Source organism: Eptesicus fuscus, chromosome 6 (assembly GCF_027574615.1).
Source record: "Eptesicus fuscus isolate TK198812 chromosome 6, DD_ASM_mEF_20220401, whole genome shotgun sequence".
In the NCBI taxonomy this organism is placed as follows: domain Eukaryota; kingdom Metazoa; phylum Chordata; class Mammalia; order Chiroptera; family Vespertilionidae; genus Eptesicus; species Eptesicus fuscus.
In genome coordinates, this window is record NC_072478.1 from 43,483,427 (window position 1) to 43,605,322 (window position 121,896).

The window sequence follows — 121,896 nt, forward strand, 5'->3', positions numbered from 1 at the left end:
TAACAGGCCCCAGCAGCACACTTCCGGTTTCCAGACAAGGAAATGTGATGCAGGGTCAGGGAGCATCCCGTGCGCCCTACCACTTCCAGGTGTAAGCAATTTCGGAAGCACTGGTGGGCAGCACCCCTGGCGTGGATCTCATGGTTCTCATGGAAGCTCCAGCAGCAGTGGTGGGCTCAGCAGAGAGTTACCTTTAAGTAGCTGCACATACAGAAAATATCCCTAGAGATGCTAGTGTGTGGTAACCAGACACCTGGCATCTGACTATGAGTGTCAAGCCCTGGCATCCCTGTGAACCAAGTGAGTGCTGGGGGTCTTGTTTTTATGCAGAAGAGTCAGTGCCCTTTGAGTCACTCCCACCAAAAAGTCCTTGTTACCCATAGGCTGTGAGACTCGGGCAGGGAAATGTAGGTTGAATAGCCACTTAACATTTATGAGAGAGCCACTAAATGCCAGTCACTAAAGCTGGGTTCTGTGGGGGGTATGCAGTGTCTGAAGCATTTATTAATGTCTCAATAAATATTGAATGATTGAATGAGCAAATGAGCAAACGAATGAACATATTAAGATGATACAGTGCAATCCCTAAACCAGTGGTCTGGACCAGCAGCATTAGCTTCCCCTGGGAATTTGTTAAAAATGCAAATCCATGAACCCCACCCCAGACCTCCCAGATTAGAAACTCTTGGAGGAGCAGCTCTGTGTTCTGTGTGGTAACAAGCCCTCCAGGTAGCCTCATGCATGCTAAAGGTGGAGAACCATTGCCCTAGGGAAGGAATTTCATAAAGGATGGGGCAGGCCAGGAAGAGAATGGGAACCTGCCAAAAGAGGAAGGATAGAATAAAGTAAAGAGTTGTAAAAAGACTCAAAACAACATTACCAATTTACAGGAGACTTTTCTGTATCCTCTCCTTCTTTGAGTGTTCTATTCCTTATCAACACTTCATTCACTGGTTGAAAAAGGAAGATGTTAGTATCACATACTCTGCCAGCCTCACCTACCCAGCCCTATAGATTCTAGTCCCTTTCTCAAAGCAAGTCATAGCATGTTTATACTGGGAAAAGGAGAAACTTGAGAGAGACTACAATTCACACCCGATGGTATAAATAAAACAGGAACACTGGTAGCTGAGTATGGAGGGACTGTTCAAGAAAAATTGCAGGAAGAAATCAAATCCTCGACAGGCCATTCCCAGTTCTGCACCCACAGAGACACATTTTATATGCAAATCACACTGTTTTCTAAAAGGTAGTCAGGGGGTGCCCATGGCCACATAATGTGTATCATAGGCAAAAACTATAAGCCAGAATGCTTTGTTGGCATGGGTTTTGAAATTAAAAAGATGAGCAGATACAAAGCACTATAACACATAAAAGAAAATTAAGTGCTTTCATAAGCATAAACATGTCGTTTCTCTAAATAGAACACACCTCGGTTATTTTTCCACAGGAAATAGCCAATGCTTTGGTTAAGAATGCACATTGTTTTTGCAGTTCTTTGGAGAATGAAGACAACCTTGAGGAAATCACTAGCTCAAAGGCAGCACTCTTTGTTGTATCTTTGCAGCAATTGCTTAGAAATCGCCAGGCAATATCGTTTATGATAATAAATCTGCACTTAATTGAGTTGAGTTGAAGAATTTGTAAACAAAATCTTCTTACCTCAGTTAGGTGCTTGTGGCAAGTGCTAGAGACTGAATGCTTGTGTCCCTTCAACATTCAGATGTTGAAACTCTAGTGGCCAATATGTTTGGAGATGAGGCCTTTGGGAAGTGATTAGGTCATGGAGTTGGAATCAGTGGCCTTGACAAAGGAAACAAAAGAGAGCTTGCTTCCTCTCTCTCTCTGCTCTCCGTCCTGTGAGGACTCAGCAAGGAGACAGCCATCTGCAAACCAGGGAGAGGGCTCTCCCCAGAACCCCTCTGTGTTGGCAGCCTGATCTCAAGCTTTTCAGCCTTCAGACTGTGAGAAATAAATTTTTGTTGTTTAAGCCTCCCAGTGTATGGGAATTTGTTATGGCAGCTCGAACTAAGGCACCAAGATGTTTAATTTTGTTGAGTTTTCCCATCTGAAAAACCAGTGTTATATCTAGTTCCCAGGGTTGTTCTAAGAACTAAATTATATGTTACATGGGAAGCACTTAGCACAGTGCTTGCTTGATACACAGTAAGAGGTAATGGCTCATTCACTCGCTCTCTTTTTCTTGCAAGGATAATGCTAATGACTAAGCACTCTGTAGAGAGACCATAAGAAAACACTGATGAATAAACCGTGATCAACACATAATTCCAAGTTCAAGAAATAGTTGTCAGTTGTATTAAGCTACTCAATGCAGCAAATTATTCAGCATTTGCTCACCATCTCCTATACTTAACAAAGGACTTAAAAGAAAATCAAGAGTATATTCTACATGCTACTTTGGATTCAATTTCTTGATAATTTTTCATCTGATATTTTGAATTTGTCTACAATAACCACTGTAGGGATATATACATAGTAAGGTCCTTGAATATTATTTCATTCAACTTCTTTTCACTCCAACATTGATGAAACACAGTAGGAATTTAACTCCTATTATCAGTTAGCCTATAAACTGGTTTTTTTATTCTTTGTTTCCTATAAAGTCCTAGAACTTATCTATGACCATAAGTGAGGACTTACTGTAATTAAAATCAGAGGGCATTAAGCGTAGATCACACATTGAAGAATTCCTCTTTAGGTGATTTGATACCTTCAGACTCCTTAAACATACTCTCCCAAGCCTCTGGCAAGATTACAAGAACAATAATGATTGAAGACAACAGTAGTATAATCATTTAATATTAATTTTACTATTCTTAAAAATAGCACCTCATAGGGTTGGTGTGAGGATTAGATGAATTAATAAAAGCACTTACCATACCAAAAAGAAAAGTTGATTTTGTCATTACCAAGACACTATGGTGGGGGAAAATATTCACTTCTTATGGACAAAGAGATATTCAGAGTTGCTCATGCTTATTTCCATATTGATCAGGGGAGAGGTCACCCAATTGCTGGATCAATTTAGCTAGCCAGTTCTCCTAGTATGTATCTCCCTGTTATGGAGAAGCTTGTAATGTGTTATCAGAGACTGAGATGTGTATTGGCATAACTTTAGATATCTATATTATTCTTTTATTTAAAATATTTTTGGAACAACTACTTTGTGCCAGGCACTATCAAGTTACTTTGGATATAGCAGTGAAAAAAGCCATTCAATGATCTAACAGTCAAAGAGCATATAGGATCCTACCTTCCAGACTCCTTTCTAAAACCTTCAGTTTCCACCTTCCTCTCCATCTACCATCCTTAGAACCTGCCCAAACCTAACAGATGTGCTAGTTTCATATTTCAAGTCTTCCTATCCTGTCTTATCTCAATATAGTTAAGTAGATCATACCTACACACAGCCTCAAATATGACAATTCTAATCAGGCAAGTTTGTCACCTGTCAAGTGATGGTACTAGACTGGTTTGATTAGTTTTATAGATTACTCACTTCAGTTTGATGAATAATTTACCTACCAATCTGTCACATGTTTCAAACTAAACCAAAGCTTATTTTTACTTATTCACTTATTGAATGTTGGGAGGGGAAAGACATTTTTTCTTTAAGTAAGAAAAACTAAAGGATTAAAGGAAAGTAGTTCAATTTCAGCAAATGGATAACTTTTCCTCTAAAATATATAAATACTTAAAATAAATTTAAAATGTTTAATAAGATGGGGTTGGGATTTCTGCAGCTAAAGCTTTTAAGTGTCTAAGAAGCTTAGTTAATTTAGGGTTATCACTAAACATTCTTATTACTTTTCTTAGTTTTCCACAGAGAGCACAATTGAATATTAAAATATATAACTTCTGCTCTGGCAGTATGTCAGGCTAGATACTCTTCTTACTTTAAAACTAGATGCAGGAATAAATTCAGAAAAACATGTATGATCCACTCTTTACAAGTTCTCAAAAAGAAAGGATTAATATCACAAATTAATATCTGTTTCTATGAGGTGAATATAAGAAATCATCAAGCATACAAAGAAGAAAACAAATACCAAGAGAGAAATTTTAGAATTATCAGAATCCAAATATAAATGTAATATACATAAAAAATGTTTAAGAGAAGGCAAAGTGAGCATGCAATAAGAAGCAATTAGCAATGATTGAGTACATATTAAAAAGAAATTTAAAAAAACAACATTCAGAAATGATTTTTTTTAATTGTTGCAATTAAAACTCAAGGGATAAAATTTTCGGCCCTGGACCCAAAAGTGTACTTTACGTTGAACTAAGTCTACCAAAAATAATTTTAAAAGTTGGGAAAACATATAAATCATCCTTTGAAGGCACTAAACACAAGTAACATTGGGCAGCTAGAATCCTTGAGAAAGGGAAGCACAGAGGTACACTCCATATTCACTTCAGAATTTTCCTGAAGGAATTTCCAAATTATGGTGAAGGTGAAAAGGACCCGAAAAGAAAGCACCAGCCTCATAGCTCTGAGGGCAAAGAGTGCAGTGATGCCAGAGGATATGGGATTTGAGGAGCAAAATATTGGAAAGAAAGGAACCTCCGAGAAAGTACTAAAAACTGTGCATCCAAATGTCCCTCAAACTAATGGTCAACTCTGAGCTGTGATGCCATTAACAACAAACACAAAGCACACAAGTTGAGCTGGATTTGAGCAGCGGAACAGCACTGGAGTGTTAGATTGTTATTCAAGAGAGAGGAAACTTGCTAATGCTGGCCAGAGACATGGGAAGGGACATTACTTAGGGTTACTGGTCACCTCTATGAGAAATGCAAAAACCCAAATAGGTCAGGGACAACTAAGCTTAAAACCAAGAGGTGACAGGATCAAGGTCATTCACTGAAACTCTTTGTGACTAAAAATCTTAACACTGTGTGGAAGAATATCATGTAGAACCTTCATAGGTTACCATCCATAATCTGAAATCAGACTGACAATGATAAAATATGCTAAAAATCACAAAGGCAAATGACCACTCTAAAGAGAAAAGGCAAGAAATGAAGCCATCCAGGTGCTATCCACAGGGCCATCAAGGAGGCAGGAGTAATGCTGGCCGTGGCCAATTGGGAAAGCTGCAACCAGATCTACCTGGCCACTGCCTGGGCCTGCACATGCCCCTCAACTGCACGCCCGACTTCTGGGGGTGGGAGCTCCTGGATGGAGCTCCTGGCTCTCGTGGTTGCCACGCCCCAGCGGCCACTGCCAGTCTTTTTCCTGTGTACCTGCACAAGCCACTGTCCTCTGCCCATAAAATGACCCATGTGGTGAGCTGCCAGTGGTCATCTCTCACAAAGGCAATTGGGAATTTTGTGTCAGAAGAAACCTGGCTGGATTCCCACAGCTCTATAAAATAAGACTTGAAAACGTTGCCTCTCTCTCTCTGATTTGCATCAATTTTGTTTGGATCATACATTAGAAGGCAGGGAAGAGATGGCTAGCCATCATGTTATTATGTTATTAATGCTAATGAGGCTCTCCAGCTTTAACCAGGAGATGACCTGTATATAAGACTCAGACATTTTAGAAAATCATTTGTTCACTGTGAAAAAACAGATTAAAGAAATCATGAAGGAAGACAAGAAATTTCACCAAGTGCAATATAGTCTTTGCAGTATCCACATGACTATTAAAAGTACAAATGTTTATCCTAAGACTATGTAGTAGGTCAAACTGGTGAAAGACATCAATCCAAAGAGTCAAAATACTCATTAACTCAAGAAAGGACATATAAAAGAAAATGATCAATAAACACCTTATAGCCAATATACAACAAACAAACACCATAGATACAGTTAAAAAGTGAATTTAAAAACTGAAAAGGTAGGTTAGAAGAAAACATCCAAACTGAAACAGACAGTTAGGGAGATGTAACATACAGAAAAGAGCATAAGAGGCTTATCATACATGGTGAAAGGTCTAAAACAAGTATAATTTGAGGCACAGAAAGAAAGGTGAATGTGACAAAGGCAATATTTGAAGAAAAAATGGTCAAGAATTTTTCAGATTCAAGCAATGCTACAAATGGCCCTAGCTGGGTAGCTCGTTGGTTAGAGTGTCATCTTAATATGCCATGGTTGGGGTTTGATCTCCAGTCAGGGCACATACAAGAAGCAACCAATGAATGCATAAAATAAGTGGAACAGCAAATCAATGTCTCTCTCTATATATATACTCTCTTTCTTCCCCCCAAATCAATAAATAAAAATAAATTTTAAAAAATGAATGCTACAAACCCAAGAAGTATTAATACAAGCATCTCATTTTATATAAAGGAAACAGTAGAAAGTTTGGATAATTAAAGTATAGTTGCACTTTAGTATAGAATTTTAAAACTGAAAGCGGTCTGAGAAATAGACTAAAACACTAATTTTATAGAGCAGTGATAGGCAACCTTTTGAGCTTGGTGTGTCAAACTTCGCCAAAAAACTGAGCATAACTCGGGTAGTGTGTCACTTTGAGGAAAAAACTAACTCCAAGACTCTAGTCGCAAATGTTTCATCCTCAGGAGCAGCAAATGTTTCATCCTCAGCATGTGGCCGCGTGTCATCAGAAATGGCTACGCGTGTCAGTGCTGACGCGTGTCATAGGTTCGCCATCACTGTTATAGAGGAAGCAGCTTGAGAGCTATACAAGTAAATGACTTAGGGAAAGTCAGACACGGCACAGACAATCAGAATTCTTGAGTGCAAATTAAGTGGTCTTCTTGTTATATAAGACTCTCTCTTATTTAATATGTCAGCAGCATTATCAAATAATATGGATCATTTTATCATTTTAAAGATATAGTTTTTTAGTAAAAACTATTTCTAAATTTTTCTTTCTGACTTCCATATTGCCAAACAGTTTGACAGTGTGAAAAAGTAATGTTAGGTCAATCAAGTGATCAAGATTGCTTAACATTTGTGGTAAAGCAGAGACTAAAATTTAGGGTACTGGACTACAGTTACAGAGTGTTTTACACATCCAGTTCTTTTTTGTTTCTTTTTTTTTAAAATGCTACTTGAGCACTGCAACTAAGACCACAAAACTCCTGGTCTTTCACTTTACCTTTATCCTTAGCAATTATTATGTTGTTATTCATACAATTTATTTTTTAGTGTCCTTTTTCCACTTGTATTAAAGTATAATAGAAGTGTATATATTTCAAGTGTACAATGTGATGCTTTTGTCTGCATATACATTGTGAAATGATACACACACACACACAAACACACACACACACACACACACACACACACACACACACAGCTTCTACAGCAGCTACTCCTGGCAAATTTCACCTGTTTTCTTTACCCTTCAGACTGAAAATGTCAGATACTGGATAAGCATGAAGCCTAATTCTTAGTGTGCAAGGCAGAGATGCGAGCAGGGATAAGTTCATACCCTATCATGGGGTCAAAGATAAGGTCCAGGTACTCTATGGGTCCCATTGGGGGTTGTTAACTGGAAGGCAGAAAATATAGAAATCATGGAGATAGCCCACCCTCACCCTGCCCTCAGCCCAGAAACACCACCAGCTTTAGAAGGTGACCTTCAAACTGGGGCAGCCCAATTGTGTTAACATAAAGAACTATTGAAACCTGTAAAGAATTTTGTGAGTTTATTTGAGCCAAACTGTCCACATATGCTGGGAAGCAGAACCTCAACGAATTGAGATAATGCTCCGGAGAATGGCGGGTTACATTTGTATTTATACATTGCAATCAAAGGAGGGACATAGGTGGGTTACATGAAATTAATTTGTGATAGATTAAGGAGGTAGGATAAAGCAAAGCAGGGGAAAACCCCTAGGATTGGATAAAAAGTGAAATGATGGACACATACTTAGGTGGGTGCAGGAACAATGGACATGATAATGAAGGAATTTGTGGTATCTGTCCTGGCGCCCACCACATTTGGTTGTGCCCCAGGGGCTCCAGAAAAAGGGAAGTTACAAGTTACCCAGATGTTTCAAGGATATGTTATCATAGATGCAAAAAGACAGATAGGCTCAGTTAGGTAAAGGTTGACCTTGTCAGTGAAGATCCTGGCCTAGGACATAACTGCCCACAATAACTGCCCACAATAACTGCTTGTTAAAATTTAATTTCAGACCACCCTTTGTGGTTACTTTAGGTCTCTGAGTTTTCAAGACTGCTATGCAGACCTCCCCTGAGCTTGTCAGGTTAGCATGGGGCCCCTTTTGTCCACAGTTGCTACTGTACTTTCATCCCCAGAGCAAAGGATCAGGGTAAGTGAAGGGCACTTGAGCTTAAGCTTCTTAAGGTTCATGATACAGCCATCTCTGCATAGAGCCCTTAAGAGTTGTCCATTTTGCTAGTAGCTCACAGTCCTAGAGAGTTGGACAATCAGGAGCTATGCTGACTGTAAAGCTGAATTCTCTGCCTCACAATATAGAAAACATCTTGATATTCTCTGCACTCCTTTCTCCAGGATAGCGTTAGCTGTTACTTTCTCTCCCTCCCTCTGATTTATTCTTTTTTCTGTATACTCATAATTCCCTCAGCTTATTTCTAACATTTCCCTTATTCCGTGGTATTATCCTTCGCAATTAGTTGAATGCTTTCATCGTTGCTGTTGTCATTTTCAGGCAACAGAAAACCTGAAAACCCAATTCAAGCTGCCACAAAAACAAATGGTATTGGCTATGTCACCCAACAGCAGAGGTAGTGTAGCCTTCAGTGCTGTTCTGTCACACCAGGCCATGTGTCTGTTGTTCTCCTGACTGTGCCCTTGGCCAAAGGCTGACTTCATCCTCAGGCTGACTTTCCTCCTGGTCACAGGTGGCTTCCTGAATCAACACACTCTACATGATCCCTCTTTCATGTCGAGGTAAAAAAAAATAAAATTGTAAGCATCTCACAACCACTAAACAAGTTTTCTGAGCTTCGTGCAGAAGCCCATCACTATAGATAAAAGAATGCCACATAGGTTTACACCTCGGTTACATGTTCATTGCTGAAACAATAACTAGTAAATGATTTTGAATTGTCTCTGGGGCTGGATGTGATATCAATCAATCCCATACAAATCTTTGATCTACTGGCTGCTACACAGGGGAAAACGGTTAGAATGGTGTCAGGTAGATAAAACATTTCTTATAATTATGATAGATTTTTTTTCCTATTACTCCCATAAAACCTGGAAAGCCTGTAAAATAGACAGTACTGACTTATCTCTTTATCTTAGGTCCTACCTCATAGCTGACATACAATCAGTATTCAGCAGTCACCTGAATAAATGAACAAAAAAGATAATAATTGATTTTCCTAAAAAATATATTCATCACCAACCATTCCTATAATTCTTAAAGCATACTAGAGTTACAATAATATTTGCACAATACATTATTGTTCAATCCCACCCTGCATGGTTATAATTTTTACCTATTGCTTCCTAGGTCTTTCACTTGACTTCAACACATTACCAGTTATTTTTAGAGCTGCTATTAACACAGACTTCAATTGCTATCCTGTTTTCCCCTTGAGCAGTGAAGCAGTTGCCATGGAAACTGAATTCAATACCTCTCTCTAGAGTCTCAATTCAATGCAATTTGATGAGAGGGACTAACATCCTACCTCCTACCTCGATTTTTATAAGTCTGAGGATCTATTACCTCAAAAGATCAAGTCATTACTGGGGTAAGGCAATACTTGATGAAATATAGGTTTGACAGCTTATCCAAGAAAATGTATCAGAGCTCTCACCTGCAAATAATTCCCTAATCAGAGCTGGAGAAAGTTTTGAATGCTTGAATTGACGAAATCTTCCAAGTCACAGGGTAGATTTTATTTAAAGGTGGGAGGAAGGATCATTTTAATTGCTACCACTCACTCAGCACACAGTCACAGACTTGTAGCCTTTTTCAGAGATTAGGTGGCAACTCCACCTACACAAAGAGTGAGATTTGCAATCTAACCCAGTTACATTGATGGTGGGGGGGGGGGGGGGGGGTGGCGGGGAAGCATGTACCGGTACTCTGGGTGAGGCAGCTTCCATTAGCCAAGGGCGATTCTCTGGACAAAGTTGTAGTTCTAACCTTTAAATGCTCTACTCTCAGCAGTTGAGAGAAGGATACACTGGCTATGTGGGGAACTGTGTGGGAAACCAACGGCATCAACTACATATGAGTAGAAAGGATTCATCACCAGGTCCTAAACTTTCAGCTGGAAAAAAATGTTCATAGTGTAAAACTAAGCTTTGACCTTGTTAGCACTCCAGAATCTTTTACTTGGTGGTCCAATGTGCTGTGATGAAATTTTCTAACTTGTCATAAGCTGTTTGTACAGAGTCTATCTCTGTGGGTATATCTCTGAGGGTAATCTGGTTTAACCCAAAGATATGGTCTAGAAGAAGCCAGGATGGGATAGATGCAAGTGACAAAGAGAAAGCGGGGGACAGATTACAATACTAGAGCCAACTATATCAATAGGTACATAAAGCCTAAGGACCTAAGTGAGCCGGTAGTGAGTAGACAAGTCATAGCCAAGTAATCATAAGGGTACTGGATCTTAGAAACAGGCACAGAACAATGAGCTCGTGGATGAGAAACAAGGCCAAAAGGTATGGGTACAGACTGGAACAGGGTCAATTGATTAAGATCGGTACCAGAAAAAAAGGAAAAGACAGAAGATGAAGCTGGACTACAAGGTAACACCCTGGTTTTGTTGTGGGGTCTTTTTCTTAGTACAATGGTCTTAATTCAACTGGACAAGCAAAAGATTTGCTTTTAGATTTCTTTTGTTTTTGATTATCTGCTTGTTTGAGTTACAATCCTGGCTCTATAAAGATGACATTTTAAAGATGACACTCAGTATATTTGTTCTTGGTCCTCTGTCTCTGAAGAAAAAGGAAGATTATCCATCAGCTAGATCAAGACCAATTCTCCCAATTGCCCTCGTCGCCACAGTTTTGTTCCTGGCTGTGTTAACCCTTACCCTCATCCTAGTGCCATCCCAGCTATTCCCAAAGAACATTAAGTTCCCATTAGTGTTTTTCTAGGAGAGAAGCAGGTCAATATTATTAATGGAGTTTTTTCTACATACCAGCAGGTTTGGAAATACTTTTTGTCAGGACATGCACAGGCTTCCTAACACTGAATACCTCTGCAACAAAGCCAGACCACACTTGGACCATCTCTACCTAGGACTCCAGCACAGTCAAGGTTGCCAGATTCTCTGCAGGGTACTAGTTATGGCTGTTTTCTTGCCTTCTTCATACTAGGCCCATTTCCATGGCTGGTAACAGATCTTGTTTTTACTTGACTTGCTCTGGACAAAATTCCTGAACTGCCTCTACTCTACCTGACTCTAATGTTTTGCTCTGATTACTTAAACCCTTCTTTCCATGCCCACACCCATGGCATTCACTATGCCCATTCTTACTCTCTCACCCATTCTTGTTTTCATAATCCGCTTAGACTCCTCTCTCTCACTCCGTTATAAAGTGGTTAGAAATGCTAGACTGGATTGAGGGAGTGTCCTAGGAGAAAATGTCAGAGGGGAGTTCATAGCAGGACCAAAGTCTTGTAGGCCATTATAAAAACTTTTGTTTTTTAATCCTAGGAAAATGGAGAGTCATTGTAGGGTTTTCAGCTGAAGAGTGAACATGGCCTAAAAATGATAGAAAAGGGTCACTCTAGTTGTTATTTCAGGAATAGGCTATGCGGGGAGAGGGAAAACCCTTTGCAGGACATGAAAATAATTCAGACTGAGATGATGGAGGCTTCATCCAGGATGGTTGCAGAAGACGTGGTAAGATGAGGCCACATTCAGATATATGTTTTTTATATTGAAAGAAAAGGATTTCCTGGCAGATTGGACATGGGGTATGACAGAAAGAATGAAGTCAAGGCTAATTCTAAGAGTTTGGATCTGAGCAGTTATTTAAACACATACATTTCAGGAATTATTGTGCCAGGCATTATTCTAAGTACTTTGCCAATCATGACTCATTTAATCCTTACAACAATGCTATGATATAGATGTTATTAGAATCCCCATGTCATAGATGAGTCACCTGCACAGATTGCTTAAATGACTTGTGCAAGGCGTTGCCATTAACTGAAATGGATCAGTGTAGGAGTGGAACTGATTTGGAGCAGGGTTAGGAGCTTACATTTCTACTTTTTTAAGGTCTAGAAACCACCAACTACCCATCTTTCCAGATTCAGTTTATTTGAAATGGAAAAACTGAACTGGAATGTGTGGTGTTCCTCTGGGCAGGATGGTTCCTGGATTCTTGTCCAGGTGGAGGAGAATAATGAAACCATGGGTGGTATAGGAAAAGGTGGAAATTTATTGAGAAACAGGCACAGACTCCCACGTGGGGAGGGAGAAAGAGTCCCACTGAGTTCCTTTTTTCCATGGTTTATAAAGGCTGCAGTTCTTTGTGCCTTGACATCTCCTCTGATTGGTTACTATCCCCTCGGATTTGGTCACCATAGCAACTTCAGAGCTCAAACCTCGTGTGAGGTACGTGAGGTTTCCTCCTTCTTTTCCCTTATTGTTTTCCTATTCCCTTTGGGCTTTCCTCTTCTCTCTCTGAATGAGGGGCTTCCTCCCCTTTGTTATGTAAATGTATCCTTCTGCAGCTCCAAGCTCCCTTATTCAATGGAAATGTACCTTCTGCTATTCCCAGCTCCCTTATTCTATGGAAATGTACCCTTTGTGGCTTTGTAGCCCTGTGCTTTTTCCATGGACCCCTTAATTCCTAAAATTTTCTAAACCTGCCTATTTCACTCCTAAAAACTCCTTTCATTTTCTTTCAGTTGGTGTTAGTCTATGGTATACACTTTGTGGGGGAGAAAGAAACTTTCCTTTATCTGCAGGGTTCTTTCTGCTGGTCTAATTATTAATTTTACATGAGACAGATTCATAAGGCAACATAAGCAAATTTAATTACATGGATATATATGGGAACACCACATACATGGGAAAGTCAGAGACCTTTCATATATGAGAGGTTCTAGGACAGAAGATTAGAATGAGGTATTGATGACATTCTAAGTTAAGGATGAGGTGCCATGCCTTGGGCTTCAAAGGGGAGGAAGGTCATTCATAGGACAATAAGAGAAAATGTTTAGTAATTGGAAGTTTTCCCTGCCCTAAAGATAGGTCATAAAGAGTTATTTCTGGTAATAACTGTTATTATGGGCAAGACCCTGAACTGTGTCCAGTACGGTCAGTGGTGAACTTGAGGAAGGGCAGTGAAGGATTAAAAAAACAGACAAGATCACTGGGAGGAACCAAGATGGCGGCATAGTTAAACAACTAATCTGCTGCCTCACACAACAATTTCAAAAATACAACTAAAAGACAAAAACGTCTACCACCCAGAACCACGGGAAAGCTGGCTGAGTGGAAGATTTACAACTAAGAAGAGAAAGAAGCACAATCGCTGAAAAGCTGAGGTACGGAGGCACGCGAATCGGGCCGGCGGCGGGCGGCTGGGTGCGCGGCTTTTCTTCAACCTGCAGGGAGACAAGCTCCCGATCACTCTGAAATCCAGTTTCTGGGGACACTCGGGGGACCCAGGCACCTACGGGGAGAAGCTGGACTCTCGGCCATCGGGTCGGAAAGTGAGAGTGACTTTTGCAGTGGTGCGCCCAGCAATCATTGTTTACTGCGCTGGAGCGAGGGGCGCAGGGACTTGGAAACGTGGAAAGGCAGAGAGGGCTGACGGCAGCCATCGCCATTGGCCACGCCCCAGCCTAGTGACGCCCTGAGACCCCGCCCCGCCCTGAGGCCCCGCCCTGAGGCCCCGCCCCGCACATTCTACAAACCCGCCCCGGCTCCACACATCGGCTTTTGCATATAAATGGCCTGTTCTGGAGCAGCTTAACCAACTGCAGCTCCAGTCAGACTGCTCCAAAACCGCCCAAGCAAAGGAGGAGAAAACTAGCCCTTGCTGTAGCTCCTGCTGGGGGACACACAGTACACAAGGGTACACCAAGAGTGTCCACCTCAAGTAACTGGGAGGCTGACCTGTTGAACCAATAGGACACCTAGTACACAAAACTACCCTACCAACTTAGGGAAGCAGAGAATATGAGAAGGCAAGGAAACAGATCACAAACCAAAGAAATGGAGGAGAACAAGCGACTGGACATAGAGTTCAAAACCACGGTTATAAGGTTTTTCAAGAATTTCATGGAAAAGGCCGATAAATTCAATGAGGTCCAACTAGAAATTAAACATACACTGACTGAGATAAAAAATATTATACAGAGACCCAAAAGCAGACTAGAGGATTGCAAGAATCAACTCAAAGATTTGGAATACAAAGAGGCCAAGGACACTCCTCCAGAGAAGCATGAAGAGAAGAGAATTCAGAAAGTTGAAGATAGTGTAAGAAGCCTCTGGGACAACTTCAAGCGAACCAACATCAGAATTATGGGGGTACCAGAAGAAGAGAGAGAGCAAGATGCTGAAAACCTATTTAAAGAAATAATGAACGAAAACTTCCCCCACCTGATGAAAGAAATAGATTTACAAGTCCAGGAAGCACACAGAACCCCAAACAAAAGGAATCCAAAGAGGATCACACCAAGACACATCATAATTAAAATGCCAAGAGCAAAAGACAAAGAGAGAATCTTACAAGCAGCAAGAGAAAAATAGTTACCTACAAGGGAGCTCCCATACGATTATCAGCTAATTTCTCAACAGAAACCATGCAGGCCAGACGGGAGTGGCAAGAAATATTCAAAGTGATGAATAGCAGGAACCTACAACCAAGACTACTCTACCCAGCAAAGTTATCATTCAGAATTGAAGGGCAGATAAAGAGCTTCACAGATAAGAAAAAGCTAAAGGAGTTCATCACCACCAAACCAGCATTATATGAAATGCTGAAAGGTATTCTTTAAAAAGAGGAAAAAGAAGAAGAAAGATAAAAATTATGAACAACAAATACATATCTATCAACAAGTGATTCTAAAAGTCAAGTGAATTAAAAATCTGAGGAACAGAATAAACTAGTGAACTTAATAGAATCAGGCATAGAATGGGAGTGGATTGATAATTCTCAGGGGGAAAGGGGTGTATGTGTGGGGAGTATGGGAAGAGACTGGACAAAAATCATACACCTGTGGATAAGGACAGCGGGGGGGGGGGAGAGGTAAGGGAAGAGGGGGGGGTAGGAACTGGGTGGTGGGGAGATATGTGGGGAAAAAGGAGAAACAATTGTAATCTGAACAATAAAGATTCATTAAAAAAAATAATAAAAAAATTAAAAATTAAAAAATAAATAAATAAATAAATAAATAAAATAAATAAATAAATAAAAAAACAGACAAGAAAATATAGTTGGGACCAGGTAGGTCACTGTACCTGAATGAGGAAACAGTGACACAGGCTATAAGCCGAATCTTTATTTCATAGTCAGATCACAAAAAGCAAAACAAAGGGAAGGTGTTTATAATGTTCTTGCGAATTTCAAATCTACTTCTTTCCTGTTGTTGCCATTCTGCACCCCCCACAGCCCACATCCCTTAAACTACCTAGGACTGCAGGGTCAGACTATAAGATCAAGCTTACAACCAGAGCCTTTTGGCTATAATTGTGCTGGGAGGGCTTTGCCCTCCAAGCTGGGACTTGTATGTGGCTTTGCCACAAGTCAGTCCGAGGCTTGATCCTGTCCGAACGCTGTAGCCACTCTCCACAGACCCCAATTTAAATTCTTAAAGGAAGAGGTCAAAGTTTCTCATGAGCCCACAGAGTCTCACTTGCCTTTAGCTCAAAATAATATGTATACCACAGAGGCATATCTTGGGGTGACTTGAGTTGTGCGAACCCTACAACTTCTTACCTACAGTGGTCTATCAAGTACTTGAGGAGGGCACCAGGGCTCCCACAGCTTGGTATTCTAGTATTAATAGTGGTATGCTGTTAAATGTTTACCTTAGGGGGAAAATACAAAGTAGTACTTGATAAATATTTGGGGATTTCTGTGGTGCAAATATCCCCACCATAGCCAATTTCAAACAACATGATTTTGTTGGACATGGAGTTTGGAGGAGACACACACACTCTGTGCTCAGCTGTAGTACACCTCTAACTGGGACCTTTAGAATAATTCTAAAGTGCTTTGAACATCCGAGGCTCCTGAACGAGAAGGAGAATTTATGGTTGGAGATGTAGCCAAATCAGTTGAGAAAAATAATTTAGACTGGAACTAGAGATTGAAATATAGATAATAAAACAAAAATAGACAAAAACTCCAAGCCTATGGATTAACAAAGGGGTTATATAACTTTAGAGAGTGAAATGGTTAAATAGTGATTCTTGGTTGATGGCACAAGGGTCCAGTACAGAGGAGATTAGGATACAAACCTGAAAAGACTTTAAAGTCTTTCAGACTTTTAAAGACTCTCTCTCTATCTGTGACCTCACTGGTGGCCCCAGGTGTGCCATGTAATTTCCAGAACCTATAAGTAATACATTTTTCCCCCCAAAGTTCCCTGATGGTTATTGCTGGGGGTCGCTTGCAGTCATAATATAAAGCACAAGGGCTGGTCCAGCCACAACAGTAGATATCAATAGATTGAGACGGACACAAAATACCATCCAAGCAGGCTGATAAAGGAGCCTTCAGAGTGTAGGAGGAAAATGAAGAGAATGTGTTCTGAAAGGCATTTGCATGGAAAACATCAAAGAGAAGGGGAGAATCAATTGTGACAGATGCTACTAAAGGGTCACATAAATAATAACAGAGAATTAACCATTGAATTTAGCAAAGTGGCTGCCACTGATAATCTTAACAGTTTCCATGGAGTGATAGGAACCAAAGACAAGAGATACACTTTAGCCATAAATCCCAACAGGAAAGACAGAAATTAAGTGGGACACTGTCCTGGAAATTAGAGGATGCGTAAAACATAGCATGTTAGGACTCTGAATCATTCATCTTCATAATGTCCCAATAGCCACACCACATCTCCCATACACAGCGATGCCACCTGAGTGAGCTAATCAAGGGTTGGGAAGTTGAGGGCTTGATACACTGAGTATTAAATAAAGCTTATGTTTAAATGAACAGATCAGACTAATAGATGTGGTACTTTAGTTACTTTTTGTGCATGTGTGATGAGAACATGTAAGATCTACTCTTTTAGCAAATTTCTTATATACAATGCAGTATTACTATGGTCACCGTGCTGTGCATTAGATCCCTAGAACTTTGCAAATGAGACATCTACCCCAAAAGTCTAACAATCATGGGAATAGAGTCAATATAGGAGGACTCAGTAGTCAGAAACAAGAAAGTCAAGTTGTAGTTGATTGGCAGTGGAGAAAGCAGAATTAAGAATTTAGTTACATAGATACAGTTCTTCTGCTGCTTCAGATACTTGCTTTGGTGTCCAATTAAGATCTACTTAAAGAGATCAGATGAGGTTTATATCTCACAATATTTTGGAAAGTACCTTAAGTATTAATAACCCAAGCACAGAAATCAGAGAGATTTTGGCTTGAGAACTAGCACTACCACTTAATCTGAGCCAGTTACTCTTTGAACCTTGTTTTGTGTCCTCATCTATAAAGTGAAGATAAGAATAGCATGTAACTCACTACATTGTTGTAGGAATTCAACAAGACAATTCAGATAAGGGTCTTTGTGCAGATTGCCCAAAGTAAATGCTCAATAGTTATTAGTTGTTATCATACACCATCCAGAGGGTGTTCCTTTACAGCCCCATCAGTGTCTTTCTTTCCTCAGTTATTTCTCCACCCCACTTAGAGCCCTCCCTAGATCTCATCAATGGTACTCTCATCAGCACCCTCTGTGGCCTGTGTCCTCTGTCCTTCCACCAGAGGTATGTTGACTCTCATTCTGTGAATTCACTGACTAGAAATACTGTTGAAGAAAAACCACATGATCATGCCAACAAGTCAAGTATGAGAAGCCATGTGTGTTCATTGGAGAGTATTTTAAAGGTTCCTTATGCAATAGGATACCTGGACTCAAGAGATTTAATTTTTTTGATGAGTAAAAATTTTAAACTACATGTGGTATCGTGAGAAGTTTTTGGTCTCTAATGATGGAGACTTTAAAATACCTTGTTTTTAGAAAATCAATAGATGTGCCCTTTGACTATACACACTGAAAGCTAGTTCTTTGTTCTTAACAAAACTGTGGTGACTTGGAGGCCGATGTTAAGTATTGTGGTTTGATCATCATTGTAAGGTAGAATCATAGCTAGATCTCTGAGACTATTGACTTGATTTATTTGTTGGTTTTTTTTGTTGTTGTTTTCTTTTGTTTGTTTGTTTGTTTTAAGTTTTGAGGATTGCTTGCAGAAGATAAGGCGCAGAAGACAGGCAGCTTTTCTGAGCAGGACTGCTTCAAGGCCCATCTGTGGCTCTCCTCACAGAGTGAAGAGAGACTTCCTCTGAGGTTCTTAGAGAATCCAACAATGCTCTGCCCCCCACTTTGGGAGCTGCAGTTATAAAAACGTGGTATAATGCACTACACCCATCAGTCATAGCGACAGGAGGTCTTCCTCAGACAACTTTGATATCTGTAGTTGTTAGCCATGGAAGCTACAACAAGAAAGGAAGAATGTGAAGATGTCACCCTGGGAAACTGACAGTGTGGAAACTAGCAGACATAATTGTGGAATACTTAGATGCTGAGGTCTTGTAAACATATGCAAGGGGCACTGTAATTCAGGCTCTAATGTAAGAGCTCTAGGTTTATATAAATAGGCTGGTGAGGACTCCTTCCAACATTCTTATATTACAAATTTAAAGTATGATTCAGCTCTGGCCAGTGTTCCTCAGTGGTTAGAGCGTCACACTGCACACAGAATGGTAGAGGGTTCAATTTCCTGTCAAGGGCATGTACCTGGGTTGCAGGTTTGATCTCTGCCCAGGTCTAGGTGCGTGTGGGAGGCAACCAGTGGATGTGTCTCTCTCACTTCGATGTTTCTCTCTCTCTCTTTCTCCACTCTCTTTAAAATGCAATAGAAAAAAATATCCGCAGGTGAGGATTAACAAAAAAAATTAAAATAAATAAATAAATAAATAAATAAATAAATAAATAAATAAATAAAATATGATACATACTCTTTAGGTGTCTTGATCAAGATTATTAAGGGAAAGTGACTTCTGGATCAATATTTTGAACAATGCAGTAAGTTATAATAATATAGTCTGGAAAACTAAAAATGTGCTTGGACTAAAAAAGTAAATACCTTCCTTACCATTCTCCAATCCAGAATCAGAACTTTAGATAAAGCAAGGTACATATTTATCAAAAAACAATACTTCTCACAAATACACGTTGCTACTATAAAATGCTATAATAGCCCAATTCTTGGAGTGACTATTTATTGACAAATCTTCTCTGAAATTATAGACTACCAGAGTATCATTAAAATTATTTCAGTAAGAATAAAACATCCCACTCCTATCTGAAGAAGTTAAGTTGTATGACACAGAAAAGCAGCCTTGATTTATATTCCATGAGCAGAGTTTCACGTAGCAGGTTTCTGGACATAACATTTGACATCTTTTTTTTTTTAATTGATTTTTATCCATTTTGAGTTTATGTTGTTGTATGATAATGGCATATGGATCCAATATTTTTTCAATTTGACCCAACCACCATCTATTGCAATATTCTTTTTTTTAAAAAAAATAATTTTATTGATTTCAGAGAGGAAGGAAAGGGAGAGAGATAGAAACATCAGTGATGAGAGAGACACATTGATTGGTTGCTTCCTGCATGCACCCTGACCAGGACCTGGGATTGAACCTGCAACCTAGGTGCATGCCCTTGACCCGAATCAAACCTGGGACCCTTCAGTCCGCAGTGCAACACTCTATCCGCTGAGGAAAATGGCTAGGACATCTTAATTTTGTTTCCAAGAAAACAGAATAACGGGTCCATCTCACAGTCTAGAACCATTGTAGACCCCTTTATATACAACTCTATTTTGCTTTCAGCCCATCAAAACACCACTTCATTTACATTGCACCTAAACTCCACCTTTTTGCAAAGTCCTACAACAACTATCTTCCTTTCTTTGGTGAAACACCCCACAGTGAGTCAGTAAACCTGACTTAGTTGTCCTATAGGTTTGTCTCTCATAGTCTTAGGCTGATTGGGCTAGGAAAAGATCATGTCTTATGTTTTAAATGTCCCTTTAAGCACACTTAATTATGTGTATTATATTCTATTCCATAAGCAGAAGTAACAGACTAATCTAGTTACAGACCAAAGGATGTTTATAGCATAAAAGTTTCCATGCTACAAATTTAGAAAGTTCTTGAGACCAAAGAGGAAAAAAAAAACACTCTTTAAATTAAAAAAAAATCACACACAGATGGCTTTCTTCCACTTTACTAAGACTCAGGCTATACCTCTTATAATAAATACAACAGTGATCAAAAAGAGGACTTTTTTTTCTCCTTGGTAATATAACCAAGCAAGCGACATGACAATGACCACTGCATCACTTGAGAAATCCCGAAAAACTTGAAATATTTATGAAGCTCCAAAACCTCCTTCCAGGTCCTCATTCTTGACCTATGACCTTGTTTTCTGTTTCACAGAGAAGCTGCTACTGCACCAATATACTGTTACTATTGATGACCGCTGCATCTAACAAGGGCTATTCTCTCTCCTATTGCCCTAGATCCTATCTGTTTGCACCCACATGAGGACATCACTCTAGTAATTCTCTTTTTTCTTCCTGCTAGACAGCATCCAAGACAGCTCACCATGATCCTCAGCTCCCGGTAGCCACGCCATTACATAATCTCTTCTCACACTAAATCAGGGGTTAACTGGGTGACCAATAGAATATGGCAGGAGTGATGGCGTGTGACTTCAGATGCTAGGTCTTAAAAGATAATGACACTTCCACCTTCTTGGGTTTCTCACTCTGGGGAAATCCACACCATGCCGTAACACTCAAGCAGTCCCCTGGTAAGGACCTCATGAAGAGGAACTGAGGTCTCCCGCCAGCAGCTACAGCCAACTTGCCAGCCATGTGAGTAAGCCACCTAGGCCCAGCCACATCCTTCCTTCAGATGACTAGAACTTCAGCCAGCTTTCTGAGAGACTCTGGGAACCCCTACCCCAATTGCTCTCAAATTCTTGACTCACAGGAACTGTGTGAGAGAGTAATTTTTAAGCCACTGCATTTTGGGATCATCTTCTTCCGTATTGTGTTGGTTATTTTGGGTCTTTTGCCTTTCCATATAAACTTTAGAATCAGGTTGTGAATATTCACAAAGTAACCTGTTAGGATATTTATTGAGATTGCATTGAATCTACAGATCAAGTTGGAAAGAAGTGACATCTTAATACTGCCTTTTATCCATGAACATAGAATATCTATTTATTTAATTTTGTTTATCACGATTTCATAGTTTTCCTCATATACATCTTGTACATAGGTTTCCCCGTTTAAAGGTAGAGCATTCCTATGAAAACTTCCATAAGCCTAAATGGCATAAAGTGAAGAGTACCCCTCACTTTTTGAAAGTTTGCTTTACACCACTTTGTTTTTCAAAAGGCCTATAATAGTATCTGTTTCACCAACCAAAAGAAATTCAAAGAGGATTTTTACTATTACAAGAAAAGCCATTACCATACTAATGTAGGACTTTTGTAAAAGCCATGTGAGTAAGTGTATAGGGTGACTAAACATTACACAAGTGCCATAATGTGTATTTTGTTAGATTTATACCTGAATATTTCATTGTTTAATGCTAATGTAAATGTTAGTGTGTTTTGAATTACGAACTTCATTGTTTCTTATTGGTATATAGGAAAACAACAGTCTGTTATGTACTAACCTTGTATCCTGCAGCCTTGCTATAATTGCTTATGAGTTCCAGGAGTTATTTTTGGCAATTGTTTGGGATTTACTATATGGACAATCATATCACTTGTTAAGTAAGACATTTTTATTACTTTCTTGCCAATTTGTATTCCTTTTATTACTTTTTCTTGTCTTACTATATGAGTTAGTACTTCTAATATGTTGTTGAAAAGCAGTGGTGAGAGGGGCCATCTTTGTCATGCTCCTGATCTTAGTTGCTTACCATTAAATGGGAGGTTAGGTGTAGATTTTTGGGTAGATATTCTTTATCAAGTTGAGGAAGTTCCCCTGTATTCTAGTTTGCTGAGCATTTTTTAACATTATGAGTGGTTGTTGGATTTTGTCAAATGCTTTCTCTGCATCTATTGATATAATTGTGTGATATTTCTTTAATATATTTTTATTGATTTCAGAAAGGAAGGGAGAGGGAGAGAGAGATAGAAGCATCAATGATGAGAGAGAATCATTGATTGGCTGCCTCCTGCATGCCTCCCACTAGGGATCGAGCCCACAACCTGGACATGTATCCTGACCGGGAATTGAAAAATGACCTCCTAGTTCATAGATTGATGCTCAACCTCTAAGCCACGCCAGCGGGGCAGATTGTATGATTTTTCTGTTTTAACCTGTTGATGTGATGGATTGCATTAATTGATTTTTCAGTGTTGAACCAGCCTTCCATCTCAGGGATAAATCTCACTTGGTCATTGTGTACAATTCTTTATTTTTTTAATTTATCTTTATTGTTGAAAGTATAACAGATGAACCCTTTTTTCCCCCATTGACCCCTTCCTCCCATTCCTGTCCCCTCCCCAGGCCTTCACCACACTATTGTCTGTGTCCATGGGTTATGCATATATGCATATAAATTCTTTGTTTAATCTCTTCCCACCCCAACCCCTCTTACCTCTGAGCTTCCTCAGTCTGTTGTTGCATGCTTCCATGTCTCTGGATCTATTTTGTTCATCGGTTTATTTTGTTCATTAGATTGCACATATATGTGAAATCATGTGATATTTGTCTCTCACTGACTGGTTTATTTAGCTTATCATAATAATCTCCAGGTCCCTTCATGTTGTTTCAAAGGGTAATAGATCTTTCTTTCTTTTTTACAGCTGTGTAAATTACCCGCTCATTTACTGATGGGTACTTGGGCTGTTTCCAGATCTTAGCTATGTATAATTCTTTTTATACATAGTTGGCTTCTTTTTGCTAATATTTTGTTGAGGATTTCAGCATCAATGTTCATGAGAGGATATTGGTCTGCATTTTTTTCCTGTAATATCTTTATCTAGTTTTAATGTTAGGCTACTGCTGACCTCATAGAATGAGTTAGGAAGTGTTTCTGTTTTTTGGGAGAGATTACAGATAATTGGTTTAACTTCTTCCTTAAATATTTGGTAGAATTCACCAGCAAATTTACCTAGGCCTGTTACTTTCTGTTTCTGAAGGCTATTAATTATGGATTCAATTTTTAAAATATAGGTCTTTTCAGATTGTCTATTTTTCATTGGGTGAGTTTTGGCTTACTATTTTTTTCAAAGGATTGGTCCATTTTATTTAGGTTATCATGTTTGGGCATAGCTTTGTTTGTAACATGCCTTTATTATTCTTTTCATATCCATAGTGTCAGTAGCTCTTTGATTTCTAATATTTGTGTTATCTTTTTTTTTTTTTTACTTATCCTGGCTAGAAGTTTATCAACTTTATTGAACTTTTCTGATAAGCAGCTTTTTTGTTTATTAATTTTCTCTATTGAGTTTCTGTTTTTAATTTTCTTGATTTCTACCTTAACTTTTGTTATTTTGTTCTGCTTATTTTGGATTTAATTTGTTTTTTGTTTCTAGTTTCTTATATGGAAACTTCTATTACTGATTTTAGAGCTTTATTTTCTAATATGTGCATCCTATGCTATAAATTTTCTGTAAGCACTGATTTCACTGTATCTCATAAATATAATTAAATAGTATTTTCATTTTCATTTACTTTGAAATATATTTTGTTTTAAGAACTCTTCTTTAATCCATGATTTATTTAGTGGTGTGTTTTTAAAATTTCCAATAGTTTGGGATTTTTCAGATGTCTTTCTGTTATTTCTAGTTTAATTTCATTGTGGTCTAAGAGCATACTTTGTATGATATCTATTTTTTTTTTAAAGATGTGTTTTATAGCCAGAATGTAGTCTATCTTGGCTAATGTTCTATGTGAGTTGGGAAGAATGTTTAGTCACCTGTGGTTGGATGAAATATTATATAACTGCCAATTAGATCCAGATGATGATGGTGCTAGTCAGTTTAGCTAGATCCCTACTGATTTTCTGCCTGCTGGATCTGTCAATTACTAACAGAAGGGGACTGAAGTCTCCAACTATGGTCGTGGATTTGTGTCTCTTTCTCCTTACAGTTTTATCTGTTTTTGTCTCATGTATTTTGATACTCTGTGTGAGGTACATACACAGGATTGTAATGTCTTCTTGGAGAGTTGACAGCTTTATCATTATGTAATGCCCTTCTTTATCCCTGATGATTTCCTGTTCTGAGTCTGAGAAAAAAGTCAGCTTTGCCTAAAATTAAAATAGCTATTCCAGCTTTCTTTTGATTAATAGTAGCATGCTATATCTTTCTCCATCCCTTTTAAACTGTCTTTAAAGTTAAAGTGATTTTTTTTTAGACAACATGTCTTTGGGTTCTATATTTTATTAACCCTGTCAGTCTTTATTTTTTAATTGGTATATTTAGACCATTCACATTTAAAGTGATTCTTGATAGAACTGGATTAATATCTACTACCTACTGATTTATCTTCATTACCTTTATTCTTTGTTTCCTTTTTTGCCTTCTATTTTTCTGCTTTCTCTTGTTTTGATATTTTATATCATTCTATTTTCTCTTTTCTCTTAGCATATCACTTATAATTCTCTTAAATTATTTTTATTTTTTATTTTTAGAAATTACCCTAGAGTTTGCAGTATATATTTAAATCCACTTTCAATAACATGATACCTTTCATAGGTAGTTCAGGTAATTTATAATAGGCTATTCCCAATTATTCTTCCTCCTGTCCCTTATAACATTGCTGTTACTCATTTCACTATCCATAAGCTATAATCACCTAATACACTACTGCTAATTACTTATAGCTATCCCATAGATCAATTAAGAATAAAAAAGTTGTTTACTTTCATTTATTATTTTCTAGTGTTCTTTTTTTTTTTTTTTTAAATATTTTTATTGAGGTATTATATGTGTACATATCTTACTATTACCCCCCCACCCCACACCCACACATGCCCTCCCCCCCAGAGTTTTGCGTCCATTGTTTATGCTTATATGCATGCATACAAGTCCTTCGTTTGATTTCAAAACTCCCCAACCTTTCCCAAACTTTCCCCCTGTAATTTGAAAGTCTGTTTGATGCTTTACTGTCTCTGTATCTATCTTTTTGTTCACCACTTTATAATGTTCTTTACTATCCCTAAATGAGTGAGATCATGTGGTATTGTTCTTTCATTGACTGGCTTATTTCACTTAGCATAATGTTCTCCAATTCCATCCAGGTTGCTGCAAATGATGAGAATTCCTTCTTTTTTATGGCAGCATAGTATTCCATTGTGTAGATGTACCACAGTTTTCCGATCCAGTCATCTGCTGATGGGCACCTAGGCTGTTTCCAAATCTTAGCTATTGTAAATTGTGCTGCTATGAACATAGTGGTGCATATATCCTTTCTGATTGGTGTTTCTAGTTTCTTCGGATATATTCCCAGGAGTGGGATTACTGGGTCAAATGGGAGTTCCATTTTCAGTTTTTTGAGGAAACTCCATACTGTTCTCCACAGTGGCTGCACCAGTCTGCATTCCCACCAGCAGTGCACGAGGGTTCCTTTTTCTCCGCATCCTCGCCAACACTTGTTGTTTGTTGATTTGTTGATGATAGCCATTCTGACAGGTGTGAGATGGTACCTCATTGTTGTTTTGATTTGCATCTCTCGGATAATAAGTGACTTTGAACATGTTTTCATGTGTCTCTTGGCCTTTCTTCTGTCTTCTTTTGAAAATATTCTGTTTAGGTCTGTTGCCCATTTTTTTATTGGATCATTTATCTTCCTCTTATTAAGTTGCATAAGCTGCCTGTAGATGTTGGAGATTAAACCTTTATCAGTGATAGCATTTGCAAATATGTTTTCCCATGCAGTGGGCTTTCTTGTTGTTTTGTTGATGGTTTCTTTTGCTGTAAAAAAGCTTTTTATTTTGATGTAGTCCCATTTGTTAATTTTCTCTTTAGCTTCCATTGCCCTAGGGGCAGTGTCAGTGAAGAAGTTCTTGTGGCATATGTCTGATATTTTGTTGCCTGTGGATTCCTCTAGTATTTTTATGGTTTCCCGTCTTATGTTTAAGTCCTGTATCCATTTTGAGTTTATTTTTGTGTATGGTGTAAGTTGGTGATCTAGTTTCATTTTTTTGCATGTATCTGTCCAGTTTTCCCAACACCATTTATTGAAGAGACTGTCTTGACTCCATTGTATGTTCTTGCCTCCTTTGTCAAATATTAATTGAGCATAGTGGTTTGGGTCGATATCTGGGTTCTCTATTCTGTTCCATTGATCAATATGTCTGTTCTTGTGCCAGTACCAGGCTGTTTTGAGAACAGTGGCTTTGTAATACAGCTTGAAATCTGGTATTGAGATCCCACCTACTTTATTCTTCTTTCTGAGGATTGCTGAGGCTAGTCGGGGTCTTTTTTTATTCCAGATGAATTTTTGGAGAGTTCTTTCTAGGTCTGTGAAATATGCTGTTGGTATTTTGATGGGGAGTGCATTGAATCTGTAGATTGCTTTGGGTAGTATGGACATTTTAATGATGTTGATTCTACCAATCCAGGAACATGGTATGTTCTTCCATCTGTTTACGTCTTCCTCTATCTCTTTTTTCAGTGTCCTGAAGTTTTCTGCGTATAGGTCTTTTACCTCCTTAGTTAAGTTTATTCCTAGGTATCTTAATTTTTTTGGTGCGATGGTAAATGGGATTGCTTTTTTAGTCTCTCTTTCTGTAAGTTCATTATTGGTGTATAGAAAAGCCATAGATTTCTTGGCGTTAATTTTGTATCCCGCTACATTGCCGAATTCATTTATTAAGTCTATTAGTTTTTTGATGGAATCTTTTGGGTTTTTTATGTACAATATCATGTCATCTGCAAATAAGGACAGCTTCACTTCTTCTTTTCCAATTTGGATGCCTCTTATTTCTTCTTCTTGCCTAATTGTGATAGCTAATACTTCCAGTACTATGTCAAACAGGAGTGGTGAGAGTGGGCATCCCTGTCTTGTTCCTGTTCTTAGGGGAAATGGTTTTAGTTTTTGCCCATTGAGTATGATGTTTGCTGTGGGTTTATCATATATAGCTTTTATTATGTTGAGGTATGAGCCTTCTATTCCCACCTTGTTGAGAGTTTTTATTAAGAAAGGGTGTTGGATTTTGTCAAATGCTTTTTCTGCATCTATTGATATGACTATGTGATTTTTATCTCTCAATTTGTTTATGTGATGTATCACGTTTATTGATTTGCGGATATTGTACCATCCTTGCATTCCTGGGATAAATCCTACTTGGTCATGGTGTATGATCTTTCTGATGTACTGCTGGAGCCGATTTGCTAGAATTTTGTTGAGGATTTTGGCATCAATGTTCATGAGGGATATTGGCCTGTAATTCTCTTTCATTGAGTTGTCTTTATCTGGTTTTGGTATTAGGGTGATGCTGGCTTCATAGAAGGAGCCTGGAAGTGTTCCTTCCTCTTGAATTTTTTGGAATAGTCTGAGGAGGATAGGTTTTAGTTCTTCCTTGAAAGTTTGATAAAACTCTCCTGTGAAGCCATCTGGCCCCGGGCTTTTGTTTGCCGGAAGCTTTTTGATGACTGCTTCAATTTCTTCCATAGTTACTGGCATGTTGAGCTGTTTAGAATCTTCCTGATTGAGTTTTGGAAGGTTGTATTTTTCTAGGAATATGTCGATTTCCTCTAGGTTGTCCAGTTTGTTGGAGTAGAGTTGTTCGTAGTATTTTGTAACAATCCTTTGTATTTCGTCGGGATCTGTTGTTATTTCACCTCTTTCATTTCTGATTTTGTTTATTTGGGTCCTCTCTCTTTGCTTCTTGGTGAGCCTGGCTAGAGGTCCATCAATCTTGTTTATCCTTTCAAAGAACCAGCTCTTGGTTTTGTTGATCTTTTGTATTGTTTCTTTGGTCTCTATGTCGTTTATCTCTGCTCTGATCTTTATTATTTCTTTCCTTCTGCTTACACTGGGCTTATCTTGTTGCTCTCTCTCTAACTCTTTGAGTGTTGGGTTAGGTAATTTATTACCATTGTTTCTTGTTTTTTGCAGTAGGCTTGTAGAGCTATGAACTTCCCTCTCAGGACTGCTTTCGCTGTGTCCCATAGATTTTGGATTGTTGTGTTTTCATTGTCGTTTGTTGCCATGATGTTTTTTATTTCTTCCTTGATGTCTTTGGTAACCCAGTCATGGTTTAATAGCATGCTGTTTAGTCTCCAAGTGTTTGATTTCTTTGGGTTGTTTTTATTGTAGTTGATTTCCAGTTTTATGCCACTGTGATCTGAGAAGATACTTGATATGATTTCTATCTTCTTGAATTTGGAGAGACTTTGCCTATGTCCTAACATATGGTCTATCTTTGAAAATGACCCATGTGCACTTGAGAAGAATGTATATTCTGTGGCTTTGGGGTGAAATGTTCTGAAGATGTCGATTAATTCCATCTGTTCTAGTGAGTCATTTAGGTTTGATGTTTCTTTGCTGATTTTTTGTTTAGAGGATTTGTCCAATGGTGATAGTGGGGTATTGAAGTCTACTACTATGATTGTATTACTGTCAATCTCTCCTTTGATATCTTCCAGGAGTTTTTTAATGTATCTTGGTGCTCCTGTATTGGGTGCATATATGTTTACCAGAGTTATTTCTTCTTGTTGGATTTCTCCCTTTAGTATTATGAAGTGGCCTTCATTATCTCTTGTTATGTCCTTCACTTTGAGATCTAATTTGTCAGATATAAGTATTGCAACCCCCGCTTTTTTTTCATTTCCATTTGCCTGGAAAACCTTTTTCCATCCCTTTACTCTCAGTCTGTATGCATCCTTTTTTTTGAGATGGGTTTCCTGTAGACAGCAGATATCTGGGTTTTGTTTTCTTATCCAGTCTGTTACCCTGTGTCTTTTGATTGGGGCATTCAATCCATTTACATTTAAAGTTATTATTGATAGGTACTTATTTGACGCCATTTTTATTCTATACCCCTGTGTACCTTCTTTGCTTCCTATTTCTTTCTTTTTTTTTTTTTTTTTTTTTTACAGCAGACCCTTTAGCATTTCTTTCATTGCTGGTTTGGTGGTGATAAACTCCCTTAGTCCTTTTTTGTCTGTGAAGCTCCTGATTTCACCTTCAATTTTGATTGATAGCCTTGCTGGGTACAGTATTCTTGGATTTAGACCCTTCCTTTGCATGACTTGGTATATTTCATTCCATTCCCTTCTGGCCTGATGAGTTTCTGTTGAGAAATCAGTTGCTAGTCTGATGGGGGTTCCTTTGTATGTAACTGTCTGTCTCTCTCTGGCTGCTTGTAAGATTCTTACTTTGTCGTTGGTGTTTGCCAACTTAACTATAATGTGCCTTGGCGTCGGTCTTTTGGTGTTCATTTTGCTTGGAACTCTGTGAGCTTCTTGGATTTGTGTGGGTTTTTTCTTCCCTATATCAGGGAAGTTTTCTGTTATTATTTCTTCAAACAGGTTTTCTATTCCTTGCTCAGTTTCCTTTCCTTCTGGCACCCCTATTATCCTGATGTTGTTTTGTTTTGTATTGTCCCGAAGTTCTCTTACGCTCTCCTCAATCTTTCTAATTTTTGTTTCTAGAAGCTGTTGTAATTGGGTATTTTTTTCCATCTTGTCTTCTAGCTCACTTATGCGGTCCTCTGCTTCATCTAGTCTACTCTTGATGCTTTCTATTGAGTTCTTTACAGCAGCGATGTCATTTTTCATTTCTTCTTGGTTCTTCTTCATTTCTTCTTGGTTCTTACTCATATTGTCGAATTTGTCTTCCATCCTTTTCAGCCACTTTATGACCATTTCTCTGAATTCTTTCTCTGATAGGTTGTTTGCCTCTAAATCGTTTACTTCCTTTTCTGGTGATGCCTGCTTCTCTTTCCTGTGGGGGCTGTTTCTTTGTCTCCTCATGGTCTCTCTTCTCCGGATGTCTGGTTATATAGATTTCTCTCTCTGGCGTTGATTTAAAGGTATAAAATACAACACAACCAGGCACAACAGACAAGGCACTGAACAGAATTGTATTCACGATATTAATAACCTCCAATAAAGGTAACCACCAGAGAAAGACAAATTAGGGAATAGGAGTGGAAGAGGGAGAGTAAAAAGAAAGAACAACAACGAAAAAAAAAAACAAAAAACAAAGAGTGTGAATCTGAACTTGGGAAAAGAGCAGAAAGAAAGAAAAGAAAAAGAAATAACAGAAAAGAAAAAGAAAAGAAAAAAAAAGTAAGAGAGACAAGAATGATACCAAGAGAGAAAAGGGGAACAAACTATATATATGGGGAGTAAACTCCACTAGAACAACCACTATTCCCAGCAAATTCCAGCAACACGAGCCTGGAGATTAATACAAACTGCAACAGCAGCTAATATCAAGTGAGGCAAGGGAAAGCAAAAGTAAAAAACAAACAAAAACAAAGCAAACAAAAGAACCAACCAAACCAACAAAAAGAATAATCAAAACAATCTCATAAAAAAGCATAAAAATTCAATCTAATCAACATTCAAGCAAACAACAACAAAAGGCCAGAGAGAAAAATAATTTTTTTAAGGTAGCGTAGAGAGAGGTTTGTATGGATTTGGAGCAGGGGGTTGGGAATTAGATATATAAGTAGGGTGAAGTTTTAGCAGGGAGTAAACTGAAAAAGTAGGGAAAATCTAAAGCCAGAAAGGGTTAAGATAAACTGGGGACCAAAAGGGGAAAGGTTAGGAGGAGAGTGATGGCATAATGTTAGCTTTGAGATAGGGTAAAGCGATTGTAAGGGAAAGATGCAAATCGAATGTAGGACACTAATCCAAAAATAAAAGAAAGAGAAAATCAAATGACATTAAAAAAAAAAAAGTAAAATAATAGTAATAATAGTGCTGATTGAAAATAAAAATGTAATAATTAAAAAGGTGAAAATCGAGTGAGGAAAAAGAAAAAAAATTAGTTTCTTAAGTAAAAGATGCAAAAAATGAAAATAAAAAATATGAGAATAAAAAATTTAAAAAATTGAAAAAAGAATTGAAACTTAAAAAATAGGAAGACTAAAATGTGCAGTAGCGGCTGTCATTCACTTCCTCTATTATTCTGTTTGGTACGCCTTTTTCCCAGTCTGGGCGGTATTTCAGTTCAGCTTCATTCCAGGGCTCCTCAGTGTTGGAAGCCAGTCCTGCTTTTTAAGCCAGCCGTGTCTTAATTTCTCGTATTTATTTTTTATTACACCAGAGACAATTAGCGTTTCAGCCCCTGGGTGGCAGTGTTTCTGAATTGACTTCCGGGCCTCTCTAGCTCTTTTTTTTTCTTTTTTTTTTCCCTCTATGGCCCTCACTACCGGTTTGTGGAGGTGTGCGCCTCAGAGCTGCCTCTCTGATGGTCACACGCAGCTCTGGTCCCCAGGTTCTGAAAAAACACCTTCCCCCTGCAGGCTTTCAGGGTTTCCACCCGGGTTTACCTCTGTATTGGGCTTAGCAATCAGAGTCGGAAAGAGCCCAAGTGTGCGGACCGTGGGTCTGTGCACCAGGCTAAGGAGCCTGCACTCCTTTGAAAATTCTTAGTCTGACCCTCCTCGTCAGATTAAAATGAGTTGCTTTCAAGAGGTCACTTCTGTTAGCAGCTCAGAAGACCCCCCTCCTCATTCACGGATCACGGCAGTTCCAACTGCCGCCGATTTTTCTAGGCACAGACCTCCCGGCTCCTGCCGGTCCTGTGGCTGCCGCGCTTCCCTCACCCAGCGCCTCCCTCACCCACCTCGGGGATTAGAAACCGCCCCTCATTTCAGGCGAAATCTGACCTTTCCGTGGTGCAGTGAAGAGTTTCTTTGAATCCGAATGTTTGCGCTGATAGGGGACCGGTGGTCTGGTGCTCCCAGCAGTTCAGTGTTTGCAGTTGTCGCGGAAAGTCAGGTTTCCACTAAAATCCTCCTTTCCTTGCAAGATGGCGAGGCGCCCGGCGAGCCCGCAGCTCCGGGAGGGGGCCCAGCCCCTGTGGGTGCTGCGCGGTCAGAGGAACACTGCCCAGCACTCCCCCGCCTTCTCCTGGAGTTTAGCTGTCCCTTGGCTTGCCCACATACACTCCCTCTGCGAGCCTCTGCTGCTCCGACTCTCCGCCCCAGGAACAGACTCCAAACCCGACTCTATTCCGTCGCCATTTTTTCCTCTCCCCTCTAGTGTTCTTTTCTTCATGTAGATCCAAGTTTCTGACCTGCACCATTTTTCTTTCTCTGTTAAGAACTTCTTTTAACATTTCTTCCAACACACGTCTACTGGTGAATAATTTCCTCAGTTTTGTTTGCCTGAGAAGTCTTTATTTCCCATTCACTTTAAAATAATAATTACACTGGATGCAGAATTCTAACAGTGGATTTTCCTTCAACACTCTAAATATTTCTCTTCAGTCTCTCTTGCTTGCATGGTTCCCAAAGAAAAGTCTGATGTAATTCTTCTCTCTGCTACTCTATAGGATATCTTTTCCCCTCTGTCTTATTTCAGTATTTTTCTTTGTTTGATTTTCTGAAATTTGAATATGATGGGCCTTCATGTAGATTTTTTTTTAATCCTCTTTGGTGTTCTAAGAGCTTCCTGGAACTGTGGTTTGGTATGCCATTAATTTTCTAAAGTTGCCAGCCATTATTACTTCAAATATTTCTTCTCCTGTCTCTTTTTTCCCCTGGCATTCCCATTACCTGTGTGTTACACTTTTTTAATTTTTTCATAATTCTTGAATATTTCATTTACTTTAAATTCTATTTTCTCTTTACATTTAAATTTAGAAAGTTTTTACAGACATATATTCAAGCTCACTGATTATGTTTCAGTTGTGAAAGGCATTCTTCATTTCTGGTGCAGTGTTTTATGTGTGCTAACATTTTCTTTTGATTCTTAGAGTTTTCAACTCTCTGTTAATATTATACATCTGTTCTTAAATGTTGTCCATTTTTTCCCAATAGAGCTCTTAGCATGTTAATTGTAGGTATTTTTAAATTCCCAGTTTAATAATTCCAAAGTCTCTACCATATCTGAGCCTGGTTCTGATGTTTGCTTTATCTCATCAGACTGCATTTTTTTCTTGCCTTTTATTACACCTTGTAATTTTTTTGTTGAAAGCCAGACGTGATATATTGGATAATAGGAGCTAAGATAAATAGGCCTCTCCTGTGAGGTTTTATGTTAATCTGGCAAGGAGCTTGACAGTGTGTAATGTTTGCTCTAGCTGCAGGCGTCACAGGCTTCAGTTTCCTTTCATGTCCTTTTCTTAGAAACTCCTTAAACAGTGTGTCTTGCAGATCTCTCCGTTGTAATCCACTGTTATTATCCCGGAGCCCCTTCACTATGGTCATAAAGTATTGGGGAACTTTATGATTAAATCTCCATTTTCAGTGAGCTAGAATTAGTGGGCTGTAACCTTCAGAAGAGTTTCTTAACCATGCCAGGGAGAAAGGCAAACAGGGGCTGAAGTTGTCTAATTGCTCTTCCTCTAGGTCAGATGACACTTTCACAAAGAAGTTTCCCTGAGGGCTCGCCTTTGTTTCAGAAAACTGAAAGCACTGGATGTATTTCAAAATGATTGCCCTTTCCCTCCCCTTGCCAGAAGCAAGAGGGCGTTTTTTTCTCTGATCTTCACTGTGAGAACCTCAAGTGGCTTCTGAAGGTAAGACCCATGGAAGTGTGGATGCTCCCCTAAGACCGGGTCCTGCTTCCCCAGCTTTTCAATGCTTGATTTAGTCCACATTCAGTCTCCAGCAATTCACCAGTTACTGCAAGTGCCCTCTACCCATTACTGGCTCCTAGTAAGCTGTGATTCTTTGCCTTCACCTACGTCTTCAGTGTTCAGGACAGTGATCTGTCCCATGACCCTAATTCTCTGATGGATGTAATAAAATTGTTGATTTTCAGTTTGTTTAGCTTTTTTCTTACTGTGATGACAGAAGTGACAACTTTCGAGATCTTCAAATGTTAGAACAGAAACCAGAAGTCTTCATAATATTTTTATATATGTTATATCTTTTTAATTACATAAAAGGGAGAGGTACACAGATCTTAATGATTGACATTTTACATATAAGAAAACTGAGGTGAAACAAACCTTCTAGTACCTGCTAAGAGTCTTCCAATAAAGATCATTATGTTTAGGCATTAATGCATATGAAGCAACTTGAAAGAAAATTTTCAGTTTAAGTGGCATGATACGAAAAGTACTGAACTGGAATATTGTATTATAAATATCCTCAAGCCTGACGTAGCCCCCAGTTCACTTTTAGGTTTTAAGAAATTCACAACAATGGGAGCCTCCATTTCTCAATGTGAATCCGAAGCAAGAACAAACCACATGATCATTGAGGTCTCTTATAATCACAAAGTGAAACCATTGTATTTAGGCCCTATCTTTTTTGGAAGAGAGTTTGGACATGTGCGTATCTGGAGTACGCATGTGTGGAAAGGGAAACTTCAGATACTTTTCTGAACTGCTTAATTAATCCCTTCCCTTAAATGAAAAGCCTTCGCGTCTTTAATTCGTTCAAGGACGTGGCACTGTAGCTTTTCATCTTCGTATCATACACTGTCGTTTATAAATGTGAATCACCTTTAAAGCAGGACTTCCTTCCAGGACACCTTATCTTTGGACAGTCCTTACGTTTTCTCCTTCTTGCAACTCTACAACCATTACTAACCACTGGATTGTCTCAGTTAAATGTCACTTCCTCAGAGAGACTTTCTTTGAACCTCTAGACTCTCGATTCCAATAATTACAGGCGGTTGCTGTTCCTTGTGATTAAGCCCCTATCTTAGACTAAGGCAGGATGCAGCACTTCCCCTTTCTGAACTTCTTTGCTCATATCCGCGTCCCTTGTTAGTCTGGAACCTACATGAAAGGTGGGGACCTGTGGACATCGCTGCTGCACTCAGAGCTAACAATCTACAACAGTGCTGTTCGACGGAACTCTGCAATGGTAGGAATCTGTAATCTGCACAGGTGGGTTGTGTCCAGGACAAGTGTCTAGGACAAGAGAACAACTGTATTTTTTTTTAAATTTTGTCTTTATTGATTTGAGAGAGAGAGAGAGAGAGAGAGATTGATTGGCTGCCTCCTGCATGCCCCCATTGGAGATAGACCCTGCAAGCCTGGCATGTGCTCTGACCTCTCTGTCTGTGCATGGGATGACGTTCCACCACCTGAGCCACACCGGCTAGGGTGAACTACTGAGTTTTTCATTCTAATATAAATTTAAATAGTCATATGTAGTCTGTGGCTACATATCAGAAAATGAGAAACTAGAGCAATATTTCTTAAAGTCTAAACCAAGATGTCAGGAATCTGCATTTCAACCCATTCCCCCTCGATATATTGATTCTTACTATCAATATCATCTGACAACTACTAATTTAGAATGTGATTCTCACAGAGGAGGTTTGAAAAGAAAATGATTCTTGAGCCACACCCCTAGAGATTCTATTCCCGTTGGTCTGGTGTGGGGTCCAGGTATCAATATTAAAAACAAACAAACAAATAAATAAATAAAACAAAAAACCTCCCCAGCGATTGTAATGTGCAGTCAAGTTTGAGAAGCCTGGAATATATGTTCTCCTGTGACGCTCAGCACTTAGTAGATAAATACATGGGTAAACGGCCTGGTGCGCTGACCAAGGATTAGCGATTACCAGGGAAATCTTACAAGAGAGGTCAGTGACATTAGTGGTTCAGATGAGTTTCTTGATATTCAATGAAAAAAAAAAAATCAGTTTCAGATAATCTTGCACAACTGTGTGAAATTCCTTGGTCTTTGGTTTTATCCATAAATAGTACAAATAATACCTAATTCTGTGATGTTTAGAGAGAATGGCACTCTCAGAGTTCCCTGAAAAATCACCTCTTCAAATACACAAAAGCCTTTCTAATTTGCTGGTGGATTGGCTAAGGGCTTGAGGACTCACCTGAGTCACATGAGCACGCACTCTGGCACAGACACTGAAGGAGGGTGCTCCCTACCCTGCTGCTCTCAGGCAAGGCCTCTGGATCTCCTCTGATAGAGCCTCCCTCCCCCTCCAGCCAGGCGTTTAGGTCATTGTCCCCGCAGGAAGTAAAGGCTGGCCAGGCCACCAGGAGAGCCTAAGGAACAGGGTCTCCAGTGCAAGAGCCCTCCCCTCCCCTCCCCACCCCTCCCCACCCCTCTCCTCTACCCCTGCCCTGTGCTTACTAGTAGGTAACTGTCCCAGAAGGAAGTAGAGGCTGGTGAGGTGCCTGGAGGGCAGAAGGAATGAGGTTGGTGCAGGCTCCGCACCAGCAGCCAGCAGCGCTGTGGAGGCGGATCACCGGGTTGCTGAGCAGGTGGGAGTTTTAGCCGCTAGCCCTGAGCGCAGTGAGTACAGCAACTCAAAGGAAATCCAAGTAACTTTGCAAGGGAGTTGTCTCATGATGTTTCAAAATATGCTCATGAGCAAAAAGAAAAATCAAAGCTCAGAATACGTACGTTGAAGCACTGCTAATTTTAGCCAAGACACTGGCAGAGGCTAGCAGATTAGAGGAAATTAACATTGAAACTAAAACTGAAATGTTAGTTGAAGTGGAACAAACAGTATGGATCAGACCATAGCAAATACCAACAACAAAAGGTCTGCACAGAAGTTTAAATTGCTAGGAGAAATTTAGAGGAAAAGTATTTACCAATAAATGAAACAAAAGTACTAGAACAAAAATGAATGAATGTAGTTTAATAGAATATCAATGGACAATTAAAATTAAAAAACTACTTTAATCTAAAGTATATTAATTTAACTGAAAGTTTATTTAAAAGTAATTTGAGATTTGTTGACTCAACAGGTTTGCACTAAAAAAGAATTGAGTGATGTTGCTAGAATATTGCTATTCTTTTCCACAAAAAATTTCATAGATTTAGAAAGAGGTAGACTCTTCCTTAAAGAGAGTATTGCCAACCCACACTGAAATCATACCACATGCTTTTTAAAAAGTACCAGAGCTGTGTGCAATAAACTTCACTTATCTGCAGGAAACAACTTTAGGTGAAGTAACATTGATTAATGTTCATTCAACAGTCCAAATACAGTTCTTGTACTCTGATTAGCATTTCAAACTATTCCTTCAATGGAGTGAGATCTGGGAGGTTTAGGTCTGTCAATAGTCTTTAATAGAGCCATCTTTTCACTAAAATAATTTGCCACTTTTGAAGGTTTGACATTCTCTTATCAATGAATGTGCTTATAAAGGTTTTGTTTCACTTTGCTTATTTTAATTAAAATAAAAAAGTGGCTTCTTAGCCAACACCTAATCTTGTATCTTTTCAGTCCCATGGCATTCTTCCCAGGCACCTCCTACACCTGTGACCTCTTATAACTGTTTGATCTGAGCCAAAGTTCACCTCTGCTTGAACCTTGAGCAGTAGCCCATAGAAGCCATCGCAGGGGTGAAACTTTATTTTTGCCTAACATTAAAACTATTTTTTATTGGAATAGTGTTATTCTGTCAGAATTTAAATCTTCCTCAACTTCATCCCCATGGAGGATGCTGTCTTACCAGCAGTGTTTGTTCTTGTTGTTGTTTTAAGAAAGCACACACAATTTCAAATGGCTAATTTTCTTACTAAAATTCATTCAGAAATTTAGAAGTTATCCTTGTTTTCAGTTAAATTATCCATAGTAATGCCAAAGAACATGTATTATAGGTAGCTGTGTATTTGTCTCTGTGCGAACATGTAAGAAGCAATACCTGGACAAATGCAACACCTTTCATGTAAATGTTCATCATCTATATATATAAAAGAGTAATATGAAAATCGACCGAACGGCGGAACAGGCAGAACGACTGCTCGACCAGTTGCTATGAGGAACACGGACCACCTCTCAGTCCCTCCCCCACAGCCGGCAGGCATTGATCGCCCAATGGTGAATGGGGAGCTGGAGGTGAGTGGTGGGGGGGCAGGGCCGGCTGCCAGCAGCCCAGGAAGATGGCCCTGATCACAGGCCAGGCCTAGGGACCGTAGCCGTGCACGAATTTCGTGTGCCGGGCCTCTAGTTGTAAAATAACAAGGAAGGTAGTTTCAGGTGTACTTTATTCAATACATATCCACAAGAAGTTATTGCTATAACATTACATTTGGAGGGGGGAAAAGGACTGGATTATCCTCAATTCCATTTCAGACAGCTTACATGGTGAAGTGAACCAAAAATTCAATGTACTGATGGGGAAAATGAGACATTTTGGGGGGGGCTAGCAATCTGAATCTGTGCCAGTAACCTAATGCACATTCTTGTTAGCCTATAGTCTAGTCACTGCCCCTTCTTTAATTATCTGGTCCTGCAAGACCTGTTTACCTAAGTACTACTCCCATTTTAGAGAGGCCACAAACCATGAACAATACACAACCCCCAGACGGAGTTATCAGCACTGGTGCCAGGCCAGGCCTTTAGATGTGGTCTCACAGCCCCCACCCAACACACGGGGCTTTTGCAAAGCCCGCAAAAGGTCCAGAAGTCCCATCCCGTATTTGGGGGACAGAGAAACCAAAGGGTATGAAGGGAAAGCTTCCTCCATATTGGCTTGGTCAGGATTTGGAGAGAAACAGTCTCCCCTGAGTCCTGTACTAGCACATGAGAAACATCTGAAAACAAATGGGTTTTTCCTGTGCCTCCGGTACTCCCACGTATTTTTTGGTCGCCTGGTAAATTCTGTAACAGTGCCACATATAAACTCAAGATGGCACTGGGGGAAGACTCTGGTTTCCTCCTGTGATAAAATGACTCTTTTGTGTTATTCTTTTCCCCTCATGTAGCTTGTACAACTAAAAAGATGAATTATGTTTATTAGCCTTTTCCAAATGTACCGTATGAAAAATGCCTGATTCTTGGCTCTTTATGGTTTGGGGTCTTTTCTTCATGTGAGGACCAGAACTTTTTTAGTAAGCTTAGCAATGTTATCCAATAGAACTTTCTGCAATGAGGGAATGTTTCATATCTACACTGTCCTATGTAGTAGCTACTGGCTATATGTGGCTACTGAGAATGTGGTTAACATGACTGAGGAACTGAAATTTTGTAAACTTAATTTTAATTCCTTTAATGAAATTTAGTTATTCATATGTGGCTAGTGGCTACCACATTACACAGAGAGCTGCCTAGCTGCCTCACATTGTCCTGGACCGACTGATAATATTGTACAACACACCACTGCTGAACATATACGTGCGGATATTCCTGAGGAGTGATTCTTCAAGGACATAAATCTTGAGATTTAGGAAATTCTTAAAGAGAGCTTTAGAAGATTATTCTATCTGTTCAGTTTTATTTTAAGTCATAAAGATATAAGGATTTATGAACTATTTAAGTTACTAGACACTGTGGGGGTACTACTGATGAAGAAAAGTGCATTTACCTGTAGCGGATCCTGAGTATGTAATAGTGATTCAACCTATGCATGCCTAGAAGCTCATGTCGGGAATATAACAGGCTTTTGCTTGTTAAGGCACTAGTAGTTCTGAAAGTCTTCACACTTCTCTCTCATTTGATTATCACAACCAGTTGAAGTAAATAGAGTCCTGGTCTACAATTTGTTTATTATACCCATCTACCTACACAGAAGAATTTTTTATAATGTAATAAAACTGTATCTAAATCTTAGAAGTGAAGCTTTCAAGCTCTGAAGACAGGTTTTTTTTAATTGTAGATTAGAGATCAAAAGTTATTTTTATTTCAAAAAATGAATAAATGACCATGGAGTATGAACATATTATAATATCTAATTTCATAATGTCCTAACTCTATATCTGGAAGAAGGAATCCGTGCATACTTTTTAAAAATTCAATAAATATCATCTATTGCTCAAAATTTGTTCACAGATCCACAACTCCTTCATTGTTTAATTTTTATATCTTTTATTTCAGAAGCTCTTGAAAATTGCAACAAGTCTAAAGTGAATCAGTTCACTCTCAGGCAGAACTATAACTATGAGCAACAATGGAACAGAACTAACCCTTGGTTTCATCTCCTCTTCTGTAGCCATCCTTTTGTTTGGCTCAAACTATGTACCACTTAAAAAATATTATACTGGTGATGGTAACCATTTTTCCTTCGTTGTTAACCTTAAATTCTTTTTAAATACAAAGTTCTCTATTTGGGTCTTTTAAAAAATGATGACTACAAAAATAAATTTTGTTTATCCTGGCACCAAATGAATAAAGCTTAAACTAATTCACTTAATAATGCCAAGCCAGTTTATCTGAGAGTTAGTTAGTATAAGACAACCTTAAGATTGTGTTTCATGGTAAAGCTGTCAGGAAAGCTTTTTAGCCATATCTGTTATGTTTACAAAAGAAGAAAGTCCATTCTACGAATAACACGGGTTTTGAAAACACAAATTTCCAAAGGAATTGAGAGAATAGAGAACAATTTGAGCATAACATGAATTTTGTGTTTGCTTATGTGCAATTTTCATTCTGACAAAAAACGGCGAACACAGAACACTGCATCTAGATGGGTAAAGATGCATAATAATGCGCTCACACACACACCCCTTAAACATCCCCCAGCTCCCCCAGCACCACAACCATCCTCATCTAATGTTAGAACACTCCATCCACCCACTTCACACTAACTTACAAGCTGTAACACTTCCGATGTCCACTTCCATAAGCAAACTTCAGGTCTTAAGTTAAAGAGCCACATTGATGGTAGCATTTATGAATTTCTTAACCACGTACCCAGTGTAAAACTGTACTATCATTTTTATCAGGTTCCTATCTTTTTTTGTCTACTCTGTTGTTGATGATGTTTTTGTGTTATACCCTAACCCCAATTTCCCCATTAGCTCTCTGGTTTCTATTGCATGATTTTGCACAGTGCAGTGATTTTTAGGAATGTAATGTCACATTATAGTAGACCTGGCTATAATGTGAATTTTAGGGAAGAAGTAACAGTTGCTTTTATCTACCTGCCTTTTATATTAAAGCCAGGAGAAGGAATTGGAGAAGTTATGGTGAACACCTGTTAGAAAGCAGATGCGTTATCTCCCAGTTTCTTTATGTCTTGTCACAACTCAGACCATAAAATTACAAATCTTTCCCCTCCGCAGCCTTTCTTTTCCTTTGGAGTTAGGATAGGAATGGGAACTACTAAAAGAGGAACAAAAAGCATACTGAGGGATAGAGGACCTAGGTTTTAGGTATTTCACAACTGCGTGATCCTGGGCAAGTTTCATCAGCTCTTCTGTTCTCCGTTTCTCACTTATAAAATGAAGAACTTGTAAAATGATGTTCCCTTTCATCTTTACGATCCTACATTTTTTTGGCCTGAGAGGTTAACAGCCATTTTTTTTCTTTCCTCCACAGGCAAAATCTTCCAAAGTTTAGAGTCAGAAGTGATACATTGTGTTATCACTGGCTTAGTATTTCTTCCAAGGTTGACTTTTTCTTTATCCTTTTAATCTCTAAACCTTGATGCAGAAACCTCAGAAAGCTACAGATTTACCTACATCACCATGCACTCTTCCGATAACTGGCAAATGGCAACCCAGAGTGTAGAAAGGAGAGTAGCCCTCACCTACAAGGCTAATTCTCAGGTTTATGATGTGTGACTCATCATAGGCATTCAACTCTAAATGTACAAGGTCTACATGTGACCATAAATGACTTTATTTTAATCCCAACGGTGACATAAATGATCCTCAAAGGTTTAAATCACTGCTGTACTAAAGTTCATAATGCCATGTTTTTGGTGATGGACAGCACTAGGTGTGGCCTCTGATAAAAATATAGAGACTCAGTCTTGCCAATACTCTGGTAGAAAAGATTTGATTTGTCTAATAGGTGGGAAGGGGTGTTAAGCAGAAATGCACTGCTTAGTAAGCTTTAGAGTCAAACAACCTAGGTTTAAATTCTAGTTCTACAAACTTCTAGCTGTTTGTACAAGTTGCTTCATTTCATATTCATTTTCTCTGTCTTTGAACTAGGGTTAATTATGATGGACAATAATTGTAAGAATTATATTAAATGTGCAAAGTTCCTGGCATATAGGCATTCAGTAAATTGTGGCCATTCCTATAATAATATCTCATTGGTATCCCTAAGCCTTAATTTACTCAAATCAGTTTGAACCACTGACACCAATTTCTTTTTATTTCCAGGAATGTTTCTCCAGTGGGTACTCTGTGCTGCTATATGGTTGGTTGCCTTGGTGGCCAATCTGATATACATTGCCCTAAGTTTTGGCCTTTTGCAATGGTGGGGGGGCTGCATTTGGGCAACTGTTAAAGTAAGATATAATTTATCATGTAATACTTTAATCAATTTACACTATGCTCATAATAACTCTGGTTCATAGAAGAGAACAGCACAAATAGTAATTCTGAGTAATTCTTAGTCATAGATACTAGAAATTGACAATTTAATTTCTTTCATTCAGATGCTCCATAAATAGTTTTGGTGCATTTCCTAACTCCTCTTTTTCTAGTATGTTTATCAGAAAATATTTATTAAATAGTAGTCTCTATTAATATTTTTAGGACTTATCTTTTTAAAAAACATATTTTTATTGATTTCAGAGAAGCAGGGAGAGGGAGAAAGAGATAGAAATATTAGTGATGAGAGAGAATCATTGATGGCCTGCCTCCTGCATGCCCCCTACTGGGGATCCAGCCCGCAAGGGCAACTGGGGCCATATGCCCTTAACTGGAATCGAACCCAGAACCCTTCAGTCCACAGGCAGACACTTTATCCACTGAGCCAAGCTGGTGAGGGCAGGACTTGTCTTTTAAAGTAGCCAAGCACAGATACATTATAATTTCAAAAGCACTGGCAGGAAAAAAAACAAAAGCTTTGCTCTATTGCCTTATCAATGCCTGAAATTATATAACTAGAATTTATGCCTTTGCTTGGCCAATCAAGAATGTATAAGTACACCTCTGGAGAGCTTTATAATTTTCTAGCTAAGAGAATTTCAAGTATCAAGGATTTTTAGAGGTAATTTTATTAAAAGCAAATAAATTTTAAAATGTTAAAAATGTATCGGGTTCTCACTTAATTTGAATATCTGCAGAATAAATGATTTAATGAAGTTTATGAGTTGGAGGACAAAAACATTAACTTTTAAATTTCTACTAGAATTTAAATTATTATCTCTCACTTATACCTTAATGTGATTCTGTTTAGTATATCTAATTGGGATAGGAGAACACAGAATGCATCCATTTATCCTGCAGAACTTGATAACCACCCCATAGTATTTGTACTCACCCAGTAGGTTCCACTGGGAGTCAATAGGAGAATGGTCTAATTTTAGATATTTGCAGATGTGGATGCTATAGGACCTAGTAACTGATTTGATATGGGTAGTAGACAAAACGAAAGAGCCTGTGGTGATGTCGGGATTTTATCACAGCTGATTAGGAAGGTGGTGGTATCAATGACAAGGATGAGGATAATAGGGGGGGAGACATGTTTGAAAGGGGAAATTATGAGTTCAGCGTGGGACCGTCTGAGTTTGAAGTCCCTGATGTTTCCACAGTGGGGAACATCTGGTTGGAGATCTCTTATTGACAGTTTGAAGCATTAAACTGTAGTCCAGGCTATACCTATCTAGCTGGGAGTATGTCTCTCTAGTTGCTAGCTGACATCATGAAATTAGCCAACTACCCAAAGTAGAATATAGCAAGAGGTGGAAATGTATTTTAGGGGAAATATTTAGCAGGAACCTAAATATTGAGAGAATGTACTAAAGAGAAGAACAGGAGGGAATCAGGAAATGAGAGCAACTTAGAAGTCAAGAGAGGAAAGCTTTTAAGAAAATATTGCTAGAGTGAAGCCAGACTGCTGAGGGGCTAAGAACTACTTAAAATGATCATGGATTTGGCCCTAAGTGATCTTCAAGAGGACAAAGCAATGAATGAAGCAAGATAGTGAGGATGACAGAGCAAGGTCTAGGATCATAGAGGGCCAAGGACTTCTATGAGTGGTTGGCTCTGGTTCAAGTCTAAGAGGATGGTCACCACTGGTTTAATTGTTGATTGTTGTTGCAAAAAGTCAGAACAGAGACCTAAGTTAAGGTTGAGGAGTATTAGTGCAGTTAGACAAGGAGCTATTCAATATTTTTTTGTTTGATTTTGCTCTAAGCCTCATTCTTTTAGCAATCATAATCATGGGTTTAAATGCAAAAAAAAAAAAAATGTGGTTATTTTATTTTTAAAAATGAGGAATTGTGCTTTACTAAATGTGTCCAAATCCCATAAGTTTCCATTGAAGTTAAAATAAAAATTAATTCAATTTATAAATGTATTTTCTGAATTGAAAAAATAATACCTTTCTTCTGTGTGTTATATCTGCAGGGAACATTGCTGTTGTCCCAGGGATGAAAACCATTGGTTTAGGTCTTGGACTCTTAATCTGGGGATCATTTAATGCCTTAACTGGTTGGACAAGCTCAAGGTAACACAAAGCTAACTATTTCAACTAAGATTCTCTGAGCTCATACACTCTATGCAAGGCTAGTGTTAGTGATTGGTCTAGCCTAAAGGAATAACATGATTCTTACTATTTTAAAGATTATAGGCAAGATATATGCATAAATTATGCTGCCTTTAATTATTATTTACCCAAAGTTCTAAAGAAGTGATCTAAATATTTGATCAATATATAGTAAAAAAAATTATCTCTCAGGGGGGAAAAACACTAGGGAGAGAGAAAGGGAACTGATATTTATGTTCCCTTTCTATTGTGTGACAATTTGTTATATGACATGTTGTATGTATGCATCATTCATGGCTCATTGTCACAAATATATGAGTTAAACACTATCTTATAAGAGAGCTGATACACAAAGAAGTTGAGTAACTTGCTGAAGGTCACAGAGCTAATAAGCCAGATTCAGCGCAGGTCTTCTAGTTCTGAAGCATATATTCTTCCCTCTAGAGTCTGGGCCAGGGACAACAGACTAGGGCCCAGCTTCCCAGACATTTTTGTAAAGAAAGTGTTATTGGAACACAGCCAAACCGATCCATTTAAGTGTTGTCTGTGGCTGCTTTAGACTACACTGACAGAGTTGAGTAGTTGCAAGGTACCATCTGGCCCGCAAAGCCTAACATATTAACTCTCTGCTTCTTTAACGAAGAGTTTGCCAAGCCCAGTTCTAAAGCTAGGCTGTTCAATATAGTTGCCACAGGTCACATGTGGCCATTTATATTTAAAGTTACAACAGTATGGTGCTTACCAATGGGAAGGGGTTGGGAAGTAGTCAAGGGTACAGAGGGTCAAATATACGGTGATGGAAGAAGATTTGACTTTGGGTGGTAAACACAGTGTAATACACATAGATGGTGTATCTTAGAACTGCACATAATTCAATTAAAAAAATAAATAATAAAAAGCTAAAACTCTAAATTTAATTTAATTAAAATTGGAAGAAATTAAGCATTCAGTTCCTCAGTTGTACTAGCCACATTGCAGATGCTCAATAGCCCTATCTGCCTAGAAGCTCCCCACTTGTACAGTACAGCTATAGAACAGGCCGCTGATCACAGAAAGTTCTCGTGGGCTGCACTGCACTGCTCTTGGTCAGCATTGAGATTAACATTCAGGTAGAGTTTGGTAAAATGAATAAAATGGAGGCTATTACTCTGACCTTACTTTTTTATCTGGTTTTCCCACTTAAGCACTACAACAACTTCAACAATAACAAAACACACTAGCCTCCAATCCATTCTTTTCTGTCCTCTCCCCATTTCCTACCCTGCTTTTTACATGTACTGTTTTCTCTTTTCTTCTTGCCTCCTTTTCTCTCTCCCCTAGATGTTTCACAGTGATTGTTGGTAATGACCACTACAATGTCAAGGCATGAAAATAAAAAGAACTTGCAGTTATTTACAAGTCTGTTTCAAAGGTTATGCATAATTGCCACCAGCCAATTAGCATTCAGTTACCCACTCAACTCATTTTTTGTCTTTCTTCTTCCTTAGTCTTAGTAAGAAAGGGACATTCACAGATACTTTTACATATATTAACTCATTTAATTTTCATAAGAAACCTATAAGGTTGGTATAATTGCCCTCATTTAAAGATGGGAAATTGAGGCACAGTGAAGATACGTTATTCAAGTCCCATTAAGCGAGGAACCTATGATTTGAATCCAGGAATCTGTTCCTGAGTGCAAGCCCTTAATCACTATGATGAACACATTTTCCACAGCATTGACGTTGATGTGACTTTCTCAATTTCCAGGTTTGGCTGGTTTGGAATGGATGCAGAAGTAGCAAAACCACTGCTAAATGACTTGGGCGCTGGGCTATCAGTAGTCAGGTACACAGCTATTTCTAATAATTCATCTCTTCTTTTAAACATTTCGAGTACTTGTTAAAGATCCTGGCTTGTTTACATTTTTTTAAAGCCGCATTTCATACATTTCATGCCCTCCCTCAGATTCTTCATTTACACTGACAGACGTGGTTTGGGAGGACAAAAAAATGCCAGCTCTGAGGCGAGGGCGCCAAGCCCTAGCTCTCAAAAAGCCTTGAGACCCTGGGGAAGTCACTTGGCTTCTTTCAAGCTCACTCTCATTATCTGTAATATTTTAAAAATCATAGTACATTGGATAAAAATTAGAATTGAAGTAGTTTGCAAACTAACAAATGCCCTGTAAATGTTATGCTGGCTTCCTGAGGCCCCCAGAAGAACTGCTGATTCTCTCTTATTATTACTCACTTACTCTGCGCCACCCAGTGTCCACTTCCCTGTCACTTCCCTCAACTCTTCTTAACCCAGTTAGGTAACCAACTCTATCACCTATGCCAGTGGTCGGCAAACCGCGGCTCGCGAGCCACATGCGGCTCTTTGGCCCCTTGAGTTTTTAGCAAAGGCCAGCTTAGGAGTATCCTAATTAAGTTAATAACAATGTACCTACCTATATAGTTTAAGTTTAAAAAAATTTGGCTCTCAAAAGAAATTTCAATCGTTGTACTGTTGATATTTGGCTCTGTTGACTAATGAGTTTGCCGACCACTGACCTATGCAAACATACACCCATTTAAACACTTTTAGATGTATCTGTGCCTAGTTGTACATTCTGTATGAATGAGGATGAAAATGACTTGGAATCTCTATATGGCAGTGTTCAGTCAATAGAACCTTAACAGAAATTAGGTCACCTTAAATGCAGTCCCCTTTCCTCTCTAGATTCCATTTATATTCCCTGTCAGTGCTTCACATAATGGATAGCCCTGCCTGGGAAGATTTTGGTGGGGTTTTTTTATTCTTCAGGGAAAGAATGCTATATTTCCCTTCCTCTTGCAATGATAGCTTTTCCCCAGCTACACTCAGGAACAATCTCTTTGTCATTGAAATGTTGCCTTAGAGAGTGGTTCCAGGCCAATAGGAGAAGAAATAACATAGATTCTTCTAAAATAGCAGATTCCTGACATTTTTGGTTGGAGGCAATTTTATGAATTCCATATAATTCATACAGCTTTGAATAGCTCTCTCAAAAACAGTTTCTTTGCACCCGAAAATTGTAATGTTAGCATGCTTTAGTTTTAATGGTAAATAAGGCCATTTATCTGATCCATCAGGCATTGTTTTTCTCCATATTTCTTTTTTCTGTAGAAAGTGCACATTCTCTAAAATTACAAATTATTCATGTTCTACCACCTCTACCTGTGTGACATTTGAAAAATCACTTAGTTTCTCCAAGCTTTGGTTTCTTCCTCTGGGGATAAATTTGGGATAATAATTGCACCAACCTTGTAAGATATTTTGAGAATTAAATGAAATAAAATACGTTAAGTGCTTTGTATGGTGCTAGACACATTGCTCTATATATTGGGTAATTTTTATCGTAATAGTCACTATTTTTATTAACAACTTTCATGTTTATTTGCTGTTTCCCCTTTGGACATGTGTTGTCCAACTCTATGGTAAGTTAATCGGTGTACCCAGGGACTCATGTAGCTTGGTTTGAAGCTTGTCTGAGGCAGGAAAATGCGATGAGCTTTTTCTGTGGTGCTCCCTTCTATGCTTCTTTACTGAGAGGAATTTCTGGGACCTTTCAGTTCATTATTTTAACTTAATTAAATCAGTTTGTTTTGAAGGGCATTTATTGAATAAGCTTGGAGTTTCATGGTCAGTATAAAAAAAACTTGGAATAAGGTTACATTGGTTTAGGATGTTGCTTTTCTTTTTTTTTTTTTTTTAATTGAAATTATTGCTTCTCTTCTCCACACAATCCAGTTTTTAAAGGATTGGGTAGGTCATTTCTAGCCTTAATTTGTCCTATATCATATCTAAGGTGAGTATCTGCCGCAACTTTCGCAGCAGGGTTCAGGATCTGAAGGAGAAGCCGACGCACAAATGAAAATGCTATAAAAGAAATATGAATTTAGAAGGCATGAGGGGCCAGGTGAAGACCTCTTTCTTGAAGAGGCACCCCCCCTCCATACTGGGTCCTGTCTGCTTTTTATTCAGTTTTAGATACACATCTTGCCCTCTAGCAAGCATATAGGCATATCAAAGGTAAAGTTTGGTAAACAGTAAAAGGATTATCAGGTTGGGGAATTGCCTTGAACCACAACTATCTCAATGGTGCTTAGCATCAGCCCTGCTAACACCCAAGGTCCATGGGCCTTCCATGTTTCCTTGGTGCACTGACAGTATTGGCAAGCAGTGGCTTCCCTCAAGTATCAGTCAGTCTTTACAACTAGTAGTGCTCTAGGTATTTTAAACAGCAGAGGATTTAACACGGGATTGTTTACAAAGTGTTATAAGGCCCAGTGGAGCCGGAGGAGGAAGGTGGTACCATCGTACACCCAGAGCACACATCTGGCCAGCACTGCTGAATAGCTGCCTCTGCCCTGAGCAACCTACCGCTGCTGCTGAAATTTCTGGAGCCATCACCAAAACCAAATGGTGTCTCCCACCTTTTAATCTTGTGCATCTGCCTTCCATTGGCAAAACCTAGCTGACAATACAGTTTGAGAAAATGTAGATTTTAGTCTTCTAAGCCTCATATTCAGGAGAGAATCTATAGGGGTGGGAGTGGAGCTGACACCAAGAAACAGTGTCCAGGACACACTCTCTCTCTCTTTTTTTTTTTATGTTAATTTTTTTTTTTTTTTTAACAGAGAGGAAGGGAGAGGGATAGAGTTAGAAATATCAATGAGAGAGAAACATCGATCAGCTGCCTCCTGCACAAACCCACTGTGGATATGCCCACAACCGAGGTACATGCCCTTGACTGGAATCAAACCTGGGACCCTTCAGTCCACAGGCCGACGCTCTATCCACTGAGCCAAACCAGTTAGGGCAGGATACTCTCTTAAACATGTCTTAATGAAGATCCAGGAGTCAGAGTTCATACAAAAGCAGATTTTCTTTTCAATTAAAATTAATGCTCTGGATTTTCCCGGGGTCTATTCTCCATTCTTCCCACTTCTCACTTAATTGGTCTTCTCAGGAGAGTTGTGTTGTGAGGAAACCCAAATCTTTGTTTTTAGCCATTACCTTTCTTCAGAGCCACAGTCCTTACATCTATCTATAGACCAGATTAGACATCTCTATATAGCTGCCTCCCAGGCTTCTCCTACTCAATCTGAAATGAAATTAATTATAATTGTACATGGGGACTCTGCTAATTCAGCACTCTACAAACACTAGACTATTAGTTCTTTTCTCTTTGCTTTCAGCATTTTTCAATCAGAATTACTTTTCTCATTTTACCCTTCCCTGCAACCTGGTTCCTCTTTCTGAATGCCCTCTTTTTGTAAAAGGTATAAGCCACAATATTTCAAAATCAAAACCTCTCACCTTCATTTTTTTTTTTCATTTTATACACCACCCTTTATCTAATGTTATAAATGTCTGAATATTTCACAGGTTTTCCATTACTTTGGGTCCTTACTACCTACCCATCTATATACCTCACATTTAATTTCCCTAGTTCCATTCTTTCCTTTTGCCAGCTTGACTTGGTTGTATGTGCTATCAAATATGGTCATCCCTCTTCTATTTAAGAACCTCTTCAGGTTCCCCACTGGATTCAGAATAAATTTGTCTCCTTAATCTGGCATATCCTCCACAGTGTTAGCTTCAACCCTTCTTCCTAGTACATCTTTCTCCCTGCATAGTTGTCCCTCAGTATCATGGGGCATTGGTTTCAGGACCCCCTGCAGATATCAAAATGACAGATACTCAAGTCCCTTACATAACACAACCCTCCCATATACTTTAAGTAGTTTCTAGATTACACATAATACCTAATACAATGTAAATGCTATGTAAATTGTTCATCAGGAGTGGACACACCTGTGGCTTTGGTAGATGGCCTCTGTCTCCTCCATGGGAGATGCACAGTTCTGCACTCCCAATCAGTGTTACCTGTTTCCAACTGAGATGTTGTGAAAAGCCATGGCCAGCATGGCTTTCGGGTTCAAAGGCTTGGCGAAAGAGTTGACGTGCAAATTAAAACACAAGACAAGAAATAATAATTTTGAAATTATGGGGGGAAGCCAGGGAAAACTTAACTGTAGTAGTCAAGTTCCACTGAGTCTCAGTTCCCATCTGCTTTTATTTACTAGAATACACAATTGCCTTTTAGGAATGCAAACAGACATATCAAAGGTGATTGTTTAGTAAACAGTAAGATTATCAGGTTAGGGGGGAGTTTGCTTTAGGCCATGGAGTCAGCAGTAGGTAATAAAATGCAAATTCACCCTGTGAATTTCAAAGGAGCCCAGGTCAGCCTTCTGATGGACTTCTCGAATTTATATTAATTACTGTTGATCTTGGTTTCTAGCAAGATGTTATTAAAACTTGGGGAGGGAGTGTCAATATAATAGTAAAAAAAATATTATTTCAAGGTTTTTTTTATTTGTATTATTTTACCATGTAATTCCAGGGTTAAGTAGGAATGAAAAGAAAGATGGAGCCATGGACTGAAACAAGAAAATCAAGAGAAAGATCTGATTTAGGGGGAAAGCCTATGAGTTTAGCTTTTAACCTGTTGCCTTTAAGGACCATGAGAGACACCAAAGAGAATGGCAGTCCTGGAGAAATGGCAGGACTGCTGAAGAGGCAGTTTGAAAATAATCATCATGCCATTAGAATTTTATTTAGCTGTGTTTTAATTGAACCAGGGTTCATGATACATATCACTAAAATGTATTTTCCTTACAGTACTTTCATATGTCTCTTCATCAAAAGTGAAATACCAAAGAACACGTGTTCTATGGACACCACATTATTAATGACAGAGCATGTAAGTCTAGCATGAGAGACAACTTTATTTGAAACATAAAGTTAAGATAAAAGGAAAATGCATCGATTTGAAACAAAAATGAGAAGGTGGTGTTTTTCGTGTTTTGTTTTGTTTTTCCAGTCAGGGCTATCTAAGATATCTTATTTATTACAACTAAGTCTATGTAGCAATATTTCCCCAGGAAAGCTTCCCAGCAAACACATGAGCCTATTTATTTTTGTTAACAGTAGATTGCTACTGGAAGATGTGTATATATACTGTACAAGCCCACATTTTGGGATGATTTAAGGATTTCTACAATAGGAGAACCCTGAGTATTGTAGAGAAATATGGAAGTTACTTTAGAAAGAAGGAGGAGGGAGGTTTTAAAGTAGGCCCAGGGAGGCCAGGGGGCATAGGTCGGAGGAAGCCAATGAAAGTGTAGGTCAAGGCATACAAAAGTAGGAATTGAACTTAATTTTCATCCTATTTCTCGTTTCTGCCACATCTTGTTCCACTCAAAGGGCAAAGACAGAAAATATGCAAGGAGTGACTGTTTGACTTTGATGAACCTAAATAAACCTGGAATAGCAAATCTAGATTAAATAGGAGTGACATTTAGAAGAGATCTGACACAGCAGAAGTGCCAGGACTACTTAGGCAGAAGTGATTTCAGGGTAACCCCACATTGCTGTGAGCCCCAACTCTAGTCCTTCCTATTCCAAGAATCTCTTCTACAGGCAGTGCCTGGTGCATAATAAGTGCCCTCTGAGTCTGCCGTTTCACACGTGCGCTGAGGTACTGCCTCCCCGGAAGGTGCTGCCTCTACTCCTTGCTTCAAAATCAGTCCTATCTTCTCTCTTTCTTCTTCTCTTACCAAAACTCTTACCAGCTTAAGGTGACTGAAACCTCAGTTAAACTGACACTAAAGTTAAATAAAATTAGCTTAAGTGTAAGAGAAAGAGATTTATTAATCCAGAAGCATCTCTAATCAAGGAAATGTTTTCATGAGAATGAAGGAGTTGTGGGTGAGAGAAGATGTCTGGTATTCCTTGCCCACTTTAGGGATCCAGATATGTCTCCTAACCAACCACCCTTCCAGCAAAGGAACAAAAATATAAAATAACATAAATGCAACTTGGTAATAAATACATAGTAGGCAAGGTTTTTCTAGGCAAAATGGAAGGATACAAGTAAACCAAGTTTAAAGGTGCATAAACAGCATAATGGGTTAGTATGCAATCACACACCATGAGCTCCTCAGTTATGGCCAAAGGAAAATGTGACTTAGCACAGGGCAAAGATTGCAAATCTAGTTTCTTATCTCTTACAAAAGCAGGTATATAACATCAAGAAACTTCAGCTAAGAGGCAAGGATGATTACAATAGTAGAAATTCTATGAATTTGCTCATAATTTTTTTCTGACAGAATATTAGTCTAATTTTGAAACATGGCTGGAAATGTCTTATTAACTAATTTCAGTATTAAAAATTTTTTAATAAAAAAGTGCCTATTGACTTAAGGCAGTCCATAGTAGAGGATCTTTGAGTTTTCCTTGGTTTTAATTTAGCAGATTATTAAAATATGCAAATGAAACAAGCAATAATAACTTTTGTTAATTTTGATAGGTGTCTCAAAATTGACATATGTTAAAACTGTAAAAAATAAATATACACAGACAACTTACCAATTACCCACCCACCGGTTCCGAATTAAAAGAGGATCAGAATCAGAAACATTTGAGTCTAGGGATATCCACAGAAAAGAGAACACATAGTATAAAATGTTCATACTTTGAAGTATGTTTGAGTAGAGACAAAACACTGAAAATCTTTTTGTCACCAATGTGATTATCAAGTGACTGCTGTTCTTGTTTTGGTTTGTGCCTATGTTTTTAATAGTTGACCAACAAAACTCAAGATCCCTGTCCTGGTTCTTCCTGGGTAGATAACTTTCTCCAGTGCAGTCCCGAATGGTGTAAGAAGAGGGTCTAGTATTCTGTTTTCTATTTGATTAAAGCAAAGATCACCGGAGTGAAGTGGTCGTGGACTGAGTTCAAGAAGAAAATGGTAACACAAGCTCACCTTTTTAGAGACTCTCTTGTCCCCTGCTGAATTTTTAGATGCAGAGGTCCTCTGTCTCAGTGCTTCAAGGAATTGCTAAGCCACTGCAGTATCCTTAGCCAAAAAGTAGCTGATAAAAAGGAATCTCGTTTTGCAAGACTTTTGTACCGAAAGTAAAAGAGGTCGTATAGGCCACAGCATGCTAACAGCAATCCCAGTTGAATTAGGCAACTCACTTCCCTAGTACTGCCTTGCTCAGGATGTGCACCTTCCACAGGAAGTCTCTCTACTGTTGTTAGGTTTGTAATCCCAAGATATTCCCTGTCAGATGTGGTAGAATATTTTGTTTCTATATAAGGCCTACCTTCCTCCCCCAAATGACTTCATAAGAACTGAAAGATTTAGGCTCAACATCAGCCCCTATAGTTTAGGGTTCTAGGGGCTGACAAAGAATTACGAAACTATGTAATAGTATACTGCTTGCATTTTACAACTGATGGCTATTTTGGACTTTATGTGGTGACATCTTCTTTTGCCTCAAGAATATAAAGCATTTCTTCTGTGAGCATATACAATATCCTCATGATGAGAAAGAGGTAGTGTCTGGTGTATAGAAAATGTTCAGTAAACATTTAAATAAATAGAACAAATGAAAGACATAAACAAGCGTTGGAAGAATTAAATACGTTGCTCTTTTTGTTTCACAATAAAACAGATCTCTCAAACAAAATATTTTTTTCACAAAGCATCTCCTTGATGAAGGAAATGTTTGTTCAGAAAAATATGTTTAGTTGTCACACAATTAGCCAGACCTGGTCTATTAGCCTGGTCTGTGTTGGGGACACGCCTCCAGGACTGTGAAGTCCAGGCTTCACCGTGACATAGGATTTCTAATGTGAACAGAGTTCAATACTGAGTTGGCCCTCTGAGTTTCTACAATTTTATATTCCTTAAAGCTCTATTAAAAGAGACTTTAAGAATTTCTTTTTAAGTTTGGAAAGGATGGTTTTTGCCTAAAACTCTTTCCTGTTTCATGCCATTGTCCTTTTGTATTAAGTTAAAGGGATTCTTCAAAAATACCCCCAAAATCATTGGAAACACTTGCTTCATGTAACTATCAAGTCTGAGGAGTCAACATAACTCCAGTGCTTGAAAAGAAACATTTCCTTCTTACAACAAGCAATGTTTTACCTTGACTATCTAGATTGTTTTATTAAATTTGCACTTCCTCTTGACCATGCCCAGTCAATAAGACACAGGCAAATTGGTGGATCTCCATAGTTGTTTTGAACAAACATGGGTTTAGTACTTAGTATGCCCTAGCCCTGTGCTGCATATTATACAGTGTGATTTTTTGTTTTATTTTTTTAAAGCAGAGGGCATAGTGTCAGTCCACAAATACTTCATAATTTAATTTGAGAGCCATGTTTATTTATGGAGACTGTATAATATGATAGCAATCTTCTCAAGTATGTAATGGCAATTATAATGATAATCCAAATATAATTTCTGTAAATCATGCATTTCCAGAATTAGACAGTGGAAGACCTAAGCTGCACTCTTAGTCCTGATGGCATTCTGACACTGCAGGGTACTTACTTCCTTGACTTCTGCCCAGCCATAGAGCTTGAGATAGATGGGCGATTTCTGCATAATTGCTTGTGATTTGCATTTTGAAGCATGCTTTAATTTATGATTCCATTTGTGTATTTGTCAGAAATATTGCTTTCAACCAAGATTAATAGTAATTATTTGTTTTTTAAGGGGCTGCAGTCTTGCAGTGATATCTGGAATACTCTATGGATCCAAATTTGTGCAAATGATTTATATCAAGGACCACAGCAAAAGAAATGATAGTATATATGCAGGGGCAAGCCAGTATGGTAAGAGCAAAAAAAAAAAAAAAAAAAAACCCACAAAACTCATAGACACAGACAACAGTATGGTGCTTACCAGAGGGAAAAGGGGGGAGCGGTGGGGAGAGATAGAACAGGGTAAAGAGGGATAAATGGTGATGGAAGGAGGCTTGACTTGGGGTGGTGAGCACACAATACAATATTGAGATGATGTATTACCCAACTGTACACCTGAAACCTATATAATTTTATTATGCAATGTCACCCCAATAAATTTAATTAAAAAGCAATGTGATCATAGTAAATATTGGTACATACATTTGATCTTACTTTTTCATTGCAAGTGGTGAATTAGAAAGGCATTAAAGATTAAAAGTAGTAAAGGACTGTATTTTCATGTGATCTTTAAAATATAAATATAATCAACTTGACTCTAGTCAGCATTCAACTCCTTGGATCTTAACACATGGTTTCCAGCTTTACACTAAGCTTTGGAGATTACTTTCTGTTAGATGATATGTGAGAAAATATGTGTTCTCTTTAAAAAAAAAAAAAAACACCAAAAAACTAAAATCCAGTATATAGTACTTTAAAATCAAGTAAAGGTCTAAGTATAAGCTTCCTAAAGGTCACAGTAGAGCATATTTAATCAGAGGATATTACTTTCTAAGCACAGAGTGGTACATTGAAAGGCCCAACATAATGCTCCCTAATAATCTGCTTCTAGTGATAGAATTAATTTCTTAGGCATAAATTCAACACTGCGTGCAATAGCCTTGTGGAGGCTCAAAAGGAGATGAAAAGGTGTTGGAACATGGCTTACACCCATGAAATGATAAAAGAATGAGATCATGGGTAATAAAGTTCTAAATTGGATGGTACAGAAAATTAATATGGTTGATGTTCAAATAAGGGAGAAGTTTGGAGGGCCAAAGTCATGGGGGAAAGATTGATGGAAAGGCTAGGATTTTAAGTTAAGATGAGCAGATAGACTTGGAATAGATAACCGTAGTTGCTTTGTTCCTTTTTATATTCAGCCCCATGAACAGTATTCAAACCTTTAACTTCTCCCTTTTCTTTTAGATTTTATACAAATACTTCTCATATTTTTACTCTTTGCATTTTTAAAGGATAAAAACTATTAAAGATAGAATAACACATAGGATAAGTTAAAAGAGAAAGAAAAAACAAGAGTGAACAAATATAATGGAACCAGAAATTAATCTAAAAACTGTACTACACTTGTACACTTGAGAGAAATGAACCACAAGTCTGGCTCTGAGATTTCTTATAGCCACATGGAAATCAGATCGGTCCCACGATTTGGCAAACTCTAGATAAAAACAACTAATTGTTCAGGAGTACAGTTGTCCTTGGTACTGGGACAAAATAAACAATGTCCTAGACAATTTCTTTTCATAAACAGTGCAGTCAGTTCTCGGGGATCTTTCTTATGACAGCTCAAATATAGTCTGAAAGGAACACAGCTTATTAAAAAATAATTCTAGTGGGTGGGCATAATTTTTATTTCATTTATTTAACAAACACATAAGTAGTGCATGCTCTGCTAGGCACTGTTCTAAGCACATTCCAATAATAACTCATTTGTAGCAATGTTACTGGTTGAATTCCATTATAACAATATTACTGGTTGAACACTGTTAATTATTCTTTTTTTAAAATATATTTCTATTGATTTTAGAGAGGAAGGGAGAGGGAGGAGAGAGAGAGACAGAAACATCAATGATGAAAGAGAATCATTGATTGGCTACCTCCTGCACAACCCACACTGGGATCAAGCCCACAACCCCGGGCATGTGCCCTTGACCGGAATCAAACCTGGGTCCCTTCAGTCCCCAGGCCGACGCTCTATCCACTGAGCCAAACCAGCTAGGGCCTGTTCATTATTCTTGTTTTATAATTGAAAAATTAAGACAGAAAAAGATTAGGTAATTTACCCAATATTTTTGAAGAATAGACAAACTCTTTGATCTTCAAACTTTCTTCCCTAAATATGACCATTTATCTTAAATCAGAATTTTAGTTGAGAGAACCATTGAGACCAATGTGGCCTTCCCAGCCGGGACCTGTAGCACACTCATCTTTATGGCCAAAGTACCATCCTCTTAAACAGTCAGTGGAGTTGGGGTTTCTCAGTCCATCATGTGTCAAATGCCTAGTGTAATTAGGTTTATAATAAGCAATTGAATAAAACTCTCTTTGGGGTAACTTCCTAATATTCTTCTATATAGATGTCATCTGCAACAGCGATACTGGTCTCCAGATTGATCACTAGACCATATGAAGTTAGCAGTCCCCCCAAATTTTCACACACCCCCTCCCACTACAGCCTACTGGAAATTTGCTACAATGACTGTAGCCATTAGAAAAATTAGGTCTGAATACTATTCTTAAAAAGGAGATATTAACATTGTATTCGAATGGTGCTGCTTATTTAGCTTTCCAAAGATGACCACAAAAATGAGCCTTTTAGATTTGATTATAGTAACTAATTTAGTACGTACTATTTTCTGGTTTTAGATATGTTAATTATAACTCTATATAAAGAGCATGCAGAAAACTAGGGTGATAAAATATAATTAATGGTGCCTTTATGTTTAAGGTTCATTTTGGTGAGTTTGTTTTGTTTTAGAACTCTACACTTGAAATAACTAAAATGATACACTTGAGAGCTTTATAATCTATTAGAGGCCCGGTGCACGAAATTCGTGCATGGGGGGGGGGTCCCTCAGCCCAGCCTGCACTCTCCAATATGGGACCCCTCAAGGGATGTCTAACTGCCTGTTTAGGCCCGATCCTACATCCCTCTCAGAATCCAGGACTGCTGGCTCCCAACTGCTTGCCTGCCTGCCTTCCTGATTGCCCCTAACCGCTTCTGCCTGCCAGCCTGATCATCCCCTAACCACTCCCCTGCCAGCCTGATTGATGCCTAACTGCTCCTCTGCCAGCCTGTTTGCCCCTAACTGCCCTCCTCTGCAGGCCTAGTCACCCCTAACTGCTCTCCCCTGCAGGCCTGGGTTTCCCACAACTGTCCTTCCCTGCAGGCCTGGTCGCCCCCAACTTCCCTCCTCTGCCGGCTTGGTCACCCCTAACTGCCCTCCCCTGCAGGCTTGATCACCCCCAACTGCCCTCCCTTGCAGGCCTGGTCTCTCCCAAATGCCCTCCCCTGCTAGCCATCTTGTGGAGGCCATCTTGTGTCCACATGGGGGCAGTCATCTTTGACCACATGGGGGCAGCCATATTGTGTGTTGGAGTGGTCAATTTGCATATTACTCTTTTATTAGATAGGATTTTCAGATTTAGACTATGTTTTTGCACACGCCAGTGGCATCTTTCTTACAAGTACCATCTACTTTCTGGCTTACTGTATAGCCATGAAAAATAATCCTAAACTATATCCTGAAGCAGTCTTGCCAGGTAAGAATATTTACTACAGAAAATCTTCTCACTCAGTAAAAATGCCATTCTCTACTCATCTATACATATAAAAGCCTAAGTGACCGGCTGATCAGCCAGTAGCTATGATATGCACTGACCACCAGGGGAAGATGCTCAATGCAGGAGCGGAAACCACAAGCATGGAAACATGGAATAGGCTGATGAATCTCAGAGGGAAGGGGATAGGGAGGAAGGCAGAAAGAGATTAACCAAAGATCTTATATGCATACTAGAGACCTGGTGCACAGATTTATGCACCAGAGGGGTGCTTTGGCCTGGCCTGTGCCCTCTCACAATCCAGGACCCTTTGGGGGATATCGGAGAGCCGGTTTCAGCCTGATCCCTGCAGGCCAGGCCAAGGAACCCCACTGGTGCACGAATCTGTGCACCGGGCCTCTAGTTTAATATAAATAATCATCTTCTGGAAATCAAGACATTCTGTGTGTGTGTGTGTGTGTGTGTGTGTGTGTGTGTGTGTGTGTATGTGTGTGTGTTAATTCCCTTATTGCTTTAGCCCAGTTCACCACCAAATATGAAGGATTTATAAGCGATGAAACTGAATGTAAAATGTTAGTCATTATTATAGAACTTAAAATTTGAACAATGAATCTAAAATCCCTTCCTATGCCAAAACATCTTGACCATCAGACTTTATTATTTCTTCTTTACTCTCTAAGGATTCCCATTAAAAGTCAGAGTCCTATGACTTTGATTTTTAAAAGTATCAATGAATAGGAATCTGTATTCACTTGGGAAAGCAAACATTTTTTTTCTAAAAAGTAAGGAGAAATTGTTTGAGAGCTCAAAAAGCATGTTAAATGCACATGCTTTTGGACTTAATCCATTAGGCATTGATGATAAAAAATATACATGTATAATTTCTCATTTACTTATGATTTTTCTACAATCAATTTGGAATAAATGTCCACAAGTAAAAATTTTATAGAACAAAATAAAACCATATGTCAGAGACTCATTTTTTTTTTTTTTTTTTAGTGCCTGATTGATTTAAGCCAAAGTGTGTTACTATACCACTAGACCAGTGGTCGGCAAACTCATTAGTCAACAGAGCCAAATATCAACAGTACAATGATTGAAATTTCTTTTGAGAGCCAAATTTTTTAAACTTAAACTTCTTCTAACTCCACTTCTTCAAAATAGTCTCGCCCAGGCCGTGGTATTTTGTGGAAGAGCCACACCCAAGGGGCCAAAGAGCCGCATGTGGCTTGCGAACCGCAGTTTGCCAACCACGGCACTAGACCATAAAAATGGTAGAAGGCTTAGTTAAATTATCATGAAATTTTTAGCTGGTATTTTCATATAAATTCTAAGTTTTTTTTCCCTTAGCTACAAGCAACATTCAGAATTTCACATATTGTTATGTTCATGGTTTAGAGTGAATGGTGATTGCAGAGCATGTTCAGATCCAATACCCAATCTTTACTCAGTTACTACTTTGGGTACTTTATTTCATGTCAGTAAGTTGAGAGGATTGATAATGATACCCACAGCAGTCAAGAGCAATCAGTTGGTTTCCAAAATGATCATAAAGCATAGCTCAAAAATCCAAGTTGGCCAACAGTGTGTATAGGAATGCACTGATATGTGTACTTTAATATTCCTGCTAACTCTAGAGCGTGAATTTTTCAGAAGGGGAACGTGTGTGATGTTTGCATGTGTTTCAGGATTTCTGTCAGGAATACTGTGGGCAACAGCCACCTGCTGCTGGTTCATCACTAATCACTCTCTCAGCTCTGTGGTCAGTTTTCCCATAGTCACTGCTGTGAGTAGCCAAACTGTTTCTCCACATTTTTGTTTTTCAAATGTAAATCTAATTTTTCTCAATTATTCTTAGTGAATCACTAAGACTGTTACGAAGTTTGAGGTTTTTTGGTGGACAATTCGTATAATAGAGATTCATGTAGATTAGGGGTGGGGAACCTTTTTTCTGCCAGGGCCATTTGGATATTTATAATATCATTTAAGGAGCCAAACAAAATTATCAATTTAAAAATTAGCCTGCTATACTTGGTCAAACATTTAATTAATCCACCCCTAATGCCTTGACAGGGCCAAACCAAACAATTTTCCGGACCCCACCCCTGATGTAGATAAACTGATACCGAGTCTATCTCATGTCCCTGATTGCTAGGGGAACATTGGGTAACTTCACTTTAGCAGATTTGTTCATTTTTTTATATCTTTGCAGTGTTTGTCGGGTCATTTTACCTACTGTCATTTTGGATACATTATAACTTGCTATTTATAACAATATCCTCCTCTATATAACAGCTTATAAATGTAAAAATGCTTTGGTATTATCACACGTTAATCACATGACAACCTTGTGAAACAGAAAGCGTTTCCTACTCCTCTTCATATGGAACTTCAATATTTTTAACCTTTTGCACTCGGATGTGGAGATTAAAATTACTCTTTGTATGTATCAATAATTTGAAATATAAAAAAATCAAAATAAATAAGTTTGTATGAAAAGAAACTCCAGTTTGTTTGTTTTTTTGTTTGTTTGTCTTAATATATTTTATTGATTTTTTACAGAGAGGAAGAGAGAGAGGGATAGAGAGTTAGAAACATCAATGAGAGAGAAACATCGATCAGCTGCCTCTTGCACACCCGCTACTGGGGATGTGCCCGCCACCAAGGTACATACCTTTGACCGGAATCGAACCTGGGACCCTTGAGTCCGCAGGCCAACGCTCTATCCACTGAGCCAAACCGGTTTCGGCAGAAACTCCAGTTTTTTATTCTACTGCTGCGCTTTGTAAAATCTGGGGTATTTAAAAAATTAAATCCCGAGTAGAATAAAGGAATCGAGAAAAAAGCAAGCGAGTGCAAAGGATTAAGGAAGGCTTTCAGAAAGCGCTAAAGCAAAGTACTGTGTCTGGATAATGCCATTCATCATGGCATACATAATGCAATTTGCTTCATCTGACTTTTTTTAGGTGCCAATTATGTAGACTACAGGTAGGTAACAGAAAAACAAAAATATTTCCTTTGACATAGAAAGGACAAGTATTAATAAGATTGTCCCCATTTTGAAGATGAGAAGATTGAAGCAACCACTCAGCATTGTTGGAGTGAGAAAACAAGTGAAAATCTCAAGGCTTCTCCATTCAGAGTTTCCAGTACACAGTGCTACTTTTTGCCATCAGCATAGAATCTAATTTAGAGTTTGTTCCGGGTTCATTATGGTAATAGGACTGACATATATTCACACAGCAGCCCCTGCTTTTAAATCATCATCATAAAATTTTCCTGAAACATTTCATCAGCACACCTGGGCAAACCTAGAAAACTAATTTTTAAAAACATATTGTCTAATCTAAAACACATTGCATTAAAGTTTGAAACATCCTTAAATTTTAATATAAATTCTGGATTTTAAACAGTATATTTTTGACAATTTATTATGTTCATAAAAGTTAGCTTTAAAGTGCAACTAAATTCAAACAAATTAGTCTTTTCTTTTAATTTAAAGAACCCACATTGTGACATTCATAATCTCTGCTGAGGGAAAATGTTATCGAAATCAAATATGTTATAAGGAATTTTTTTAGGTCTAAGTCTTCATATTAGAATGGCAAAGAACCCAAAGTCTTTCCACAAAGGGGTTTGTTTCTCATCATATCAAGGATATTAATGTTATATAATATGGGAAAATATAATGGGCAAGTAAATTTTCATGGAAAAGTATACAGTATGATATTTTCCTTGACTAGAGATATAAATATTATATTCTTGAACAAATGTCGGTTCTCTAAAAAGTACTGGAAGCAATTTCATATAAAAGATACAGATACACCCTGGCCGGTTTGCTAAGTGGTTAGAGCATCGGCCCATGGACTGAAGGTTCTCAGGTTTGATTCCAGGTCAAGGACACATACCTGGGTTGCAGGCTCACTTGATCCCTGGCCCTGGATGCGGGGGAGGTAACTAATCGATGTGTCTCTCTCTCACATCGATCTCTCTCTCTCCCTCTCCTCACCTTCCCTCCACTCTCTCTAAAAAAAATCAATGGAAAAAAAAAAAATCTTTGGGTGGGGATAATAAAAACAAAACAAAAACAACACACAGATACAATCAAGCCACACAAGACAAATAGAAATGCAAACACAAATCGAATATCAAAACTATAATAAAAATGAGAAATGAAGCAAGTAGCACAAAAGGTAAATATTTATGCAACTAAAAATTAAGTTTTGCTTTGCACGTGTAAAAGTGGGTAATATAATGAGGTAGCTAATTATTTTTAACTGATAACATTATTTTCTCAGAAAAGACAACTTATCTTCTAGCATTACCTTTTAAACAGAATTTATCATATGGGGCCTTTTGCAAGGGACATTAAACAACGTTGAGTAATATTCTTTACAAAAGAATATTTCGAAAGAGAGATGGTTTTCCAAACACTGTTTCTTGTATTAAATTATGGTAAAGATGTACAGCGGAACATTAAAGCCTAGGTCAGAGGAAATGAATTGCTGAGGTAGGGGGAGTGTGGGCAGAGGGGCCAGTGGGAGTGGTCATGTTAGCTTCGGAGACTTGCCAGCCAAAGGGATTATTCTTGAACCACTGATCCAAGCACAGGCATCCCATCCAGCGGGCATAACTTCCAGTGGTGCTTGAGGACTACTCCCTGGAAGCACAGTGTTGCTGGGGGACGAAGGAACAGGTCCCATTGCCACGAGGTTCTCGATTGATTTGACTTTTGTTGCTCTATTTAAGACAACCTTATCCACATGCAGAAAAGATTCAGTCCCTACCCTCAAGGATCTCACACTCTTTTTAATTTTTATTTGCTTAGCACAATAGATTTTTTTTTTTACTTTTTCTAATGGAAAATTTCAAATATACCCATCACCCAGTGTTATTAATTATAAATATGGTCATTCTTATTTTATCAAAAAAGTACATTTTTTAATCCCAGCAGTTCTGTTTTTCCAGGTACAGATATTTCCATTGTGACGTATCTATTGGAGAGTAGACTATGAGTTCCTTGAAAGTGTATCTGCATTGCTTATTGGAAAATAACATTCAATTAAAAAAGCAAGAAGGAGGAGAAGGAGGAGGAGGAGGGAAGAAAGAAAGAATGGAAGGGAGGGAGAGAGGGAGGGATGGAGGGAGGGAAGGAGGGAAGGAGGGAACAAAACCAAACCCATATAGCCCGACATAGCCCAAGAAAGAGCTTATTATCTCTGCTCCATGCCTTCCCCCTGAGCCTAAAAGTTTATCCAGAGAGTTGAGCTTCTCAAGATGGCTCAAGCTCACCTTGTTTTGAAAGACTGATTTACAAATATATTTTGTACAAATGCATAAAAGGAAAATATACAACCCAACTGCCAAAGCAGTTGTGTGTCTTATCTAGGAATGCCCTTCCTATTTAGCTCTCCTTTGCCTTAATCAAAGCATCTGTACACACTATGACTTATACTTGCATTTAGCAAAGCACTTCTTCCTACAATCGCATTACTCGTCACAATAACCTTTAGGCGCTAAGCAAATATTTAGAAAATCATCAGCCAAAAAGTCTCGAAGGTCAATGATACCTTTTGGTATTATCTTCCACCATGTACTCTGAAGGGAAATTTATTTCCTGATTAAAGAGGATAAAATACTTAAGCAAATAGCAAGATAACATTAATGTTACATCCTTATCCTATTGTCCAAAGTCAGTATAGAATTGCCTAAAGGACCCAGATGTGTCTTGTTTGGTTTGGGTTTTGAGGTTTAGGACCTTACGTCATTGATAACAGACAGTTCCTTTGACCTATTTCTCTGGCTCTTTTGATGTTGGCTTTTCCAGATGCTGACAGAGAGTAATGTATTTTTATTACTTCTCTTACATGCCAGAGTGGAGTCAAACTTTGTTGACCCAGCCATGTGGACAGTTGGAGTAGTGGGAGAGGGAAAACATGTTGGAATTGTTTATTTGAAACTTCCAGAGTTTGTGCAGGCTTAAAACGGAATCATAAAAATGTTAACACAATATACCTTCTCCACAAAAAACCATGTTTAATTCAAATTCCTATTTTTTCCCTTTTCAAGTAAAAATAATAATAATACCCTTTAATATATCAAGTTTTCAAACTGTGCAATAATCCCTTTCCCCCATCTCCTCTCTTCTCATATCCTTTATATTATTTTATTCCTATGTTTATTTCCCGTTCATGAACCCATTATTTATTTTTTCTTACATAGCTTTTCTCTCTTCCCATAATATTATGTTTAGTATTTATTAGACATAGTTGATTACTGTGAAGTAGTATCAGTTTTTAAAAATTTTTTTAAATACATGCTGCTTCCATATGCATGTTATTTATCCAAAAGAACATACTAGTTTCTTCAGTTACGAGTTTATCTCATGTCATAGAAAGTTATAAATTTCTTCATTTTTCCTATTAATCCTACTTCTAGTACCATAAGGAACTAGTTCACTAGAAAAAAAATAAACTACTTGCTTATTAAAATACTAGAGGCTCAGTGCATGAATTTGTGCATGGGTGGGGTCTTTTGGCCTGGCCAGTGATCAAGGCCTATTGCGGGGGGGGGGCAGCCGGCTGGGGGAAGGGATCCCCGAAGGTTGGTGAGCGAGGGGGAGGGCCGCAAGAGGTTGGCTGTGGGAGCGCAATGACCACCAGGGGGCAGCTCCTGCATTGAGCATCTGCCCACTGGTGGTCAGTGTGCATCATAGTGACTGGTCAGCTGGTCATTCCAGTCATTTGGTCATAACCGTCGCTTAGGCTTTTATATATATAGATTTTATTATAAATAGATCACATTGAAGAAAAGCATTCTATGGCACAAAATATTATAGCATCATCAAAATAATAAAAATAAAAACCATAAAGAAAAAATAAAATTAATCAATGCCCAGCCAGTGTTGCCCAGTGGCTGAGCATTCACCTATGAACCAGAAGGTCACGGTAGGATTCCAGTCAGAGCACATGCTGGGGTTGCGGGCTCGATCCCTAGTAGAGAGTGTGCAGGAGGCAGCTGATCAATGATTCTCTCTCATCATTGGTGTTTCTATCTCTCTCTCCCGTTCCCTTTCTCTCTGAAATCAATATATATATACATATATATATATATGTATATATATATATATATGTATATATATACATACACACACACACACACACACACACACACATATATATATATCTGTCTTCATTTTTTACCTAATGCTACTTAGTTTAACTTAATGATGAGTTAGGATTGATATTATTTCCCTGTCAATATTGTTAAATTGCTTTTACAATAGAAAGTTATTTGATTATCAAGTGTCAAGTCAGCTCTCCAATTTACTGTATTTACATAGAGTATAGTCACAGGAAAATAACCAATTTAATTAAAGTTCATTTTTCTTAAGGGTCCAGGATTTGTAGTTGCAATGTGCTGTGTCTTCATGTTTAAAGAAATACAGGTATGTACAAGAAAACGGGTAGATCCATGTATAAAAGGTATATAATACTATATTTATGTTATTTTCTGAAAACTGCATTTAACTACTAAACCCAGTGCAGAAAACACATGAATTGAGTTGACAGGTCAGATGTTCAAAATCTGTTTTCATCCCTAACTACCAAAGAAAATAATAAAAACATGAAAATCAGTATAAAACATGTTTCTCTCCACCCCAACCCCCAGTAGAAAAATGCTTTAGTTGATTTTAGATTTCTGAAAGAGATTTGCTTAAGCAATCCAATAAAATAGGATAGAGGGAAATTTTATTTTGTGTAAAATATGGTTGATTAACAAAGAAAGATTCCTTTTATCCCAAAGATTAAACTATCCCCAAGGCACATGGATTTTGGGAATAGATATCCATGTGGGTCCTCCTGCCTCCCAAAATCTCCACATAAAAACAGCAACTTTAGCCCTGGCCGGTTTTTCTCAGTAGTTAGAGCATCAGCCCGAAGACCAAAGAGACACAGTTTCGATTACTGGCCCAGGGCATGTACCTCGGGGCAGGTTTGCCCCTGGCCCTGGTCGGGGTGCACGCAGAAGGCAACCAATCAATGTGTGTGTGTCTCTCCTCCCCTCCTCTCCCTTTCCCTCCCTCTAAAGAATCAGTGGAAAAAATATTCTCAGGTGAGGATTAAAAAATTAAATAAATAAAACCAGCAATTTTACAGGAAAACAGTATGGTGACAAGTGACCACTACCTCTTCCCTCTCAAGTGTAATTGATGGTGATCCAGACACTCTCGAAAGGCAGCATAGACATCATAGCTTCTGTCTTCATATGCAGCCATAATAGCAGGTAGCTCCTGCGTCTAAGAAGATCTGATGCTGCTAATCTCTGAGGACCATGAATCGAACAGTGTCCCTGGCTAATCCTTAAAGTGATTCTTTGATTTTAGATTTAAGAAATCATTTCATTCATTCTAACTGAAGTGTTTTTATTTAGAAAGCCATAATTTGATAATATGAGTAAAATTCTCAGATGAAATACACATGTTTAGAAGATATTTGGACCATGAGCTTAGTTTTTTTTTTTAAATACACAAGACAACTGAAAACATTTGTAGATTCATAAGTTACTTTTATGCACGTGTTTCTCATTTATTTTAGTTAGAATTGCTTTCCACAAAAATAATTCTATGCCTGTAACACGCTATAAATCTCTGCAAATATTTCATCTGCCTCACAAAGGATGGTTTCCACTTAAGAATTATTATTCAGTGTAACATGCTGAAGCCTTAGAAAATCACCAGTTAGTGACCAGAGCTTATTTGCAGTTAAGGTATAAAGAAACACAAACTGAAAATAGATTTATTTTAAGCTTTTGAAAATTATTTTGCTCAATACTACACTAATAATGATACTGAATTTAAAATATTTTTTCTAGATATAAGAACTCCCTTGAGAGAATCTCTAACCATTAAGCCTTGTATTAATTCCTCAGAGTCCTCTGAAAGATACTAAAAGGCAAAGAGGGTTTTCCAAAAATATCAGCTGAAAATCTTCTGACCCAATAAGACCATTGAGTAAGGTGCTGAAATATAGTATAAATATAAAATAAATATCCTCCTAATATGCCACTAATTATCAATTAAAAAGTATAAAATAAATGCTATTAATAACTACAAAGATTATTAAAATATTTTTAAAAATCAACAGAAGTATGCTAGATTTCTAAAATCTTTTACTTTACTGCAAAAGGACATAAAAGAAAATCTGAAGAAGTGGCAAAACTCACCGTATTCCTGATGGGACAACTCACTATGGTTCCTAGGCAGTTCTTTCCAGTAACATTCATTGAGATCCCTATAAAATCCCAGCGGAATCCTTTCTGGAATTTGAGAGTGAGTGTTGAAGTTTAGCCAAGTGTGTATATGAAAATAAAGAGAGGGAGGGCCAAGCTGAAAGCAAAGAGTGAGTTTTGTTGACCTTCCTAGAGTTAAAAAATCTTACGAATCTGTCTACAAACAAAGCTTAAAGGGTGTCCAGTGATACTTATCATTCACTGCAGATGCCTACCTGCCTCTTGACAATTGAGTTAAAGGAGTTTCAAATACTTTACATGCCAGCGAGTTTAACTTATCAACTAAACACTGAGCCCAAAATCCTATCAGAATTTAAAAAAAAATTATTTCTTCCTAGAAACATCACAAAATCCTAGAGTGAAACAAAAGCAAAACATTTATCTTTCTGACTTTTAGGTCCTATCAGTTATGTCTTGAATCAGTGCTTGAAGACGTATTTTAAAGTCTACAAGTTACAGCAGTAAGAACCTAACAGACAAGCACTTTTTGTGTGAAAGAATTTAATGATTTTATTTCGTTTTAATGCCATCCGTGCTCCATTTGGAGGTTGTGCACTTCTATATACCTGTTCTTTTATATCTGACATCTGTTCCTCTTTGGGAAGGCTGTTGTATAATTTTATATTTAGCTATTTTAAATTAAATACTCACTATATTTTTAGCAATATACTTTTTTTAGCCAAAGTGATACCAATGATTATCGCCACAACAATTTATAGGTCAGTAGCTACCCCCAGATAAAGGATGAGAGGATGTATTTTTAAAATCTCAATAGCTGTTTCAAAAGTCCAAGTTCCAAACTTTTTGCTTTGGGGAGAGTGTTAGTGTGATCTTTCTATGAGCTAACATTTACCTTTGACCAAGGAAAACTATGACCCAAATATAATCAGGTTTTTTTTTTCTCTCCCTCCTAGGAGACTAGGCAGTTTAGACAGATTCTTAAACTTAAAGGGGAAAAATATTTTATTCCCTGAGAGCATTATTCTTTTGTCTACAGAGACAATAACATAGAGAGCTTACCAAAATATTCACATAACTAGTTGTAAAATGTTAATTGAGGCCCCATATATTTTTTTTCTCATTTCAGTAATCACATTGTCTAATTTAAAGTAAATTTAGCAATCATTTGAGTGTATTCATTTTTTGAACAAATATTTATTGAGTAAAGATGTCAGGGAAACTTAATGCCTTAATGCAAAGTGTGTGTGTGTGTGTGTGTGTGTGTGTGTGTGTGTGTGTGTGCACGCGCACTGCTCTGTGCTTGGCAAGGCTTTGTGTTGCTGTCTTGCACTTGAAGAGCTTGTATTACAGTGACTTATGATGGTGCTGATGCTCACAGTGAATCAGACAGTACAGCTGGCTCCCACCCAATTTACAAAGACCTCTTTCTGGTAATCAAACAGACAAATTAATCCACTCTAATCCAATTCTCTATTAAGTTGTAAAGAAAAGGAATATGCATTGTATTGTGTTTGGGCTATGTATTAATTGGCATTAATCTTGATAAGAGCTAAAAATAGAATTATATGGTTTGACTGTCAGGAGATCTCAATGTAATTTTAGACCATATATCTAAAATTAGAGAGGCACTAATCCTGTTTTACTTTGTGATATTCAAACTTTCCCTTAGGATAATGGGAACTATATTTAAAGAGGGATAGAGACAACCTGGCAATCAATCATTCAGAGGGAAACTGCCAGGATAGAGAGGGAGCTGGACACTATTGCATATGAGAAAATGGTCAAAGGAACTAAAATATTGACCAGGAAAGCAGATGCTTCAGGAATATAAGAGAGATGTTTTTCATTGTTTGAGAGATTTTTCTTGTGAGAAAGAGGTTAGAAATCCATCTGTCTGTGCCCCTAGAGATAGGACTTGCAGGAAATAAACTATTCCTAGTTAACACAGGAAGATATTCTTCGTTAATATAAACATAGACTGTCTACAGTGGAAGGTGAGACTCAGTGTTTCCCATCTCTGTGACCAGTGCGCCCATACATAGCTGGACAAGCCGGACTTAGTCTGTTTCTTCCTAACCCTTTAGATTGCTCTCTGTCTATTTATCTGAACTTTATCATCTCTCCCCAGGAGGACTGTAGTCAACTCCTTATTGGTCTCCTTCCATCTATCTGATTGGCCCCCTCCATTCTGTTCACCATTGTAAAAAAAAAAGTGTGGGCTTTATCAAATGCAAATTCTGTCTTTTCACCACATCTAGCTGTGTCTGCTCCTTTAATATGTTTCCGTTGCTCAGAAAAATAAAACTCAAAAGCATGACGTGACCTATTAGATCCCTGTATGATCAGGCCCACAGCCTTCCAACCTCACCTTGCCTCTACCTAACTCTCATGGCTCTAGTCACACTGACCTTTCAGCACCTGGCAAGTATCAGGCTTTCTCTTACCACAGAGCTTTACACGTAAAGCTCTAAATTTCTACCTAGAATTTCAACCTGCTACCCTCTTTCCCAGCCCAGTTCATTGATCTTATGGGTTCTCAAGGGAATCTGGTTGATTACTTAGAGAAATTAAAACAAACAAACAAACAAACAACAAAAAAACCAACATGTAGGTGGCTAAGGAAGATGGTTATAAGGTCCTGGTAGTCTTAAGAATCTTTCCTTTTTTGTGTGTTTGACCCAGGTGTTCTTAATTACAGTCATTCTTCTTTATTATTCAGGGTCAACAAAACTACCTATTATGATATTTGCATTTTGCATCATCTTGACTGGAGCATTGTGCACTGCTTTTTCTAAAATCTAGCAACCACATGACCAGCAGGTGGCAGCAGTGATTAAGAGAAGGCCTCTACTGGACACTAGACAGATTATACTGAGAACAGAGGTCATTTTCATACCGCAAATGGATCTCAACTCATCCTGGAGTGGGTAAATGATTTTTTTTTCATAAATGTGAGAATGAAGGAAAAAATTTGCAGTCAAGTATAAAAATGAAAAATTCTTCTGATGAACTGTTTGTGAAGGTAGGACTTTAGGGGGTGACTAAAATATCTACTTTCTTACAGCATTACATCTAAGGGTGCTCTTTATTCTTTTTAGTACTTTTAAAAATTTCAAAACAAACATGCACACACAAATAAAAAAGACAAAGTTGGGAAATTTTCCAACTCAAGAGTTTCCTCTCCTACAAATAGAAGCCAGAAACTCACTCTCCTGGCCTTCCTTGGGGTAGGATGTGCTGCTCCTGACGGTGTAGCCTCCAAGCCCAATATTGTGGTCCTGCTGGGGATCCTGTGAGCTACCTAATCGAGTTGTATAATAAATTTAGCCTCATTAAAAAAACAACTCAGAAATATATTTATAGCCTATTTTAATCAACTTTAATGAAATGTAATTTATAGCCAATGGAATGCTCCCATTTTAAGTGGACAGTGCTCTGAGCTCCAGCAAATGCTCACGCATGTGAACACCACTACAATCTAGATACAGAACATTTCCAGCAACCCCAAATATTCCCTTATGCCCCTTTGTATTTAACCCCCAAGACCAGGCCACCGATGATCTGTTTTCTGCCTTTCTAGATTCTAGATTTCTGTCTATTCTAAAGTTTTAAGTACAAGGAATAACATCCGTATGTACCCTTTTGTGTTTGATTTCATTCATCTTATAGCCATTTTTATACTTTTTTTACCGTGTACAGATTATGTGTTGTAGAATTGTGCACCTGAAACCTGTATAAATTTGTTAACCAGTATCACCCTGATAAATTTAATAAAAAGGAAAAAAAAACATTTTTACTGATCTGAAACAATTATAATTCTCAATTATTTTTGCTAGTGTATATTCAAAATAACAATTAAAGCAAAAATAACTAACATTTGGAATAATTATATTTCAGTGTGTGATGTGTCATGTTCCAGGAATTCACTGTTTTAAATTTATAGTCTTGTTAATAATTCTTAGCTGCCCTTTGAGTCCATCTCTATTCTATGATATTCTGTCTTGAGGGACTGTAAAACATTAAATTGCTCAAACTAGATCACCTCCATTGTCTACAAGTTGAAAAAAGTGCATATTCTTGGGTTTTCTACAACGACCTAATGGATTATAATTTCTGAGCTAGAACGTGTGAATGTGCATTTTTTAAAAGTGTTCTTAATGATTCTTATTACACTTGTACTCTAAAATGTTTGTATTTGTGACTTTGATATTTAAAAGATTTCAATGAACTAGGTTATTAGAAAAATAAAAAAGAATATTCTGTCTTCCACTCCTAGAGGAAGAGAGAGAAAATAAAATAAGTTATCTATTTAATTTTATGAAGAATTTTTTGGAGAAAAAAAATGAAATGCTTAAAACCAATTGTTCAAATGGAATTTTGCCAAAAATAAAAACAATAATAATAACTGTGTATCATACTCTCTTTTTTTGGCTCAAACCACTTGACTTCCTCCAAGAGGTCAGTGACCAAATCTGTTTTTACTTCAAACCCTGCAGGAAATTACTCTTTTCTCCAGCAATAAAATCTCTAACACAATTCTCCCTGATAAGATCCCATTAAAACGAACAAAAATTCTCATTTATAAATGGGGATTGTCCATCAAGACCTAATGAAATAGATCACTGGAAATGAACTGGAAGGAGCAAAAGGGGAGATGATAGGCTGAAAATCAGAACCTAACTTTCTAAAGCATTCCTCATGATTTTCTTAAGTACCTCATAGGTCCTCTTAAGACACTGACTGCATTCTTCCATTGTCTCTTGTCAACAAGGTATTTGTAAGCACTGTTTCTAACTCATTCATACCTACATAATTAGAGAGTTTATAAATCTGCCTTTCACATATACCATAAAGTTTTGATTTATAAAACTCACCTCAAATATTTTTTCCAACAGAAAAGGCTGTATTGTCTCCCTTTCTTCCAAAAATATTTGAGAATTATATTGGCGCTATATATATATATATATATATATATATATATATATATATATATGTAACAAATTTATTGTGAGCTCTTTGGAAGTTGTTTTATTCATCTTTATATCTCAAAACCTAGCACAGCACATGGCATTAAAAAAAGAAAAAGACTTTTTTTTTTTTTTTTGCCATGTGCCCTGAAGAACATCTGAAAGTTACAATCCAAAATTTATTAGCCAATGATTTTTTAAAAACTGGTCCTTAGTAATTCACTGACTCACACATTAAATATTTATTAAGTGGTTTCTTGGCACTTAGTTATGATGTATTATCAGCGTTTTTGTATGTTATTGAATTTAATTTTCTAAAATCTTGCTAAAAAGTTTTGGTTTTGTGTTCATAACTGATATTGGATAATAATATCAGGGTAGTGCTTGCTCCAAAACATTTGTTAAAAATTGATATTAGTTTTCCTTAACTGTTTTGGTAGAATTCAAAAGTGAAGCTATATAGGCCTCATTTTTTTAAACAAATATGGAGTAATACAAGTTATCTATTTCTTCTTGAGTGAGCTTTCCTAATTTATATCTTTCAGGGAATTTGCTAACTTTGTGGACATTATAGAAATTATTGGCATAATATTGTTTATAATATTTCTTTTTTTCTTCCTTTCATATCTGCAGGATTTGTTGTGATGTGCACTTTTTTATTTCTGACATTGGTAATTTGTTTTTTCTCTTTCTGAACATTATATTAAAAATTTATCAACTTTCTTAATCTATTCAACAAATTAGCTCTAGGTTTCCTTGTTTTTTATTTTATTGGTTTGTGCTCTTCTATATTATTTATAGTTTCATTTAGGTTCTTAGCTTGCTCTTATTTCTCATCCCTTCTCCTTCCTCCAAAACTCTAATTTAAAATATTTGAATTTTCCCCACATCTCATTGATTCTCTGTTCATTTTTTTTATTCAGTTCTGTTCTGTTTCATTTTTAATAGTATCTATTGCTCTGTCTTCAAGTTCACTGACCTTTCCTTCTCCATTGTCCAATCTACTATGACTACCACTCTGTATACTTTTTATCTTACACATGTTCATCACTAGGTAGGAATTACATAAGAAAAACGATAGGATTTTTTTTAAAGTGTCTTGATACTGACAATAAGATTCTTCTAGCAAACAGGGACATCAGAGTGAATTTGATTGGTTTTTAGCTACTGAAGTCCTCATATGAGAACTTACATCATTTTTTTTTTTACATTGAAGACCAACTGTCTCTCTAGAAGACTATTATACTTCTTTTTAAAGACCCTGAAGAAAGTGAAAAATAAAACACAGAATTTTAGTATGTGTGTTGTTATTTACTTGTCTTTTTTTTTTTATATTGATGCTGGAGTAACCTTCCTATATATAATTGACTCATATGATATTGGAGGCTAAGAAGTCCCAAGTTCTGCAGTTGGCAAGCTGGAGACCTAAGAGAACTCAATGGCATAATTACAGTTTGAGTCCAAAAGCCTGAGAAGCAAAAGGGTTGATGGTGTGAATTCCCATCTGAGTTTGAAGGCCCAAGAACCAGGAGAGCAATGTTCTAAATTTTAGTCTAAATCTGGGTCCTCCAAAGGCAGAAAAAGGCCCATGCCCAGCTCAAAGACTGGCAGAGAGAATGAATCTCTCTTACTCAGGCTTTATGTTCTTTTCCAGCCTTCAGGGAAATAGATAAGATTCACCACGTTGGGAAGAGCAATCTGTTTCTCTCAGTCTATCTATTCAAATGTTAATCTAATCCAGATACACCCGGAATAATGTTTAACTAAATATCTGGGCACACAATGGCCCAGGCAAGGTGACACATAAAATGAACCATCCCACACATAGTAAGCCATTTTATGGTATTTAGCTTTTCAACCATGAAAAGATTTTGATTTTTAAACTCTTGAATACACTGTTTGGTGATATAATTGACCCTTAAACAATGCAGGGGGTATGGGTTACACACAGATGAAAATCTGTGTATAATTTTGACTCCCCTCCTCCCCAAACTTAACTACATAGTTGTCCTTCTGTATTCGGGCTTGATTCTAGGACTCCCCCTATGAATATCAAAATCTATGAATGCTCAATTCTCCCATATGCAATGGTGCAGATTGATGCATACAGCAAACCTCCACATTCATAGAGTACCAACCTCAGATGGAAAGCAGTACAGGTATTTCTGTAAAAATTATTTGCATATAAATGGATCCGTATTGTTAGAGGGTCAACTTGTACTGTTTTATGGAGGTTGTTTTATAATGTGTCTGAGACTATAATGAAAATATGTCTACTATAAACAGACAAAGGAATGTACAGTTTGGGAGAAATTTTTTAACTTTGTTCATAAAAAAGCCTGCCCACTTAACCATACTCCTGGATCATTTTGTAACAATTCCTCGGTATATACCTAAGAGGAATAAATGCATATATCCATAGAAAATTTTGTACAAAAATGTCCATAGTAACTGAAAACTGGAAATAATCCCACACTCATGAACAGGAGAATAGATAGACAAATTGTGTTATATTCATAAAATTCATTGAAATACTACTAATTAATATTCACATAAAGTGAGGCATCTGGCTGACTTATCTTTAGCTATTAATGTATATTAAATAATCATTTATTTAATTCTGCTGTATAAATGTATTTTCAAATTTGACCACCAGAGGGTAGTATAGGTTTAATTGTGATAGTCTTCATGTCAAAAATTGTAAATTACGGGGGGGTGGGGGAGTTAGGAGGCTTTCTTTTTTCCCCCCTTGCATCTCTCCTCTGAAATGACTATACTTTGCCATTTATGGATTTGAAATCTGAAATAGAAAATTATTATTTATCTTATATCTCTTATGTACCAATCGAATTCTCAGTGTGGTGTCTGCTTTTCAGTTATTGGATTTTCATTACTTTTTTACTTTATCATTTAATTTTCTAAAAGCTTAACACATCAAAAATAAATTCATTTTTGGAGTTGAACAGTTGCCTTAGAATATTCAGGACATGGAAGAATTTCACAGCCAGTGTTACCAACGTAGATGAATGTTGCTGAATAAATACTAAGCTAGAAGCCACATGTTTCTCACAGACATAATTCCCAAGTCATCAGGCTGCATGGCCTTAGGTTTCCCTAAGATGCTTCAATAATTCTTCGACTTCATTAGACATTTTGGGTCACAGAGACCTAGAACTATTTGCCCTGCTATTTTTGAAGACTTTTTTGCAACCAAGAAGCTAAAATGTTTCCCAATAGACCATTAAATAATCATTTGCAGTACTTGGGTGGATTCTGAATATGGATTCTTATGGGTTTTGCCATCACTGGTAGACTGAGCTGAAGGTGTGTCTTCAGTTCTATTTCCTGGGTACAGAATGATGGTTTTCTAAGGTAAATGTTGGATGCAAAGTGGGGTAGCAAATGAGTCTGATGTTTGTTTCAGCTCTGAAATGCCTAGTGGAAAATTACCATGAAACAAATTCCATGGAACTAGGAAAGTTGTACGTGTCTAAAATGCTCATAAGCTGAGATTTTGTTCAGAATCTTCTTCCTTTCTGTTTATTTAAATGACAAACATCCTAAATAATTCTGTTTCTTCACTTACATCATCATAATTGTGATACTTCCTATTGAGGACCTCAGGTCTGAAATTCAAATCACATACACATGTTGTCTTGATAATAAGGCCATCGAATGTATGGGAATGTGACATATTTCTTAAATGTGTGGTAAGAAAATCCTATATAATAAAGATGTAATATGCAAATTGACCCTCACACCCTCATATCACAAGATGGCCACCCCCATGTCATCACAAGATTGCCGCCCCATGTCATCACAAGATGGCCATCCCCAACATCATCACAAGATGGCCGTCCCATGTCGTCACAAGATGGCCACCACAAGATGATCGCCCCCACGTCATCACAAGATGGCCATCACAAGATGGCCATGCCCACGTTGTCACAAGATGGCCGGCAGGGGAGGGCAGTTGGGGGCAACCAGACCTGCAGGGGAGGGCAGTTGGGGGGTGACCAGGCCTGCAGGGGAGGGCAGTTGGGGATGATTGGGCTGGCAAGGGAGCGGTTAGGTGTCAATCATGCTGGCAGGGGAGCGGTTAGGGGATGATCAGACTGGCAGGCAGAAGCAGTTAGGGGAAATCAGGCAGCCAGGCAGGTGAGTGGATAATGGGAACTATTAGTCCTGGATTGTGAGAGGGATGTCTGACTGCCGGTTTAGGCCCCATCCCACAGCAATTGGGCCTAAACCAGCAGTCGGACATCCCCCAACGGGTCCCAGATTGGCGAGGGCACAGGCTGGGCTGAGGGACACCCCCCCCCCCCCAGTGCACAAATTTCGTGCACTGGGCCTCTAGTGTATATATAAAACTTAATCTCACAAAATATTACAGTAAATTGTTGTGCGTTTTATTATGGGGGAGGATTGAAAGCAACTTGGTATTATACACTTTCATACAGAGGATTTCTCCGGGTCTCCTCTACACTGCAAATGTGGATCACTTTTCTATGCCTGTTGCAAAAACTCTAAATGCCTAATCATTGCTTAACTTCAATGCTCTGTGGAATGGATTTCTCCTAAAAAGATGTTTCAAGATCATAAATTAAAGGAAGAAAACATAATTGCCCTCAGCTTTTTGTGTGATTTTACTGGGTTCTGCAGCCCCAGCTTTATGATGTACTTCATACTCACTCAAATATACTCAGAAAATTCTCTGATAAATACAGCAGGGCCAAAATGGTCCATTCTTATGCACTTAGGCAGTTTACTTGTCCAATAGAGAATAGCATATTATTTGAGATAGCATGGTGACTCCTTCATTCTCTCTTCCCCAATCTTAATTTCTTTCTGTCTTAATAACACACACACACACACACACACACACATCACATACACACACACACACACAGGGTGTTAGAGGTTATTTCCTGTATCTGTTACTAAAAGTAAATGCTGCCATTAATATCTTTACACATATATTTTATGGACTTATCTGTTTATGTTTACAAGGCATATTCATAGTGAAGTTATTATATCACAAAATAAATACACATTTTAAAATTTGAAAACTATTACCATAATGCTCTGCAAAAAGTTGTAACTAAATTTTAACCCTGCTAAGAAATTCTCCATATAGTTGCCAAAATAGTTTTTATCAGTTTCTTAATTATTTCCCAACTAGAGGCCTGGTGCATGAAAATTCATGCAGTGGAAGGGGGGTCCCTCAACCCGGCCTGCCCCCTCTCACAGTCTGGGAGCCCTCAGAGGTGGGAGGTGACCCAGCGATCAGGAGAAGGTGACACCCCCGTCACACCTCTGCTGCTGCCACTGCCGGCAGCACAAGCCTCGGCCGGCCCTGGTTACCTGAGCCTCGGGCAGCCCTGGGCAGCTGGAAAGCCAACATCCGAGACTTGTCTGCACCTTGGGCTGGCCCTGAAGGGACTGGGGGACTCCAGAGGCAGGCACGCGGAGCGGACGGAACCACCTGGGTCTGGCCCGGCCATGCCACATGCCTGCCGCCCCAGCGGGGCTGAGGGGACTGGGTGCCACCATCTTGTGGCTGTGGGCACTGCCATCTTTGAGGGTGTGGCAGTCAATTAGCATATTCCCTCCTTATTGGCGGTGGGCGCCACCATCTTTGTGAGGGTATGATGGTCAATTAGCATATTCCCTCTTTATTAGATAGAATGTGGTATGATTACACTGGCATCTAAGCATCTCAGTGCATCTAAATGTATATTAATTTTTGAGCAGAATTGATAGATTATCAAGTATATCAACTCCTCATATATTAAGGCCTTTCTTGTGACCTTCTAGTTTACTCTTTATAATTTTTCTAGGAGGTTTTGAGATTTAAAATTATTATTTATAGGACTCCTTTATATATTAAAGGAATTAAGCCCTTAGCCTGTGGTGTAATTATTGATAAATATTTTTCCCAGTTTATTTTTTACTTTAGTTTTGTTTGTGGTTACCATACATTTAATTCTTATATGGTATGTGTTAAGTACTCCATTTCAACAGGCAGATTTTGGTAACATTTTCAAGATAATTATTTTTTAATCTGTATGATTTTTTCTTGCACTTTTGTTTTTATGTTTTATAGTTAAATTTTTAGTTTATATAGAGTCAATGTTAGAGTAGGGGGTGAAGATTTACCTACATTATTTTCCCAAACACCTAATAATTTGTTGAATAATTCTGCTCATCTTCAGTGTTCTAAAATGCTTTTTTTTAAAAAATGTATTTGTGTTGATTTCAGAGAGGAAGGGAGAGGAAGAGAGAGATAGAAACATCAATGATAAGAGAGAATCATTGATCGGCTGCCTACTACATGCCCCACACTGGGGATCAAGTCTGTAACCTGGGCATGTGCCCTGACCAGGAATCAAACTGTGACCTCCTGGTTCATAGGTCACTGCTCAACCACTGAGCCACGCCAGGTGGGCTAAAATGTTTTTAATGAATGTCAAATCTCGATAGGTTCTTGAATCAATCTCTGAATCAAGTAATTGTTTTTTCATGTGATAGGACTACAGAGTTACAATTACTATGTCATATATCTTAAGATCATTTAGCTTGTCCACTATTATTACTCTTTCCTTCCAGGTTATTCCAGGCTATTCTTACATGTTGGCTTTTCAGGATGACTTAGAATAAGTCTATCAAGTTCCAACCAAATAACCACAATGGCAACAACACATCTGTTGGCATTTTAATTGGATAGCATCCAAATTCATAAATTTAATTGACATCTTTCAACTATTCAATATCTTTGAATTTTATTTATTTATTTATTTATTTATTTATTTTAGTAATTTGGTCATGCTACTGTGTGGTTTCCTATTAATGTTGTTTTAAAGTACCAGTTCTTGGTTATATTTATCAATCCTATTATTTATCTAACTTTTACATTTGTTTCAATCATTTTAATCCTCTTTCATTTTAAATCTGAAAATGCTTAATTAAATATTTTATTCTGTGTCTTTTAATAAGTATAAATTATTAGAAATATTAATTTTTTATAAATATAGTTTTAGATCAGTCACATAAGTTTTGATATCTAGAGTTTTTATTTTCATTTTCTAGATATTTGGCATTATTAGTTTAAATACCCTATTTTATACAAGAATAATTTCAGATACATTTAAATTTTTCCTGGTGGTTAGTTTTTAAAATTCTATTTTTGTAATTTCTATTTTTCATATAATTAATATAATCTATAGTCTTTCTATTTATTAAAATTATTGAAGCAGTTTTTGTGCATTATGATAGGATCAATTTTTGTAAATACTATATGAAAGTTTGAAATAAGATGTCAAAACTGTTCTCAGGTTCTTATATTTGGCATATCCCCATTAAATCAACATTATTTATTGTCTTTTTTTGTACCCTTTAAACCAAATATTTATTTTTTAAAAATTTAATCTGTCAGTTAATGCTTCCCAAAAGTATTGTTTTTCTATTAATTTTCTTTTGTATTTCCTGTAGGTTTGCTTCTTGAATTCTGATATTATATTACTTAATTCAGAAAGATTCCAGTTAGATCTTCATTACAGAAGGTAAAGCTTATTTTTTATAAAGTTCCACTTTTTTCTTTTGAATGCATTTTTTTTACTTAACTTTAAATGAGTTGCTTGCAAGCAACATATAGTTGAGTTTTGCTTTTTGATCCAGTATAAGAGTCTTGTTATGTAACAAGTGTTTATCCTATTTATAGTTATTCTTATAAACACTGTGTTTAATTTCAATTCTTCCATCTTATTTTACATTAACTTTTCATTTTTAATAACTTCCTTTTTCTATCTTTTGTATGTAATCTGTACTTTCTGACCCTCTGTCCTCCTTGCAATTTAGAAAGTATAGCGGCTCTTCTAAGTGTTTCTAGCATAGTGTAGTGTTGAAATATGGACTAATAGTCACCTTAGTCCTTGCTACACAAGCAGATCCCAGACCTACTGAATCCAGGATCTGGAAGTTGAAAAAGGTGTGGGCTTGCTCTTCACAAGCTCCTCAGGGGTTCTTTTGAACTCCAAGTTTTATTTTTCAGAGTTTCAAACCTATTGAACATGTGTGCAACAAACCCAGGTTTGAAAATTTGAAAGAATCTATAATAATCCTATCTAATAAAAGAGTAATATGCAAATTAACCATCACCCTGCCACACCCAAAAGCCACACCCACCAGCCAATCAGGAGCAAGTATGCAAATTAACCCAACCAAGATGGCTGCAGCCACGGAGCAAGCTGGAGGTTTGGGTTTCCCTGGCAATGGAGGAAGCCAAGCTTTCCACACACCCTGGCTGGTCCAGGCCTCCACTTAAGGCTACAAAGTTTCAATTATGGAAGATAAATAAATCCCAACAAAAATGGTGGCAGCCACGGAGCTGGAGAGAGCAGGAGGCTTGAGTTGCCCCTGGCAATGGAGGAAGCCAAGCTCCCACAGCCCTGGCCTGCCTTGATCTCCACTCAAGGCTACAAAGTTTCAATTATGGAAAATAAATAAATCCCAACAAAAATGGTGGCAGCCACGGAGCTGGAGAGAGCAGGAGGCTTGAGTTGCCCCTGGCAATGGAGGAAGCCAAGCTCCCACAGCTCTGGCCTGCCTAGATCTCCACTCAAGGCTACAAAATTTCAATTATAGAAGATAAATAAATCCCAGATCCCAGGGCCTCCGCTTGGGTCGCTGGGGGGGGGGGCGTGGCCAGCCTGCAAACCACCACAGGCCCCTCGCCCAGGCCGCCCCACACCCCAAGGGAACCCCCACCCTGATCCAGGACACCCTTCAGGGCAAACCAGCTGGCCCCCATCCGTGCATCAGGCCTCTATCCTATCTAATAAAAGAGTAATATGCAAATTGTGTGTCACTCCAACACACAATATGGCTGCCTCCATGTGGTCAAAGATGGTTGCCCGCATGTGGACACAAGATGGCCGCCACAAGATGGCCAGCAGGGAAGGGCAGTTGGGAGGGATCAGGCCTGCAGGGGAGGGCAGTTGGGGGCAACCATGAAGAGCAGGGACCCAGGCCTGCAGGGGAGGGCAGTTAGGGGTTAGCAGGCCTTCAGGGGAGAGCAGTTGGGGGACCAGGCCTGCAGGGGAGGGCAATTAGGGGCAATCAAGCTGGCAAAGGAGCAGTTAGACATCAATCAGGCTGTCAGGGGAGTTGTTAGGGGGTGATCAGGTTGGCAGGCAGAAGCAGTTAGGGACAATCAGGAAGGCAAGCAGGCGAGCAGTTGGGAGCCAGCAGTCCTGGATTGTGAGAGAGATGGGCAGTCAGACATCCCTTGAGGGGTCCCAGATTGGAGAGGGTGCAGGCTAGGCTGAGGGACACACACCCCCCCCCCTGTGCACAAATTTCGTGCACCGGGCCTCTAAAAGCATAATATGCTAATTAGATAGGATGTCCTTATAGGCGTCCTTCCAGGGCTGCTGCTACAAGGGCTGGGGCTGCTGCTGTGAGGGGCTGCTGCCCCTGTCCTCGGAGCCCCTTGCATGAATTTCGTGCATTGGGCCTCTAGTAGTAATATAAACACCTGTGTAGAATCTCATCTAATTCAAATGATTGTTAACATGTTGTTCCCTTTGTGTCCTCCCTCTCTCTCTCCTGCTCCCTCTCCTCTCCCTCCTTCCATCTCCCCCTAGAGTATCTAAAAGCAAATTCCATAAATCATGTCACATTACTTTTAACAACTTTAGACTTTTTGACTTAAGACTAGAATATTGTCCTTTATGACCACAATATTATTAACATCCAACAATTTTAACATTGATTTAAAATGATCTAATATCTGTGGCTGACTGTTACATTAATGGCCCCTTTGAACCTCTCCTCCCACTATGCAGTCATGAGACATCAATAAAGGAACTTGCTGCAAGCAGGAACTAGATAAACATAGGCATATTGGGGCCTGCCCTTTTGGAAAGCTGATGGGACCGCAGAGGAAGCCCAGTGTAGCCTCCTTGAGAATGGCAGAGCTTACGAAGAGAGGAGTCCAGCCACACAGTGATGCTTCCAGTATAGGAGTGAGTGCCGGCAATATCAGCGGAGGAAATCCAACCAATGCACAGACCCTGAGAAACAGTAAATTATTTTCTTTAAGCCACCAAATTTAGGTTTGTTGCACACCAGTAGATATGATACTTAGTTTATACTTAAATTCCCCTGATTATTAAAATAATGTCCTTTATAGCTGCTTATCACATTTTTTTTTTATTCAAAATCCATTCAAGACACATACATTGAACTCAGTAATCCCGTTTCTTTGGTGTTCTTTTATTTATACTTGTCCTCTTTCATAATTTTTTGTCTTTAATGACATTGACATTTTTATTCAATAATCTGGGCCCGTTGCCTTATAAAATATTATATAGTTTTTTTTTTTTTTTTTTTTTTTTTTTTTTTTTGTTTTTTTTTTAATATTTTTTATTGAGGTATTATATGTGTACATATCTTACCATTACCCCCCCACTATATAGTCTTGATTGGCCTGATTATTTCCATATAAACAGCTTCAGTTTAGGCTTTTTGTCAGAATATAATAGTTAATGTATACTTCACATTGTGTCATGTTAAGAAGGATGCAAAGCTTGATAACATGATTAAGGTGTTTCCCACCAGATTTATACATTATTAAAAAAATACTTTGAGTTTGTAAATGTTCTATTCCCCAATTAATTTGCACCGAATGGCTACCGCACCCATTAATGATTCTTGCCTGAGTAAATTATTATCAGTGATTACAAAAAGGTGAATTTGTAATGCTAGCATTAATTACATACTTTTCACTCAACATTCTTCTGAAAAATAAACTTTCCCTCCTCTTTCCCTTCTCTCTTTTTCTGTGGATTTCTAGAAACATTTTGCTGTTATTCAGTGTGTTAAAATTCATTGTAATCATGTTGTCCTTGATATTTAAATTCCTCAAAGATGATCAGTAGGAGACCCTCAATGCGTCCATGAGTATTTATGTACTTCCTTGCTTTCTGGTACACTAACTCACTTTGTATACCTTCTCTCACTCTAACCTTTATCAAGCCTTTCTCCAAAGAGACTAGTTCCTTTTACTGGGAAATGATATTAGGAACCAAGAATTATCTAGCGTACTTGGAGGAATCATTCTACTTATGTGTATTCTTCATTTGTTATTTATTTGCCATCCTTCTTTCTGATGTTTTGTAGTATCTAAGGAAAAGTCACATGTTGGGTCTTTCTGAATGTCATCTCTTATATAAAAGGCCTGTGGGCTGTCTCGTCGTAATGCCGTCACGACCAAATGAGCAGCGGCTCTCGAAGTGGGCGGGGTGGAGTGTGAGCTACTAGCAGCAGAAAGCTGAGTGGCGGAGGGTGGGGCAGCGAGCTATGAGCGGCGATGGGCGGGGTAGCCAGCTGAGGCAAGCAGAAGCGAGCTACTCAGGCACGATTTCGTGCACGCTGGGCCTCTAGTTTTTTTAAATAAATCTCCAGAATATTGTGGGAGAGGGGCTGGGGCTAGTAAATTATAGCAGTTTTTGTATATGTTTCTATTTATTACACACCATGTTTCAAAAAGGATATGAGTTCCCTTAAAATGTACAAACAAGATGCCCCTCACGATAGTAGCTGCCTCTCCCCATAGTGCCCAGCTGGGAAGCTGCCTCTGGTGATAGCAGCTGCCTGTTGCAATATAACCCAGTCAGGCAGCTGCCTTGTGCTATTTTCCAGCCTAGTAGTTGCCTGTCGTGTTACATAGCAGCATGTCATGAGATTTAGGGGATTCTAAGGGAATATGTGTTTTTTAAAATTATTTTTATTGAATTTATTGGGGTTACATTAGTTAATAAAATTATATAGGTTTAAGGTGTGCACTTCTATAATACATCTTCTGTCTGTTGTATTGTGTGTTCACTACCCCAAGTCATATCTTATTACATCACCATTTATCCCCCCTTTAGTCTCTCCTGCTTCCCCCACCCCCATTTCCTTCTGGTAATGACTACACTATGTCTGTCTATGAGGGTTTTTGGGTGGTTGTTTTTTTTCTTAATCCCTTAACCCTTTACACCTATCCTCCCTTCCCCCTACCCTCTGACACCTATGAGTCTGTTTCTATTTTGTTTGTTAATTTATTCTGTTCATTAGACTCCACATATAAGTGAATCACACGGCACCTGCCCCCTCTGACTGGTCCAGCCCATCCAGCACAACACTCTCCAGGTCCATCCACACCACTACAAAAGGCAAGATTTCCTTCCCTTCCATGGCCGAGCAGCATTCCACTGTGAAATGCACCACAGCTTTCTTATCCACGCTCCTACTGATGAGCACCCTGGCTGCTTCCAAATCGTGGCTTTTATAAATAACGCTGCAGTGAACATGGGGGTGCATACATTCTTTCGAATTAGTGTTTTGGGTTTCTTCAGATAAATTCCCAGAAGTGGAACCACAGGGTCATAAGGCAGTTCCATTTTGAATTTTTTGATGTAACGCCGCACTGTTTCCCACAGTGGTTGCACGGGTCTGCATTCCCATCAACAGTACATGAGGGGTTTTGTTTTTTTCTTCACATCCTTGCCAACACTTGTTGGTTGTTGATTTATTGATGATAGCCATTCTGGCAGGTGTGATGTGATATCTCTTGTGGTTTTAATTTACATTTCTCTGATGATTAGTGATGTTGAACATCTTTTCACATGTCTATTGGCCATCGGTATGTTCTCTTTGAAGAAGTGTCTATTCAGGTCCTATGTCCTTTTTTTAATTGGATTGTTTGTTTTTTTGGTGTTATGTTTTGTTATAAAATTTGAGAATCAAATTAAAGATATAACTGAATTAGAACTCATCAAATAAGAGTCCATATTGATATAAATAGCTGGTAACTACAAATAAAAAGGAAAAATTCTACCTTAGAGCTCTACTAATAAATGCTAAAGAAATGATGAAATTAGAAAATTAATATTTTGCAGCCATATAGTAATAGTAATAATTGTTTCAAGGTAAGAAACATCAAGGGGTTAAATTTTAATGAGGAGCAAAATATTTATACATACAGGGTATGGCAAAAGTAGGTTTACAATTGTGAGTACCAGAAACAGTTTATTCTGATATTATTATTTATTGATTATTATATTACTAGGGGCCCAGTGCACGAATTCGTGCACCTTGAAAGGAACTGTGGGTCGTGAGTTTGTGCTGGGCCCAGGGGCGGGTCTCGGCCCATCCTCCACACCCCTGCCTGGCCCCTCCCACCCTGGCCCCCGGGTCCCCTGTCTGCTGGCAGCCTCACTCCTGCCGCCACCGCTCCCACGTGCTGATGGCGTGTAGTGATTGGGGCCGGCACCAGCAGCGAGTGCGAGCGGAGGCTCCAGCGCCGGCTGCAGGTGTGAGTGGGGTCATCGCTGGCAGCGGGTGCAAGCTGTGGCTGCTGCCTCAATCGCCCCTCAGGAGCAGGTGGAGGTGGAGAAACCCTGAGGGGCATTCGAGGCTGGCAGCTGCCTCTCGCACCCGCTGATGGTGCTGAGCAATCAGGGCCAGTGCTGGGCGCCGGCAGCAGGTGTGAGCAGCGGCTCCGGCACTGGCAGTGGGTGTGAGTGGGGCCAGTGCCAGCAGCAGGTGAGACTGTGGTGCACCCAATGAGACTGTGGTGCACAGGAGCTAAGAATTTTCAGTAATCACCAGCGGCTTGCCCTGATGACAGCGACCAACCACCCGCCTTGGTCTGACGCCCCCACTCATATGCTGCACCATCCCGCCACACGGCATGTCCCGTGCTCTGCTGCCTGCTGCTGATGCCTGCCATGTTCTGCGCATGCCTCCTGGTGCTCAGTGCATGTCATAGCAACCAATTGTTCAGTTGTTCGGTTGTCCGATGTTTGATCTATTTGTTTATTAGGGTTTTATATATATAGATAGATTGCCTATACAAACAATTGAAAAGCTACTTTTATCCCACCCTGTATATATGCATACACACATGCATATTCATACACATATAGAGAAAAAGGAAAAAATAATGGCACAGCAACTATTATAGAACACTAACAGTTAAAGAATTTGAGCAATGGGAATATAAATTTTTATGTACTTTTTCTAACTTTTTGGCAAAGATGACATTATCAAAATTTCAAAGTTATCCAAAATCTCATCAACTCAGACCCTATTAATCCAGCCCCCAATATATAACATCTTCATTTAAGTGTTTTATTCTTAAAATTATTATTCAGGATTTCTGTAGACCTTCCAGTGGCTATATTTGAAATTCAAGGGAAGAAAGTATTTCTTTAAAATAGATTTAAATGTCTGTCAAAAGTGAAAAACTAATAATAAAGACTAGAGTTTAATTTTTTAAATATTCAGCAAATAGTGATTGCAAGTTTAGTTTTTACAGAGCCAGGCAGTATTCTAGGCTCTGGGTTAAAAATGAGATTTGCCAGAAAGACGTGACCACATGGCCATGTATTCAGGGAAGGAAGCAGGTCACTGCACACTTGCATGGATGGGGGACGAACTAATCTTTCTTTGATGTGTATCCATGTGCTCTTTCTACCAGTTTAACCTTTTGCACTCGGATGTCGAGTGTGACTCAACACGGTTAGCATCGGTAGCAGCTCGTTTTATACTCTTTGAATGTATCAGTAATTTGAAATATAAAAAAATCCAAATAAATAAGTTTGTATGAAAAGAAACTCCAGTTTTTTATTCTACTGCCGTGCTTTGTAAAATCTGGGGTATTTAAAAAATTAAATCCCGAGTAGAATAAAGGAATCGAGAAAAAAGCGAGCGAGTGCAAAGGGTTAATCTACTGATCCTTTGTGGGACACACCTTTAGTGGGCAATGCCTGCCCTCAGGCTCTGTGTTAAATGCAATACAAATAACACATAGACTCTACCTTCTAGGAATTCAAATTTAGATAGAGGAGATGAGGAGGGGGAAAAGATATATTCATAATCTGAATATAACAGAGACAAATAATAAAGCTATGGGGGGAAAACATAAGAAAAAAAAGATTAATTCTCACTGGGAGATATGCCATGGATGCACCTTTTATTTACAGCTATGTAGACAGAGAAAAAGCTGTAAAAAAAAAGGGGGGGGGGGAGTGGGGGAGTGTGGAAAATGCAGATTATATTTTGAGAAAAGAGAATCAAATCGTAGGGTCAAGTTGGAAGCACAGGCCACCCACAGGTTCTCCACTGCATTGTCATTCTTTGCAATCCAAGAAGCTGTGAATTTACAGACTCCTTCAGTCCCTGGAGGACTCAATTCAAGCCATCTTTACAAATTAATATGAAATCATTGTTTTGTCATCGCCCTCCCCCACCGCCCATAATTCCAAGTTAAGGGCCATCAGATGTAATAATGAGATCATAAAGATTAAGCCTTGACAGAAACCAAGATGGCGGCATAAGGTAAACACCTAACTGTTGCCTACCACAACAATTTTGAAACTACAACTGGAAAACAGAGCGCACACCGTCCAGAACCATCGGAAAGCTGGCAGAGTGGAAAACCTACAACTAGAGAAAAAAAAAGAGGGGGACGCTGAGCCTCAGGAGCTGTGGAGGTTCGGAGATCCGTGAGCGCGGAAAGGGCGGGTGGATGAATACACTGCAGGCTTGCTCGCAGCATGCAGAGAGAGAGGGCAGCAGACGTTGCGTGGCTAGCTTTCTTGTTTGGGAGAAAAACAAAACCTCCCGACTGCACTGAAATCTAGCTGCGGTCGGGGAGAAACTGGTCTGTTTGGCAGCGGGCAAGGCTCGAAAGCTGCCTTCTCTCAGAGGCGCGCAGCCATTGATTAGGGCACAGAGAAAACGGCCCTCTTAGGGCGGCGCGGACGGAAACCAAGTTTGTCTGCGCCATTCTGAGACTCCGCCCCATCCAAGCTGAGCACAGCCCTCCCAGTGGCTGGATTTCTCGTTCGGGAGAAAAACAAAATCTCTGGTCTGCACTGAAATCCAGCCCTAGCTGGGGAGAAACTGGTCTGTTAGGCAGCGGGAGAGACTCGAAAGCTGCCTTTTCTCAGAGGCGCACAGCCATTAATTCGGGCACGGAGAAACCGCCCCTCTTAGGGCGGAGCAGACGGGAAACCAAAGCTTGCCTGCGCCACCCTGAGACTCCGCCCCATCCAAACTGAGCACAGAAGCTCTCCCAGCAGAGACACTGCTGATCCTCACAGCCAACTGGCTTGGAGATCAACTCCCGCCAGTGATCCCAACAATCCCAACCACTCTGAACTCCAGTTTCTGGGGACACGCGGGGGACCCAGACGCCTACGGGACTCTCGGCCATCGGTCGGAGAGTAAGAGTGACTTTTCTGTCGGTCTGGATGACACCAGATTTCAACCACTCTCATAAGGGACACATTCAAGAGGCAGACTCAGTGAGCACCAAAGCCCTACTGTGTCTCCAGCACAGCAATTCTTCCGTTATAGACACAGCAGGCCCTCACAACCAATTGGACCGGAGGTCAATTCCTCCCAGTGTACCAATAGCAATCAGGGCTTTTAACTACACCAAGACTTTCCACTCAGTCCACAAAGGGGAGTACCAAGAGCGACCACCTAGGGTGATTGGGGAAACTGAGCTACCGGCCCCTATAGGTCACCGACCACACAAAGCCACTCCATCAATACAGGGAGACAGCCAAAATGTGGAGACATCGAATTATGTCACAAGTAGGAGAGATAGATGAAAGCAAACTAATGGACAACACAGTGTTCAGAACCATATTTATAAGGTTACTCAAGAATCTTCTAAAAACCGCTGAGAAACTTGAAGAGACCTTCAAGGACCTAAATGAGAATACCAAAAAAATGGAAAAGGACCAGTCAGAAATTATGCATACACTGTCTGAAATAAAGAATATACAGAGTAGACCACCACACCCGAAGAGTCAAACCAAAGATCTGGAATATGAGGAAGAAAAAAACACTCAACCAGAGAGGTGGAAAGAAGAATCCAAAAGTGTGAGGATAGCATAAGGAGCCTCCAGGATGGCTTTAAGCGTACCAATATCCGAATTTTTGGGGTGCCAGAAGAGAGAGAGCAAGATACTGAAAACTTATTTGAAGAAATAATGACAAAAAACTTCCCCCACCTGGTGAAAGAAATAGACTTACAGGTTCAGGAAGCGCACAGAACCCCAAACAAGAGGAATCCAAAGAGGACCACACCAAGACACATCATAATTAAAATGCCCAGGGCAAAAGACAAAGAGAGAATCTTACAAGCAGCAAGAGAAAAACAGTTAGTTACCTACAAGGGAGCACCCATACGACTGTCAGCTGATTTCTCAACAGCAACTATGCAGGCCAGACGGGAATGGCAAGAAATATTCAAGGTGATGAATAGCAAGAACCTACAACCAAGACTACTCTACCCAGCAAAGTTATCATTCAGAATTGAAGGGCAGATAAAGAGCTTCACAGATAAGAAAAAGCTAAAGGAGTTCATCACCACCAAACCAATATTATATGAAATGCTGAAAGGTATTCTTTAAAAAGAGGAAAAAGAAGAAAAAAGTAAAGATAAAAATTATGAACAACAAATACATATCTATCAACAAGTGATTCTAAAAATCAAGTGAATTAAAAATCTGAGGAACAGAATAAACTGGTGAACATAATAGAATCAGAGGCATAGAATGGGAGTGGATTGATAATTCTCAGGGGGAAAGGGGTGTCTGTGTGGGGGGTATGGGAAGAGACTGGACAAAAATCATACACCTATTGATAAGGACAACGGGGGGGAGGGAACCAGATGATGGGGAGATATGGGGGTAAAAAAGGAGAAACAATTGTAATAATCTGAACAATAAAGATTTATTTAAAAAATAAATAAATAAAGATTAAGCCTTGGTGATCATCCTATCTAATAAAAGAGTAATATTCAAATTAACCATCACTCCACTATACCCACCAGCGACGCCCACCAGCCACGCCCACCAACCAATCAGAGCGAGTATGCAAATTAACCCAAACCAAGATGGCTGCAGCCACAGAGAGCAGGAGGGAGGCTTGGGTTTCCCTCGCAATGGAAGAAGCCAAGCTTTCTGCATGCTCTTGCCGGCCTAGGCCTCCACTCAAGGGTACAAAGTTTCAATTATAGAAGGTAAACAAATCTAAACAAAAATGGCGGCAGCCACGGAGCTGGAAGAGCAGGAGGATAGGGTTGCCCCAGGTGATGGAAAAAGCCAAGCTTCTGCAGCCCTGGCTGGCTCAAGCCTTCACTCCAGGCTACAAAGTTTCAATTGTAGAAGATACATCAACCCCAAGAGAAATGGCAGCTGGCCACGGAGCGAGCAGGAGGCTTGGCTCCGCTCCAGGCTACAAAGTTTCAATTATAGAAGATAAATAAATTCCAGATACCAGGGCCTCCGCTTGGGTCACTGGGGGGCATGGCCAGCCTGCAAACCACCACAGGCCCCTTGCCCAGGCCACCCATGCCCCAAGGGAACCCCCACCCTGATCCAGGACACCCTTCAGAGCAAACCAGCTGGCCCCCACCCATGCACCAGGCCTCTATCCTATCTAATAAAAGAATAATATGCAGATTGACCATCACTCTAACACACAAGATGGCTGCCCCCATGTGGTCAAAGATCCTGCCCCCATGTGGACACAAGATGGCCACCACAAGATGGCCAGCAGGGGAGGGCAGTTGGGAGGGACCAGGCCTGCAAGGGAGGGCAGTTGAGAGGGACCAGGCCTGCAAGGGAGGGCAGTTGGGGATGAGATCAGGTCAACAGGGGAGGGCAGTTGGGGGTGACCCACCTCTAAACAAGATTGTGGATAACTGCGGTGCTCAACAACCTTTAACTTCTGGAGGTTATTGATATCTACTCAAATAATGTCATACTTTTGAATGACCAAAATTGCCTGGTAAAGCAATTTGTAATCAAATAATTCTCCTACTAAAATCATCTTTTAAATAGCCCTATAAACAATATAATACTTAGAGACAAGTAATAATGTTTCAACAGCGTAGCACTGAATGCTTACTGGTGGCAGGCAAAGTGCTAGAGGCTGAGGGATACCAAGTAGAGGCTGTAATGTTAGAGATGTCAAGGAGTTTATGGTCCTGGGGGGGGGGGGGGGCAGGGGACTCATAAGTATTTAATAATACAATTTGATGGGCATAAAGATAGAGGTATGCATATGGAATTGGGGGTGGGAGATAAAGGAAACGTCCTAATAGGAAGACCAGGACTCACAAAACTGTTATTGAAGGCTGATAATTAAAACTACCTGAGACTCGTACTGCAGTCACTGTAAATTTATACTTTACATAGCTTTGACAGATCTTATGGAAATTAAAGATTTTAATTTAAAAAGTTTGAATATCATAAATTTCATAAAGTTGAAACATTTTCAGGTCTTCCCTTTGGTATGGTGTTTGTGGCCTGTTTTTAAGGGAAGCATAAGAGTTTTGTTTTTAATCTAGACCAGAATTTAAAGAGATATACTCTAGACTGAGGACTTCCTGTGAAATAATCCTTTCAGAAAAGAAAGTCAGCTCCTGTCCCACAGATTCTGAAGGTTTATGAAACACAACTTACAAAAACAAGCAGCCTGGTAATTTTCAGGAAACAACAACTTAAGAAAGGTAGTATAAAGTATATTCTACTTTCAGTTTCCCCTGCTATAGTGGAAGTGTTATCGATGGAAGTGGGCTATCCCCGTCCCCACTGGGTTCTAGGCGTGGAATCCTTACGACATCTTGAGAAAAAGTAATTTTCTGAGACTCACACGAGAGGATGAGTGACTTTTATTTGCTTGGAATCACATCCCTGGGTTGCCAAGGTCCCCTTTCCCTTAATCCAGTCCTAGAAGAAGTGCAGCTGGGGATTCAGTAGAGCTAAAAGCAAAGCCCGTGTCCAGAGTTTCCGTTCCCTGTTAGAAGTTAGCACCAGGCTAGTTGCCGTCCACTAGTCCATTGTGTGTGGGGTCCGCATGGCTGTGGGCCGTGTGGCAAATGCAGGGGAGCCAAGAGAGCATGCCCCCTGCAACAAGAGTCCCAAGAGAATCAAGGAAGACAGGAGCCAAGAGAGTAAACTTCTATGTTTAGGAGATTAAATACCTTAAATCTTCCCAGGCTTGCAGTGGCCACACCTACTCTGGCCAATGACCTGTTCCCAGGTGTGATTGATAGGCAAGTACCTTCCCTGTGTCACCCAGCCTTTACTGGGCATGCGTCTATTCTCCACCCTGTCCGGAACCTTCCCCAAGCGATCTGTGGGGAATGGACCAGTGGCTCCCTGGGGAGTATTAAACTGCAACTTCCTGGCAAAGCTGCACAAATAACACACCTACAATATTTGGCCTTCTCTTTGCTCCTTTCCTGTTATTACTAAGTAGGTTAATTACAACAGGTCAGAAGCAGCAAGAGAAAAGGGTTGTATTCTTGTTATTTTGGCTGTGGCAGTGTTGATGGTGATGTGGTTTTCAGAGGAAGAAGCGTTCTTATTGATTTTCATGCAGTACTTACTGTGAGTAATAGTAATAGTAAACATGAATGTCTTGTTGAGATTTTTTATATTCTATTATAAACCCATATTTTATTGCTATTACATAACTATTAATGATAAAGCACATTATAATTAAGACTTACATAGCCATTATACAAACTCACTACTTCCATCCTTCCAGGTTTTTTAGGCTTAGTGTAAAACAAATGAAAAAAAAAAAAGTTTAAATTTACTCCCAGAGGAGAATGATGTCAAAACGCTGTACCCAATTTGGAGGTGAATTAAGTTAGGTTTCACAAATATATTAAAGATACCTAATTTACTTCCATGTTAAAATTCTTAAGATCTAAAATAATGTTCAGCTTTTAGAAGAATCTGTGTGCACAGCAAACTCTGCAACCTTGCCCAGATAGAAAAAGAGACAATGGCTGTAAAATTAATTAAAATATACAGATCACACCAGGTATCACAAATAATACTTTTCTTGCACAGTGTAACTGCATTCTTGGCACAAAATGAAATAAAAGTCCCAAACATAAATGTTCAACCACATTGACCCAGAGATCAATGCTGCTCCTGCACATTTCTCTGTGTTAGATAGAAAGCACCAGTGTTGTCTATTTCCTCTATAAAAGGCCTGGTATCTGTTGTTACAGGATATAACTACACCCTGTACCTACAACAGAAGCCACAGTGTGTCTCAGGAGTGAAGTGGTAATCTGGGCCAAGCAGTGTCTTGGTGCTGCCTAATACGTATGTACCAGGCCAAATCACTTTTCACTTACTCATTTCATTACCTTACAAAGAGATAGTAGTAGTACAATTCTGCAGCAAGTGCCTCAAATATAACTCCTGAGAATTTCCTGAGAAAAGTACAAGTTCTCCTGGAACCGTTATAGGCAGATAGACAGACATGAGCAGAGCAAGGACAATGGGCCAGGTACAGAGACTCATCAGCGCAGAAAGCCCCGGATGCCCAGCAAGGGGCAGAACTGGCGAAACAAGAACCTTGGCCCCAGGGTAACCTATCTTCCCCGAGCTCAGTGGTCTGCAAACTGCGGCTCGTGAGCCACAGGTTGAGAACTGCTAGCAGGGTCGCCTAAGACCATCGGAAAACACAGATATTTACATTACGATTCATAACAGTAGCAAAATTACAGTTATGAAGTAGCAACGGAAATAATTTTATGGTTGGGGGTCACCACAACATGAGGAACTGTATTAAAGGGTCGCAGCATTAGAAAGGTTGAGAACCACTGCTCTAAGGGATGCCATGAAACTTGCAACCAGGGGAGCAATGGGCAGCCGCAGCTCCTCCCAGCTAACCCGCTGAACTTGTCTCCAAGGCCCCCTTTCCTCTGACTTCTCAGTGAGCCAAAGCAGCCCGCCTAGGCTCTCCTGTCACTTCTATGCCCTTCCTTGTTTCACTGTCCTCAGTGTATTTTTGCTGCTGTCAATAAATTCTTACTTTGCTACCCTTTGTCTCTTGATTTAAATATTTCCTTCAAGAAGACAAGATCTGAGGTCTTGTCATCTCACCAGTAACAGAACTGGCCCACTAACAGAATTCTTCTAACATAGAATTATGAAAGGTAATTTCCTTATGGACTGCTAAGAAGATGTGTTGGAAGGATTAGGGATTTATATATTTGAAACTTTGGGAAAAGTTTTGGTGTTAGGACTATATGGCAATATAATCCTTAACAGCCATCTGTAGGCTTCCTGCCAAAGGAGGACAAAGACCAGGAAAAACTTGCTGGACACCAGCAGTCGGACCATATAAGGAATTGAAACTGTCCCAAAGACATCTGACCGCACATCTGCATTTCATTCACATTCCACACCCACCAGCTCAGCCCCCAGACCCACTGACGAGAAGAGCTTCCAGCCAGTGGCTGCATATAAGGATAACACTCCAACTCCTGGGTGCTGCCATCATTGACCCAATGTCCCCTTGGCTCGGTGCTCTGCTTGGATATCCCCTCCCCCATCCCCTTTCCTCTGAGATGGCTATCCACATTGACCTTTCATTTGGGCTTGCTCCTTGCCCCCTGTTGGGCGTGTGCAGGAAGCAACCAATTGATGTGTCTCTCTCACATTGATGTTTCTCTCCCCCTCCCTCCCACACACACCTTTCCACACTCTCTGAAAAAAAAAAATGGAAAAAATATCCTTGGGTGAGGATTAACAAAGAAAAAAGGAGTCACTTGCTTCAGAACTATCTTTTCATAGCTACGAGTATAATCTGTCACCACAGTGAGGAAAAGACCACACACAAGAAGACACCACAAACGAAATCCCTGTAATCCTGCTACTACTATTATCTCAGCATCCAAATGACTCCAATCTGCATCCCCAAAACAGATGCTCTCCACACTGCTTCTCAATATGGACAAAAAAGTAGGTCATGGTCCCTGGGGTCTCTGCTAACACTTCAGGAAGTGGAAGAAATCTCCATCCCTTGGCTTGCCAACAGAAGCAGCAAAAAACAGCAAATCCAGATCTCATGTGAGTGCATCTGATTGATTGAGCCTAAATGATTGCTGGAATCTAACTGTAAGGAGCCTGGGAAATCATCTTATGCTCCTTCAACCTCTTCATTCTGGAAGGCACATCAAAAAGGGAATAATAGATAGTTAGCATCAGTTGATCAGATCCATATCTGTCCACTTTTGTTATTTAGGATCTACCTCCCAACACTTAAACTTCCAAATCAGGAATGTCAGTATCAATGACAGATTGACACCTGAAATAATCCAATTTATCCCTAGGAAACATGACCCTTCGATTTTTAATAGTTTAAAATATTTTAATTTTGCTTTCTCAGGTTATAGTTTGGCTGTATAGAATTCTAGATTGACAATGGTTTTACATAATAACATTGAAACTATTATTTCACTGTTTTGTGGCATTGATTATACCTTCTAAGAAATCTGTTGCCTTTATAACTTCTAATTATCCTTCCTTTGTAACTTATCTGGCATTTCTCTCTGGTGAACTAAGTAGCTCTCTTCTTATTTGATATTCTGCAATTTTGCTGTGGTTTTTCTAGGTGTGATTTATTTTTCTCTTTCCTGAGAGATCTTGGTGTACTCCTTCAACCTGAGAACTGTCTTCAATTCTAGGAAGTTCTGAGCCATTATCTTGTTTAATATTCCTTCTTTTTTTCCTGGAATTTTATCACCATAAGTAGATTTTTAAATTTATACTCTGTTGATCTAAGCATCTTTTTAAATATTTTTCATCTCTTAATCTATATTCAATTTTATTCTGTCTTTTTTTCACCAATCTTTCAATTCACTATTTTTTTATTCAAAGAGTACATTGTTCACTCTTTTAGTTGCATTTTTAAAACTTCAGTTTCTGCAAGTTTTACTATTCACAAAACATTCTTTTTTTGGTTTATTTTCAAAGTTACCTGTTCTTTTTTATATATCTACATTATGCACCCAAATTCTCCTATTTAATGCATTCTCTGACTCTTTCATTTCACTTGTTTCTGCCTGTTTGTCATTTTTAACTATTCATGGGAAGAAGCTCATTTCCAAGGGAGTCCAATGCTCTCTGGGATGTGGGAGAATCCTACAGAGCAATTTGTGGGTTTCACAAATCTAGCATCAACTTTGTGTGAATTCTTTGTCTTGGTGCCCTGAGTCGATTGTGGAGTCCAGCTCCAGCCTCTGCAGACACAGAGCCCCTGTCAGGCCTTCACGTCTCATCCAATTCACTGACCTGAGTTTGAATTCCCTCTGCATCAATTTACCTGATGCTTCCACTTTCTTTGGAGCTCAAGTATACAATTAAGGGTTGGGCTGAGGAGTATTGCTGTTATATTTGTAATTTTTAGATATTGAAGCTTGAGAAGGATTTCCCATATCAGATCTGCTTTGCCTGTCAGCAATCAAAAGTAGTCTGTCGATGACATGTTTGTCTTCTATATGGTGAAGAAGAAGAAAGAGGCAATGTCAACATCCCTATGGAACTTGATGAACCAGAATCGTTAGCAATTAACCTCTCTTTAGATGATCAAACTTGTCAGTTCATAGATTGGAGATGGATGCTACCTGGAGAAATAGGAGAAAGATCCCCATTACAACTTATTTCCCCTGAATACACTCTCAGTTGTTACTAGAAAAGTCTTATTTAGGAAGAAGAATAAAATACCTATTTCAAGTACATTCGCAGCTAGAATGCAGATGCCATACTATCTTGCGGTGAGAAAAATTATTCCTTTTTATTATACAACCAAGGTCTTTGATAAACAAAAATTTAATGAGAATAAGCCCAATTGCTGAAATTCCCAATCCTTTGAAAACACATTTGTCACATGGAGAACCTTTTCAGCATCTTGTCATGCTTCAGCACTCTGCCTCAGTCTCCTCTCCAGCTCCCCAGTCACCACAAAGGTGACCACATACAAAGGTGCTTCATCACAGAGGTCACAGAGCCTTGTCCACCCAGCCCCCAAATGACAACTGATCAGGACAAAGCAAGCAGCCACATTGTGTAATGAGTAAGGGTACTCTTTGCAGGAGCCACTGCACTGAGACCCTCCACTGGCATTGTCCCAGATGGGCAGAGATTTCTCTGTAGCACAGAAAACTAAGCACTGGGACCTGTGGGAGCTCTTCCTCCACATGACCTCAAATAGACATTTCTAGTTCCCTCTTTTAAAAGAGGGAGGACTCAAAAAGTTTCAACCTTCCCTACTAACTGGTAGAAGGGACCCCAAAGTCCCTTCTACCAGTTAGTCATAGGTATGTAGCAAGTTAACTATTAAAATTTTGATTTATAGAGATCAACCAAAGGACTTGTATGCATGCATATAAGCCTAACCAATGGAAACAGACAACAAGGGGGTGAGGGCATGAGTGGAGGGATGGGGGGGGGGGGCAATGGGGGGATAAGGACACATATGTAATACCTTAATCAATAAAGAAAAAATGAAAATAAAATAAAAAGATTTTTATTTATAAGGGACTTTTTTCTCCTTCGTTTTCTATTCTGATTTGATTTGGATACTGCCGTTTTCACTTTTTGTAGATGCTAACCCAATATCTCTTCCTCAATCTTCTAAAAATGCAATGTGTGGACCAAATAAAATGGTAAGGATATCAGAGGGAACTGGATTACTCTTCCAAAATTAGTTTCTTTGTTTTGATTTCCATAAGTTCCAGGCCCATGGCAGGTTTGCTGAGACTCCAGTAAAACGTTAGCAGTGTAGTTTAGCTACTCTTATGTAATATTAAGGAAACCACCACTAACACTAATGCCTTTACAATTAAAATGCAACATTTGTTGTTGTTGTTTCTTTTAATATCAACTATTCCATAAAGGAAGAAGTAATTTTTCAGAGGAAATGCTTTGTTTTAACTGAGGGCTGAGCACCAGGAATTTTTTATAAACTATCTTCCTGTATTTTTAGATGAAGCTATGATGCAACTCCTTCCTCTATTCTGGGGACAACACGCTAGAACTTTAAAAAGGGCCATTTGCAGGTGTTTTTGAGTAAAAATATGTGTTCTTTTTGAAAAACGCAATTTGAGCATATGTCTCAACCAAGGTATATCTCTGCTGTTTTAGAAAAAAAATTCCCCTAAGTGGACTTAACTGTTCTGTGACTCTACACTCAATTTTATTTTCTTGAAATGTGTATATGTGATTGGCTAAGATTTCTCTATAGCTATCAAGCACAGCTGAATCTCCTACCTGGTTATTGATTCAAGCTGGACAGAAAGCCCTGGATTGGGTTTGGCTACAATTAGCATATTGACTCAGAGATGGTTCTAGACAAAGAAATAAAAACTATCACATGCCAAACACTAATCTAGGTTCTGGGGTCACTGTTGTGGTCTCACATTTGGTCTCATGAAGCCTCCCTTACAGTGAGAGAGACCAAAAATAAGCAAGTAAACAAAGGACACACCCTACACACACACCATACTCAGGAATGTCAAATAGCTCTAAGATCAATGAAGATCAAACAGGTAATGTAATGGTGAAAAGGTAGGTGAAAGTAAAGGGCTATTTAAATTGGATAACCAGAGAAAGGCTTTCTGAAGAGGTTCTATTGTGCTGAGGTCTGACTATCATGAAGCCAGTCATGAAAAATCAGGGGAACAGCCAAGAAAATCACAGAACCTGAGCCCTGAAGCAGAAGCAGGCTTGGAGTACTGAGCAATAGCAAGAAGACCATGTGAATGAAGTATGTGAGTGAGGGAGAAAATGGTTGCAAATGGAGTTTGGACAGGTGGCTACAAAACCATGTAGTATTTTGAACGTGTCAGCATACACTTTGAATTTGATTTTTTTAATTCATTTTTAAAGCAGGTTCTTTAACATTTCTTGAAATACTGGTTTGGTGGTAACAAACTCCTTTAACTTTTCCTTGTCTGGGAAACTCTTTATTACTCCTCCAATTTTAAATGATAGCCTTGCTGGGTAAAGTAGACTTAGCTATAGGTTCTCTTTTCTTCTTCTCCTTTTTTAAAAATTTTAATTTAATTTTCCCATCACCATTTATCCCTTCTATGACTCCCCCACCCCAATCACCACACTATTGTCCATGTCCATGATTTTATTTTATTTCTTTTTTAAAAATACATTTGTATTGATTTCAGAGAGGATGGGAGAGAGAGAGAGAGAGAGAAAGAGAGAGTGATAGAGAGAGATAGAAACATCAATGATGAGAGAGAATCATTGATGGGTTGTCTCCTGCATGCCCTCCATTGGGAATCGAGCTTGGAACCCCGGGCATGTGCCCTGACTTGGAATCAAACCATGACCTCCTGGTTCATGGGTTGAATGTCCACAATTTTAAATGTGACAGGAAGTCACTTGGGGGTTTTAAGTAAAGGTTTCATTGATTGTATTTACATGATTCCAATATAAATTGGAATCAACTATAATCTTTTCGCTTTTGCATATTCTTCATAGCATCCTCTCTAATAAAGAAGTAATATGCAAATTAACCATCACTCCGCTACATAAGCCACGCCCACCAGCCAAGCCATGCCCACCAGCCAATCAGGGCGAGTATGCAAATTAACCTCAACCAAGATGGCTACCAGAAGGGAGGCTTGGGTTTCCCCAGTAACAGAGGAAGCCAAGTTTTCCACACACTCTGGCGGGCCCAGGCCTCCACTCAAGGATACAAAGTTTCAATTATAGAAGATACATCAATCCCAAGAGAAATGGCTGCCAGCCATGGGAGCGAGCAGGAGGCTTGGCTCCACTCCAGGCTACAAAGTTTCAATTGTAGAATGTAAATAAATTCCAGATACCAAGGCCTCTGCTTGGGTTGTCAGGAGCGTGGCTGGCCTGCAAACCACCACAGGCCCCTCGCCCAGGCCTCTCCACACCCCAAGGGAACCCCACCCTGATCCAGGACACCCTTCAGGGCAAACCAGCTGGTACCCACCCATGCACCAGGCCTCTATCCTATGTAATAAAAGAGTAATATGTAGACTGACCATCACTCCAACACATAAGATCAAGATAGCTGCCCCTATGTGGTCAAAGATCCTGCCCCCATGTGGACACAAGATGGCCATCACAAGATGGCCAGCAGGGGAGGGCAGTAGGGAGAGACCAGGCCTGCAAGGGAAGGCAGTTGAGAGGGACCAGGCCTGCAAGGGAGAGCAGTTGAGGGGGACCAGGCCTGCAGAGGAGGGCAGTTAGGGGTGACCAGGCCAGCAGAGGAGGGAAGTTGGGGGCAAACAGGCTGGCAGGGGAGCAGTTAGACATCAATCATGCTGGCAGGGGAGTGGTTAGAGGGTGATCAGGCTGGCAGGCAGAAGCGGTTAGGGGAAATCAGGAAGGCAGGCAGGTGAGCAGTTGGGAGCTAGCAGTCCTGGATTGTGAGAGGGATGTCCGACTGCCAGTGGGATCGGGCCTAAATGGGCAGTCGGACATCCCTTGAGGGGTCCCAGATTGGAGAAGGTGCAAGCTGGGCTGAGGGACACCCCCCCTGCCCCCGTGCACGAATTTCGTGCACTGGGCCTCTAGTTTATTATAAGATGTGTTTATTTCTTTGAGGTTTTGTTTGTTTTTGTTTTTCTTACATACAACTGCCTCCTGCTTATAAGCTCCAAGAGAGTAGGAAAGTGACTATTTTGTTTACTATTGAATATCCAGAAGAGAGTCTAGCACATACATGGTGGGTGCTCAATATATGTTAGTTGAATAAATGATGGAATTACATGTTGATTTTCAATTCTTTTTAAGGTAAAAGGATACTGAAATAATCCTTTCCATGTAATGAGTAGTAGACAGTAGCACCAGGTGAATCAAGACACATTTTTGTGTACTTTTCAATATTTGATAGCAGTGTACTTGTTTCTAGTAAGACATAGAGAACCCAGAGAATAAAATAATATTTCTAACACAGAAAGAAACTAAAGTTATCTCAGGAGCTCCACAGGTAGGATTTTAGTAGCGACTATTTAATGTGGTAGGAGCTCCATAATGGTTTTGGTCATAAGCTGCAGTGCAGTGAATTGAATAAACTAAAACTACATTAGTAAGGAAAAAAACTGAAAGGATTTTATGGTCATTTCCTTTAAGTAATTCTGCCCTGAATAGAACCATAACAGTCTAAAACTTCAAAACAATAAACCCACAGTAGTTTTGTTCAAGGAGAGACACTTTCTGCTCTAAAGATATTTAGAATCCTTTCAGAGAATCAAACCTGTGTATGTCTTCCTAGAAAGAGAGCATTATAGAAGCCATTTTCACCACCACTGCCCAGCCTATCTCTCTTCAAGTGGCTACACACTGACTCCATCCAAACTTTCAGTCTTGTTTTGTTTGTTTTTATTGATTTCAGAAAGAGGAAGGAAAAGGGAGGGGGAGACAGAAACATCTATGAGAGAGAAACATTGATCTACTGCTTCCTGCATACCCTCTACTGGGGATCAAGCTGGCAACCGAGGCATGTGCCCTGACCAGGAATCGGACCAGCAACCTCCTGGAGCATGGAACAATGCTCAACTGAGCCACACAGGCCAGGCCAAACCTCCAATCTACATGTGTGTTTGTATGTTTCAGGATGGAGCATGCTTTTTCAGTTCCTTATTTTTAAGTACCACCAGCCACCAACTCATATTTGAATTTGCCAAGGGTGACCACTAAAAACAAATAGAAGAATATGCCATAAGCATATATCTTTTATGGTTTCAGGGAGGTAGGGAGAATACTTATTATCAAAAATATATCTCATTACTTAAAATTCTCTTAGAATCACAGCATTCCATTTGTCCACTAGAATCAATACAAATTCAGTGGGAAAGGTAATATAGTTTCATATATTCACATATTCTCACTCAGATGTAAATAATCACCTAGTATCATAATGGCAGAGCCTTCCCTGAAAGCAAGTTTAACTATGGAGCAGAGGGTATGCTGAGTTTCTAAAAGAGGGTTTGTCTGGAATAAAAGAGAGTTTGAAGTCAAGCAAGATGGGATCTCTGTTCCCTCACAATGTTCCTGGTACCGCCTCTGCTTAGAAGTTACACTTCTTCCGAGAAATAGCATCATGATACCTGAATTACTCAGGAGCAGAGGTAAATAATATAAATGCAAAGAAAGAAAGAAACATCATGTAGAGATTGCTTTAGGGTGTAAGCTCAATGGATTATTTCATTACCTTCATGTTCAAAGGAAAACTTGAAACAACCATTTTGAAAAGGAGTCTGTCCTTTGACACCTATGACATTTCTCCTTGGTTCAATTTGTCCTTTGAAAGCGAGTATAAGGTTGTTTCTTAGTCATAAATTGCTGTTCAGTTCCTGCTATTAGCCAGGCACTATGCATGGTGCCGAGGACACAAAGATAAGACCTCTGCTCTCAAGTTTAATACGGACCACTGGGGAGACAGAAGGCAAATGAACAATCACAGGATAATCCATTTCCACAAGAGAAGAAACTTTTGGTATTTTTATGTAATTCTCTATCCCCGTGTCTAAAATACTGCTAGGTATACAGCATATGCTCAATAAACCTGCATTGAATGTTGGATGAGTATACTTGCTATAAAGGAAATAACACTAACAGCTGCACACAGAAAATGGTATTTGGGTTAAGATTTGAAGCATTAATAGGACATTGCCAGGTATGCAGAATACACACGGGGGGGCGGCATCCTTGGCAGAGAAGAGCATGCTGAGGGCATGGGAGTGTGAGAGAGCATGGTGAATTCAGAAATATAGGTCAGTTCGTAGAGATGGAGCATTAAATTCACAAAAGGGAGTGGCAAGAGATGAAACTAGATAGATCAGCAAGGTAAAAGCTGAAAGTCACATCTCCAAGAAAGTTTTAAAGTGACTACAACTTTTAGCAACAATCCACACTGCAGATTTTAAGTCATCTACAAAACTGTAAAATATTTATAATTGGGTAAAGCCAGTTGAGGTTAAAATATTTTGCCAAGTGATAAGTACAGCTGATTCTAATGACCAGTTATCTAGAAGTTTGAGATTCTAAAATCCTAAAATTTTCATTTTACCCAGAACATTTTTAATAGCTATGTGACTTTTTCTTTCTTTTTTTAAATATATTTTTTATTGATTTCAGAGAAGAAGGGGAAAGGGAGAGAGAGATAGAAACATCAATGATGAGAATCATTGGTAGGCTGCCTCCTGCATGCCCCACACTGGGGATCAAGCCCCCAAATCCAGGCATGTGCCCTGACGGGGAATCGAACTATGACCACCTGGATTATGGGTTGATGCTCAACCACTGAGCCCCACTGGTCAAGCTGTGACTTTTTTCCTTTATTCTTAATTACAATAGTTGGAATGTATAGACTTTCAGAAACAAATAATGGTTTGTTTAATTGAGCCACCTATTTTTTCCATGAATAGCTGAGATGCTTTTACTAACCTACAAAATATTCAGTACGTATAAAAAAGAAAATTAAAACATAAATATAAGAAAAATGAATTCTTTTTCTTCTTTGTTTTGAAGTCGTTTTTTTTCTAGCTAACGCAAAATCATTAACGCAATAATTTGCTGAGCAAAAGCAATGCCAAATGATTTTCCTAAATTGTTTTTTTCTACAAAAACTAAGTTCTATTAAATTTTTAATAAATTACTGTTGGGACTCAAGCTTACTTAGTCACATATGTGAGCAATTTCATCCTAAAGACAAAGTAAAATTTTGACTAAGGCAAGGTACCAGTTGCAGCTGTGGATTAAACTCTCCAGAATGGTCCGAGGAACAAAAACAAATGTTACATCAGTGAACCCTAGCTTTCAGGTACTATAAAATTTTAAGGCCAGAAAAACTTTTATAAGAAATGTTTTCCAAGTGAGTGAGAGCTCTAAAATGCAAGAAACATTCTGTTGAGATTTGAATTGCTTTCTGGTGAAAGGGGTAGTCTGTTTAGAACTTTGTACCTTAATCTTCGCTAGATGAGCTCATTCTGTGTGCTGGACAAACCAAACAAGCTGCTTCCCATGGCATTCTCTCTTCTAGAGACACCGCACAACGCCCGCCACATCCACAGGCTTCCTCAGCCCAGTGCGGGTGAGAGACGCACAGCCGCCTGGCGCAGGGTTGGATGTCCGGCCCAAAGAAAGTTCATCCATAGGGTGGCTGCAAGCCTAGGACATCATCTGATCACAGAGGTCTGCCAAGAGCTCAACAACTCTTGTAAATTTCTTCTGTCTTTTCTGGATGTGTGTTATCAGAGAAGGAAGAAGCAACAGCTGGTCGGTTTAAAGCATTTAGATGAGCTTCATCTGTTAGATACAATTAAGACAAAGCACCTGATTAGCCATCATGTAATGTAGGTGCCTCTGTACTCCATAGCAAAGGAATCTCTGCTCACCACTGCACAACTTTTATTATCATGTGCAATAAAAGACTTGGCAATTTGGTGTGTATATATATAAAGCATGTACAGGGTGGGGTGAAAGTAGGTTTACAGTTGTTTTTATGGAAAATAATATAGTAATAAGTAATAATACAGGAATAAACAGTTGTGTATACATTAAGCATGGTTTATTTGTGTTATTTTACTTTTTCCATAATAATGCACTTTATTGATTAATCTTCCACAATTTATTAAACAATTCTGTTTTTTTAAGCTATTCTTTTTTCAATACTTTTTTTTATTTATTGATTTCAGAGAGGAAGGGAGAGGAAGAGAGAGATAGAAACATCAAGGATGAGAATCATTGATTGGCTGCCTCCTGCACGCCTAACCAGAAATCGAACCGTGATCTCCTGGTTCATAGATCGACGCTCAACCACTGAGCACACCGGCCAGGCCAAAAAACTATCTTATCTAATAAAACAGTAATATGCAAATTGACCGCACCTCCGCTACACCCATAAGCCACGCCCACAAGCCACGCCCACAAGCCACGCCCACCAGCCCATCAGAAGCAAATATACGATAAACCAGCAAAGATGGCGGGGGGAGAGGGGAGCACCCATGCCAGTGAGATCCAAGCCATGATGGTGGACTGGGGCAGGTGGTTAGCGCTGGCAGCCAGGCTGACCAGGTCTGCCATCACCAATCGCAGACCGGGGCAGGCGGCGTGGGTTGAAGCCCGCAGCCGGCTGCCCCAGTCCGCCATGACCGATCGCAGACCGGGGCAGGCGGCGTGGGTTGAAGCCCGCAGCCGGCTGCCCCGGTCCGCCATCACCAATCGCGGACCAGGGCAGGTGGTGTGGGTTAAGGCCTGCAGCGGCCTGCCCAGGTCCACGATCAGGGATCACGGACCAGGGCAGCTGCCTGCCCAGGTCCATCACCGATCTCGGACCAGGGCAGGCGGTGTGGGTTAGCGCCCGCAGCCGCCTGACCAGGTCCGGGATAAGGGCTTCAAGTCAGCCATCGCCAGTGGCAGCTGACTCAAAGCCCCTATCAGGGATCATGGACCAGGGCAGGCAGCGTGGGTTAATGCCTGCAGCAGGCTGCCCAGGTCCACGATCACGGATCCAGGTGGCGTGGGTTAGCACCCACGGCCATCTGACCAGGTCCACGATCACGGGTCCAGGTGGCGTGGGTTAGCACCCACAGCCATCTGACCAGGTCCCCGATAGGGACTTGGAGTCTAGCATAACGAAAAGAATGTTCAGCAAAAGCAGGAGACAAGGTTTCATAAGTTCTCCCCCAGGTCACCACTGTTCTCTTATACATTTTAATTATCCCAGACTTTGCATGATGGGATTTGAATTATGCCTGATAGAGATTACATGGCATGAATTGTAGGCTCATTCTTTCTTTTTGTGGTTGCCTGACTGAGAAAGGCCTTGGAATGAGAGAAGGCACTTTTATTCTCCTTTTTCATTCTTTAGAGGCTGAGGAATTACAGTTATATGAAGAACTTAGTGAGAGAATGAAAGTCTCATGCTGTATTTTTCTGTAAGTTTTATCATGTGGACTATCAAAAACTTGGTGGGATCCTTTTCAAGAGGTGTTACAAAAATTATGTTGGAATTAACATTCAAGAGTAAAAGGAGAGAAGTGAGTGGTGGGTAAAGGAAAGAACTTTGTCCTAGAAACCAAATAGAAGCCACATAAACCTTCAGATTCTTACTCATTGTGCTTTGGAGATATTAAAGGATAATTTTTTAAAAAGTTAAAATCATGACTTATAATCTGTATAGATAAAAGGCTAAGTGACCGACATTTGTCCATCCGTCCGACCAACTGGTACATATGACGCACTTGAAATATAAAAATAAACTTTGACTCGCACAGGTGCCATACATATAAAGCTCTCGCTGGCGCTAATTTGAATGTTGCATTTGGTGGGAAAGTTCTTTTCAGAGGGGATTTTTGTGTTGCCATGCTATACGATTGGCCATAGTACAAATAAGTTTTAAAGTACTGTAGTGTTTGGGGATGTTTCAGACAGTTGTCTCTTAAAACAAATATGAGATCAGAGGATTCTGCTTATAGTGAATGGTTAGTAAAACTTGGAGATGGCAAACTTGATAGCAATTTTCATTTAGGAATGGATATTATTGAAATTCCCCATGAAATGATTTTTAATGGATCTCTTATTTAAGCCATCTTTTGAAATAGTATATCTATAGATAATATTAAAAATATATCTAAACATGCAATTCTTTGTTCAAAAAATGAGCACGTTCAAAAATTAAATGAAGAAATTTTGGATATACTTGATGGAGATTTTCACGCCTATTTGAGTGGTGATTCCATTGACTCAACAGATGATGCTGAAAAGGAAAATTTTCCTATTGAATTTCTTAATAGTATTACTCCTTCTGGAATGCCGTGTCATAAATTAAAATTGAAAGTGGGTGCAATCATCATACTATTGAGAAATCTTAACAGTAAATGGGGTCTTTGTAATGGTACCAGATTTATTATCAAAAGATTGCAACCTAACATTATCAAAGCTGAAATATTAACAGGATCTGCAGAGGGAGAGATTGTTCTGATTCCAAGAATTGATTTGTCCCCATCTGACACTGGCCACCCATTTAAATTAATTCGAAGATATTTTCCTGTTATGCCAGCATTTGTGATGACTATTAATAAATCACAAGGACAAACTCTAGACAGAGTAGGGATATTCCTACCTGAACCCATTTTTGGACATGGTCAGTTATATGTTGCTTTCTCTCTCACTTTTTTTTAAAGCATTTTTAAAAAATATTTTATTGATTTTTTTTACAGAGAAGAAGGGAGAGGGATAGATAGTTAGGAACATCGATGAGAGAGAAATATCGATCAGCTGCCTCCTGCACACCTCCTACGGGGGATGTGCCCGCAACCAAGGTACATGCCCTTGACCAAAATCGAATCTGGAATCTTTCAGTCCACAGGGCGATGCTCTATCCACTGAGCCAAACCAGTTACGGCTGTTGCTTTCTCTTGAGTTCAAAGAGCATGTTACGTTAAAGTTAAAGCTGTAAATACTTTATCTCAAGGGAAATTAGTCAAGCACTCTGAAAGTGTTTTTACTCTTAATGTGGTATACAGGAAGATATTAGAATAAGTTTAATCACTTTATCAATCATTATTTGCATCAATGTTGTTTTTATATTACGAGTTTGTTATTGTTATATCAGTTTGTTATTGTTTACTTATTAATAAATTTATGTATTATTTTCATATACATTGTACTCATTTCCTTTTATCTCTCACACTTTTATTATAGAGAAAGGGCAAATAGCAATATTAAAATATTTCATCTAATTAATTGCCTTTCAATGTGCACGAATTTCGTGCACCGGGCTACTAGTTATTTATAATAGGAAAAAACCCACCATACTCTGTGCTACCGAGAGCTTTCTTCTAATTGCCCCTGGTCCATGGGTACAACATTTTCTCCAGGGCATATCTAGGAGTAAATTGCTGGGTTGTATTGTGTGCAAATGTTCTGCCTTTCAAGATAATGTCCAATGGTATTCCAATGTGATGGTGTGAATCTTCTTTTCAATGGGGTTGTGAAATGCATGAAGAGTGAATTAACAGTAGTACAGGTGAACTGACATGAAGTAGAAAGTCAAATAGAAAACACAGGGCAATAAAAAACACAGGCCAATGTCAGTGTAAGCCAAGTCCTGCAGTAGAGACGAGTGCTGTTCCTGGTAGGTGCAGGAATAGCAACATCAGAGACCAGAGCTATTGCTAGGTGCTGAAGTATGCCAGTTTCTGAGAGCTGGCTGGGTGGCCTGGGGTACCATCTCCAGTAAAGTGTTGGATGGTGATATTAGGCATTGTTTTCTCCTTCTCAATATAGAGGGAAAGCTTTTATTGTTTTACCATAAAGTGTGTTGTTTTTTGTACATTAAGGAAGTCTCCAGTGAACCCTAGTTTCCTAAGGGGTTTATTTTTTGTCAAAAATAGGTATTGGAGGCCCTTGCCAGTTTATGCCAATAAATTGAGCAGTGGATAGAGCGTCAGCCCATGGCCTGAAGAATCTCAAGTTTGATTCTGGTAAAGGACACATCCTTGGCCCTGATCCGAGTGCAGGAGGCAACCAATCTATGTGTCTCTCTCACATCAATGTTTCTCTCTCTGTGTCTCTCCCCCTCCCTTCCACTCTCTAAAAATCAATGGAAAAATATCCATGGGTGAAGATTAAAAACAACAAAATAGGTATTGGATTTTATCAAATGATTTTTCTGCATCTATCAAGATTATGGTATTTTTTCCTCTTTTTGCTATTGATGTAGGGGATTAATTTTTAGATGTTAAAATGACATTGCTTTCCTTCCTAGAATAAACTTAAACTTGTTGGGTTATTTTATTGAGGATTTCTGCACCTATGTATATGAGATAAATTGGATAAGTTTCCTTTTTTTGAAATAGGGTTTGGTGTCAGAGTTACAATGGCCATAAAATTAACTGGATGGTTTTCTTTTTTTCTCTCTTCTTGGGAAGATTTTCTTTAAGATGTTAATGAGTCTTACTTTGGTGTCTGGAAAATTTTATTAGTGAGTCCTTCTGCCTGGAATTTTCTTTGTGAAAGTTTTTTGTTGTGTCCATTTTATTTAAATATCTATTTAGATTTCCTATTTTCTCCTATACAGTTTACATATTTCATCTAAGTTTTCAAATTTATTGACATAATTTATACATATCATTTTTTATCTCTGTGGGATTTTGCTGTTGATGACTTTTATCTGCTATAGTTTTCTTCTTGGTCAGTTTTGCTAGATATTTATCAATATTAGTAGTACTGATTTGCTCTGGTATATGTTTACACTTTCTTTAATTTCTGTTCTTACTATATTTCCTTCCTTCAACATTCTTTGAGTTTAATTTGCTGTTTTTTTATGCTAACTTTTGAATGGCTGCCTACATGATAAAATTTCAGATTTTTTTTTCTTCTAATATGTGCATTTAAGATTATAAACATCCCTCTGACCACTGCTTTGGCTGAATCCCACAAGTTTTGATGTTACATTTTTACTAACCTTTATTTTTAAGTACTTAGTTTTTTTATTTTGATCCCACCTTTGATACATGGGTTATTTAGAAATGAATTATTGCTTTTTCTGCTCTACCCAGAGAGGAGTTCATATGACATTGTCTGGGTTTCCTTCACAACTTAAAGTGAAACAATTTCCTGAGCCCTTGATGTCCTGCAAGCGAAGCAGGAGGATGTCCTCTAATTCCTAGCCGCAGAAACAGTGCCACTAACCTGGACCACCAAGTGGCACAGTACAATTACGAAAGGAAAAGTGATGTCATCTGCCTCATACAGTCAGAGAGAACCCGGGAAGAGCTTCTGCGGCCGCTCGTGCCATTGCTGCTCTTGAAAACCTGGCTGATGTCAGTACCATATCCTCCAGGAGCGCTGCCCAGAGAGCTGTGTGACGTCTGCTGCTGCCACGGGAGCCGCAGACAAAGCTGGTGGCTTCACTCCTGGGACCTCCACTAACCAGATCCCGGTAGCCTTCCAGGAGCTGCAAGTTCCCAGGGTTACTGGCCCCAGGGTTGACCACTAGCCTCTCACAGAGGCATCTTATGTTAACCGGCCTATGGTTGCTCTGTGTAACACAGCCACTCCTCTGCCCCACGTGGACATGGCCATCCCTTGCAACAACAAGGGAGCGGGCTCAGTGGGTCGCAGGTGTGCATGAGGCCCCGAAAGCCAAGATCCCGCATGAACACGCACAGGAAGTCACGCCTCCTCTCCACTTCCTCAGAGACCCTGGAGAAGCTGGAAAGGTGCTCCAGCTGCTGAACCCAGGGTCGCAGGCTGGTCTGTAGGCACACAGAGGTCCTGTGCCTGGTCAGCAGGTCTCTTCGGAAGACTGGTCCGCAGCTAATAGGTAGGAACCACCACTGGGTGGCCTTCACCTGTTCTTCTTAGACAGAAAATACAGATAAGGGTGATGAGGTAAAAACGGGTTCTAAAGGGGAAAAAAGAAATGCAGTACTTATTTTCTAAGTATTTAGGGATTTTCTCCTTGTATTTTTGTTATTTATTTCTCACTTAATTGCACTGTGAGCAGAGAATATACTGTGATTTAACACTTGGAAAAGTAGTGACTTCCTCTACAGCCCAGATACATATATGATTATGTTAAGTATTCCGTGTGAACTTGAAAAGAATGTGTGTAATACACGTGGTGAGCGCTATGTCCTACAAGTGTGTTTTGCCCACTTAGAATTAATCAGTTGTCCTAGATTTCTACATCTCTACTGATAATTTTTTTCTGTTGTATAAGTTACTGAGTTGGGTATGTTAAATTCTTCTATGACCCTGGTTTCACCTGTATTTTTTGTTTGTTTCTGTCAGTTTTGTTTTACATGTTTGGAAACTTACGTCTATAAATTTAGGAGTGTTATACATTCACGGTGGACTGTGTCTTTCGCCATTTGAAATGCCCCTCGTTATTTTTAGTAATTTTTGCCTTGAAGTCTGCATTGTCTGTTATTAGTATAGTTCTGCAAGCTTTCTTTTGGTTGGTGCTCCCATGGAATAACTTTCTGTCCTCTTGCTTTCAACTTTTTTGTGCCTTATAGTAAAGTATATTCGTTGTTTGTTTCTTTTTAATGCAATCTGACAATCCTGGTGCTAGTGTCTTTTCCTAGAATAGAGGAAAAAAATTTAACTGGGACATTTGGTCCATGTATAGTTCATGTATACTGAAATATTTGACATTGTAGCTACCATCTTACTCCTCCTTTTCCCCTATCTTGCCTTGTCCGGTTGACTAAATCTGTCCAGCTAGAGGCCAAGTCCTGACACACATTTGTTTACATATTGTTTGTTTATGGCTGGTTTTGCACTCCAATATCAGAGCTGAACTAATAGCTGTCAAGTAATGAGCTTTTTAACCATAGAGTATTATTCTAACACATGAGAAATAAAGTTTTCTGAATAGTCTTTGATACATAAAATCTTATGGAAAGAAGGGTAAGATATTTTAGTGCATATATACAACAAAGGACTCCTATTCAGAACTCCTAAAATCAATACATTAGAAAAAGGAGAAAAAGGAGATTCTAACCCAAAATAAAATAAACAAAAAATTTGGACTTGTATTTCATGACTAATAATAGTCAAATGGCCAATAAGAGTATAAAATACCTATTCAGCTTTATTAGGTATCAGAAAAATACACATTAAAACCACAATTTAATAAAGCTCGTCTATAATGTCTAAATTTTAAAATTATGTTTTTATTGTTGAGGGTATTATTATAATGTCTACATTTTTGAGGCAGAAAATAACAATTTTTAGCAAGACTATGGAACAGCAGAATTTGTATACACTGCTGATAGGAATGTAAATTGATACGATCATTTTGAGAACTCTTAGTAGTATTTACTGAAACTGAACCTACCTTATAACCTAGCAATTGTACACATACCCAACAGAGCTTCATGCACATATCCACCAAAAGACACAGAAAAGAATGTTCTTAGTGGTGCTATTTATAATTGCACAAAACTAAAAACGACTCCAGTGACCATCAACAGCAGAATGAATAAATAAATTGTGTTCTTTTTTCATGGTGGACTGTAAACACAATAAAAAAAGCAAATTACAGATGCACACAGGAATGAATAATAAAAAAACCCCACATAATATTGAGTGAAAGAAGCTGTATGCAAAAGTGCATATTAGATGATTCTATTTGTTTGAAATTCAAAACCAGGCAAAACGAATCTATGCTGCAAGAAGTCAGGAAAGTGATTTTCTCCTGCAGAGGCATCGTGACTTGAAGACTTCGGAGGTAATCACTGGTTACAAGTACAGTTAGTTTCTGAAAAGCCATCCATCTGCACATTTATGATTGGTGTACTTTTCTCTATTATGGTATTCTTTAATAATTGTTTCAACTTTTTCTGGAAATTTAATTTGATTAAGAGTACACTTCTACAAAGTGTGTGTATATATTTTTGGGACAAACTATATTATTACATAGTAAATATTTTATTATAAATAAAAAAACACTATGCTCAATATGGAAAGAATAAAACTTTTTATTGCATCTCCTTTCTGAGAAATCAGATGTCAGGCAGAATAAATTAAATACAATTAAAATAAATTTTATGGATGGGGATTGTTGAATGCATATTTGGATGCCTCCCTTTCTAAAGTATCTATCATGAGATTAAAATTACTTGTATATCTTTAGTTCCAACAAATTACATAAACTGTACTCAGAAATATTTACAAATTTAGGGGAATTGTGTCAGACTATATTCCTTAGTTCATAATGCATAAGGAATAATGAGTGTTTCCTCTTTAAAGTAATTAGGCTATTTTTTGATTGTTATAAAATTAAATTGCAACTAATCCAGATTCTCTTATTTCCTTTATTTGCCTTATACAAAAGCCCATATCTTTAATGAGTGAAAATTAGTTGAACAGTAAACAGTGAAAGCAATTATTGGGCAAAACTATTCATTATAGAAAAATTCCTATGACCAGAGTATTAAAGAATTTAAAGTTTACTACAGCTTACTTTATAATGTTATTTGATACGCAAATTATAACCTATGAAGGAAACATGCTCTTTTATCATGTTACTCCCCCTACCTTCTTAAAGTCTGCTTTATAGTGATAAATGAATGTTCAGTGAATTTCCAGGACCCAGAATTCCCTTGAGCCTCTTCATAGTCCTCTCCCACCACCCCAAACCCCTGATAATTATTGATCTGCTTTCTATCACTACTATGGTACCTTTTCCAAAATATCATAAAAATGAAATCATAGAGTATGTTGTCTTGTGCATCTGGCTTCTTTCAGTTGCATAATATTTTTTAGATTTATGCAGGTTATTAAATGCCATCCATAATTTTTTTATTGCTGAGTAATATTCCATTATATGGATTTATCACATTTGTTTATCCAATCACCAGTGGATAAACATTTGGGTAGTTTTTAGTTTGAAACTATTAAGAATATTGTCTATAAAGCTGCTATAAAGATTTGCACATGTTTGTATGGACAAATATTTTCATATCACTTAAGTGAAGACTAGGAGTAAGCTTATTGGGTCATATGGTTAATGTATTTTTAAGTTTATTAGAAACTGCCACCAGGCCAGTGAAGTTAAGTGGTTGAACACTGACCCATGAATCAGGAGGTCACAATTTGACTCCCCATCAGGGCCAATGCTGGGTTTCGGGCTCAATCCCCAGTAGAGGCCATGCAGGATTCAGGCCATCCATGGTTCTATCTCATCATTGATGTTTCTATCTTCCTCTCCCTCTCTGAAATCAATGAAAAATTTAAAAAGTAAAACATATTTAGAAACTGCCAAAATATGTTGCAAAGTGCCTGTACTCTTTTGCATTCCTGTCAGCAGTGCATGAGTGTTATAGTTTCTTTACATGCTCGTTAAAACTTGCAATTGTCAGGCTTTTTAATTTTTGCTATTTTAATGGTTGTGTGGAATGACATCTTTGTTGTTTAAATTTGCATGGCTAATAATCTTTTCATGTGCTTATTTGTCATTTGTATACCTGCTTTGGTAAAGTGTCTATGCAAATCTGTTACCGACTGTTTTAAACTGGGTTTTTTGACTTCTTATTATTGACTTGTAGAAGATGTTTATATATTCCAGACATGAGTTCTTTATCAGATTTATGTTTTGCAAATATTTTTAGGCTATAGTTTGACTTTTAATTATGTTACCTATGTCTTGAAGTTCTTTCCCCTTATATCATGCTCATTAATTCATCGGTTCATTCATTCATTTGTTCATTCAGCAAATGGGTGTTGAGTGACTATTAGGCATCACAGTACAAAACAAAATTTTTTTAAATAAATCTTTCTCCCTACCCATGAGACAATTACCTTGGGTTAACCATCCAGCACTGTTAACCTGAAAATGTGAAATGCCAGTTATGTTACTAGTCAACGTTTTGGCAAAAATGATGCATGTGAGGACAGGAGTAGACCATAAATATCTAGTGGGAAGCCATGGGTCTGTGGCTCTTATCATGGGTGTACTTTTTGTGTGTGGCTTTCTTGTGGCACAAATACAACAGACATTATGGACATGGACCTTCTAAGCAAGGGTGGTAGCAGCACCTATCAACGGGGTCTCTTCCCTAATCCTGAGCTGTCCCTGGGAGGGCTGGGGAAGAGGTTCCTGGACGGCTGCAGGAACTCCTGCTAATGGCACACTTGATGCTGTCCTCTCACCGTCTCCCACATGTGTCTGGCAAACCTGAATGAACCTGGTGCTACAATGGCTTATTGAGTTCCGTATCATTGGCTAGTTCAGTGGTCAGCAAACTGCGGCTCACAAGCCACATGCGGCTCTGTTGACTAATGAGTTTGCCGACCACTGCTCCAACACATTGCAGACAGAAAGATGAGTAAAAAAAAAAACAACCTGTTTTGGTCTCGATTATCTTCTAGCCTAGAAGAAGGAAACAGACAACAAAGAGGTTTAAAATCATGTCAGGTGATAATGCTCTGTTAAAAATCAAGCTGCAGGTGGAAGATAAAGAAGGACCTTGAGAAGTTGACATTTTATATAGAGTGTTCAGGGAGGACTCTGTGGCAAAAGAACATTTGAGCCATGATTTCAGAGATGTGAGGCAGCAATCCGTGTAGATATCTCTGGGAGAACTCTCCAGGCAGAGGAACTAGCAAGTGCAATGGTCCTTAGCAGAAATATGCTTAGCATGTTTGAGAAACAGCTGGCGTGGAGGACCAAAGAGATGGAGAAATGAGGTCAGAAAGCTGTGGGAGGGCAGATCTTATAGCGCCTTGTAGGATGTCTGAGATGAATGGGAGGCTTTGGAGGTTCTGAGCAGCGAGTATGACCGGAGCTGCAGGATGAAGAAGAGACTGGGAGATTGAACGTGGAAGCAGAGAAACCAGTTAAGCTATGGCAGTTATCCAAATGGGGAACAGCGGGGACACAACAAGAACGCTGCACTATTAGTGGCTCAGTGGTTGAGCGTAGGCCTGTGAACCAGGAGGTCATGGTTGGATTCTGGGTCAGGACACATGCCCTGGTTGTCAGCTAGATGCCCAGTAGGGGGTGTGCAGGAGGCAGCCGATAAATGATTCTCTCTCATCCTTGATATTTCTATCTCTCCCTCTCCTTTCCTCTCTGTAATCAATAAAAAATATATAGTTTTTTAAAAGTAGTCAGATTCAACATATGTTTTGAAGGCTGAGTTTTTATTTCCAGATTGCCTTTTGACATGAGGAGAAAGAAAATGAAGTCAAAGTTGAGTATCAAGTTGTGATTTAAGCATCCAGATGCATACGTTGGCATGCATTTAAATGGAAAAAAATTGGAAGAGGAACTTAGGAGGTAAAATTAAGAGTCCCTTTTGGATATGTCAATTTTAAAATGATCATTAGACATCTAACCAGAGATGTGCAGATAGTTAGATGCTAGAGCCTCTGGGAAACTCAAAAATAAAGATATAAATTTTAGAGTCATCAGGGTATGGATGGTATTAGGAGCCACAGAAGAAGTCTAAGGACTGGGCCAAGATACTTATTAATAACTTGATTTGAGTATAAAAATTTACATGGATATATAAATTATTTATTTATTTATTTATTTTTATTAATTTAGAAAAGGAAGGGAGAGGGAGAGAGATATATAAAAGTCAATGATGAGAGAGAATCATAAATTGGCTGCCTCCTGCATGCCCTCCACTGGTGATTGAGCCTGACTGGAAATTGAACCATAACTTCCTGATTCATAGGTGGACGCTCAACCACTGAGCCACACTGGCCAGACAAATCTTTTAGTTTTTAATTTTTCTGAAGAATTTCATGATGTTCAGTAAAGTATATGGCATAAGGCGCTCTATGAAAAATATCTGTGGAGAATATAAACAGTCTTCTCTTTGTATGGGTGCTTTTTGTTAGTAAACATCAGACAACTCTAAAAATGCAGGGCTTCAAGATGGAGCTGGGAAAATATTTTTTTCTCAATTTGCCTCAAAGGAAACAGACAACCCTCATTCTAGAATAATTACGTTCATGGCAGGATATAGTTCACATAAAAATGACTATTCAAAAACAAACAAACAAAATGACTGTTTATTCGACACAAAACATGTTACCCAACTCAATTTGTATTGTCTCCACTACCTGTTGTTAATGAAACTGAAAATGAGATGTGCATAAATGTCACATGTGCGGGGTCACCATGACCAATGACTTCATTTACATTCATTATGAAAACAATCAAAGGACAATCCGCTTATAGCCAAAATATTTAGATTCAAGCATAAAAAGGGAAAACTTTCCAGGCTACACAAAGAGCTTGCAGAGTTTTTCCAAGATGCAGGGAACTGAGGGTCTAGAAATAGCTGAGTCTTACTTTTCACTTATTCTCTTTGTGCTCACTGTGCATATATCCCCATTTTAAGGAAATACACTATTTGATAAAATATAAATCAGGTTCAATCAATTAAATTAAAATCAAGAATAAGATCTTAATGGGGTGGAAAATACTGAGATCAGCTACTACTGAGCCAAAAAGTCCCAATGATTTCTACCACCATTAAATGTATTGCTTTAGGTTCTATCAACCATATTAACTTTTTCTTTCCCCACTTTCCATTGCCTCTGCAAAACAACTTTAACTTTATTGCTTTATGTTCAATCATTTTTTTTCTTTTCCCCGCTTACTCCCTGCAAGACCAACTTCTAACTAGATTAAGAACATTAAAAAACATAAACATTTGAAATATTATTATTTCTTATCACAAGTAGATCAAAATAAAAATGACAATGGGCAAATTAAAGTGTTATTTTTAAAAATAAAACAAAACATGCATGTATGGGGAAATTTATGTAGCCTCTTTCTAGTTACCAGATTGTTCTTTTGGGGACCCTTCTTTGCAAAAATGCTTTAAGTACCTGCTTAGTCAGTCTATTACACAGACCAGCAGTTTTATCTGAGCTGTTATCTGTGTTGTTAACTTCTCTCTCTTTTTTATTTTTCCCTTTGATTCTTCTTTAGTTTTCTGTATGTACTCTCATACACCTCCCCCTAGATCACAATTTGTCAGAAGGCTACGGGACCATTGATATAACCTCACTGTAAGACATCAGCAACCTGCCAATCAAAAAGTATGGTATAGGCCCTATAGGGCATTAAAAGTAAAGAAAAGTATTTCACCAAGAGCATAATATAACAGCTTATCTCCACAACGGATTAGTAAAAATACTGAGTAATGCTATACCTGTATTTATTTAGGGATCCTGCTAAGTTTAGGGATATTAATCATCCATAAATTTAAGACTTGGGCAGCCCTGCTCCTTCTCCCCTTGACTAGAATGCCAAACATCTTCACATTAGATTTGTTTCTTCAATTTTCAAGCTAATTGTTTCACAGCATCCTTACTGCCATCCCATATCTCATTTTGCTTTACTATATTTACATTAGAGAATACTGGGTCTACCGATGGAGATGCCACAGCAAACCTGATTGTGACACTACGACTTAACTTTGCTGTTCTAAGAGGATGCTTGGGCAGGACAGGAGTGAACCATAAATATTTAGTAGGAAGTCACGGCTTTGGGGCTTCCCTGAGGGTATTGATCTTATAACAGGTGTACTTTTTCTTATGGATTTCTGATGGGACAAATACAACATAATGTGGTTTTAATTTATATGATATTAAACAACTTCTCCTATGCTTACTTGCCATCCATAAATCTTTGGTGAAGTGTCTATTAAATCTTTTTACTATTTCTATTCAAGTGCTTGTATTCATCTTAAGTATTTTTTATATATTCTGGGTAGAAGTATTTTATTAGATATGAGTGTTGCAAATATTTTTCCCAGTCTATGGTTCATTTTTTATTCTCTTAGTATCTTTTGAATAGCAAAAGTTCTTGCTTTTGATTAAATCCAATTTATCAATTTGTTCTTTTATGGATTGTGCCTTTGGTGTTGTATCTAAAAAAATATGTAGTCACCATCATTGGTGTCATATTTAGGAAAGCCAAGATCACAAAATTTTCTCTGAGAAATTTTATAGGTTTAGGTTTTGTATTTAGGTCAGTGATACACTTCCTGTTAATTTTTGAATCAAAGTTTATTCATTTGCACATGGATATCCAATTGTTTCAGCACCCTTTGTTGAAAAGCCTACATTTTCTCCCCTGAAATTGCCTTAGCACCTTTGTCAAAGCTCAAATAACCATATATATTTCTAGATTCTTTATTGTGTTCCATTGATATTTTTCTTCACCTATTTTTATACCATTACTACAGTGTCTTGATTACTATAAATTTATAACAAATTATGAAGTCAGTTAGTGTATGTCTTCCAACTTTATTATTCTTTCCAACATGTGACCTATTTTATCCCTTATATTCTGTATGTACTCTCATACACATATTTTCAATTTGTATTGAAATATACTATTGTATATTTCAATTTGTATTGAAATATACAATAGTATATTTCAATACAAATTTTAGAATTAACTTGTCAATTTCTACAAAGCTGTCTTCTGGGATTTTTATTAACATCGCCTCAAATCAAATAATCATTTGGGGGTTGGGTGGGTAATGACATCTTAGCAATGTTGAATCTCTGACCTTTGAACATGGTACATCTCCCCATTTGTTCGGTTCTTCCTTAATTTCCCTCAGCAATGTTTTGTATTTCTAATGTCAATGCAATACCTGGAACCCAACATTGATTCTGTTATCTTTTGTTGAACTAAACCAGTGGTCAGCAAACTGTGGCTCGCGAGCCGTGGTTTGCCACTCTTGACTAATGAGTTTGCCGACCACTGGCCTAGCCTATCCTCCTTGCTCTGCTCATGTGTGCCTACCAGAGTTGCAGCATTGTCCCAATATGCCAAGGCTGTGGTTTTGATTCCTGGTCAGGGCACATAAGAATCAACCAATGAATGCATAAACAAGTGGAACAACAAATCCATGTTTCTCTAAAGCCGTTTTGCCTTAGCTTTGTGACATTTCTGAAGAGGCAATATTTTCAACTCTACTATTCGTAGAGAGAGCATTGCTCCTCCTAGATAGGTGAGATAAAATCATATTATAGATCAAATAGCGGTTGGCAAGGGGTTTAGTCTTGATGTAGTATTCATCTCATTAAATTTGATGAAAATATGATAAAAAACCAGTTTAATGAGCTTAATCTGGCAATTGTACAGATAAGAGTAAATAAATATGTATATATGTATTTATTAAGTAGACAGGAAAAACAGAGGTGAGAAGTTTGGCCCAGTAACAGCATCAGCAGTAATGCACTGTGGGAAGAAACAGATCTAAGGCTCAGTGTGTTACAAGTTGGTTTAGTGCCCTCCTATATAGAGGTGGGTTAAATAAGAGAAAAAATCTTTTGACTATCTCTATTGATTATTCCTTTAATCAAGAGAAGATAGTCAAGAATGCATTTCAATGCAAAGGAACAAAAAAAAAAAAACAGTGAAGAAATTCTAAAAAGTCAATTTCTGTTGTTATCCATAATAACTCCAGATATTTAGTAGCCAATGATTTAACAAAGGTTACTCTCCCATTAAACAAATCAGTCCCAAGAAAAGTCTTTGCTGTATAAAGATGGTATTGCATTAAGATAATAAAGATACCAATTTCTATTCACTGCCATATTCTGCTCTTTCCCTAACAATGCACACTTTGATTTTGTTAAATTGGCACATAACACATAAACTAAAGATTCAGTAAATCTTTAGTTATCTATATGTTAAAAATAAGCATCCTGAATGATTTGATTTTGTATATTACTTGCATGTCTAAAGGAGCTGTTGGATTCATAAAATTGACTTTGTCACCCATCTTTTCTTTTAAAGATTCTTTACAAATTCACCCTGTTGTCATTGTAGTAATAACTCTTGCTGTTTCATATCTTTAGGACCTGATGTTGCATATACTTTGGAAACTCTTATCTTGAAGAGGAATTCTAAGACTAAATCACTTAGAAAATGTTGAGATGAGTGCCTTGGGAAATCATTACATGCACTTGAGGCCAAGCTAAGAGGAGAAGCAGTCAGTCTAAAAGAAAATCTATGCAGGGCAAGTGGATGAGACTATTTCTTGTAATGTGTATGTGAACAAACGCCACTTGTCATTAAGGTTTTAACAATTTTTGTTTATGCAGTATTATCAAATGATTCCCCTTTCGCTCAGCAATATTACCTCTGATATGTTGCAGAGTTCTCCAAAGGCATGCATAGTGTATAATGGCAATTATGGGAAATTCTTCACAGCATTTTATCATCACCTCTAACTTCCATTTCAAAGTTAACTGATTTTAGAACTTGTTTTCAGCAGTAAGAGTATTACCAATTAAATATTTGTTTGCTTTTTTGTGTTATAATAACAGCAAATGGTAAAAATAACAACACTGCAGTCACCACAGTCCCCAGAACAAAGTCCCAATTCCCATTAACAGTAGTTGGGTTCCCAGGAGGCTGACATTTCTATCAACTGAAGTGGCGCCACCATGTGGCAAAAGTGTAAACACAATTGGCAAGTTACCTTCCAGACCAGCCTTGAAATTATTCTTT

General features: G+C 38.7%; 1 protein-coding gene, 1 long non-coding RNA gene and 1 pseudogene across 2 annotated transcripts; all 3 read left to right on the forward strand.

Annotated features, from left to right (window-relative positions):
* Positions 1-20,964: 20,964 nt before the first annotated feature.
* Positions 20,965-35,160, forward strand: LOC129149451 (uncharacterized). The gene is made up of 3 exons (XR_008556346.1): positions 20,965-21,044; positions 33,673-33,842; positions 35,047-35,160. It is a non-coding gene; the product is annotated as an uncharacterized LOC129149451 (long non-coding RNA).
* A 4,987-nt stretch (positions 35,161-40,147) lies between these two features.
* Positions 40,148-105,324, forward strand: TMEM144 (transmembrane protein 144). Its single transcript, XM_054717660.1, is given in 16 exon segments — positions 40,148-40,256; positions 42,322-42,384; positions 42,387-42,426; positions 44,501-44,617; positions 46,406-46,483; positions 51,347-51,428; positions 53,310-53,355; positions 53,358-53,385; positions 55,236-55,354; positions 58,646-58,765; positions 60,472-60,569; positions 66,177-66,230; positions 70,755-70,770; positions 70,773-70,962; positions 80,494-80,564; positions 104,923-105,324. Coding segments are annotated over 14 exon segments (1,035 nt in total). The 3' UTR covers positions 70,838-70,962; positions 80,494-80,564; positions 104,923-105,324.
* LOC129149239 (40S ribosomal protein SA-like) lies at positions 84,262-121,693 on the forward strand (annotated as a pseudogene).
* Positions 121,694-121,896: the final 203 nt, after the last annotated feature.